This window comes from Gymnodraco acuticeps, unplaced genomic scaffold, assembly GCF_902827175.1.
Source record: "Gymnodraco acuticeps unplaced genomic scaffold, fGymAcu1.1, whole genome shotgun sequence".
Classification (NCBI taxonomy): Eukaryota; Metazoa; Chordata; class Actinopteri; order Perciformes; family Bathydraconidae; genus Gymnodraco; species Gymnodraco acuticeps.
Window position 1 is genome coordinate 2,074,824 of NW_022990271.1, and position 144,179 is coordinate 2,219,002.

At 40.8% G+C, this 144,179-nt stretch overlaps 2 protein-coding genes across 4 annotated transcripts; both read right to left on the bottom strand.

Annotated features, from left to right (window-relative positions):
* Window positions 1–21,798: 21,798 nt before the first annotated feature.
* LOC117549405 (C-Jun-amino-terminal kinase-interacting protein 1-like) lies at window positions 21,799–73,989 on the bottom strand. 3 transcript variants are annotated; one of them, XM_034221292.1, is made up of 13 exons: window positions 73,846–73,978; window positions 67,655–67,909; window positions 60,203–60,314; window positions 45,186–45,443; window positions 40,139–40,220; window positions 37,497–38,618; window positions 33,456–33,531; window positions 27,391–27,563; window positions 27,028–27,137; window positions 26,452–26,568; window positions 24,957–25,027; window positions 24,600–24,698; window positions 21,799–24,394 (listed from the first exon to the last, which is right to left on the bottom strand). In XM_034221292.1, the coding sequence occupies exons 1-13, from the start codon at window positions 73,923–73,925 to the stop codon at window positions 24,322–24,324; spliced, it is 2,628 nt and encodes an 875-aa protein (XP_034077183.1). In that variant the 5' UTR covers window positions 73,926–73,978; the 3' UTR covers window positions 21,799–24,321. The 3 variants fall into 3 exon arrangements, with proteins under 3 accessions (XP_034077183.1, XP_034077182.1, XP_034077184.1); XM_034221291.1 differs by having other exon boundaries at window positions 67,655–67,912; XM_034221293.1 differs by lacking the exon at window positions 67,655–67,909 and having other exon boundaries at window positions 73,846–73,989.
* Window positions 73,990–121,325: 47,336 nt separating this feature from the next.
* On the bottom strand, window positions 121,326–123,285 carry LOC117549419 (guanylyl cyclase-activating protein 2-like). Its single transcript, XM_034221314.1, has 4 exons — window positions 123,088–123,285; window positions 122,837–122,986; window positions 121,568–121,676; window positions 121,326–121,447 (listed from the first exon to the last, which is right to left on the bottom strand). The coding sequence occupies exons 1-4, from the start codon at window positions 123,283–123,285 to the stop codon at window positions 121,326–121,328; spliced, it is 579 nt and encodes a 192-aa protein (XP_034077205.1).
* Window positions 123,286–144,179: the final 20,894 nt, after the last annotated feature.

The following is a 144,179-nucleotide window of genomic DNA, read 5'->3' on the forward strand; positions in this document are numbered from 1 at the left end:
GAGCTAGAGCTTTGCTCACGGGTAGCCTCCTCAATTTTGTGAGACATTTCCAAATCAACAGATAAGCTGTTCATATGTAGTTGCTCCTCTTCTGAGCACACCAGCGGTAAATCACATGGCAAGATCACATACCCCTCTATGGGCAAGTGGGGTGTTGGTGGTGTGTCAGTGTGAAGTGTGGTGTACCGAGACGTCAAAGCAGGCATCTGATAGGACAGAACACTGCCCTCCTGCACAATCCCGAAGGCACTTTCCACAAGGGGCTTGTCAGGTCTCATGTTCATTGTGGTCACAAGCGGCCTGTCTTCAATGCTGAATGCTGAGTATGCCTCCGTAACTCTGAACAGGCAGGGATCTGGTAATGGCCCCACCATGCCTCTGTAGAATCCACTCCTACAAAGAATGGCAAAGACAATATAGCACATTAATGTGACAATAAAGGTTAGGAATACAGCACCAGAATTATGAATTTTAAAAACACAGGAAACACAATTTTCCAGCTAAAATTACCTTACTCCAGTCTGCACCATCCTATTTGGTACAGGCTTGGTGAAGACCATGGAGTTGATGGGCCCTGGCTTCACACCCTTAAGGAAAAGACAATTACTGTTCGTTGAGTCACTTTAAAACAAAAACTCTGTGAAAGATTACAAGTATTTGAACCTCATTGAAATTACCATTGTTCACGGCTTGTGCCATTGCTGTTCCGATTCAGTACAGCTATGCACAGGTGGCACAACTAGCATGTTCAGTTCAGTTCAGTGTAGTGTGCTGTTTGGAACAGCAATGCTACTGTGTGATTGCACAAAACAGTTCCTGCAACACAGGAGCACTGGTTGTGCGTGAGCACCACTGGTGATGAATCACGAAGCGTTATCTAAAAAAGAGAGAAGAAATACTAGTGATTAGTAACCTCACTTGTTACTATGAGCCAGGAGGTTATTATGAGTAGAATTATTGGTTATTTTTACTGACCCATTATCCTAGAAGAAGCATGTATTCCTGAATGCTTAGTGTTACCCTCTTACCCTACAATACCACAATGAACTTTCTTTGGAAACTAAGATGCCTTGAAAATTGTATTAAAGCAGTTTTGACTATATATTTGAACCCCCAAACTTACACATCCATAATCAATGTAATAATATCTGACCAATCAGCTGTGATAAAGCAGGGAGAAGTAGGACACTGTTGAGATTCCCTTAAGGTAAACTAATGTTTAACTGAACTGAAACTCAATAAACAGGGGGGAACAGTGTCAATGCTGCCTGCCTACACTCAAACTGTGTGCTGTCTCGCTCTTCCGCATTGACCTGTAGCACAAGGCTTTCACGCTGACCTGCCCTGTCAGCCTGTCTTTATTGGACACTGAATGAAGAAAAACAGAGCAACAGCGTTAGATCTATACTCACGTCAAAACATTTATGGCAACATTGCTTTACAAAAGCTGATACCATTATGCAGTGTGGCTAACAACAAGACAACCTTGGCTAGGCTATAAGGCTATTAAACGATAGTATTTGTTAGCAAAATGGCTAATGTTTTAAAGAATTAACACCAGAAACAGTACATAGCATTACCCAGAGCCCTATAGTAGTCTACTATAGTAGTAGTATAATAATAGGCGCTTTCACACTGCGGTACTTTTCCCACAAAGGTTCATGTGAACTTAGTTCATGTGAACTCTTTTATCGTGTTCACACCAAAAAGAGCCGGTACTAAAATTAGTTCATGTGAACCTTTTTACCCCCTCGAAAGTCCCTGCTAGAGAGCAGGGACTTTCGAGCGGCTCTTTTGTGAGAAAAGAGCTATATTTCTGATTGGCTGGAAGGATTGCAAACCACGCCCCGCAAAACTCCCAAAAAGTTTTGTGAAGCCGCCATTTTATTATCCTCGCATTAGCATTATTAGCATTAGCATTAGCCCAGCGTAGAAATGCAGAGAGACTAACTTATGGCAACACAAAATAAAACATGGGAGCGGTGGAGATGAGGAGGTGTCGGCGTTCTGGCGATTTACTCGGAAGGCTTCAGTAGAAGCTGCTGGGAGTCCCAGCAGCTTCTACTGAAGCCAGTCCCTAACTCCGGGGACTTCCAGCCGGGGACTCCGGGTGGCAGTATACGCCGTGAAGTGGTTTGTGGCCTGCCAGTAAACCCAAAACAGAAGAAGAACAAGTGACGTCAGCGGCTTCATTTGCCTAATCCTTCCCCAGGGACTTTTTACAGTGTGAACGCGATCTGTACTTAGTTCATGCGAACTAAAGAGTTCACATGAACTAAGTTCACATGAACCTTTGTGGGAAAAGTACCGCAGTGTGAAAGCGCCTAATAATAATAATAATAGTTATACTATAGGGCTCTGGCGTTACCTAGCTTTTGACAGCTAATGTTAGCGTAACCCGGAGCATAAGCTAGCTGGTTAGTACCGGTTACCTTCTTACCTTCATAGTTGTGTATATATGACGCAGCATATAATTTGAAGCCTTTATCGAGTTTGCTGGCTGGGGCTTTAGTCGTCCGGCAAATCCGATGAACATCTGACATTTTTAATTTCGCAAGCTCTTGTAGGCAGCGGGTGTAGAAGGTCGTCATTTTCAAACAGGAAATGAATCGGCCGCTATGAGTAGAATGCGGAAGTGACTGTGCATGTAGCCTATTGCTTCCACAAACCAGTGGGAGAGCCGTTGCTTAGTAACAGGCTTGCCCTTATAAGGGTTAGCCCAGGACACAAGGGGTTGGTCATTATGACGAAGCACCCTTGATCTGTCCCTGTACGTGCGTAAAGCACGGGCTGGACACGGCAAATCCAGCCGCTGTTCCCCGGAGGAATACAGTGGCGGGGAGGATGCCTCAATGTCAAATGTGGTACCTGAACCAACCGCCTTAAGATAAAGGTAGGGTTGGGCTTCAACCACACTCTGTTTGCCCTGGGGCGAACTGAGTGCATGAAGACTGTACAGATAGCGCATGAGTGCCACTGGCTCGCTTGGCAGCTGCCAGGGTCAACTTCATGTCACAATGTATTCAGATTGTACCACTCACGGGCCAGGCCCATAGAGCCAAGCGCTCTGGGTGTGGGTGAAAGATTGCCCCCCCCGCTTGGGACAGTATGTCCCTGCGTAGTGGGAGCTGCCATGGCTGCCCGCACAGCAGCTGATATATCTCCGCTGGCCAGTACAACGCTGGCCAGTGCGGAGCTATCAGGATAAGTGTGTGGCGTTGCTCTCTCACTCTGGCCAGAGTTGGGGGTATCGGAGCCAGGGGTGGGAACGCGTACAGAAGGCCCGGGGGCCAATCGTGCGCGAGTGCATCCACGCCTAACGGTGCATTTAGATCGCGCATCGAAAAGAACAGCTGACACTGAGCGTTGTCTTTCGATGCGAACAGATCCACCGCGGCTCTGCCGTAACGCACCCACAGCTGGCTCACAATCCTTGGATGTAGAGTCCAGTCTGCATAAAGTGGTATACCTCTGGACAGTAGATCTGCCCCGAGGTTCATCACTCCCGGTACCTGCGTCGCTCTCAGAGAGAGGAGACGTCTACCGCTCCATAGGATCAGTTTGCGCGCAAGTGTGTGTAACTGGAGAGAACGCAAACCCCCTTGGCGGTTAATATACGATATTGTGGTCGTATTGTCTGTCCTCACGAGGACGTGATGTCCCCTGAGGAAAGGCAGAAAGCGTTTTAGGGTGAGAAACACCGCTAAAAGCTCCAGGTAATTTATGTGCGCCCGCTGGAGGTCTCTGCTCCAGAGACCCCTCACCGGGCGACCTTCATAAATACCTCCCCAACCTGTCAGACATGCGTCCGTGGTGACCACTTTCCATGAAAGGACAGCACCCATAGGCACACCTCGTACTAGAAAAGTCGGGTGCAGCCAGTGGCGCAGTGCCATTACGCATTTCACAGTAACCATCACTTTAGGTTTAGTTTTAGGGGGCCACCCAGCGCTGAAACTCCCTCAGCGCTGAAACTCCCTCATGTGTAAGCGTCCCAGTCGTACGACCAAGATGGCTGATGCCATGAGCCCCAGCAATCGCAGGCATGATCTGAAGAGAACATGGAAAAGAGCGAGACAAGCTCTGAAAGCTTTCACTCTTTCCGCTGACAAGCGAGCTGAAAAGGGCACCGAGTTCAGGCGTAAACCCAGGAAGAGTATAGTCTGCGCGGGGCACAACATGCTCTTCTCTGTGTTTATTATGAAACCCAGGTTGAGCAGGTGCTTTACAAGGACATTTGTCTGCGTAACAGCCTCCTGCTCCGACTGTGCGAGAAGCAGCCAGTCGTCCAGGTAGGTCGCCAGGCGAATACCCTGTTGTCTTAACGGGGCTATCGCGGCTTCCGTACATCGTACAAACACCCTTGGACTGAGAGACAGACCGAAGGGGAGTACTCTGTATTCATAACAGATCCCCTGAAATGCGAATCTCAGATATTTCCTGTGTGGGTAATATACTGGGATGTACGCATCTTTCAGGTCGACTGATGTAAACCAGTCGTCTTGTCGCACGAGCCGCAGCAGAGATGTGTGAGTGAGCATTCTGAACTTATATATTTTTTAGATATTTGTTCAGAGCCCTCAAATCAAGTATTGGCCGAATTCCGTTCCCTCCCCGTTTGGGAACGAGGAAGTACTTGGAATAGAAGCCGCCCTGACTCTGCTCGGCGGGTACAATAGATATAGCCCTCTTTTCTAGGAGTGAGAGAATCTCTCTCTCCAGAATATGGGCTGACTCTCCTCGGGCCTGCGAATGCAGAATGCCCGAGAAGCGAGGGGGGGTGACAGTGACTTGGAGTCTGTAGCTCCATGTAACTGTCTTGAGAAACCCAAGCAGATGTCGTGAGCATCTCCCGCTGTATGCTCCTTAGAGCCAGCTGAGATGTCACGTCTCTTCCCCTCTGAGTCTCTATTTGTTGTGTTATGGGGCCCTCCAGTGTCTGAGCACTGTGGTGCCCCCATTTCGACAATCCCCACCGACACAGTGGGCTCCAGCCGGCACTGCGCATGCGCGTGACGGTGGTGCCTTCACAACACCAGCCGGCACTGCGCATGCACGTGACGGTGGTGCCTTTACAGCTCCAGCCGGCACTGCGCATGCACGTGACGGTGGTGCCTTTACAGCTCCAGCCAGCACTGCGCATGCGCGTGACGGTGGTGCCTTCACGACCCCAGCCGGCACTGCGCATGCGCGTGACGGTGGTGCCTTTACAGCTCCAGCCGGCACTGCGCATGTGCGTGACGGTGGTGCCTTCACGACCCCAGCCGGCACTGCGCATGCGCGTGACGGTGGTGCCTTTACAGCTCCAGCCGGCACTGCGCATGTGCGTGACGGTGGTGCCTTCACGACCCCAGCCGGCACTGTGCATGCGCGTGACGGTGGTGACTTTACTAGCCCCAGCCGGCACTGCGCATGCGCGTGACGGTGGTGCCTTCACAGACCCGTCAATTGTCCGCCCTTTGAGAGAGGCCGTAGCTGCTCTCAGAAGGGGAACAGTTGACGGACTGTTTATTGTTTTTATTGTTTTTCTTTTCATTTTTTTTCCGAGCTGCGCCCTTGGCTCGAAGCCTGGATGCGTTAGCGGAAAATGTTTTATGACAGAAAAATCAATAAGTGTGTGACATGTGTTTACGCAGACTTGAGGATGGTGTTGAGGCATCTCTCGAGGCGGCGGGAACACATTTAGAGCTGGGGAACCGTAGACTTCCAGCTCTGTCACAGAGGGGAGAAGGAGGGGCTGTCACGCCGCTCGCTTCTTCTTCCTCGACTGCTGGCCGAAATTCTGGGTTGGCTGCGCCTGGGCTGCAGCCGGAACCTGAGATTTTCTAGGCCAGCTCGCCCTCGTCCCCTGCCTGGGCTGGGGACTCGGGGCGGACTGCGACCTCTGCGTTTTCGGTATTTTGAACCGAGCAGGGTTCGGAGCAGCTTGGACGAAGGGCTGCCGCTGCGAAGGCAGCGGCTGGGCCCTTCGAGGGAGGCAGAGGTGGAGGGCCTCGTCCTCCTTCTTTTTCGACTCGCATCTCCTCTGCATGGAGGCAAGAGCGGAGCCGAAAATCCCCTCTGGAACGATGGGCATGTCAAGCATATCCTCCTTTTCCCGGTCTGGGAGGTTGGTGAGGTTGAGCCATCTATCTCTTTCCTGCACCACCATGATCCCCATTGTTTTGCCCGTGGCCTGGACGGCACAGCGTTGGACACGGAGACAAATGTCTGTGACCGCGGCCAACTCATCCAGAACGGCCGGTCCAGGATTACTCAACATATCCTCACAGAGCTCCGCTTGGTATGCGGTTAGCAGTGAGGAAACGTTCAGAGCCCTGGCGGACAACGCTGCGGCTCTGTAGGACCGTTCAGTCATGGTCAACTGGAAACGGTCCACCTTCGCTGGCAGCGTGGGGTTCCTGCTTGGTGACGGGCCCATCCTCGGTAGGAGGTGGGCTGCCACCAGCAGTTCCATCGGCGGTATGCGGAGCAGGCCGAGCCTCTGCGGGCGAGACCATGGTGAGGTCTCGCCGGGAGCTCCCTCCTGGTGAGGCGTGGGGCTCCGTTCCCGCGTCTCTCGCCGCCACCGGGTCCCGGCCTGACACGGCGTGGGATCCCGGTTCCGCAGCTGCCGCTGTTAGTGAGCCCCAGACCGACACAGTGAGGGGCTCAGTCTTTGCGGCGGACGCCCCCATGTCTTGATTGCCAAACGGCGAATCAGTGGACATGAGGGAGTCCTGTTCCAACAAGCTAGCTTGGTGTGCTAGCCATCGGTGGAGGCTCTTTCGGGTAAAAAGGGCACAATGCCCGCACGAGCCGGTGTTGTCGATAGCCTCCTGGGCGTGTTCCAGCCCGAGGCAGGACGAGCAGACCTGGTGTGAGTCTGTGCCTGCTATCTTCAACCCGCAGCCGCATGACCGAGCCTCCGAGTCCCTGACTCCTCTGGTGTGAGGGGGAGAGGCGTCCATCTTGTTCGCCTCGTGGCGTGGAGAGGAGCCGCTCGTAACAGGTACGTCGTTGAGAGAAAAAGTGTTACCAACCCGTCCTTAATCCGGAGAAAAAGGGACGGTGTGGGTCCTTTGTTCTCAAAGAATATTGACTGGTGTGTCAATATACTTCTAATCCTTTTCTCCTCCGTGAGAGAGAAAAAGAAAAGCGTCCTCGCTACCGTGGTGTTGGTAGTAAGGGGAAGCTAGCTAGCAACAGGTGCGTAGCTAGCTTGAGAAAAATCAAAACCTTACCTTAAACGGCGAGGTCGATTTTAATACTAACTGGCGTTAGTATTACCGTCTTCTTGCGAAGCAGAAGGAGTAGCCGGCGAGCGCCCGTCGACCGAAATGGTTATATTTGGGTTCAGTCTGTGGACCGTTAAGCTTGTCCGGCTACTATAGAGATGTGCTCTGAAGCGAGAAGAGGTGTTTGAATGACGCATGCGTCGTGGCGCAAGCTACTTATAGGGGGTGAATTCCCTGACGCTGACGTCAAGATCACCAGCCAATCAGGATTGGCATAATGAGATTGATGCTTCTGTTTGCTCCGCAATGAGGCGCATCCCATAGTGAGACATCGAACGGAGTGTTATGAATGAGAACTTCATTTTCTCTTCACAATATAAGTCTCCTTGCAGTATCAATACTAATTCGGCTGACTTTTATATTTGATCCAATCGGTATATTGGTATATTTACACCATAACGGTGCACAGCTGATAGAAAGGGACACCTGGTGGTTAAAGCACGTTATTAAAATGTATTATTTTTATTATTAGATATTAATAGGAGACACAGACAGACAAACTAATAAGGCTTTATTTAAACATTAAAGAATACTTTAGGTTAAAGAGTCTGTGACAGCCTCCCAACAACTGTTGTGCAATGCAATATTGGGCTACTAGCCATCTCAAACCGTCATCTTAAAAAAGAAGGTGCGATACCGTTCCGATAAATATCAATAATTTCGAACTTCGCGGGGAAATTCCTTCGACTCATTTTTAAGTTTTGGGGGAAGCCGGAAGTGACGTCAATGCGGGAATGCTTCACTGTGCGGAGAGCCAAACACGGACAAAGTGTGTTGTCATGCGTAGAAATGGTGAATTACTGAGTTTAGGCACGTTAATGTTTTAATGAAGTTGACTACAGTATATTCATATTTGTCAGTGCTTTCATGTCAATTCGGCGAACATAAACATAAATGATCATGGTGGAAATGATGATTAAATTAGGATTACAAATCGGTATGTGAGAGCTGCTGAATTTCCTCCCGTCGGATGTGATATAAAAACAAATCGATTATTTTTGTAGTTGTAAACTCAAGTGGATTACACTACATGTATTAGTGCTTTCATGTCAATTCGGCGAACATATGATACATTAAATGATCGTGAGGATGATGATTTAAAAATCGTTTGTTTGAGCCGGTCTGCATTTCCTGATGAAAAAACAAACAGATGCTTTTTGTAGTTGTAGTACACCAACGTGGATTAAACGTGTGGTTTTTTTACCACAATGTTGGGGAAATTAATGGATAATTCCCACTCCGATCGGGACACTAGGTCCACCGTTTCCCCGCAGCGAGGCTCCCCCCGTTGACAGTTTACATGGGCTGGGTGCAGTGGCGGACTGGCCATCGGGACGAATCCCGATGGGCTGGTACCGAAGTGGGCCGGTCGGATAAGTCACTAGCACATCCCTCACTCCTCCCGTTGACAAATTACTAGCGGTACCGAAGTGGGCCAGTCGAGAGTCCCAGGCTGATTTTTAGTCCCAGTCCACCACTGGCTACATGACCGTATTATCGCCCATAGTGACGCACCTAATTCCTAAACTTCTAACAGATACAACATAAACTGATCCTTCAGCCTCATATGAGCTCTCAGACACGTTCAAAATGAAACTGTCATTGCTGTCTGAGCTTGCTGCTGTGTGCACCATCGTGCGTTTACATGCAGATGCTGGGATTCTGAACGGTGCAGCTGGAGCGTTTACATGACGTCACACATAATTTGGCGGGATTTGAAGAATCCCCGAGATTAATGGTTATCAAAGTACAAATATCCAAAATCAGTTCAGTAACGGTTTTCAAGGGGACAATATTTACTCAAATTGATGGGTATGGATGATGGGGGAAACTCATGTCACAGGCTCTTTAAGGTCTTATTTTGAATAAGAAAAAGGCTTTGGGGGTATAAATATGAAGCCTGACGAAGTACTAATATATTGCTTTCCTGCAATGTTAACTACTGTATGTTTAAGCACTTCTTTTAACTGATATTATACATATGTATTATACTCTTATAAGATGTATGTAGATAGTATAAGAAATGTGCAGAATACGACAGTTTAATGGTGGAGGTATACACACATATTGATAGATGTCTTGTAATGCACTGTTGAGGAACCTGTGACCCAAGTTTTTCATCTCCGACCTTGTCAGGTATTGAACATTCAATAAATAAAGAACACAGAATTATTAAATATAAAACACAGAATTTGTGTGATTATACTAAATGATTTACAAATAAACACCACTGCATATTTATAACTGTTACACATGCTGATGTAACGCAAATGTTTCCAACTTGGGATCAATAAAGTATATCTTATCTTAAGATGATCGATGGCTACTGCCATATTTGCACAATTTGCCTCTGAACCTTCACAAGTGCATGTTTCAGCCTTATCAATTAACAACAGGAGGGGTCACAGACATAAGACCAGCTGTTAAATAAAGCTCTTCTGACCTTAGCAGTCATGTGGGTATATATTAATGCTGCCCATTCATTTTCACCCATGTATTAATTATATGTTTGAGTGTTTCCTATCCCCTAAACCTCTAGGGATGTACACAGTTTAATACTGGCAACTTCTTATTATGGGAAATATGAAAACGTCTTTTAAAACTACAATTCCCAGCAGAGACGTGCCAGAGCATTTCGCCGCGATCCCAACTCGTCTATTACCTAACGTTCAGGGAGCTCTATGCGAGTCAATGAGACGCCCTGCCCGTTGAAAACTGACGCTCAAGGGGTACCCTGTATGTAATAGGCAACCCAGTCTCATGGCATTTCGTGATCACCAACACGATTTTTAATCTATTGATTTGTGTTCACCAATACGATTTCCCCCTTTTTTTTCGTGTTGCACAGCACGATTTTAAAAGCAATGTATTTCTACTGGTAATGTGTTTCGTGCCCGCAGCACGTCTTTTTCTCCGGTCGGGTCGTGGAAGACCGGAAGCTGTGTGGTTCATAAAAACATGTTCTTACTCAATATCAGGCCACAGTTATTGCTTTTATTTTAAATCGTATAATTTCTGACTTTTGTTGCCGTCTGTGAGGAAAATAAATGGGGCTCAGAGCCTCAGGATACTGAAATCTGTATTTTTCAAATCTTTTTTTCCTTCTAATTTGTTATTCTTTTCAAAATAACACACTGTTATTTACTCACCAATAACACACAATTATCCTTGCTTTTATTTATTGGTTTAATTCCATAATCTCGGACTTTTTTGGCGCCCGTCAGGAACTGAATTTCAAAATAAAAATAACCGGAAACAGACGTAGGCATTTCGAGCGATTACCCAAGATCCTCAGCTATGGTTTAAGCTCGCTGGATGTTTTAGCCGCAATGCATGCTGGGATTTGGTGTTTATATTATATGAAATCCGGAAAACATTTTAAAAGAATAAAATAATACTTAATTCCGAGTGCTCTTGCTTTTCTCTTTGAAAGTCATCACATAACGGCATTGTAATATACGGTTCGGCTGCATTACATATTACAGATCTGCCGTAGTTCTTTATTTATAGAGCCCTGATGAGAAGACCTTTGGAAAAACTGAAGAAATGCCGCCGAAACTAAATACTTGACGTGGATCATAAATATATCAACAATTAAACAACATCTTCAATTTCTCTTCACACAATACGTCTCCTTGCAGTATCAACACTAATTCGGCTGACTTTCACATTTGATCTAATTCACAGATAGGTTATATAATTTACACCATAACGGTGCAGAGCTGATATAAAAGGACTTGTAGTTTTTTTAAGATATTACTGATTTTCTTTGAATGTAAGAATGTAAATACTGAGTCTGAAATAGTATAGCAATATGCTGTAAAATTATGTGAAAGCATGAATAAAACTACACATCTTCAGATGTTGTACATACATAAGTGTCCTACACTAATAATATAATAAAACAGTTATTATGGCTGTGTGTACCTTGTGTGCACCTCCTAGTGGTTAAAGCACGTTATTGAATTATTGTTTTTATGTGTTATATTTGATTAAAAAAATATTAAGAGTACATACTTTCATAGGGGGAAAGTAGAAGGTCTGTGATAGAAATATAGAATATAAAAAATCAAGAAGATACTATAAGTGATCTCTACAATAAAACAGTTTAGTGCAGGATGTACAAAGATATGAATAGGAGGAGGTGCAAAACAGAAAAACATTTTAACCTTTATTTAAACATTAAATAACAGATTAAGGTCTTCTTTTAAATAAGAAAACAACTTTGGGGGTATCTACAGATAAATATTAAGCCTGTCTACTATATTGCTTTCCTGCAATGTTAACTATGTTGAAGCACTTATTTTAACTGATATTATACATATGAATTATACTCTTATGTATGTAGATAGAATACGAAATGTGCAGAATATGAACCTGTTAAACCCCAAGGTCTCCGTCGGCGGGGACCCTGTTTTTTTTCCCACGACTCTGTGTCTCAGGGGATCTTAATATTTAAGAACCTAATAATGTGTTATACCAGATTAACGGAAATAATCTCAGCTAATTGACGATACAAACCATTTTTACCAAAACAAAACACAAGTCTCATAAGAAGCATCTAAATGACCCCTTAGCGAAAAATGCTAACGGACATTGGCACATAACTCAAGATAAAAGTACCCTTATTACTTATCATAGCTGCACATACAAAATATCCGATTAAAATTGAGGTTCCACAGATTATTTAGGTATATAGTATCATCACTGAGTGATCCGGACTCGCGACAGGGGAAGCAAATACAGACATCACAACACGTACCTTTACGGAGCTTCTAGGGAGATCGTCTCACCGTAGCTGTCAATCTGATCAAAATACGTGTTCAATGGCATTACAACGATAAAAAACGAGGCTGAATCGGTTAATCCATAGGTTTTTAACGTCTCTGTATAAAAAAATGATTTAATTTATGATCCATAATTCCATTTTTATGTAAAAATCGGAGAGCGGAAATGTTAGCTACTAATGGTAGCCACCAGAGTGGCTGCTGCTTCCGGTCTAGGCTATGCGGCGGTCTCACACATAGATATATATAAATTAAACTAAATATAAATTATATAAATATATAAATTATAAATATATATCTATGGTCTCACACACACACATTACCAAATAAGGACTATGTGGGAGTTCCCCTTGATTCCATTGGCTCTGACGGTCAGAAAGAGATGTCACATGTCAAAATCCAGCAAGGGGGGCCAGAGATATGGAAGATCCACCCAAATGGCCCCAAAAGAGGTTTTTTTTTGCTAAATCTGTCTAAAAAGGTCACATATCACTTGTTTTGCATCAATCCTGATACAGGGTACTTATTATATGTTGTACTTTGGATTCCTAAAGCTTTTAGTCTACTAACCCATCATCCAAGGTTAGTTTTCACTACAACATATTTTTTGGACGGACACTATAATTTACAGTTTTTTACCATGTTCAATCTGAATTTTCTTTAAAATAAAAAACATCTATATTGAATCTGACTTTTCTACATCCAACTCACTGGTTTATCATTACTTTGAGAAAAAATATTATTAATTTAACCCTTTTAGAAGGGAAGATATGGTCATTTGTTCTGGGAATGTCATTTTCGAGCCTGAAACCTGAAAAACAGGCTCGGGGTTTAACAGGTTGGAGGTACACACATATTGATAGATGTCTTGTAATGCACTGTTGAGGAACCTGTGACCCAAGTTTTTCCTTCATTGCATAACTACACCATAGTTGTATATGATATGTCAATACACCTTTGAAAATCTTGAAAGGGATGTGCAAAATAGCCATAATATACAGTCTTTAATTAACTATTAGTAGAGAATAACGAGTATGAATATACTTTATTACTCGTTTCCATTCATGTCAATTGCAGATACATGTTTAGTCTTCTCAAGCACCAACTATCAAATATCTCTCCTGATTGTTGGCACTTGACAATCACCTTACCTGAATTTTACTCAGGTGTAACTAAAGTCTGATTTAAGGGTTGTTTATATTTCACATAATTAATCAGAATCTGCAAAGTAACTCAAATAAATGCAGTGGAGTAAAAATACCAGGTTAACCTCTGAATTGTAGTGGAGTAGAATTACAAAGTAACAATGAGCTGTCATGTGGGTATATATTAATGCTGCGCATTATGGACACAAGCGATTTTCACCCATTTATTAATTATATGTTTTACATTTGATAACACCAATGTGTTTAATACTGGCAACTTCTAATTGTGGGAAAAACGAAAACGTTCAGTAGAGACGTCCCATAGAACATTTTGCGAAACACAATAGCCAGCATGTGTAGTTCTGGGGGGGCGTTCGATTCCAGTTTTGGATAGTCTGGCGTGGTTTCTTTCCATTTCAAACAGCTGTTTGACGCTCGGCGTAACCTTGGCGCACTGCCACTCCAACATCCAATCCCAGAGTTTGAAGATTAATCACTGGGACTGTAGTCCTAAACGATAGCTGGGGATTATGGGTAGTGTAGTGTCTTCGGCCATCCTAAACTCAGAAATGTTGCCAATCACAATGATGCTCGAAATGTCCCTTATAGGCCTACGTCTGTTTCCGGTTATTTTTATTTTGAAATTCAGTTACTGACGGACGCCAAAAAAACCCGAGATTATGGAATTAAACCAATAAATAAAAGCAAGGATAATTGTGTGTTATTAGTGAGTAAATAACAGTGTGTTATTTTGAAAAGAATAACAAATTAAAAGGACAAAATATTTAAAAAATACAGATTTCAGTATCCTGAGGCTCTGAGCCCCATTTATTTTCCTCACAGACGGCAACAAAAGTCCGAAATTATACGATTTAAAATAAAAGCAATAACTGTGGCTTCATATTGAGTAAGAACATGTTTTTATGAACCACACAGCTTCCGGTCTTCCACGACCCGACCGGAGAAAAAGACGTGCTGCAGGCACGAAACACATTACCAGTAGAAATACATTGCTTTTAAAATCGTGCTGGGCAACACGAAAAAAAAAGGGGGAAATCGTGTTGGTGAACACGAAATGCCATGAAACTGGGTTGGTAATAGGGTGATGGGGAGGGGCCCTGACCGACCGTCAACATGTGACGGGTTGGGAGTGAGAACGTGTTGTGTAATGATCGCTTCTACATATTTCACATAAACAGACAATGAAAGAAATGTGGTCTTCATGCTGATAACTAGTGTATGCATCTGCCAATTAGTGTTCTAAACAGAGTAGTGTGTTGAATCCTTATTTCTTGCATTTGAAACAGATACAATAAAAAAAAAAAAGTAAACTTACTGTTGTGTTCAACTTCTGCCAAAAACTGTAAATTGTTTCCACAGGACACTTGAACTGTCCCCAGATGTTGGGCACAGAATGGACAAAACATGGCAGCCTGAAAATACATACATTGATGTAGTAAATCCATTTAATCAAGTCAATCAAAAACACATAGTCTAAATAGTGTTTAGCTAAAATAAATGGAAAGATACATCATGTTTGTGATGACACGACATACCGCACAGCTGATGTCTGACAGCAGCTCTGTCCCCGTTGTTTTCACAAACACCCCCGCCTCTGTTAGTACAGATTTACTGACATATACATTTGTATCATCTGTTGTAGAGCCAAATAAATACAATAAAATAAGAACTCATTCTCAAAAAAGATAAACGGCATTCTTAAAATGTATAAACGAAAAAAGCGATCATGAAAATGTTTCCAATAAATGAATAAAATAATTTGTTACCACTTTGTTGTTCAGATACATCATATTTGTAACTAAATGATACATTAATTGAAACAAAACACAGTATAAACTGAGGAGTGACTCAATCCGTGTATCTACCGTCCAATTGTTTTTCTTTATTAAACAAGTAAACGGAAGAGCGTCTGAGAGGCGTTTTTACATTGAAGTACTTTTACTGTGTATTATTTTAGTAATCCTCTGTCAGAGTCCCCTCCATAGTACATAATGCATGTTTTCTGCTATCTTTGATGAGTGATAAAAAGACAATTTTACCATTAGTTCTTAATGATATTGATGCTGCTGGACTCACTAGTCTTACACTTACTACCACAATACAATGAAGTAGGCCTACTTCTAGTGTGTTGTTTAAAAAAATCCTCTGTCAATGTCCCCTCCTGAGAACAAAATGAGGCCACTTCTGCTAAGTTTGATGAGAGAAAAAAATATTTTTTTCCATTAGTTCTTCGTGGATAGCGGGTGGTATTTTTTCAACAAAAAAAATGTGGGTTCGGGTCCGGGTAATGTTTATGTTTATTAAGGATCCCCATTAGCTTTTTCTCTTGACAAAAGCTATACTCTTCCTGGGGTCCGACACTTAAAACAATAATACAACAATAATACAACAACATTCAAGACATAATTCCTGACATCATTAACAACATCACCAATATCATCAACAATTTCCAACATCATCAACAATCTCACCCACTTTCAATATCAATCTCAGCCAAGGATGAGTGCACAAGACACCCACCAGTTAAAAGCATGAGACCAAATTAAATTAGGGTTCACAGCTCACAAGGGTACATGGTCATTGGTAGATGGCCCTTCAACCTCTTCTTGAAAGAGGCTCTGGACTCTATTTCAGCAAGGTAGTTTGGCAATGAGTTCCATTCCTTTATAGCTCTATAAGACACAGAAGATTTCAGAAGATTTGTCCTGGGTTTAGGTGCCAGTAGATGGCCCGATGTAACTTGTCTAGTCTTATGGTCATGCTCATCTCTTGTGTAAACTATTTGATCATAAAAATACAGTGGTCTTTTGCTAAATTGGAAATTTCTTAGAAAAGTGATAACACGAGATTGCAGACGTTTCTCAACCGGAAGCCATGATAGGTTTCTATACATAACTCCAATATGTTATGGTAAAACAAAGAAGATGCGGGTCGGATCGCGGGTGTTGCTTAATAAATATATAAAAATGATAATAATTTAATGTAATGTTTAAATCCTATGACCTCTCCCTCGGGGGCCGGCGCATAACCTCTGACCACTCTCCCCCGCGGGCCCGCACATAATCATAACATCTGCACCGCCAATCTGCTGCTGAGCGCGCCACATTCAAAATGACTGAGCCGGTGAAGGCGAAGCTCTCTAGCGGAGAATACAGTATTGCCGAAAACTATTTATCAAGAGCGAAATCCATTGTCTGGGAGTCTTTTGGACTCATAGAGAACATAAGGGCTTCAATTGTGAAAAATAGTTTGGGGGTGCGGGTGCTAGTGGAGCCTCGCAGATGCCCCCCGCGTCCATTCGCAATGTCTCGCTGTCTCGCAGACCCCACGCAGCAGCTCACACTGTCCGCTCCTCACAGCAGCGAGCCGCGCAATGTCCCGCCAACACGGCACCCAGACCCCACGCAGCATTCTCATCTGTTTGTCATTACTGGTGTCATTTTCTGATTGCTAACGCCATTGTAACACATAATCACTGATGTTCCGCTGTCACGGTGGTGATCTCCTCAGAACAGAGTGGGCGAGCTGACCAATCAGAGCACAGTGGGCTCATGGGGGGGGGGGGGCAGGAGCTCCAACAAGCCGTTTAGGACAGAGAGTGAATACACATACTATACAGAGATGCTGTATGAGAAACCAATGTGAGTTTGGAAAATGGCACAATATAAATCTATTTTAGTATACCTCAACAATGAATGCGTTGTTCTGAGTGTGCCTTTTACCATGTGTCTTATGCATATAGTGACGACGTCTTCGTCACAATGTACTTTCATTATGTTGTTGCTAAAAGGATCAACATATAAGTAAACATGCACAAACACAACACAATTCTGTACTTATTTCCCCCTTAGGTTGTTTTTTATTGGAGTTAATCCTCCCTGCAGGACAGATGAGCTTCATTTATCCACATCAGGATCTGCTGTGCTTCTGTCAGTAGTATTCATCTTCCAGGTTAGGTCGATAAGGATCTTCAGAGTCTGGTGGCAGGGGAAGAGGGAGGGGCCTCTCACCGTAATCTGCAGCAACATATTAACACAAACAGATGAATATATAATCTACTCAAATAAAGTTTGATAGTGTTCTCTCTGTTTTATCAATGTCTGCCTTGGTAGCTTGATCATTTGGTTATTCAAATGTGGCTATCTTACCATCTTTAAGGCTAATGTGCTGTTTGTGATGGCCGGGGTCAAAGAGCAACTTTAACTCTGCTGTACCTTCATCAGCTCTGCTGGAAGACAAACAACATCAGATAAAAACAGTGAAGGTAACATCATCACACTGCGGGGGTCACTGGTATCAGAAACCATTAAACTGTCTTTGTGTACATGCATAACAACCTGTATGGACAATATTCTGAGAAAGAAACTACTACAATTACAATGTGAAATGTAGTATTTTCCACACCGCACAACGCAATGTAAGCAACCTTTTAAAGACAATGCTACCCTGCCCTCAGGTATACGTTGCTTTTTTTGTATGTTTTACTCTAAAGTTTATAGTAGAAGACTTTGAACAAGTGATTATGAACATAAACTGGTAAGGAAAGTGTTTACTGATGTAACCAGAAGGGTTGCCCCCTTCACCTTTTATAACCTGATGCTGCTTCCGTGTGTTCTGTCAGTTTTCCCCATGTCCAATAACCCCCTGTGTCACACACTACACAAAAACACCCTCCTACTAACTGTGGGGGAAACTTCTGTGTAGCAATGCAGTGGGAGTCACCGACGCATGAAGGAGACATGGAAAGAGCAGGAGCTTTGATGTCAAACACTGATGGTTTATTTGGAGCTTCGGCCGGAGAATTCACATCACAAGTCCAAGAGCCAGAGGTTCTGACTTCACGGTAGAGTTGCCACGTCAATTCTGGAGCGCCTCTCTCTCGTTAGCCCATTTAACTGGTTTCGCAGAGAGTAATCAACATATTTGAGAAGATAGCCTAAACAGCTGGGAACACTGAGTTACTTGCGTCTGACACTTATGGCCTCGAAGATTTCACACCTTGGAGTCCACAAACACTGAGAAGGAATTGTCAGTGTACCCACAACAATAAACCATCTGTGACCTAGGGTTGCCCGGTCATAGAATGGGAACAACACATTATGGCTGAAGCAGCCTATCTCCTTAAAGGAGATAACAGACGTCAGGGTTGGTCATGCACGTCATATCTAGGAGTCTAGGACAATTATAACTGTTGACTTAAAATACTGCCATGAGGATCTTCTTATTAAAACAAATAGACTCCCCATCATGTCTAAGCAGAACACACATTCAGTGTCTTCCTGGAGAATGGCCTAACAGTCTTTTGTGGCTATTAACAAAAAGAAGCACGTACCTGCTTAGCAAAGGTGCAGAAAGGCCTTGACCAAACACAAAACAGATCATAAGGAGAGCAATAATGTGTTGACTGATCCTGTCTGACGCCATTGTTAACACAACTTCTTGGCCAAACTGCATCAACAACTCCAGATTCTAGAATTCATATTTGTTAGTTTTCAAAAAATAATAGTTACCTAAAAAGGTAACTATTATTGCTCCTTTTAAATAGAATTTTAAAACATAATCACACAAAACAAAACAGAGTCACAGCACCTTTTTCAGTTCTAAAACAAACACATTGATCATGCTGTTATGATGGCTACAGGTGGTAAATCAAGTCAAACAACAACATTATACCAGCAGAAAATCAAGGGGAAAATTCTGGATTACATTCGGTTAAACTGTTAAGACAATACTGTTACGACTGAATAAACGGGTTTAAACTCAAATGCACGACTCACACAGGTTTTAACAAAAAAAGGTTTATTCTAACCAAAGCTCAACTACAATGGTATACAACACGAAATCACTCTTAAGGAGGAAAAACATTATCAAAACAAAGTCACTCTTAATGAGGAAAAAAACTAACAAAACAAAATCACTCAATGAGGACAAACACTAGGAGCATGAATAACAAGATACTTAGACAAGACTAGGCTCAAAGCTCTGCTTGGGAGTATTCCTGGCATGATACGCTGGTAGATTGTCACAAGGAATGAAACAAACTGGCACAGGACAAAGGGAAACTAAGACAATAAATACACCAGGTAATGGGGAACAGGTGGAAACAATCAGGGGGGGGTCGACAATCACAGGAGTGGGAGACACACAAGGAAGGGAGGTCAGAGTATCTGAAACGAGAGGGAATAAGGTTACTATTAAAAAATAAAGGGGAAAATCACTAGACAAAGTGACAAAAACACTTAACTAAACTTAACATAATTTGCGAGAGATGACAAATACTTATATATGCCTGCAACAGACTTTGCCATAATCACATTAAGAGTTTGTGTGATGGACATTACAATATGCTATGTGAGAGTTATGTCAGTTGCTGAGGTAGGCAGTGCACTGTTAAGGAACTGTAGAACTGGTGACATAAAGCTAAAATTAATAAATAGGGTAAGTGTAAAAGGCAAAACTCCATAATTAATTGTCGGATGATTTCTGGCTTTTGTATTCTGTAATGTGGGTGCTGCAGTGTGAAGTAAAGCAAATTAGAAATAACTGTATTATGTTACCAACATAAGTCCCTGTTAAGTCAATAGTGTATCAGATGTTATTTTTTAAACTTAAACTCTCTTGCACATCTTTACTTATCCTTTTACACCACTAAATATGAATGAATTAAGTGATGTGTCCATTGCGCATTGTACAATCGACCAACACTTATCTCATTGTCATAAGGGATCTCAAAGTTGATAAAGACACGGAGCAATAAACCCTTATTTTCTACAAAATTGTTGTTGCAAATAACTATAGACGTAACACTCCACAGCAACACAAACCGCAAGTGTAAAGTAGATCGGTCTAAGAGTTGTTTTTATAATTGTTACTCAGACATGCATACACACATACACAAGCGTCTGTCATCGTAGTATAATATTTCTGTCAGTGCATGATGGTACCATAAGGGTTTCCTGCAGTTTGTTGTTCAGGTAGTTCGTTGATTTAAATATATTGAAAGTTGGAAACGGAGATGGTTAGATAAAATGTGCAAGATAACGTTTATGTAGCAGTTCTTTATTGTCGAAATGATGACATTTCATAACGGGAAAACATCAAAGTGTATGGCCTGCTGCTGCTGAATGCATGGGGCAAGTGACTGGAACAAGTTTTAAAAGTTAGGCTATTACATCGTTTCAGATAATACATAATACATAATAATTGTGATGAAAACTTATAATGTAGCAATTGTTGAGGTGAAATGATGGAGTCTGGTTCGTCTTTAGCCACAGCACTGAGAGTTTATTTAAGAGTACAATTATTACAGCCGGAGAGGTAGCCAAGCTTCGATCCTTGCCCAAACGAAACCTGGCCAACTCTGCCACAAAGGCGAGATACCACGCACCAACATGAGAAGAGGAACCACAGCAACCCGCGATCATTTCTAATGACTGCCAGATGTGAAAACAAGAGCTCTTTGTCTCCAATTGCAGAGCAATGGGAACCCTCCCCCATCGGAGACAAGAGAAGATTCAAGAGACACAAAGAGAAATAAGGAATCTCACTATCTAAAGTTTTAAGCACAATTAGCTTGGATTAAAATATTCTTTCACAATAATGATAATTAATTCTATTTAGGGCTGCCTTTCAAAGCACCGAAGGACACCTTACAATTCATAACATATTCTAAGGAAAGGTTTTAAGACAGTACAAAGAATGCAGTCCGGGTGATGTTTTTTATGTGTGGTGCAGATGAGAGGGAGCTGTCCAGAATGACACCAAGATGTTGTGTTTGAGTTCTTGATAAGCCATTAAAACAGTAAAATAAATGTCTCCTGTTCACCAAAACATACCCATCTGTTATGGAAAAATAAAGTATTCCAAAAGTATTCTAAAAGTAATCTGAATACGTTACTTTTTTATTCTGTTTGTATTCTGATTACTTTCAGAGCCATGTATTCAGTATTTAGTAACTGATTACATTTACAAAGTAACTCTCCCAACCCTGACCACAGATATGACTACAATAAACTACAGTTGTGAAGAGAGGCTGGTTTCCCAACGTTATTTCAGAGTGTTCTGTAGTGTTGCTCTCAACATTGCTCATCTGTTAGTCGAATGCTAATTGGATGGACTCAAGCCAAAATAGTCAGAAAAGCAACACACTCAGAACCAGGTAGGCCTACCATGTTTCCCCAGTAAATGTCAGTGTCACCTACCGACCAAGTGCACAAATGAAAAAAGGAGGAACGTGGCAGGCTGACTATAGGTAACCCCTTTTTTCTACGCTTAAAATTGTTGTAATTTACCCGGAATTCTTACCAGACTTTTACCACATGAACACATTAGTTTAATATTAGCCATTGTCACATGCTACCTTTGAGGAATTATTAATCAGGACCGCCCTCTTTTATTTTGACTGGATAATTGTCTCACTAACTCCATTACTGAGATACAGGGATGCCGTGAAAGTACATTGTTGAATTGCCGGATCACCCGATGAGAATCAATACCAGGACCTCACATTCATAGTGATATCATTTGTTAGTGTATCTCAGACAAACGTAATAATGACAGGACACCATGAGATCTGCATTAAAATGTTTAAATAAAGAATTCACACCTAAAAAAAAGAGCAATTTCACATACTGAATCAATACAATGTAATATTTGTAATTACAGATATTAAATTATTTATTTATATATGGCATATCTACACCCACAGTATAGCCTCCATTCCAGTACATTTTCTGTTGTCATTACTTGTCTGATTGGCTCTTGAGAAGAGAATTTATTCAAAAGTCAGTGCTGATCTCTTTATGCTAACATGAGGCTTTGATCAGCAACAACAGACGGCTGTTTATTTTGTTCATGTTTTTCTTTTCAAAGGAACAAACCATTGAGACTGGTGAGATGGCTGAATTGTACAATTTCCACATTCTTCATTAGATAATCTTTCTTTCACAGACATTGTATATTCTGTTAAATATAGATCACATAGAATAATCTGTTGTCGTGTTAGGTGTCTTTTTAGTGATACATGATGTAGGAAGCACATCCTCTGTTGTTTTTCACAGCAGAAACAACTGTGCTGTACCCATGCTGGACCCAGATAGACTTAAAACAGTGGCAATCGTTTCTTTTTCAATGATTTACTCTACTGTAATTGCTAGCATCAGCCAACAGCTATAGCGTTGTAAAAAGCTAATTCCAGCAATATTTCCGAGGTACCATGTAGCCATGCAACAAGTGGCTTTCTACATGTTGTCATTCCTGACCTGTGGCCATTGGTCTGCTGGCTGCAGTTTTGGAAATGATATTCCTTAACATATTAAAGGTGCCTCATTTGCGTTTTGAATACATTTCTATCTATATTATGTATGCACACACCTGGAGAATGTGCACACAGGCTCAGTGTTGCAACCATTTTACTGTAGTAAGATGTGACCGTGACAGCAGAGGTATAGCACAGCACATTCAGTGGAAAAAAAGTGCCAAGTCACATCAACAACACTCCTTCATTACAATTTGCATTCAGACTTGAACTCCACACACACTCGATGACAATCTGTTAAAATGTGATAATGTTCACTGAGGAAGGTCACTATGATCTGATGAAAAAAGAGGCACTACTAGTAAAGATATGAAGACACCAGAGTCTTGCTTTTCCTCCCTTGTCAGCAACTTCTGTACTGAGAATCAGCCTGTTTCTGATGTGTAAACTATGAGGAGCGAGAGTCGAAAAAACCCACAGGAAAGACAATTCTGTACGTCAGAACTCTTCTTAAACCACCAAAGTGCCTAAGCCAGATGTCCTTTGTTTCAACATATCCATCACTGATTTTATACCTAGTAAGAACACACAGTAAAAAAGCGCAGTGTTGCTAGGAATAAAGGTTTATGGCTTTACTGGGCAAATTGTGGGGGCTTTATATTTTAGGACTATAGTACCATGGAAGCTGCTAAAATGTTTGTCATACAAATCCACTCTTGTACACCCTCACACTGTTTTTGTGTGCATTTCAGTGTTTATTTGTGGTTCAGTGTTAAATATGTTTCATCGTCTCTGCCTAGCCTACTCTTGCTTCAATGTTTTGTTACCTTAATTTGACCTGCAATGCCTTTCAACCTACCACAGACCAGATCTGCTAGCATGGAAACTAAAGCATTTTACCATCTGCTTTTATCCTGTGGATTATATTCTCTTCTCTCCCTGTCTGTTGCAGAACATTGATGAAAGGGTGTGACTCAAAAGAACTTGACACACAAGCTATGCAACCTTTGGCCTTTTACACCACTGATAGATCACACCTTGTCACTGCACTTGTAATTCATTCAGCTACAACGTTGACTTTGTTTAAAAGCTACCCATGAAGGAAAAACAGGGTTTCATGCACCGGAATCACTCTCTAAAAGAGACCCACAAATGTAAAGAGCTTATCATCTATAGCTGGTTTTCTAACGGTGTTTATGAGTATTTATATGATTTTACAACAGTGTTTTAGGGTGTTCTTGTTGCCACTGAACTATTCCGGATATCACATTCTTATCAGGAGTTCCGGAAGAATAAAGGTTACTCTTCCAACATGTATTTGTTTTACTCAGTGTACATTTTCAGTGTGCAGATGTTATTTAGAAAATATACACTTCCTCAGTGCTCAGACTCTTAATATTTATAGTCAAAGCAAACTCTTCTTGTGTATTCAAATCTAAACCCTTTTTTTGTTAAGTGCAAATTCAAGCTGGTCCAGGTCAGTACGGCTCCTGGGCTTTCAGTGTTACACCTGGTTAGATGACATTGCAGGCTATGTTGTGTTGCCAAGGCTGCTTTGATATCATAGTTGTGCTTTCCAATTCACCATCTCATCACTGACACCATTTTGCATATCTTTCTTTTCCAAAGACACTTTGGCTAATTTTTCCATCTCTTCTTGCGGCACAAAGGTTTCCCCACAGCTCCAATATGTGATCCTTCTTGTCCTGATTGTTTGTCAGATGTGTTAATTTTGTATTTGTTCTTCTTTGTTCTTAATGTTAGATATGTCTGTCCTTCATGCAACATTATTTTATGATACAGTGTACTGTACAGGGCTGAGGTTAAAGGCAGGGCTATTCCAGGTAGATGTCTTCTGTAGGGCACGAGAAATCCACAAACTCTTTATAGTACAACTGGAAGGCTTTCCTGAAAAAAAGAAAAAAGGAAAATACTTCAGTCAGAATCTTCAAACTGTACTTTAGTTTAAGAATAAATCATTCAACTGTTACACAGTCAGCTCCTTTTGATTTCACTAAATTGATGCCCAGCATAGCCAGATCAGAGCATGTGTCAGCCAAGTAGTAGTAAAGTAATGGATATGCTGGATATGCTAATGCGCAGTTCAACTCACCCTATTGACTCTGCTAGAGGTTTGGTGGAGTTTTCAGACACAAATACATGGCAGGCAAATCTCTGGTCTGCTGGGTGCTTAGTAATGAAACCAAAATACCTGCAAAAGAAACAGAAAAGAGATAAGGCACACTGTCATTGCAATAAAAAAACTGCTGTTTCACACTAGATCAGTAGTTGGCCCAGTCTTTTGTACATTGTTGAGTTATAGCAGCACCTTGTGGTAAGTTAATATTTGGTGTAGGTGAACACAACACATTACAGCTTCTTCCTGATCTTTTTTTATTCTAGGTTGACGGTACATAACATTTGGACTTGGTGTTGTAGTCCCTCATTCAGGCTTCATATCTTTACTTACTTGCTGTTTTTGGGGTGATACCCACAGAAAGAGACGTTTTTCAGCTGGAAAAAGTGGCTGCACTCGTTACTCTGTAAACAGAACACAGCAAAGAGGCAAATAATGATTTAGATTACCATAAAGAAGGCTGCTTGATGTCTACTGTAACTATTACATAATACTGCTTTATTTGCCCCATGTTTTGTCTGTATTGAATGAATGATCAACTCATTTGTATTTATGATACAGGTGAAAGTCCTGCATCCATATGCAGAGGTGCTACATGAAGCAACTATAAGACTAGAAAGTAATATAGTATACCCATGATTAACTTTGATACAAATATTACAGACGCAATATCTCGACATATCTCATTATGAGACAGCTACAGGAAGGCATTTATGTGAAAGACAATTTGACCAAAAGTTAAATATCTCTATCCACAGTTTCATTAGGTACCATTGTTAACCAAACCAACAACCAATAAGTAGATTGTACACTTTGTTTGCTATTTGATTTTGGTTTCACTGATCTTTATAAGATTATTAAAGGGGGCAGGCTTCAAATGTATTAATTAAATGTCTTTGTTGAACACTTATTTTGAATTGATCTATTACAACAATCTAACTAACGTCTGTTATTTAGTTAGTTTGATTGAATGAACACTGTGAGCAGACTACGGTTCTAACTCAAGCAAACAATTATTTGACAAATTACCTCATCTCTGCTAACTCTAGTTAGAGGATTATGTGTTTTAGGATGGGAGAACTTTTTCAAATCAGATTATATTTGTAGAGTTTGGGATTCGAGACTCACTGTTATTTTCAAAATGTTCTGACAACATGTTGTTTCACTGCAACCATACCATTTAATAATAATAATAATAATAATAATTCATTTCATTTCCATACGCTTTTTCAGGTGCTCAAAGACGCTTTACAGTGGTGATAAAACGAGAAATAATAGAATAAAAATATTAAAACAGCAACACAACATAATTCATATATTAAAAGCCAGTCTGAGGAGGTGTGTTTTGGTCAGTGTTTTGAAGGTGGGGGGGTTGGTGCAGTCTCGGATGTGTTGTGGAAGGGAGTTCCAGAGGGTGGGGGCAGCGATGGAGAAGGCTCTGTCCCCCCTAAGTCCTATAAGTCTTAGTGGATGGCAACTTAAATGTGCATACATAACTTCTTATAGTTTATAATATGTTTAGTATGTGCAACATTCATTTGAAAAGTAACTACAGCTGTCAAATAACTGTAGACAATTAGAGAAGATATTATAATTGTTCTCCCATTTGAGTTGAAACTGCAGTTTTAAGCTACCTAAGATGGAGTAACATTAAAGAAAACACTCCCCCTTACATGTTTGCCTGTAGCCTCTATTGGCCACCACAAGGGGGTGACATGCTTCAATTGTTCAATGGGATTCTAGTGTAAGGATTTGGTTTTATATCACAAAGTGCAATAAAGCAGCACTTAACTTCTTATGCATTAACCAAAAAAAAGTTAGTACTTACTCTGTCACATGCATAATAATCCTCTTGAACTGCAAGCTTGATGCCTTTCACACTGATCTCCAGGATGCAGGAGGAAGGAGGGTTGTACTTGACGGTCACCCGTCTGTTGGTGGCAATCTGAAAAAAACAATGTAAAAGATAACTTATTAAATGTAAACAACTTTAAAATGCTCAAAACTATACGATCAAACTGTAAACCACATATATACTAGAAGATAAGACAAGAGTAATACTAACATTTTAACTATGTTGACGGTGTTCTATATTTTATAAAACAGTACAATTGTGATTAGAAGTAAGCAGTTATCTTGTGTGGATTTATTTGTCCTCCTTTGGGGTGTTGCCAATTGCAAGTGGGTCCTTTATTTTGGTTCTGTGTCAGATTGCTGGACGATTACACACAGTTTTTTCCATAATGGACACATTGATCAAATTATTGATCAAATACAACTTGTAGTTTTTGTAAGGTGTGGGACATGCCATGGGACAAAAAAATGGTGTAATTGTGGCTTTTTATTACATATCATTATGAGTCAAATGATTTACAAACACACACCCACACCACAGGCCTCATACCTTCTGCATAGCTGCACACAGAACATCATTTCCTTTGTGGAAGGGCACTTGAACTGAGCCCAGGAACTTCAGCCGGTATCTGTCCATCCATTCACTGCTCTTTTCTGCATCTGTGAGACATAATTTATCATTTTTGAGCTTTTGTATCTAAATAAATACTAGCTATAATATATTTCTACAACTTGATGATACATTGCAAATATAATAATCAAACATTTAATTTAAAGAAAAAAGTTTACACAAAGTTGGAAATATTGACTCATGCACTGTTGTAGTGCACCAATTAAATATGTTTGGATGCATTTCAGTTTTACAAACATATTTATAGCCTTCTTTAATTCATCGTCATGGCAATGTCCGTACCTTTGTAGCTCTCAGCGTCCTTCGTCACCTCTATAGCGTAATAAGCTGGGAAGATCCCACGGGCACCAGTTCGCATGTTGTAGCCCTCGTACCAGAAGTCCTCTGACTGGACCTCCACCAGCAACGGATCCTCCACCTCCAGCTCCAACTCATCATCATGCCGAGGGACAAACCTGTCCAGACAGATGCAGTCATATCTTAAAGTATACGTTTTAAGTGTTTCAAAAGTGAACTTGAATGGTGGTTTAGAAAAATGTGTATCTTGCCTACACATAGTCTGCTTGCATTGAAATTAATGATTTATTTCAATGCAAGCAAATCAAATCAAATCAAGTTTTATTTATATAGCACATTTATAAACGATTTTTGGTCGAGCCAAAGTGCTGTACATATAATAAAAATAGCCTACAGTAGAGACACTTTTCAGCAAATACAACAGCACAGATTGTTCAGAATATCAGTATGAGAAAAAGCAGACTATGTATGGGAACTTTGCTTCTTTTGAATATGTGGCCCTTCAGCTGAAATGCTCCTCTCGAGCTCTTTTCCTAAACATCTATAGACCACCCAAATACTGTGCAAGCTTTTTTGATGATTTTACTGAGTTGTTGTCTATAGTGTGTATTGACTTTGACCGTCTAGTCATTGTTGGCGATTTTAATATCCATGTTGACAACCCCCAGGACAGAGGGGCTACAGAACTGTTTTGTGTTATCGATAGCTATGGACTCAGCATGTGACGGAGCCCACGCTCAATAAGGGGCACACTCTGGACTTAATTGTATCAAAGGGTCTGAACATCTCTAAGCTTGTGGTGACTGATGTTGCACTCTCCGACCATTCCTGTGTTTTCTTTGAGAGCTCTATTTCCGTCCAAACAACTGCTAAGAAAGAGGTAACCACTAGATGTCACTTATCTGAAAATGCACCTTGCTAACTACTTAGTAAATTAGCTAGTAGATCATTTTAATTATAAGATAACAAATGTCATGGATACCATTGCTCCCATTAAAAAAAAGGAAGTATCTAGCAAGAAAATATCTCCGTAGAGAAAAACCATGACCGTGAGAACAGCAAACACTGAGTGCAGAAAAGCTGAACGCAGGTGGAGAAAAACAAATCTCCAAGTTCACTTGGAAATATTTAAAGAGAGACTCTGCGTCTATAATCAGGAAATAAAAAAGGCACGACAATCGTTCTTCTCTGACATTACCAAAAATAAAAACAACTCACGTGCCTTGTTTGCTACCGTCGACAGACTAACTAACCCCCCAGTGTCGGTAGCTTCTGAATTTCTATCCACCAGGGCGTGCAATGATTTTGCCTCCTTCTTCACTGACAAAATCATGAAAATTAGACAAGCAGTCAGTGCCTCTGCATCAGGTACAGCAAATGTACAGTCCCTGTGTTCACCTAAAGCCAATTCAGACACCATGTCACAATTCCGTCTGATAAATGCTAAAGACCTGGAAGACATTATTCAACATCTGAAATCCTCCTCCTGTAGCCTCGATATTATCCCGACAGGATTTTTCAAAACTGTTTTTCATTGCTTGGCCTCAGATATACTACACATAGTAAACAAGTCTCTCCACTCGGGTGTATTTCCACAGGCCCTGAAAACTGCAGTAATCAAACCGCTCCTAAAAAAGCATAACCTAGACGAAACCATAATGAATAATTACAGGCCAATATCAAACCTTCCCTTTTTAAGCAAATTGATTGAAAAAGTTGTTTTTCAACAATTGAGTAATTTCATGTTTTTAACTGAGGGTTTTGATGTGTTTCAGTCGGGCTTTCGACCAAACCACAGCACTGAGACTTCAGGTTAAATGACATCCATTTAAACACAGACAGTGGCAGAATATCAGTGTTAGTATTATTAGATCTCAGCGCTGCTTTTGATACTGTTGACCACAACATATTGCTAGACCGTCTAGAAAACTGGGTGGGAGTTTCAACAACAGCTCTAAATTGGTTTAGTTCCTACTTAAAGATCAAATGCAAAGCTTCCAAATATGCTACATTTTTATAGAAATGTTGTTTTTAAGACTGCCTGTATTTTTTATTTTATTTAAATCGAGATAATACACCCCAAAAAAAGCTTTTTATTGATCCAAAACTCGACCCAAAGCCGTCTGAATTTCTGACATGTAATTCCCAGCAGCCTCCGCGAGCGTGACGTAATAGTGGCCAAACAGTCTCTGGACCAAATATCCCGACTCGGCAGTCTCGGTCACATGTTTTTCGAAAATAAAACTGAATTAACATGGGTTATTGTTGAGCTTTTTGTTGTACGAACGGTGCGGGATCTGGGAGAGTTTTACATGCATTTCTCAAAGACCAAATCATCCGCAAAAAATGGATTTTTTTTAGTGAATCGTGTTGGATGGCAACCGACAAAATGGAGCAAGTTGTGTTCTGACCACTTCGCGTGTGATGCATACGACGTTGATCCTGCTATCATGAAGTCTGTTGGTGGAGAAGCATTAATAGCACGTCGGAGGCTGAAACCCGGAGCCGTCCCCTCCACATTTCAGCACAAGAAACCACTGAAATAACGAAAGAGCCGGGCGATGCAGAAATGCCAAAGAATTGAGGTAAACAATTTTGATTAGATTTCAAAGCGCACGGAGCACAGCAGATAACGCAGATAACGGAATTGCAGTTTTATTGCTTATAGAGGTGGGCACCGTTAGATTCTGTGTCTTTACGATCATAAACAATGTGTTGGATGTGGAGCTAGGATAAGTAATAAGGGCGCTAGGAGTGATAGGTTAGCATTTTTCGCTCGGGGCTAATTCACTGTTAGCATTGTAGTTTATCTGCAGCTCATTCATCGCTCCTCCACTCATAACGGAACATGTCGAACGTCCTACAGTCGGTGATGCAGACGGTGATGCTTCTTCTCCCATCTCTTCCTTCACTTTCCCATAGTTGTGGCAGCACTTGTTTTCTCGGCTTGTATGCATGGTCTGGCAGTTTCCACATCTACACCAATTCTCAGCACCCTCGGCCTCTTCCTCAGATGGCGAACTTGAATCATCGCCATCAGCACTTTCATCGGTGATATCAGGTGACGTTTCCTTGTATTTCCTCTTCGACATCAGAGGCTCGTATAGATATGGTTGGATGTCGACAACATACTCCAGATATTGGGTGGCCTCCGACTCAGAATCAGACATGATAGACGAAACTAAGTTGTACTATCGGCGGAAGCCGCTGTGAGCCGCTGTGAGCATTTTTCGCTCGGGGCTAATTCAGAGGCTCACTCAGAGCGCCTGGACTTTATTTTTCTAAACCTCTCTAAAAAGGTCAAATTTCACTAGTTTTGCATCAATCTTGATACAGGGTACTTATTATATGTTATAGTTTGGATTTCTAAAGCTTTTAGTCTATAGTCTACTCAGAATCAGACATGATAACGAAACTAAGTTGTACTATCGGCGGAAGCAGCTGTGAGCGATAAGCCAAGGTTTGTTTGTTTGGCCACTGTGACGTCACGCGACGCCATCTTGCGGAGGAGCGGCTGAGAAAATAAATCGTCGGACTTGGCGTTGGGGGTTGAACAAAATAAATATTGCGCATTGCCAGACGCATATTATCTCCGATTTTAATACTGCAATATCTTAGATAGTGTTGTAGCTATATGATTTCGATTTTACTGGCAATTATAAAAAAACCTTTGCATTTGATCTTTAAAGGACAGAACAAACTTTGTCTCAATAGGCAATTACAAATCAACCCTGACAAATATGTCATGCGGGATTCCTCAAGGCTCCATCTTAGGACCTTTGCTTTTTAATATCTATATGATACCACTGGCTCAAATTATTAAAAACAGCGATCTAAGCTATCACATCTATGCAGACGACACCCAGATGTATTTTAAAATCACACCGGGAGACTACTCTCCGATTAGAACACTGAGCAAGTGCATTGAGCACATCAATGACTGGATGACTCAGAACTTTCTCCAATTGAACAAACAAAAAACTGAGATCATTGTTTTTAGAGCAAAGAAGGACCGATTAAAAGTAATCGTCTTTGGGTCCAGAAAAGCGCTATATAAAATTAATATATTATTATTATTATTATTATTAATCGCAGAGCTTCAGTCGGTAGACTACAAAGTAACTTATAAAGATAGAAATCTAGGTGTAGTGATGGGCTCAGACCTGCATTTTAACAGTCACATTACAACAGTCATTAGGTCTGCATACTATCATCTGAAGAACATATCTAGGATTAAAAAACTAATGTTGCAACAGGGTTTAGAAAAGCTTGTCCATGCTTTTATTTTCAGTAGACTCGACTACTGCAATAGTGTATTCACAGGGCTCACAAACAATCCATCAGGAAGCTGCAGCTGATTCAGAACGCTGCTGCTTGAGTCCTCACAAACACTAAAAGAGTGGATCACATCAGTCCGGTTCTGAAGTCTTTACACTGGCTTCCAGTCTGCCAAAGAATTGATTTTAAAATACTATTGCTAGTTTTTAAATCACTAAATGGCTTAGGACCGAGTTATATAAACGATCTCCTGCATAACTATGAACCAGCCAGGAGTCTCAGGTCTTCTGGGTCGGGTCTGCTCTCTGTTCCAAGAATAAGAACTAAACATGGAAAAGCAGCGTTTAGCTAAAATGCCCCGACAATCTGGAACAAACTGCCCGAATCGTGCACGTTCGCTGAAACACTTCCTATTTTCAAATCCAGACTAAAAACGTATCTATTTGCTACTGCTTTTAATTGAGCTGTTCATACTCACACTGCAGTATGCCTTTTATTCATGTATTCTGTACCTGCTGTGTTTATTTAATTATCTTTGGTTTTTTATGCCTGTTTTTAAATGCCATTTAATAATGTGTTTGTGCTGTATTTATTCTTAAATGTCTTTTGTTTTTATTTTGTAAAGCACTTTCAATTGTCGCGTGCTGAAAGGTGCTATATAAATAAAATTGCCTTGCCTTGCCTATTCATGAAGAATAATATAGTATAATATAGAACAACTATAGTAAGCTTTGATTCACAAAGTTACAATAATTGTCAATGGAAAACCTGTTTGATGTTTTCATATTAAATTATAACCACAGTCACAGAGAAGACTTAAAAACCTCAATTGGCTCTTTATCTTAGCAAACTTTTTACTTTATTATCTTTTGTTGATATTTTTCTTTACTTGCTTGTAAAGCAACTTTGAGCACCAGACAAAGCTAAATATAAAGACTATGTATTATTATTATTATTATTATTATTATTATTATTATTATTATTATTATTATTATTATTATTATTATTATTATTACCGTCCTTTTGATTAGTCAAAAATGATAAATTACATTTGTGAATCCGCTCACTTCATCTGCTTTCTACTTTGATCTATAGGTTTAATAAGATACAATGTACTAAAAGTCTTACGAAACTCTATCCTGCTGTCAAACAACAAATACTAGTGTCATCTTCTCATAAAAAATATACTTACTATATACTACTACTGTTTTCTTGTTATGGATCCATTAGTCAATCGAACACATTTTTAAATAGTTTCAGAAGTCTTACCGAAATTAAACTTCTAATACATCAGCTGAAGTCAAAATGATAGATAACTAGCCTGTTGCTGTTGCTGTCATATGAGTAGCTAATAGCATAGTAAATAGTATAGACAAACACACTAGAAACCTATTGAATAGAAAGAAGGCTGTGAAAACCCCCTGCTTTCAGCTATGCATAGCTAATTTCCTGCACCATCATCTGATCTGTGCGATTCACATGACTGCATTACTGTGTTGTTCCCCCCTCCCTTATGCATTTATCAGCCGGAGGTCTTAAACGGCAGCTGTAGCTCCATGCTGCCAACTGGAGTGTGAGAGTTTAGGGGGAAACATGAAGAAATTGAGCGTTTGCTACTCTACCAACTCCATACAAAATAAAACATGAATAATGGAGATGAGCCTGTTTGAAGGTTACTACAACTTTGAAATCTGCTAGAACCCCACCTCTCTGTATATTCAAAACACGAGAAGTACAGTTTAATGAATGATGGAGATGCCGCTATTCCTCACCTGTAGACAGCTCTGTGGCTCTGATCCTTCTCCTCTCCATTAATTAGACAAGAGTATAAGCCAAAGGACTCTGCACCTTGAAAACCGGAGAAGAAGAAAACATCAAAAGGGGGAAATTACTCATGGCACGAATACAGTGTGGAGGGCCAGCCTTTGTATTTGGCTGGTACAGAGATGATTGACTTAAAACGCAACACAAGTCCATACAAACAGTAAACACAATTACTCACATTGTGTTTAATTTAAAGCAAACATGCATTCTTTAGGACCCGACGAATCACACTATAATTAGCCATGAAACAGATAAGCATTGTGTATTTTTCACCTCTCCTGAGACATCCCTTATCCCTTTCTGCACTGATCAGATACACTGAGCTGGCTTTTCTAATGAGACTGTGATCCATATGGCCAGCTTCCAAGAGGCCAGCAAGGACTATTAGAGGAAATGGCCACACACATATAATTTAGACTAATCTCTGTCTGCTTCTTTAATAGGAGTCTTCTCTCTTGCCTACTACTGCTGGCTGCTAACACATATCCTTTATAAAGAAGTCACATTGAATGCCCAGGGTGAGAATCAGTATGATTGATAAGGTAAATCCAACAATAATCCATCATCCTCTTCCTCCTCAGAATTCTTGTTGTTTGCCACTGGGAGACAAAAAAGACACAGGCAGCTAATCTACTAGCATAGCATACCCAACATCTCTGACCAAACCTTTGAGGTAGCTTTGCATTGTGGGGAATATAGGTGCCAGGTTTAAGAAATATGGTTGCACAAATAATATCTCAGTTTTTTCCTGCATCAATTTGAAAGGAACAACACGCTAACTTGGATGAGTAAAGTTGTAATATTATAACATATTCCTGTGTCAAAAAACGTATGTATAAAACTCTGGGGGCAGAAAACACACCCTGATCTACTACTCTGAAAAAAATGCAACAGATGGTGGGCAAATAAATACAAAAATAACACTGCTTTTAAAGATTCACCGGGTTGTGTTATTTAACCTCAGAACACTAAAGACAATCAACAATGTCCTGGAATTAAAAAATAGTGTATTTGTGATCTGCACCACCAATGGCAGAACTATGTGCCTCCTTGTGGGCCTCTCCATAGCTGGATGAAGTAAGTTAATCAATATTAAAGTAAAATGTTCTTTAGTCAATAAAAAAACCCAACAATAAAAAAGTATTGGGAATTAAAGCACCATCATACATTTTGAGTAGGCTTTCAAAAATTACATTTGGTGTTGGTGTAGTTCCCCATCTTCATTGTATTTGCATTAGAGACCTAACAACAGTGCTGCTGGCATGCATGGGCAGTAATTATGAATTTAAGACGGCATCTATGGTTCTGTAAAAGCTAAATGTCGTAATTAACAAAGATAAGATTTAAAATAAATATGAGATGTAATTCTTGAGACTTAAAATACTGTAATAGGTTATCATTTATTTTATTTGGAGTGGTCAAACTACAGTTGGTGGTAAATATTAAGCAGAATCAACAAAAATACATACAATTATTTTTAGGGGTGCACCGAATGGGAAATTCTTGGCCGAAACCGATACCGAAAATAGGAAACAGTTGGCCGAAAACCGAATGCCGAAAGGCCGAAAATGATTAATAGAAATATATATATATAATGTATACATTTTTTACCAATGTTGTTCAGCTACTTGATTATGGAAATAGACATGATTATGGCAAAACTTAACTTAAATAATAATCACTATTATGGGTCCATAAAACATTTATTCAGCACTTTTGAATGCATACAGTACATTTATATATGTCATGTATTATTGCTAAAAAACATGATATCGCAGTCTTAGTGTCGCCAACTCGTTTCTAATATGCAAAGACAACAAATGCGTCTATGATGTATTTTCGATCAGACCAGATCTCTCCCCCCGTCTGTGTGCGAGGGGGCGGGGCAGTTTACACACACGCAGCTGCTACATGCAGCGGAGCACACTGCGGAGATGGCGGAGAGAACGCGCTCCGAGGTGTGGTTAAACTTTACCCGTCTCGATGTGGAGAATACTTGTTACCATAAGTGCAATAAGAGTTTAGCATGTAAGCACGAGCAATTTGTCTAAACATTTAGCAAAAGTGCACCGCATGCAGACGGAGGAATGTACCGGGTTCGACCGTCTTTCTAGCAGCTCTGTAGCCCCATCCACGAGTAACGTTTCCACGTCAGGTGTTATGTATGCTAGCAGCAACACACGGAGTTAACTACATGATACAAACATGGGTTAATGATTAGAGGTAACTGAGTTATTTCGTTTGTTAAAATTTCAGCTATTCTGTTTTCAGTCTGTCATCAGATTATTTGATACGATTTGTTAAAGGCTCAGGGCAATCTCGATGACAAAGGTCAATGTCCCCCCCCCCCCTGTGAGCCAGCCGCGAGCATGGTCGCCGCGTCTTTATTACGTCATCACAACAACACGTTAAGTTACCAACGTAAGCCTGTTCTGACATTCGGTGATATTTTTTCGGTGCTGAAACCCTTTCGGCCGAAAGCCGAAAGGGCCTTTTTAACCATTTTCGACCGATAATTTTCGGTGGCCGAATATTCGGTGCATCCCTAATTATTTTCATACTGCCACTCACTGCCTGTGTCATTGCTTTCTTTCTTCCTCAGTCCTTCCCAACACCCTCTCTAGTACTGCCATTGTTTAAATGTCTAGAAGAAGACTCACCTAATGTGTTGTTATTCAAATGTGTGATTGGTTTGGGCCACAGAGGGTTAGAGACAGGAAAATCCATGAAACTGCAAGCAGCTTTTTGCTCGGTGTGCCTCCACCCAGCAGGCCATCTAAATGTCCCACTGGGTTTTTGCCCTGAATGTGCTGCTGTCAGAATGCTGATAACAATATCAACAAAGTAGCAACAAACTGCAGCTTTCATTTACAACACTTACAAGCTGTGCTGGGAATTGTGCTAAGGTAAACAAAATACAAATGTTTGAATACTACTCCTCAACTAGATTCACATGATTCACATCTTCAGATTCACATCTTCATCATTTTCATCTTCACATCTTCCAGATTCACATCTTCAACCATGATTCACATGTGTATTCAAAAGATAACGTTCAATCTAACTCAGTGCAGACAGACAGTCACATCATCTAGTTACTGTACATGATGATCTGCGCTCTATGAGAATATTCTCGCTCTTGAATATCTCTGTGGATTTGCTTTATCAGCAACATCCCTTTAAGCCTTTCCCACCAAACTGCAAATTCAGCGAGACAGCATTCATTCACATTACTCCGTGTTAAATGGAAACGACACAGGATAACAGCCGGCTGTATCTATGTTCTCTGTGGTTGTTTGTTTCACACATAACTCTCTTTGGGGGCGGATATTAAAATATATGCACATTGGCTAAATGTAAAAATGAGGTGGAGCTATCTGGCAAGTGTACGAAAGAAGGACATATTGTTGATAAAAGATAATAAAAATACTGTTGATTTAAGAAGCTGTGACATCACATTGGCATTGTGAGGCTACTCTATATACAAACAAGTATCTTAGCTTGATTGTCTTTGCATAATATGTCTTTTTAGTTGGAGAGTAAAACCAAACATTCCCATTCTCATCACTTACAGTAAGAGTATGCTCTTGAGCCTCCCAAAAAGTTTCAAGACATATTATGCTCATATTCTGGGTTATTGTATTTTATGCCTCTACTGTGACTGTAATGTTCAAAAAGGTCTTTATTTCCTCATACTGCCTGTGCTTCTGCTGCAGCACCTCTTTTCACCCTCTGTTTGGGTAGTTGGCCAACTCTGCTGCGATTGGTCAACTGCTTAAAGATGGTCCCGCCCCTTAGCCTATCAAGTACAATGTGTTGGAGCGCTTGCCAATAGAAGCGCGAGTGTTACGTGGTGATGTTACTATGTTACGGAAGAAAACAAAGGGGAGAAACTCCCTCTGGAGGGAACCTTTGCAGACCCTTTACATGCACAAAATAAGTAAGTAAAATATTCAAATTTGAAATAAAAAAACTCATGAGTGACTTACTGGAGGAGCGAGAGTGTCCGTTCATGAAGACGTTTAGGAACTTTTTGGAAAAGTGTAGATCGACTTCCGGAGTGGAATCTTCCGACAGACAAGCTGTTGCCTCTCTCCTCACTCCTCCTATCTGAATGCCGTCCTCATCGTCCTCATCTTCCTCCTCATATTCCTCCCCGATGGCCGACTCGAAGGGAGAAGAGACGCAGTTGTCATAGACGGTGGCCGAGTCGCTGTCATCACTGTAACCTTGGTAACACTGCCGCAGACTAACCAGTTCTAGCTTAGCATGCTCATCCACCACCAATGTGTATTTGACCGAGTCATATGAAAGGCCGCTTGCCTCTGAATTCATGGGAGTCCTTAGTGGGACTTTGCTGCCACCGCCATCCCCTTTCCCTTCCCCCTTCCTCGTCTGTCCGTCCATCATTATCCTGTCCACATCCTCATCCTCCCCACAGTAGCTATCATCGGTGGCATCCACATACTCCACCGATGATCCGGGTCTCAGCATGACACCGGCCCCCGTTCCTGACCCTTTCCGGCTTAGGTCCAGCGTGAGGGTGGAGCGAGCTGAGGGAGGCGTGATCAGGGCCTCTATACAAGAAGCATATGAAGGCGGGGGGACATAGACCTCGTCCTCCTCATAGATGGAGGTGTTTGTCCGGTCTGGAAGGGGCTGGTAAGGAGGCGGGCCCTCTGTGTCCGAGCTGATAGACATGCGGCCCTGCTCAGTCTGCTGCGAGAGGAAAGGCCGGTCTTGCGAGTTAGGGGGGTCTAGGGGGTCGGCGGAGCGCTGCACAGGAGTTAGATAGATCTCTTCTGTGGGCTCTAGATGAACATCCGTTTGGTAGCGGATCCTCTCCTTGTGGGGAGCACCTCCATCCACCTTCCCCGCTGGGTATAGAGGAGCTGGAGTGTAGTTCTGCGGTGGGGGTGGTGCAGGGGGCTTCTCCTGAAGCTTGGAGCGAGTGGCAGCCGTTGTAGATGAGCCTTTTGTGTGTCCAGAGGTGTGGTTGTGTCTACAGGGGGCGTCAGTGGACGTCCCGCGGTCTTTGGTCTGCGCTCCCCCGCCCTGACACTTGTCCTCGTCGCTCAGACAACTGTGCTCACGTGGAGGGGTGCGTTCACCTGCAGAAAGAGCAAGCAAAACGCACAAATACGCACGCAGACACACAAGCACACATAAAGACCAGACACACAGACAGTAAATAAACATGATACAGACAGGCAGGCATGACAACAAATGCACATATAGAGAGAGGGAAGCACAAAAAGGAAGAGAGAAATGGTTAGGTAACAGATGTTGGGATTACGCAGTTAAATTCCCATTGCTCATCACATTTTAAGTGCGGCCAGGAGAAGGCGATTGGTGTCTTATGTCATAATCCATCAGCAGCAAATCCAGGCTTTATGTTTTCATTGTGGGTAATGCAACAGTGACATCTAAAGCTAAAGGAGAGCAAAAGACAAGTGAGTTCTGTTTCAACAAAGTTCAGCAACGGCCCATAAAGGCCAATTTAAAACATTTGTTCCTAGTCTCTCCTTTTAAGATTTATTTTGTGTTAAAATCATTATCTATGGATAAATACTTATATCAATTAAAATGTAGTATATATATTTTCCGGTGACTCCTTCAAAACATTCTTAAAACCAACTGAGTCTGTTGTACTTGTGAATCAATGGCATTCAATTTCAACTTTGCATATGAATGGAGGCGGTTGTATTCATTCAGGTTTTATCACAGCAAGTCTGAGTTTTCTTGTGTGTACATATAAATGTATGGTGGAAAACATGCACTTGAAGCATCCCTGAATTGGAATAAATAAGCAGCTCGTAGTTATCTTTTGTTTTTTTGACTAAAAAATACCATCTCATCTGCGTTGAAAATATCAGACAATGATTATCTTGATCGAGTTATGTAATCGCTTTGTCGTTGCATTGTTGACGTTCTTGAATATTCAAATAGTTTTCTTCATGTTTTAGTTTTATACCAAACAATAAACTGTTATTCTAAAAGAAGGCCAATTACTTTCTTGCTGGAAAAGCTTTTTTTATTAAGCAACATTGGACAGATCTTTCTAGTGCAGCCACCTTATTGACTAGACTGTTATCATGAGCAGCAATCATCAGCCTCTTAGTTGAATGTCTGAGTCAGCAAAAATGGCCGCAATGCCAGCGTTGTTGGCAGTTAGGGTCTAAAAATCTATTCATTTTGGTGCAGCAGACATAAAAAGGCAAGTTGACAAATTCAGTTTCTTACATATTTATTTTTTCTTATTTTTTAATGATTGAGATAACAAGTAATGTAATTGTTTACTTTTTTTCATCAGTGGCATTGACTGTTGCCAGTCTTGCCTCACATGGTGCTCTAAAAAGAGCTGTAGCAATGAGCTAGGACAGCTTCCAGCTATTTAAGCCAGTGCTGGATAACACACAATTGCCTCAGTTAGCAACAGTTAGCTCAGCATAGCTAATCCAAGCCTTTATCAGAGAAAAACCAGCCAGGCTGAATGAAAGTCCTACTCACATTTAGATCCTGTGTTAGAAGCTCAAGAATGAATACTACCAACATTCCGGTCTGCACATATCAGTTAAGTCCAAGTAATACGATTATTGGTGCAAAACCTTGTGGAATCAAACAATCTCACCTGTTTTAAGAGGCGAGGACGAGCCTGAAACCTTCTCTTGCCAACTGTATTTCTTCCCAAATGAGTTGTTGTTTAATGTATCCTGTGGAAATGCAGAAAAAGAAGAAGAGAATAAAAGGGAAGTCGTGAGAAAGAATTAAAGATAGTACACAGTGGAAAAGAGAGAGGAAGAGAGACATTTGTTCACAGAGTTCTGGATCCAGACACTCAATGTACACAACTTTTTGTCTGACGCTCTCTCTTCCTCCCCTACCAAACGCGCGCATACACACACACAACCGCACACAAAGCTTTTATTCTGTTGAATGAGCAGGGAGTCTTTTGTCTGTGCTCCGTGAGGTGCATTTAAAGGGAACTAGACCTTTTTCCAAAGCTACTAGGAACACACAACACACACATATACTGGGAAACTCTTTTAGACTGATTGGGGGGTGGGGGGGAGAGTATTTTCTAGAAACCCTCTTACTTGTAAATGCCTTCTTACACATTTTAGTTTAAATAGTCTGATCCCTCAAGTCACAAAAACGTTGTGACTTTTATGAACACAGAAATCGACAATGGCTGACAAGCATTCAGAATAACTGAATGTTGTTAAGGAGCATTTTAGCACCAGTTGGAAACCCTATTTTTTGCTGACCTTTACTGGTTTAGCTTTTTGCAGTGATGTAGCAGAGAATAACAGGGTTTGGTCAGTATGCAGTAACCTCACAGTTTAGTGTGATAACACGAGCAATCAAGCACGTTCAGTTTTTTTAAGTGGGGAGAGTAATTTTTGCATTATTTATCATTATCATTTATGATTAATGAATTGAGGGAATGAGTTAGAATTGTCCCATATCTTACTTTATAAGACCAAAACAATATCAGCAATGCCAACCCTGTCTCCAAGATGCACAGGTATACAACTGATTTAAAGTGTTTCCAGTTAATACATTCTTTTTACAGATTCTCAAAGTGGGAATATGTTCAAACACGCAACAGTGGATGAAGAGCCTCAATCTTAGAAAAGTAACAAGAGAGTGAGAGTATGTGTGTGTGTGAGAGAGATTAAGAGCAGTATAGCAATTATAAACACATCTGTCTTTAGAGCCTATTAAATACACTTATTTCTTGCCACAGAACGTCAGATTCGATAAGGTGAATGACTGTTGACATTGTCATTAGTCAGTTTAGTAGACAGCGCCCAACCCTAACAATCTAAAAGGGGTTACTCATATGAATGTACCAAATCAGCAGCGCTCTTACTGATCTTTTAGCATAGCTTTTAACCACAGCAGGCAGCTATTTTAATTTAAATCACTTAAATCTGTTCAAATTCACGGTACACACCTGCCCAGAGTTTATAAAAAAACAAAAAACAAAACAGGAATACAGGTGGAATTGAGGTTAAGAGAGAAAACAGAAGTGGAAACTCCTGTGACGATGACAGTAGCGCAAAATAAGATTTCATCCTCCTTCTCTCTCCGCCCACCAACACGCATGACTCACTTCCCATGTACGTGCACCGGGCGGAGACAGAGCTGTTGCCTTGGTAACAAGTGAATCAGCAAGAGGTGGGAGACAGCAGCACTGATATGAGAAGCAAAGGTTTAGTTGACAAGAACGATAAAAAGATCATTGCTCAGGGCAGTGACTCAGATATAATGTGTGTGTGTGTGTGTGTGTGTGTGTGTGTGTGTGTGTGTGTGTGTGTGTGTGTGTGTGTGTTGTGTGTGTGTGTGTGTGTGTGTGTGCGTGCGTGCGTGTGTGTGTGTATTTATTACTCCATGAGAGTGACTCTGCTAACACATGACTCTGTGAACTAAGTTTGATATCTAAGAGATTAAATGTAGCTTCCATATAAAGACGTAAACATGTTCCCAGAACTAAGAAATTAACTCTGTGAGACTGTTTTTATTATAAATAAAAAATCAGAGTAAACTTCTGATAAAGTACAAACAGGTGTTTATTTTGGAGTGTTTGTGTTAATTGAGAGAAGTCTCAGCCTATCACACTCAGTTAGGATGGTTGTTTCCTGAACCTCTATACATTATCTAAAGCTATTGGTCAAATTTAGATTTGCCATTTGCAGTAACTGAAAGGAGAGAGTTAACGAGGAAGCTTGACTAACACTCCCTTTCCTTAGCTGTCTTAATTATTTTGTTTTGAAAAGCAGATAGAGCTTTACACACATATATATAAATAGATATCATGTAATAGATGCCTACCATGCCAGTTTTCCACCATTTTCTTTATGCTGTCTTTGCCCTCGATGCTACTGAACTGAGGTGTCCTGTAGGTAGGTTAACAATCCAAATCACAGTACGTTAACATAAGGCGTGTGCCATAGACAGGTGACAGATTAGAGTTGGACTTGGATTAGGGCGGAGGAATCCCTCCTGAGATGGGTGTCTGATCTTTTCTTCTGTCTGAATCATTTTACTCAAGCAGCTTCAGAGGAGTCCATCTGTGAAATAAAACCTGGCCTTGTTTCTGCAAAGAGCTATTTATACTGCACATATGTCTTCTTCAATCTTAAGACATTGTGTATTGTAATTGTATTTTCTATACTTTTGCTAATCTTCTTTTAATGCCTGGATGCAAATAACTACCAAAATAAACGTGTCTACATAAAAGAAGTGTTCTAGTTTCATGATAGTTTCGGCTATTCATCTTGTAAAATTATTGTTTCTAAAAATGTTGCTTTTCTGAAAGCTGCTTCTCCTTGACCACAGGGGTTTGTCACTTTCTGCTAAGTGATGCAGAGCTAATTGTATATTTTTGCATTTTTACAGATCCACTGACCTGGAAACAGTCACCCAGTGTGTGCTGTCTCTCTGTCTCTTCTTACAGTACCTGTATGTGAAAAACTGCCTAGACATCATCAACACTCATCTCATTTGAATTGTGTCTGCACCGTTTGACTAAAGCTTTCACTGTCAGCCGGAGCTGCTAGAGCTGTCATGTCTCAACTATCGGTGTGCTGGAGAAAAATAAATAATCTATCTATTTTTTTACATAAAGAACATGCTACATGTGTAGCGTGTCATCTGAATCAGAGCCACTTTATGCCCCTTGCCATTTGGTTGGTATAATTCATTATTTTTCTTCCAACATTACTGATGAAGATTGATATATCAATGTAGGTGGAGTGGTTAAGCTAACAAAATGCCAATGACAATAAATAGGTTGAACAATACTATTTTTAAGGACACTCTGAAGTCGTTCTCTGATTATTCTGATCATTATTCCAATGCTGCAGTGGTACAAATAAAAGTGTGTTATCCATTGAACTCCCTGAACAAAACACATTTCTCTTATCACAACTGTCCTTATTGTGTACAAAATCAACACGGTAATGCCAATCAAGGTTTGGCTTGCAACACATAACAATCTAAACAAACAGCTAGATCCTGAGAGTAGCAGACAACATCCTCTGCTAAATATATATTAAAGTCCAGAAATCAAAACGAGCCCAAATTGTGCAGAAGTTTGCTTGATTTCTTTGTGGTTCATGCACAGGGCACTTCAGCAATTTAACATTTCAATATCAGGTTTTGTTTCCTAGCTGCTGCATGAAGAGGGTTAATATTGTCTCAAGAGACAGGAAGACCTCCCAAGAAGAAAGAAATGCTGCAGAGCAATTATTTCCTGTATACTTTCCAGTTCTGACAGCTCAAACACAAACACACACACACACACACACACACACACACACACACACACACACACACACACACACACACACACACACACACACACACACACACACACACACACACACACACACACACACACACACACACACACACACACACACACGGAGCAAAGAGCAAAGAGTAGACAAATATAGAGCCGCTTGGTTGATCATGTTGACAGCATGCACTGTGGGGGTGTGTGTGTCAGTGTGTAAGAATCATAGGCAAACTCGCTTGATATTACTCTATGCATTGCATAATACAATCAGCTTACATGCAGATCCATCTACAGAGCCTGGTTACAGTAGGTACATGTGATGTGAAAGGGGTCATAGTGATAACCTCACAGAGCTTGTAAGCCTCTTTCAGAGTATAGTTTTACTACTGTATGCTTTAATCTCACTCCTCTCCATTGCTCTTGCATTCATCTGTTGGAAATATAAATCCTAATGTTGCTTTGTCTCTTTAAACTTGCCTTTATGCTTGCTAGCTACTGACAGCTCATATTACTGTTGCAATCTCAGCAAAACTTTTGTGATTCCAAAATCCTAATTTTCTTTTACATATTTAAAAACGATTCAGTTTCATCTTATGAGCATTTGATTGATTTCTTATCACCCGCAGATCAAGTTGTCATATAAGAAAACTCTTGTGTGTCATTCTTGAGGGCAGTAGATATGATATATTCTGTTGTCAAGTTTGGAGGAAAGAATAGTGATCTGTTTTTAATACACACATGCAACATACACACACAATCACACACAAACAAGTAGTGTGTCAATGTTTATACCACTGGTGAATATTGAATAGCCACATACCTACTGTGTCACACATACTCATCTTGAAAATCATATATATATACTCATGTTTGTACATCTATAGATTTCCGAGGACCCTTATTAATAATGTGCATTCTGCAGCTCCTAATCTTAAATTAAACCTAATTCTAATCATAAGCCTAAAGTAATACTCAAAACAGCCCTTTAACAACAAAATGTCTTCCCCTTAGAGGTTTAAAGCTGAGATTGGTCCTCACAAAGATGAAAGTACAAGTGCAGACACACAGTCACGAGCTCGAGCAGTATTCAAACACTAACAGAGACGGGCACCGAGGAAAAAACATCTCTGTGTCAAGACAATTGAGGCTATTGTTTAGGCCAGTGAATACATCCTGTCAGAAAAACAACTGTAGTGAATCCAATAGTGATGTCACAAAGGCTCTTCATTCATATTTACATTTCTAAATGTCATGTCAAATGTGTGGAGAGGAAGGAAACACAGACAGGCAAGACACACAGATAGAAAGAATAGGAGGAGAAAAGAAAAATCACTGAAATTGTGTGTGTGTGTGTTGCTCAGTCAGAATCTACCTGTGTGCGCGGTACAATCGGGAAGAGGTTAAGGGTCGTGGGTCTCTTGGGGCGGTACGTATCCATGGTAACAGGTGCTGCAGGGTCCTTGATGAGAAGTGGGGGTGCGATTGCAGACGCCTTCGTGGACTCTGTGTCACCGTGGTAACCGTCAGCACCGTCGATAAGTTCCAAATGCAGCATCTCTGCCTGGAGCTGGCCAACAGCACCCAGCTCGGCCCTCCCTGACAGGCTATTGGTTCCTCGCCTCACACGGCCCTGCAGGGATTGGAGGAAACACGCCGTCAGTCGAGGCAGAGGAAGAGAGAGAGAGAGAGAGAGAGAGAGAGAGAGAGAGGGAGACAGAGGGAGAGAGAGAGAGAGACAGAGGGAGAGAGAGAGAGAGAGAGAGAGAGAGAGTGTGGATGGGATGAGGAGATTGAGCCGACCAATTACAGGCTGCTCTGTCTTCCGTCTGTAACGCTCTCGCTGCCAACACTGCACTCCTTAGAGCAGAAAGAGAAGTATGACTATTCCCAGCATCAGCTTCTCCACATCACAGCATTTACCTACATTAACTAATACAACAAGTGTGAATAAAAACTCCTTCTGCTTTGCTAATTAATATTCACTTTCAAATGTGTTCTGCTTTTTTAATTGTATTATGTCTTTTGAAGAAGACTGCTGTTACATTTTGTTTGGCTCAAGTTTCCCCCAGCAAGGTTATCCCATTGAGTTCATGTTAGCCTTCTTTTGGAGTGTGTACTTTTTCACCAGTACTAATTGACGTATCTAGTCCATTGATCTCATTTTTACTTCACTCAAAAACTGTGGAAGGGGTTTGTTGCCAAAGAAGGATTTGATAACGACATGTTTGTCATGTTGATAGAAGGAACAATTAGGAAAACACAGACGGTGGAGACAAAGAGGGGAAGTTACATCAGTAAATAACAATGTTTGCCTACTACTCTGCCTTTATTATAGTAAAAGGGTTTATAGTACAAATTGGGATTATTATGGTTGGTTCTCGCTTTTGCACAGCTAATGTGTTTGAGTAGCTAACCATATATGAACAAGAAAATAAATCACCGTATTCTTATGAAAATAAGTTATCACTGTCTCAGAAGTGGCTTTTGTCAGTAGCCCTCAGAAAAAACTAGAAGCATTCTGGGAGTGTACTGTATATGAGAGCAGCAACAAAAAAAATGCCAGTTGAAAAGTGTGAAAACATTTAAGCAGATATTTCTGTAAAATGACTCACAACAACCTATAAAACAGTGTCGATTATTCTGGTCCTTATATTTTGGACAGCAATATTGACCTGTCATTTTGGTCCAGACTCAAATATCTCAACAATAGTTAATAGATATGCCATTTTAACATTCATGGTCTAAAGAAGATGAATCTGTTGTGCACCGTCAAAAGTGCTAGTCAATCATGTTTCATGTTTATTTTGTATTGTTTTTCACTTCCTGTTTTGTTTTTGTCACGTCTCATTTCAGGTCCCTTGACTCCCTTTCCTCATGTGTTCTCCCGCCCTCATCAGTATCAGCCCCGCCCCTGATTGTGTTCACCTGTGTCTTGTTGTTGAGTGTTTAAATTCCCCAGTCTCCCAGCGTTCAGTGTCAGTTCGTCTTGTCCTGTCCCCATGACAGAGCTATGCTCTTCAGCTCGTTTTGATTCAAAGCCTATGTTGGCTCCTGAAACTTATTATAAGTTTAGTTCCTCACGTTGTGAGTGATTTTCTGTTTTGCCTTGCTCAAACCTTTTTTGTCATCTCTTAAGAGTGATCTTCTTTTGTTACCTTTTTTGTGCAAATAAAGTATCTTAATTGTACTTTACCTTTGGCTCCCGGGTCGTGCATTTGAGTCCTTATCCTTGTGTAACCAAGTTCATAACAGAATCCTACTGACTTTGGTGACCGCTCGACCCTGTGTTATCCCACACGACCTCAAGATTAATATGTGGGGTTCAGTAGGAATATATTTTGATAACTATTGAATAGATTAGCATGACATTTGGAACATACTGTATATTCATCGTCCATAGAGGATACTTCTTAAGTGATATTGGTGATCCTTTGAGATTTCTTCTAATACCACCAGCATTTAGCTAAAGGGCAGCTGTGCCCTCTGTCAGTACAGCCTACCACAGCTGCTAGCATAGCTTTAGACTCAGTCTTTTTCTGCTGTCTATTTCGCTCTAACCTAGAAAGATAAAACCGCCCATTCTAAATCCAGCCTAAAAAGCTCTGCTACGCTCTATTGTATTCAAATGATTCGACAAGGCATTGGCCAAATCCCAAATAAATCAGAACAGTTGTTTCCTTTTATGATGAGATTCACTTTGACTGTCTTCTCCATTGCTGCTGAAATCAAAACAAGTGACAAGCACAAGCGTCATCTGGTAGACAGTTAGTCCGAGGGCACTGGGACAGCACAGTCTGCTTCACTTACCATCACTATCTGCAGACACACACACACACACACACACACACACACACACACACACACACACACACACACACACACACACACACACACACACACACACACACACACACACACACACACACACACACACACACACACACACACACACACACACACACACACACACACACACACACACACACACACACACACACACACACACACACACACACACACACACACACACACACACACACAGAGAGAAAGCACATGGTAGCACCTCCTGTTGGTGGTAGATGCGTGTTATAGTGATGTAGATGCTTTCACATGGACACCAAAGTCACTCTTAAGTCTATTGCAGTCCTTATCTACCTCTCTGCTCAGTAATGCTCACACACAGTGCACCAAACCAAAGGCTTAAGCTGTCAACTTAATGAAAGGTAATACACAAGCAGAAAGTTAACTTTAATACAATTGGCGTACTCTAATTCACCATCCGTTAAAAGTATTTTCAATGTTTTAATGTTTTTGTGTTACTGTTACAGACTATTTCTAAACCACCCTAGACTTGTATTTTGAGTGTAATTCATTTGCCAAAAAACACGCCAAAAACGAATTTATATATTTTTTCCTTCTAATTTATTTTCACATGTTTCTTTATATATACAAATGTTTCATTACATATACAGTATATACTTGAGTCCTTTAGACAGGAGTCAAATTCTGATTCATTGTTGTTGTTGTAATTGAACTACGAGAATAGTTAAATTAGTATATTCTGGTTTATCAGTAAAATACGAATTGGCATGTGATGATCTAAGATCAAAGCACTATGGTAAAAGAAAACCAACACCACTTCTGTACCAGAGCTGATCCAGAGACAGGAGGACAACAATGTAACGGTTGTGTTAATACTCAGCCGCCATGGTAACAACATTAACCACACTATGGACTGTTTCAGGAAAGAAGATCAGTGATAGTAAAGCTGTGAGGTAAACTGAACTTCTTTGACGTAACCCATTGTTTACATTTATTCAATAAACAGAAATCATTTCCTGAGTAATAATTTTGAGAAAAATACAAAATCTGTAGATACCTTGGTGAATGAGTGTGTTATGAAGGATGCTATATTGCTTTTCCTTTCAAAATGAAGCAGAACAGGTATTAGTGTTGACTTCAATCACATTTGTATGCAGAGAAACACTGAAACCAATAATTCAGAGGTCTCTCTTAAAAGAGAGAGGCTTTTCAATTGGGACTAAACTGGGAAATGTTTGTGCGGTTGCATTTCTATTCATTTCCCATCTCCTTGTGAGTCTTTTAGCCTTAATACCAATACAATGCATGTCTGTTTCCAAATGTTTGTCCAAATGTGGCACGCAGATGTCGCTTTCTATTAACAGACAGTCTTGACAAGCACATTGTATTTCAAATTTGGTCAGAGGTAAATACATGTAAAACCCCAGTGCCGGGTGTAAATAATGGTAGTTGGGCAAAACCCAAATGCTTATTTGAAATGAAATATACTGTAGATAGATAATCAGTCTTAAGCAAAAGTGAATAATTAAAATGTCAAACATTATTTATATCATATATAATCTATAGAGCCGTCTCTCATCCTTCCAATTGTGATCTGTCTATCAATCTATCAGCCATCCATCCTTTTCATCGATCCTTCCACAGATGCACTGATCTCAATCACATCTATAGAAATGGTATGAGAGAAGAACAGGCATTCAGAACAACGGGTGTTTCATGTGTGCTGTTACCATTGAGAACAGCTGTGACCGTTTACTAGCTTACTCATTCTATTTATATGGCCAATGCAAAGTGCTGAACACCATTTATTCTTTAAATGTGTCAGATAACCAAGGCAAATCCATTCTACTCCTTGTATTTCACACCACTGCCTGTCTGTCTCGTTGCCTGTAATCACAGTGCAGCCACTCCCTTGCCATTATTTATTGTTTTTTGTTCACTTCTATCACCATCTCTTCACCTGCTGAAGATCGATACCGGCTAATGCAGGGGGATCTACTCTTCCTCTAATGTTCCATGACCTCAAAATATGGCTGGCCCCTTTAAGAGAGCCCCAGCCCCTGTTGCTAGGAGACAAGGGGCTCAGTGGCGTTTAGGAGCTGAGGATCTGCAGCTGCCCTGAAGCTGCTGTGATGCTGGGCTCTGGTGCAATCAGAGCACTATTAAGGGGGAAACACTCACCAACAGGCCAAACATAACAAGATAATGTAATGTAATGCAATAATAACACTGAAAAGGGCAGCAGATGCAAAAAAAAGTAGAGAAAATCAGAATAAACAACAATAAATAAATACTGTGATATGCATTACTTTGACAGTTTGAGTATCAAATATCTGAATCATAAACAACATCAACTTTTAAAGGATTATAATCTATTTAGTGTATTTAAACTAAAAATAAATCTTATCGTTTTGTTCTTTCAAAAAAAATCACTTTATGGGAAAGTTAACTGTAGATATTCTAATATTACATTTCAACGCCTGTCCCTTCAACATAGTCTCTAGCGGTAGCAAGCATTGAAATTGTTTTTTGATAAGCCCTATGTATTAAACAACAGACAGACAATCAGAAAGTGTTAGGATCTAGATGGTGGAGCCAGCTGGATCCATAGGAGTTTGTGGAGGTGGAGAAAAACGGTAAGTCAAAACATAACTTTAATAAATCAGGTGGACACAAATATTAGTCCAAATGAATGCTTATGTCGTTGTTTTAAGTGCTTGCTTATCTATAATCATCACAATTATATCAAAAGGGCTTTTAACTTGTTCCACTGCCTTTTAAGGCACACATTTATTCAATGAAAACAAATAGTCAGCACAGCTTTAAATTAACCCTTACTAACCTATATAAAGATAAAAGTCCCTGCACTACAAACCATGTAAACAATAATGGATTATATTGCTGCTTATCACACTGATTGCTCCCAGTAAACAAGGTGTTGGTTTCCGTTGAAACGCATGAATGTCAGTGAACCATACCCAGGCGCAGAGACACACAGGCTCCTCTGCTTTCTGTGTGTGTTGATGATGGATCTTACTCTCTGCTGTTACCATGTGTGGATATCATGACGTGGGCAGTATCCATGGGGGCAGCGGGTGTGCATGCACCAACTGTATTGCATGTATTTTTAGCTCTGACACATGGGTAGGTAAGAGAAACACTGTTGCCATGGAAATAGGTCTCCTTCTCCTCTTGTTAGTGTTTTGCTGGCCTCTCTCTTCCTAACTCACTCTGCTCATTTAGCTCCCTTCCTCTCCTTATCTGGGTTAATGAGATCTGCGCCTACCGATGAATGTTGATGTAGCACTGTTTATAGTGCCTTAAATACTTATAACACTGAAATACAATCAATCATCTACATTCGCAAAAAGGATTTAGAAAACAATATACCCAAAGTTATTAAGTGAAAGTCTTATACAGTATATAACCATATAATATGTATATGCTGATATAAGAAAAAAACGATTACCATGCACAAAAAGACCCCTCTTCCTCATATTTGAGTAATGGCATTCCTGTTAACAATTTAAAATCATTATAACATCTACCCACCATATGTTCTAAATGCTTCTAAACTGGGTTTTTTAAGACACTTCAATCTTTTATTTATGTTGTATATGTCTTTATATTGTGTGCTATAAATATCCAAATTATTCTATGTTTACATTTTCCTGTCACCTGAGTAAATAATAAAATACCGGAGCCACGGTAATCAATGCAAAACAACTGTAAACATTGGGGTAAAAAGCATTGTAATTAATTAATGTGTTTGAGTCAACTATTCATTTTATCATTTAGAAATGAATAATGAATAATGTAGTCAGCGTGTCTGTTTTCAATATGATAATATAAGGCAGTCCAGTATAAGTATCTATTAAGTAAATACAGCATAGTGGTAATGTATGGGTTTCTATACTCACTTAATGTTATTGCCCATTCTTTCCGACCCCACCCTGACATATGACTTATTCAGCCATGTGCACATGACAAATGGCTGCTAATCAAATATTTTCCCCCCTGCACACATACATGGAAGCACTCTCCTCCACAGCGGTTTGGATAATGCATGTTGTCATGTCATGTCTCTGAGGAACATCACATCTCTTTAATGTTTCGTTCTGGACTTCAGCTGCTCCACATTAGCCCTTCGTAAGTACATGTATGGCCATGTGCAGATACATTAGGGAAATCTATATTTTTCTCTCTGTTTTGAGATTTTATGAACAACACATTGAGCCTGTTCAACGAGGATTTGAACTAGGGAGTGAAAGCCCCTTTAGTGCATTCATCTATGTGTTCCCACCAGATCTGAGGAGCTGCAATGATTCAATTAGACTAAACAAAATACAACTGCTTTGTCTGAGAAGTGAAAAGGAATCCTGGTGCTTTTTTTCCTCTCTTTCTTCTTTTTCTTTGTCATTAATTGTTGTAATACTTCAATGTTTTAATAATTGTTAAACATTAGAGTTTTAAAAGAAAAATAATGTAATTGAAAAATGCCCGAAAAATCTACACAGCATGACTTTTATTTTAATAGATATAAGCATACGGATAAGGATATGCTTAAAAGATCTTTATGATTTTTTTTGGGAAAAAGGCTCTATAGCCTATAGACACTACAGGCAACCAGTGCTTGCTTACTTTGGGAATGAATCCTATAGTTTAACTGTTTGCATCATCAATGGTGTGTGTCTGACAATGGAGTTTAGCACTGCTATATCTGCACAAGTAGTTCCTTGACTGTAGGAAATAAGTACTATCCACTAATAATGGATGTTAGTCAACATTTGTACGTTCTACCGACTCCAGATTTGAAAGTTCCTGTTCTTTGGAAAGAGGTTCTTTGCGTGATTGAAGAAAAGCTTCATCAGAAGAGCAGGGGCAGGGATAATAGTGATACAAACAAAAACTACAGAGGGTGATCGTCTTTGGAGCTAAATGTTGTCTTTTTATGAATGTGGTATCTTTGAAATCATTCCTTATTTTTCAAGGATTAATCCTGTGGATAAAGTGGGGGTTCATAGTATTTTCTTAGATATATTTTCATTGTTGAAAAAAGCCACTAAAGCTGTAAGTAACACATTTGAAAGTGACGATACAGTCGTTTATTTCATAGTCTATGTTGTTGTACATACTACTGTAAAAAAACACTTCATCAAAAGGAAATTGCTAATGTGATCAGACCCCAGTTCGACCTTCAGCCTTACAATAAACACTATGTCTGTGTCAGTTAGGAAATGCCCTATGACAACTCCATATAAACCCCTGGACACATCCAACCCCCACCACCCACCACCCACACACACACACAACACACACACACACACACACACACACACACACACACACACACACACACACACACACACACACACACACACACACACACACACACACACACACACACACACACACACACACCACACACACACACACACACACACACACACACACACACACACACACACACACACACACACACACACACACACACACACACACACACACACACACACACACACACACACACACACACACACACACACACACACACACACACACCACACACACACACACACACACACACACACACACACACACACACACACACACACACACACACACACACACACACACACACACACACACACACGCCTGTCTGGAGTGAGTGAAGCTCCTAAAATGTGAGCGTCCATTATTAATGTATCCTGAAATTCCCCTGGGGTAATGAGCTCACTGATGAAGTCACCACTCTGTGCGTTTGTATACATATAGAGAGGGCTCTGCATAAAGTGCTCACCACCCCCCCCCCTATAAATGTCCTGCAGCTGATCCACCTGCTCATGCATTTATAAAGTGGTTGGTCCGCTAACAAACACTGTACAACTTTGAATGGAAAGCAAGGATAAAGCTGGGTCTCTATTCCATCTGAAATATAACAGAAGTAGAAAGAGCTTCAGTATTCTATTATTTTCCATTTCTAAACACTCTGAGGGTAATGCATGTCTTGCAAGAAAAAAGTGAAAAGACATTAAAAGAAAGAAACACTCAGAAATACAGCCGACCTGTGAATTTTAGTCCAATATCAACTTTTCTTCTAGCTTTTGACCAACTCAAGATGTTTTAATCTTTAGATGCAGATGTTACACTTTTGCTATCTGTGAGCTTGTTAGCTGAAAACTGATCCCTACAGTTTAATGTGGCCGGTCCAACATTACCTGTAGGACTAGAATATGCGTACATTTTATTTGTAGCTGCAGATATGAAAATGAGACCTTTACGTTGAAGGGATTCTTATGTTAGGGTTAAGCAGAAGAAAAAAACGAAATGAAAATAGCAGCAATTAAGAAAATAAACACTGATGTAATTTGTTGTTGCTTTTCATTTTGTTTTCAGCAACAAGAACCTCCATCTGGTGGGATTAAATGCTTATGAAACAGTCATTGAGATTATTCTGCAATTGGCTTTAAGCATTATGTTCAACAGTTTTCTCAGCCAGCATTTCTTGAGCTAATAGGAGACTCAATGCGGGTCTTTAATCCTCGCGTCATTGTATCTTTCAGACTATTGTGTCACCAAACACCTCTGTCATTGTGACCATGACCTTCAGAGTTTCCATCTTCCTCCTGCTGGCTTATCTTCAACACTGAGGTGATATTGTCTGTATGAGCATAAAGATGCTATTTCCAAGATGTGTCTGATGCACATTTAAATGTTGAAAATGACTCATCAAGACTTCCAGTGGGAATATGAGCTTTCTGGTATCCCTGGAGGCATTTTCCCCTGCTACTGTGGGCGAACATAAATCAACATCGATTAATCAAATTCATGTGGTTTTCTTCCAGTTAAAACAATTTCCCTCAAGTACATTTCATTATCAGTTTTTGATACGCTTTCTTTTTTGATATGCATATTCAATGATGAAGGTGATTTCTCTGCCGAGAAGATGATCAGCTGCAATCTGCCATCCCTCAAGGACCCAGAGGAGGGGAGGAAAGATTGTGGGCGACCCCTCCCATACTGGACACAAGAGGCTTGAGCGAGACCGACGCAGACCTGGGCAATTGCGATCGCCGTCTTGCTCGTGCGTTGCATGATGGTTAGTAATTTTGTCCGACTTGCTCTGGAGGCTCGCCTACATGAGACGTTGAAATCTCACGGGACAAAGACGCCGGCAGCCTTGAGAGCTTTCTATCCACGGGCTGCGGAAGCGAAATGCTTGATGGGAAACGACTCGCTGGTATCTCGAGCTGAGCGCTCATTGGTGGTTTTTACCCCGTGCTGCTGATGAAACTCTCTAATTGGCTCGTCAAAAGTTTGTTGTTGTTTTCTGTCAGTTTTCCGTCGCCACTTCCATTCACATTTTTCATCATTGTTCCACAATGTTTATCATCATGAAGTTAATATCGATATTTTATACTATACTTGCACTGCTTACCGTTTTCATACTTTATATATCTTAGCACATTCATACACACTGTTAATACTGCTCCTGCTCACAGGCTGATATCTAGTGTATTCATACCCCTCATTGTTTATTCATCATTGAATTCATTCTATATTTTATTCTGTAGATTGTGTACATTACTTTTCACTTCACTGCTTGTTGCACCTGGTTAGAAGCTAAACTGCATTTCGTTGTCTCAGTACCTGTAATATGTGCAATAACAATGAAGTAGAATCTAATCTTGAGCAGGAACAAATGTATTTACTTAGTACATATCTGACATTAACGATTATACACATTTGTGCATTCTTTATAAATGCAAACTGGTCAAGACCACTGACGGAAGTAGTTTTGAAAAGTAGTGGTTCTGTCTTTTACATGTAGAATTCAACCCCCCTTGTATTGATTTGTTTTAAAATGAACAGACACTTGAGTCAGTCAGTGACATAATAATAATTGTGGGATTTCTATTGCATCCACTTCATCTACAACGAAGAACGCCAACGCAATTCCCGCCATTCCAAATCGAGTCAAGCCGACCCCGAGCTGTCCGACTTCAGGCGAGGTTTTTGAGACCTCCCCCGGCTGCAATCGGCTATTCTCGTCTACTTTCGAGGCGAGCCGCAACGCGTCTCAAACAAGCCTAAGATCTTTGAGCTGCTCCCCGCTGGCAGGAGGCTGCACTCCATCAGAACCTCCAGCCACAAGAACAGGTTCTTCTCATCTGCTAATATCCTCATTAACAAGGCCTGCGACCCCCACTGACACTGGCTCTTACCCTCTTCATAAACACTATTCTTCACATTAAAGGTCACCTATTATGCAAAATCCACTTTCTCATGTATTTTATACATAAACATGTGTCCCCTCTGTTTAAAGAGATTCTGAAAGTTTCAGGAAAACAGATTCGCTCACTTTTTGTCCTGATCCATTTCTATAAAAACCTGTCTGAAAATGAGCTGATCAGATTTTGGCCACTTTATGATGTCATAACGAAGTTTTGGCTTGTGTAACCATTGGCCAATCACCAACCAAGGTAACACAATATATGCACAGCTTTCCACTTAACATCTCAATACTGCAAATGTGTCATAGTATTTACCAAGTATTGAGTTATATTTAACTGTATATTTAGATTATCTGTACATATGTATCTACACTTTAAATTTTATATCAGTGTTTTCAATAATTTTTATAATTGTTAGATTTGTTTGTCCTTTTCTTCAAAGGTTTTTTCTACTACTGTTAATAACCGCTTTCACACCAAGTACTTTGCCGTACTTAGTGCACCGGCACTTAGTACCCCAGGGCACTAAGTACAGATCGCGTTCACACCGGAATAAGTTCCCTGAGGGAAGATTACGCAAATGAGCCGCTGACGTCACCTCGTCTTCTTCTGCTTTGGGTTTACTGGCAGGCCGCAAACAACTTCACGGCGTATACTGCCACCCGAAGTCCCCGGCCGGAAGTCCCCGGAGTTGGGGACTCCGAGTGAAGCCTTCCGAGTAAATCGCCAGAACGCCGACACCTCCTCATCACTCCACTGCTCCCATGTTTTGTTTTGTGTTGCCATAAGTTATTCTCTCTCCGTTGGTGCGCTGGGCTAATGCTAATAATGCTAATGCCACAAATACAATGGCGGCTTCACAAAACTTTTCAGAGTTTTGCGGGGCGTGGTTTGCAATTCGCCCAGCCAATAGAAATTGGTAATTATTTTGTACCACCTCTCTAGCAGGCATTAAAAATGGGGGTAAAAGTTCCCGGCACTACAGTAAGTACTCTTTTTGGTGTGAACGCAACATAAGGGGTACTAACGGAACTAAACGGGAAAAGTACGGGGAAAAGTACTCCGGCGTGAACGCGCCTAATGTATGCAACATACACAACAAATCAAATTCCTTGCTTTGTAAACCTACTTGGTGATAAACCTGTTGATTCTGAATTCTGGTTCAATGTCTCAGATTCACAATTGCCTCCAGTAAAACACCAACTGCTGTTTGCAAACGTGTTTGTTTAAAGCTTGATGGATAGCAATGGTATAGTATTGGCATAATACAAAGATATGCTCTTTGTGATGGGTAACAATACAAACACAGAACGCAATCTGCATTTGATGAACAGACAAAAGAATACAATAATACTGACATATGATAGTTGGGGGGGGGTACGTTATTGAGATCAACCAGCAGAGCCTGCTCTTTCCCTACAAAATACCTTAAGCTGAAATGTCCTTATACACCCTTTTTATACCCCGAAGCCAATCAGTTAGTGTTATGTTCTGAGACACTCAATGACACGTGTGGTTTATTGTTGTTCATGTCGCTCAGCAGTGTCTCGTGTTTGCAAGTCAAGGAGTAATTCTGGATTCTGATCTCTTTGATTCCCCTGCAGGTGGATGAGTAATCTAAATACATATACAGTACAGTGTTTACCACCTGCAGAGAGCTCCCACATTCAGTAATCGATTCTAGGCTATAATTAGTCCCCTGGATAGGAAGACAAAGCAAAGCAGAGAAAGAAGAAATACATGGATTTTAAACCTCAAGATATTTCCAGCACTCAGTAATATCTCTTCCTCATCTGTCACGTCACTACATCACTAAAACAATCAAATACCAGTCAACAAAATCTCTCATCTACTCGTAAAAATGACACTGAAAAAAAGCCCCTCGACCCTCCTGTTGCCTTGGTTACTGTAGCAGAGCTGAATGGAGGCGGAGGAGGTGGTGAAGGTTTCACTGGGAACAGAGCCGGAGAGATCTGACAGAATAATACATGTACCTCTGCTTATTTTCTCCCTCTCTACCTCTCCACATCCCCCCTCTCGTATATTGGCACTTCAGCACTCCAGTTTTTATTAATGGCACACTTATTTCCATCCCGATAAACTAGTAGGTGCTAGTGGGCCTAAAACTATATTCACCGAAAAAGGAAAGTCTCCACTTCAGCCCCATTTCAGAGGACCTGAGCAAACAGTTAACGGCTCAAAGTGAATTATTCAGATGACTAGGATGTAACGGGGCAATCACATGTGATCAGACTCAAGGTTTTTACTGAGCGGCTCTGTCACCATCATCAGGCCTCTCTGCCTCTGGGCTTTTTCCTCTGCTGGCAGGAAGCTGAATGTAGCAGCTGTTCAGCACAGAATGACACATACAATTTTATAAAATGAGCATAAGCATATAAGGTGGATACTCTGGGAATGTATTGTTCAGTAGTGTCTTTTAACTATTAACAAATCTGTTCAAATTGTTATACAAAATATGCTCTAGAGCAGGGATGGGCAAATGGGATGGGCAAATGGGATGGGCAAATGGGATGGGCAAATGGGATGGGCAAATGGGCAAATGGCAGCGGCCCCCCCGGGCTTTTCTTTTTTTACTTGTAGTACTGATACCGTCCACTAGACTCCTAGTTATGTCGTGAGCTGCGTACATGATTTCGTTCTGCAGCCAAATACCGCAAAATAATCTGTGACGCGTTTGTGTGTATTGTGTTTGTTTCCCGGGGAAACTCTCACAAGAAACACCGGCTGTTGTTATGCCTGCTGTGACGTTAAGTTACCTCTTGTAATTATGCCGTTACAAGCTTCAAAGTTGCATTTATCATCTGAATTTGGCGAAACAAGTTTAATATTCTAAAAACCAAGACTTTGTTTATTTGAAATCAGATGAAAACAAACTGTCACGGACCCTGCCGTGTTATCTATGATTACTACGCTTTTCATTCATAATTTCAGTGGGAGGGAGGGGGAGCGGCGCTGAGGAACAGCAGAGTGCGGGCTGACAGGTGCCTGTGTTGACATTCCCCTTATTGTGCGTCAGCAGAGACTACAAGTGTCTTAGGTTCAAGTTAGACAACTAATATCTGGGTTAGAGTTCATGACTTCATGTTTATGTCATCTTAATGGTTAATCTTAATGCACACACATTTTCCGTGCTGTCCAATAGTTTAAAATAGTTGTATTCCACTGTTAAATAACCTGTTCAATACAAACATGCCACTTGTAAAAATGAAATAACATTTCTGTGAACTGATATTTGTTTAGTGAGCTTATTAGAGGATGTTCCCTGAAAGATTGTACAAAGTAAATGAAGATGTCAGACTTAGTATATTTGTTAATAATTACATACAATACATGGAATGTATGTGTGTTCCAAGTGAATCTGCGGCCCCCTGGTGGCCAGTAAATACATTATGTGGCCCCCACCACCATCCAAGTTGCCCATCCCTGCTCGAGAGCAACTATGTATTTCCTTTTTTACTTATAGGGGCTTATGTACAGAGTCAGCTAGTGCTCCTTATCTTTAAAAAAAAAATCTGTAAAACGTTTTTTTTGTGGACAGGAGTTCCTTTGACTGTGTCCAGTAGATGCAAAAACCTTTCAAGAGCAGTGATAGGATTTCGTTTTATATTTCACAGACACTATATTAATCTCAGCTTCACGTGACATGAGTCAAGACAAGCAGCAACTTTGTGCTGCAATGATAAAGAGCAATGACGCCAAACCTTGCACATCTTGCTGCTGCACTCAATTTTAACACTCAATGTTTGTAAGCCATTTTTCATAGTGCAACCACTTCAACATTATAGCAAAAATCATGGCACGGCCACAACAGCATGTTTAAATCATAGTCAAATGGGCTTACTAGATGTATGAATACTGCAACACTGGCACTTTCTCCCACCTAGTGCTCTTTGTGATCTATGCTAACATCTGGGTATGGACACTGAAAAATGTATAAATAATGAGTTGCCATGCTTGGACGTCTCCAAGGTGTAATAGTACAAGGACACAGTCATCTCCTCAACTGTCCAGCATGTTATTATTCCCATTCTAAGGAGTGCAGCAGTGTCTAATATCACTGATGATTTTACCACTGTGAGGTGGGACTTTGGAAGAGGAATAGCCAAGATCAATCCAGAAACACTGGCTGAAAAACACTTTACTCAACCCTCAGCGCTGATTTGAAACAGCTTCCTCCCTTGAGACTAGGATAGATGAAGCTGGAAGTCTAAAAAACCATTACAAATAAATGTGATAGTTACATGATTGCTTGAAAAGTGTAGCTTATGTAATAAAACCTTGTGATAAATATCTCGTTATGGAGGCAGCTCACCTTTATATCCGGGCCATTGAAGTTTAGGCTCACCCCGCACTCGTCCGTGATCTCTGTAATCTCCGACAGGTCGTCATCTTCAAATTCATCCAGGCTGATGTCATGGGTCAACCTGGATGAAGGGGAGGATTAGGGGGAGAAGGGGAAGGGAGAGAGATGAGGAAAATGAATCAGTGTTAATCCCTTAGCACTCGTTTAAAGCCACAGAATATCTTAAAATCTTAAATTGATCGAATTATCTTTCTGACAGGGTGGCTACTCCAGGCCAAATGTCACATATAGGGGTCAAAAGCTCTGGACACAACGTTCAAAATAGTACTGTAGCTAAGAAATGATAAAGATAAATATTCACCAAATAAACTGTATGATACAGTCATTGTTTATCATATATGTCATAATTTAAATGAAATCTAAAATAACTAAATACAAAGTGTAATGTAGTCTATTCAACACATTTTAGTAACACCGAACCTGTTATTAAGTTTAAACATTGGCAACTATAGTCATGTTAGTAAATGCACAAGTTTGTTAACACTTATTTATAGTGGTAAACCATTTATTAAATGTGTATAAGTTATTATAGATGCTATCATAATATTACCATCTGTTAGTGTATAAAAGCAAGTAAATAAAGGATGGTATTATTCAAAGCCACTGGCAGCATTTCTGCGTCACAAGCAGTGGTATTTCCCTGGTCAGTGACAACAACAGATATCTGACTGGAGGGGGGGGGGGGTGTGATGGAAAGCCTGTATAATGGCTGTTGCTTCAGCATTAGCAGCCTGGATAAAGCTAAACACCCTGCAGTGGTGAGAAGCTGAATCAGAGGACTACTGGGAAATGCATCTTCACATTAACAGCTCAATCCATAAGCTTACTGTAACACAACATGATAACAGGATCGAGGGCAAACTTGATGAATCCAAACATTTCTGAGTGGCTTTTCCAAGATACAGAGTTAACATTTACAAATGTAATGTTTTACATTTAAAATGTGTGTGTTGACAGAAACAACAGCACAGACAAATTACAAATGTATAATACAACATCATGTAGCAAGTAAAGGTAGCAGCCACAGTGTTCATTTAGAATGCAGTACACGGAATACATCAATAAACATATTGTTGATTTTACTACATTTTCAAAAACAACAAAAGTTGTCCATTCTCTAAGGAAACTGCACTTTCAGCAGTCTTCATAGCTCCGGCTAGATTTTGAAATTAAAGTATATTTTTGGGTCATTGTTGTGATGAAGGTGGCTCCAGGAGTTAACTCATATTAGCCTAAATCAAAGAGTATCACCCTCTGGGGAGCATGAGGGGCTTAATTAGGTTTGTTATTTGTGAACATTTTAGCATTTCATTGATGCTTGATAATTGGCAGTGTAACCAAAAACGTTTTTGGGTTACAATGGAGACTGGGAACCCTTGGAACAAGGAATATCCAGTGTAAATGTCATTCCAACCAGCCTGTTGTTGAAACTCATGACAAACTGATGCAACCCACCAGAACAAAAGACAGCTATAACACCAAGGACCTCATTAATGAGCACACCCCTGTCAAAGCAGAACAATCCTCTCAGTTCAAACTCAGGTTTCTACCAGCATATCGACAGTTCTGGTAACTTCATGTACCGCATCCAAATGTATGTTATTGTGCACATTGAAATCTGTTTTGCAGGGAAGAACATGAGTGTTTGCTCTTGCAGCAACCCTGAACATCATTCCAGTGTCAACCCGGGAAATGTCCTGATGTCCGTGGTAGGATTCAATTAGCTTTCAGTAAACAATGCCTCGCTTTTCCCCATCTGTAATTATGTCCGCCTGTTATCTCTTTAGCCTGCAGCCTCCTGGGCGTAACAGACAGAGGAGCAGGAAGATGTTATTAGAGGGATAAAGAGAAGATGGCAGTGATCACAAGGAGCTTCAAATCAAGCTGTCAGGGAACCCTGGTGAACTTGGGAAGCTGTGATCCTCATATTGTTGCATGAAGCTAATGTCATTTCTGGCTACATCAACACTGCAGATGTCTCATGTTGCAAAATGACGCACAGCTGTGGCCTTCTTTAGCACTCACATTTTGGAATATGGGGGTAGAAGCATCTGTTTATGTCTATAATGAGGCCCTAAAGGAGGCAGGAAAGAAGGGCTGAAGGTTGGAGCAAGAGAAAGTAGAGCAGTCCATCCATGGAATAAATGATCTCAAATGGGAATACACATGATAGAAAGAGAAGAAACATAGAAAGAAAGATATGAAGAAATCAGCAGGTGGAGCATGCACCTTCAATTCTGCATGTGAAAAACCGGCAGCATCACTGACCATTTAGGTTTTAAGTGACAACAAAAAATGTGGAGCAAGGCACCACCAAATGCTGAACAACACATTTTTAGCAAACCAAAAGAACTGAAAACAAAATAAAGGGTTAAAGTTCGGTCTGTTTTACCCTGATTGAAACACATTTACAAATTAAACATCATGCCGAATTAAAGAAGCCTTTAAAACTTTGAGACCATTAACCCATTAAGAATATGGTGATGTGTGTTAATCAGCGACTGAAATAAGTGCCAACAAATACATGTTTCTCTCCTGATTGAGAAAGTATAGTTAATCTTATTTTTAGAATATTGTATTTGGGACTAGTGCATTTTTGGTTCCTACCTTCATAGGCAAATGTACTGTATCATGATGAATTAAGCATTTACATAGAGAGTCATAGTGGTTCTATATTTTCTATTTTCCATTTTTCAATTGAAAGTTTAATCCTTTACAAATAATTGTACTTATTGTATTGTACAAATATATGTCAAGAGACTCTAATTTATATTTCAGCATGTTTATTTTCTACTTTTTTAATGCTATTTTATTTCTATTTGAGATGTTTACATTTTGGATTGTTTATTTCTAGTCTTTTAATTTCTCTAATGTACAATGCCATGTCTTTGTATGCTTCTGCAACACAAACATTTCACAAATTGGGATCGATAAAGTACTTTGGATTCTTATCTTATCTTATACAAGCACCCCGAAAATGTCTCTAGCTTATATTGTTTTAGGCCACCTAACATGATCAGCTCTGAGTAACAACATGTGGCTTTACATTTAGCAGTGCTCCTGTGGATGCTCACTCACTTGCATCGCTTACTTGCACCCAATGGAAGGGAGCCATCGTTAATGTGATTATTTTCACCGGTGCTTCTGTTTTGACAGGCTAAAATGTCTGCTGTGAAAAGAGTGCATGGTATAGGCTTTGGTCTGGGGACACTGCACCACTTTTAAATAAAGAAAAAACATTGGCTTATCAGTTTTCTACAATGTAATGTATTACAACACAGACAAATGCTTGGTAGAGGAACAAAATCAATATGCTCCTGAGCATGCCCCTTATCAGCATCACTTACAGGAAGGAGGAGGGAAAGGTGGAGGAGAAAAGAGGAGAGAAAGGAAATGAAAGGACAGGAGAGATTGAATGCCAATCAGAGTGCAAACCAGCCATAAGCATGTCATTTATGTTGACCCTTTTTATGGAGGCTTTGACCTATAATTGTCGCTTCACAAGGACAAAAGGAAGAGTCTAAAGAGTGGTGAACAAGAGGTGGGAGGAAGATGTCCTGACTTCAGATCAAACCCAGAGGAAAGTACAAATAGAGGCAGAGGACAGTGAGAGGAAGGAGAGAGTCATGGGGACACGGAGGGAGGAGGAAATGAAGTGCCGGGAGATAAACCACCTGGACAGGACAGGGTGACCCCTTTGCTGCACTGAATTGTGGGTAATGAGGGATGTAGACACCGGAAAAAAACACACATCAAGGTGTTACAGGGTAGGTAGTGTGTACAATGCAGAGCACACTCTCATTAAACAAGCTGTAAGGGCGCATCACCGGGAGCCACCTGAAACACTTTTGTCTTAAAGTATAAAATAGATTCTCTGAGCGTTTGATCTCTCACCTTTTTAACACATTTGAGTTTTTTTTTTTGTTCCCACAATAGTGGAATAAATGTAATTCCTGAAACCACTTGCATATTTATAAAGATAACATGATTCATTTGTACGTTTATGTCCCTATCACAGCTAAACACCTGTTTTTTATTCATTTCTATTTGATTTACATAAAAAGGAAAGAAATAGAGAAAAACACCTGACCAATAATGCATGTTCAACTTTATATGTATTCATTCTGCAGATCTCTCCTTTATGCATACAGTTGTTACCTTGCATAGCCCAAAGTGCAGCCACAAGGACATGATCCATCACCTGCCTGCCACTTACAACAATGTTATTGAGTTTAAAGAGAATCCAGCCGACAGAAGCACTGCAGCTGTGGACGGTTTCAAAACTGTGTGGGCACATTATATGATAAATCCCACCAGTATATCCTCCATAAATACACTCAGTTGCTCTGCTACACCTATATCTAAGACTAAAATTATTTACAGTCCTACAGAAAATCGAACTCTATGAAGGTTATAATTATTAAGTTTTAGAGCGGTGTCGATGCAACTGAATGGTCATTTTGGAGGATGTAATCTGTGTTGCTGTTGAACTGTATTGCACTATACAGAGAGCTTTTTATTTGATTTAACCTGTCCTCACTGATCAAAATGGGATGGACAAAATATACTTTGATGAATCACTCAAGAAGCATTTGTACAGTACCACTCCAAAAGTTTCAAAGCTCTCTACCGAAGTGTGAAGACATCCTAAACTTCTGTTGAGACTTGACCAATACAATGGTGTCCTCTTAAAACTTTTACGCTCCACTTTTATAATGGATGTTGGGTATTTTTGCATTGAGTTTTGATAGACAGTAAAGATATTGCCTGGGAATATGAAAGGGGACTGGCTTCCACTCGTCACTCTTTTGCATATCCCAATTACAAACCAATCATTTAGAACATCCAGAACCCTAAATATGGTGTTAGTCTCCTTTGGGATTGTTTTCTGTACGATGTAGTTCCTTTATCTCACTCACAGAGCAATGCAGGCTGACTCAGCAGACTGGCTGGGCTATCCAGGTCAGAGATCCCTGTCCCACATATACTATGTCATCATCACTGAAAGTGAGACGCAGCAAATCCTTTGGACTGTAGTAAACCCAGACTGACACCAATATCATCACTGGGAAACTGTTGCCTCACTATAATCCAGGCACATCTAACTTAGACTTACAGTAAAGGGTTATAGCTTGTTTAAAAGATGCAGACATTTTTCAGAGTACATTATTATACTATGAATTCCCTCTTGAAAACTTGATTATGGGTTAGGGTTAGGGTTAGCAACTTTCATTCCAATTCCGCACGGATGTTTGGGCACAAACACGATTGGAAGGGTTTCAGGTAAATATAAAAAACCTCAATGCTGACTTGGATTCTTAACAAAGTATTTAAAGCAGCCTAAGCATAACCATACAACTGGTATTCATGCTTAAGTTGCCAGTAATGAATAACATCCATCAGCTGGGTGCTTACCATCGATTTATGAGTAAAGGACTTGAGATTAAACACGCTCTGTGCTCAGCTTTTGGTTTCAGTACATAGTCCCGATGTGGAAACTAAAAAGCTATAATTTTCCATTTTTTCATGTGATAAAACGACACATTCAGTAAATGACAGCTTGTTGTTTCACAGTTATTTTAGGAAAAGTTCAAAGTGTATTGCAATGCAGATGGCATGTGTGTCCACATCCTAATACAACACTAAACACCATAGACCAATGCCAAAGCCACTGCAGATGAACTTGAGATTACTTCTCCAATTACCACTCAGTACCAGGCAATCAAAGTCAGCTGAGAAGAACCTGAATATATCCTAACATGTAAAACATTTTCCCATAAGACATCAATGTCTCTTTCAATAATTTCCCTTCTAATGTATCCTATGCCTTAAGGTTTGTTTAATCACGTACTATATAGTGATTGTAAGCATGTATGATCATTTTCCCACTTCTAATTAACAGTAGATATGATTATCAATTGGACTGTGAGTGCACTTCCCTGCAGAAACATGACGCAGACATGATGTATGTGTGGTAAAATGACAGTATGAGGGCAACAACACTGCAGGACGGACGTTTCAGTTGGTTTGGCTGAGGATTTGGGATAAACTCCTGCGTTGTTCTGACAGTGGGGGGTGACAGGCATCCTACTGGCTTATTTCTGTCTCCCCGGCCTGTCTCTCTGCGTGTGTTAATGAAGGACAGCATGACCTCACGCTCTAGCCATGAGGGCCCCGGCCAGCTCATTAGCCTTTATTTGAATCCACCAATGATACATTGGTGCCGTATTCATCTACTGCTTGCTTGCCAATGTTGACCTGCATTTTTGTGTTCACATGTACAGTAGCATGCAAGGTCAAGTAAAGATAAGGGTCATATGTATCAACAGATTGTATCCCAAAAAACTGGGCCGACAAGTTGCAACACTTCCTACTGCAAAAAAAAAAAGACAGTTCATAATGGAAAAAAATACGTGCTGTGGTGAAGGCAGGAAAAAAAGACTTCTTGTGTAAGAAATTGAAGCGAAAAATGCAACGTAGCTGCTAATTAGACACCAACATCCCCCTATATTTTAATGTTCATTTTATTATCTTTTCTTTTTAATGACTGATTTTAAATGCCATTTTCTTAATCTCTTTCATTTTTTGTAAAGCACTTTGAATTGCCTTGTGTTGAAAAGTGCTATATAAATAAACTTGCCTTGCCTTGCCTTGCCTTGCCTTGCCTATAGTAATAACAACATCAGATAATTTCAGCCATATATTTATTTTATTTATGTATTGCAATATTTTCTAGTAAAAGTTAGTAACACAACTCATTTAGCATTTGCCTGTCTGTTGCCATATTATAGCATCACGTGACTAGCATCTGTGCCGTGCAGTTTTGAATCAATCCCCTCCCACACCATACACATTAGCTCACAGTTGAGTTGCCACAGTGGACGCATGTACTGTATACCCCTTCCCCCCCATTTCTACCCAACAATATACACCCTTACTGCTCCCACTGAGAGATAACAAGGCTGAATGCTGTCGCTCATTCATCCGATTTGTCCTGCTGCAAGGACAGGACCAGGACAAGCACCCCCCCCCCCCATTTTCATAATTGCACTGTATGAAAACAAACTCAGAAAAACAAATACTTCAAATACTATATATACGTCACCAGTGCTATCACAACACACACAACCCAGCAGAAAGTGTGATGTTTCTTCCCCTGTGTCACTTTTGCAGTCCTATTTTGGGCCAACATACACCATGCTCCACCTCTTTTCTTTACAAAGACGCACACAATACCCACCATCCTTCAAGGGCATGCCTATCCTGAGCTGCATAATGCAAGGAGACGACATACTGCAAGAAGAAGGCATGTTAGCAGTACCACACTCACAAGGTCACACACAGCCATGTTGCTGCAAGCCGGTAAAAATAAAACAGGGAATAACGAGAGAGGCACCCTACCATTTCTCCCACTGGTCCTCCATCCAACCCTCTTCTCCTTCCCCTCCCGAGTCCATACTGTAAGTGAGGAGGGCATCCACAGCTGAGAGGAGAGGAGGAGGAGGAGGAGGAGAAGGAGCAAGGATGTTAGAAAGTGAAGAATGAGGGAAGACGAGAGAGGGAGGGAGGGAGGAGCGAGCAGGACGAGAGTCGGAGGAGAGGGAGGAGGGGTGCAGCTCCTCAGGGTCGATGCGAGAGGCGTCCGACTCAGAGCTGCTGCTGCCGCTCATCCACAGGAGAGAGAAAGGAAGAAAGGGGGGAATTATTTAAAGCAGACGAGCTGAATCTGCCACAAAGGAGCAGTGTTATATAATCCACTCCTCTCTCTCCCTCTCTCTGGTGTTTACTCCGTCCTGTGGACATCAGATTTACAAAGCCACCTCAAAAAACTGCTGTTAACTTAGCAGGACATCCTACGCCACGGCAAATAGGAGTAACACCGGCACAAGAGGACACTCGTCCTCCGTCACTGTCTCTCTGCAAAACACAGGCGTGCTAAATTATTCATGAGGTCCCATTGATCATAAGACTCTTAATTTCCTCTTCTCTTTCTTTCTTTCCATTCATCTTCCTAATGGAAAATCTGGCAACATGGCGTCATTGATAAAAAAAGATCCCTGACAGGGTATAAAACACAAGGAGTCAAAACCTGACAGGTGGTAAACAAGCAAGCATTCTATCCAGATTATCTAAATCACTTATTTGGAGTTAAAAACCAATCCAATATGTTCTAATCCCTCAATATGCAGGGAAATTGAATTCACAACGTAAAGCCATGGCTCATACTTGAACCAGGAGGTAGTCTTATAAACTGTGATGGATGTTTACAACAGACACTTTGTGTTTATGTTCCTTTTGTAAGTCCAACTGTGTTCCAAACCCTTAACTGAACGAGTGGCAGAACATTGGGTGATCCTACAATAATAAGTAATATCTTGTCATATACTGGAACCATCCTTTAGGCGCCCTGGTCTTTGCTTCTCTAGGCAGGTGGAGCATCTTCATCTCAAAATCAATGAGTGTCGAATTGTGTGCATGCCGCACACAGTGAAATGTACAGTCCATTAACCCCGTCCACCCTGCTGACCTTAAAGCCTTCCACCAGCAGGCCAGAGCATGTGCCCACTGCCCTGTATGCCGGTTAGAACCTTTATAAAGAACCATCTTGCTCATTTTAGCCACCAAAGGCTTCATGAGTAAAAGAAAAAAAAAAGGTATTAAAGATTGCTTAAAGTGAGCAACAGATTTTGATAAAAGCTCTTTTTTATATTTGAATCAGTACTGTACATCCTTTTGCCCAAGTGGATTTTGGTCCAAAACTGAAGGAATTCAATGCATTCCTCCACTATCATTTTACAAGAATATAACAGATGAGAAGTATTTGCTACTAACCAATGATGCTGATGTTCTACCCCCCAGTTTAAATCAGAGCTTGTATAGTTCTAAAATACCAATTTATTGGGCTTTTTGTCTACACTCTGAGATGCAAACACCAGCGGAAACTGGCCAGAGCCTATATGGAGCTTTCACACACACACATGACAGAAAAGCTTTAACACTTCCCCCTACAAATGAAAGATGTGATAAAACATGCTGAAGAAAGAAGAACAATCCTATAAAACACAAATAATGCACACTGAGTGCTGTTCAAATGATGCATGATGGTCTCAAGAGACAGAAAGAAAGAGACCATGTATCAATTAGTCAGAGAAAGATTTTCTTCGCATTGTGTAATGATTTATTGAATAAAACTCAACCAATAACATAGCTACGTATTGGCAAAAATCTGGCGATACAACATGCATGATTAATTCATCATTAAATGATTATTATTAAATATTAAACTAATTTCATATATTATTCAAAATGTATGCACTATCCCTACACAAAATGTGAGGAGATTTTACATTTCAAAATATGTTCTGGCATCCCAATCATTAAAAGCAGATCAGAATACATGAAACATTTCTCACTAAATTCCGTTTTTTTTCTTCAATATTTTTGTGAAATCAAGAAAAATAGGAAAACAGGCCTGTCGCTTTATAGAGAGAAGGTACTGTAAGCAGAGGGGGGGTGCCTTCAGGTGGAACGTGCCATGTCAGCAGAACCGAGCGGCAGCTGTAAATAATGAGCACGGGGGGGAACTGCAACCAGAGCAGTATCTGTCCACTCCGTCAGCTTGTACTGCCAGTGAATTTAGAATCAGCTCAATTAAAATGCTCTCTCTCTCTGAGGATAAAATACAACTAAAAGAAAACACGAGTCAAATCTATTGAAAAACCCTGAAATCTAGCTTTTCTGCCCACAGAAAACATCAAAGTCCACGGATGCAGTGAATCAGGGAAACCGACAAATCAAAATCTGCTTAACCGCCCGCCCTCTCCCGTCTCCCCCTTATCACTCAATCTTTCTCACATCCCACACCCTGTGAATCCATCTGCCCGAGCACATCTTGTCAGAAGAGTCACGTCGGGTCGGAAGCAGTGAAAAGATGAGAGAGAAGAGAGAGGCTATGTGAATGAGTGAGTGAGGGTGAGCAAGAGGGAGAGACCATGGACACTGCTGCACTTTCATGTTGATTATAGTGTTCTCACGCTTTAAAACATAAGCTTAATAAGTCAGATTTATTCAGAGCATCCTTTTTCTGAGTATAAAACAACTGCAGTGACACTCCTCTCAAACCAGTGGAATAATTATAATAAACCATGTTTTTCATTCGGATCAATACTGAACCGCACATTTGAAGAGTAAGCTTTGCCTCAACAGGGATCTCTGATTTCACGAGATGTCCAACATATGTTCCCCATAATGCACTAAAAGATGAAATGCAATCCTACACTGTTGGTTGGCTGAATAGCAGGCGCACACACACAGTTAAAGACCCTGCTAATGTTAAAGAGTCCTCTGCTACGCCCTCTTGTGCCACAGATGATCAATGCAGTGAAGGAGAATGTAAAGATACAGTTCACCTAAACATACCATATGATATGAAATACAAATAATCCGTTTTTATTTGTCTAGCTCTGATTAAATGAAATTAGCAGACACATTTACAATACCACTTGCACAGGAAAGCAGACAGCAGGTGTCACTAAATCCTGCTTCCCCAGTCCTGATGTCATATTAAATTGTAATTAGATGCATCATCTTTTAACCACTTCTTTGGTTAAGCTGAGAGGTCTGTTTTTCAGAACGTAGTCTGCATCACAGCTTTCCTATCACGATGTTGTACATTGTGTGAAATACTATTGAGTTGTTAATCAGTGGGGAATGCATGTCAGTGTAGATCTGCTGTTGAAAAGTCTTTCTTGATCTCCGGCATGAACGCAAAACTGATGTTCAAATGCAGTTTTCAGCAAACAGCAGCACTTTACTGACGTGAACTCTGAGAACTGTCACAGAAAAACACTATTTTTAACTCTGCTGTCGTCGCTCACAGTCAGTGTGAAGATCATTAACTGAACACACCAGCTGCTGCTCTTCATGTTCTTCTAACATTGCTTTGTAACAGGAAATCAGGAATCAACGTTTTTACGAGAACAATAGTTCAGTTACCAAATTATTATATATTGTATGACTAAGCAATGTTAATATTTAAGTACTGGTCTACTCAAAAATAATATAATGTTTAAAAACTGTATGTACAAGGATGATTTTGTGACATCAAAACTAGTTTGATACTGATATTGAAGCAACAGTGTTTATTCACTGGTCAACCTAAGGATCAACAAGAAGTCAAATGTAGGCTCAATATGAAGATGGTAAATGAGCAGCCATGTTTTGCTTTTTATTTATGTTGGGACTCCTCAGTGCTTCACGTTAAAAACAATTAGGTTATCTTTTAAACCTGATCAAATATAAAAGATGTATTTGTCTCATTTACCAACCTTTTTGTAAAAACCTTGTCGTACAGACTGTAGAAAACAATACTGAAATGTGCTGAACTTAAACTCACATGCCAACTTGTAACTCTCTATCAACATGACATGAAAAATTTAGGAGCCTCAAAACTGGGTCACATGTTGAAAAGCTGAGGAATCACACAGTGTCTCAGTCACGGAATATCTCCACGCACAGAGCTGAACTGACGGCAGCAGGTTGGGGAGGGACGGAGGATTGGACCACAGTGGGTGGAGGCAGGGAGAGTGACGGAGGAAAACATGCCAACATATGGCTGCTCTGGGACCGAGCCAACGCTGGGGTTGTGGATTATCTGGCCTTGTTTCTCTAGCAGATTATACTCAGAAATATCAACACTGTGTGGTCTTCTAATCTACATAAATTCAAACAAGGACATTATGTGTTCCTGAAGTGTCTTTTTAGCTGTTAAACACAGTTTACATCCTTTATAATACTTGTTTAATTACTTTTGTAATCTATTGCCTTGATGTCTTTATCATTACATTTTTTATTTGCTGCCTAGCAATGTGTTTTATGTTAAACTGTTCATTAAAATAAGTTCTACCAACAACTAATACAAAAGATACATTAAGAGTTTGACTAACAGCTGATTCTCTAAAACATGTATGACTGATATAAGAAGACCTAGCTCCTATAATGTTTAGCATTGTGTGTTTTTTTATTTGCGTGCTTATACAACACTTACACTAACTTACATTTAGAACATTTGTGTCATTAAGCATTGTGCAACTAAAATGGTTTCTTCTTTTGCTTTGCTTTGTTTTGTTTGATGTTTTTACTGAGTAGCTTTGAGACACACAAAAAACATATTTATATATTCTTTTGTCAGACATATCAAAAACTGCAGGAGCGACTTTGATGAAAGACGGTTGTGGATCAGCCTGTTTGCAGCTCTGCTAATGAGACAGGGACTGACTGAGCCTGAGGATGAGGAGGGGGGGGTGCCGTCTCACTGGGGTTTTGATCACAGACCTCCATCCACTAAGTCATACCACTGCGGAATCACAGCTTCTCCTCAGGCAACATGGGCCTGTGTGAGTGTGAGTGTGTGGCACAGAGTGTGAAAGTATGTGAACAGCATGCAGCTAATCCCCGTGCTCAGCCCTCCAACATGTTGTTCATTTGACCTTTGAATTAGCTCTGATCACCTACCTGATGAACTCTGGGTAATGTGTACTGTAGCTTTACAAACTGTTTTTTACTATTGACTAACCTATCAAGCTGTTATGCAACTCATGAATAATTAGTACAATAAAATGCCCATCACAAGTTCCTCATCATATACATTATTTAGGTAGCGTTTTCATTATGGACAACCGGCCAACAACCAGAAGAGATAATAAGATAAGATAATAGAGTCAATGCTAAAGTATTATCACACAATATTTGATAATTAAGTGAATATATTTCTTCACAGTAGTTGATTTTCAAAAGTGACATTAGCACATTTGCAGCTGCTAACTTTGATCTCCAGAATCACTCTTGTTTCTATTCTACAAAAATAGGTGCAGCTATCAAACAGTACAAAAATAGTTTGTTCTTGTTTGTTTTGCCAAGATTGGTTATAGGCCACTATACAACACATATTGAAATGTTTCTGCTTAACTTTACAGTGTACTGTATAGGCCAAATCCAAACACATCAGCAAACATTAGAAAATGACAATAACATTATTATACTTAAACATATGCAATTAATTAATCTAAAAGCAACATGATCAGTTTAATTCAGTTTGAGAACTGCTATTAAATATGAAGGAAAAAGGCTCGGAAGTTTAGTTTTACGAGTAACTATAGGAATATCACAAAAACAAAACAAGTTGTCACAAATCAGGTTCAAAATGATGCCATCGTAGAGGACACTACTTTCACTGGGCTGAAAACATAGCAATACAAAGCAGAGCATATAAAACCGATATAAAAAAATACAGTCATGACAAGGATTACTGTTAGGAACAGATCCCCAAAAAGTCTGCGACACATTGACGGATGTATGGTTGTAGTCTAAACACACAGCTCGTCTCGGTCCTCTGGGAACAGACACGCCCAACCCCTAAACATGCGGCTCAACAACACACTGCGACTTCAAACCGCAGAACTGAGCATTGCCAACGGCAGCTGCAGGGACTGATAGCCACCAGCAGCAGCACATCAGCCCGCAGAGCCGCACGGTCACCGTCTCATCCCTCACAGCCTCCAGCCCCCCCGGGCTCCCTCCGCCGGGGCGCTTACCTGAAGCTGGCCGGGGACTTCACTTGGATGTTGTTGCGGCCAGAGGGTGTGCTGAGTTTCCGCTTCTCTCGGTCTGCCATGCTGCCTTGTTACCATTCCTCCATTGGCTCCGAATGTGCAGCCGCCCAGCAGACACCTGCAGTCCGGCGATACTGCGATACGGTGCTGCCTTCAAGGACTGTGGGAAACATAGCAACTCAGCAGAACTTCGCAAAAATGACTACATTCTAGTGGAGGATTTGGAACATTTGTGTTTTGTTTGACATGTTTTAGTGCCTATGCAAGTAATTTTCCGGTCCATCATACATAATAGATTACACGTTAGTTGATAATAATACAATCAATAAAAAGCCTGCGCTGTTCCGAGTTCGTTCTAATCTGTCAAAATGACGGACTGCTTTCAAAATCAATCAAAATCCGTAATAGACGGAAAATAGTCGGTTAACGCGACCTCACACATTGTTTTCAGGCCTATATCTGCGTTCAACAGTAGTACTTTGTGTCATCTTTGGAAACATCAGCATTTTCTAATAGGTTTATCAACTTCAAAAACAAGTTATGTTTGTTTGAACATATACATTCTATGGTTTGAACAATGCTCAGCTACACACAGGGCCTGCCCTAGACATTTTGGTGCCCTTGGCGAAATTATGATTTGTCCCCCCCCGCCCCTCCAATCAATACACTATAGAATATATAAAGAAAAAAATGAAAAATCTCTACAAAAGACCAATATACTACAAAAACTGTAACGTATTGACATGTTGGTTATATACATAAAGAAGGTTTGAAATGTATTGTATGGACATGTTTTAATTGGGGGGGGGACATCGGTTTACAAAAGATCGGTTTACATTTCATTAATCAAATAAGTATGTGAACATAACCAATAACCTACCATAGCCAATAACAAATACATGTAATGTATTTTATTTTTGTTGTTCATTCATATTTTATTTTACCTAGTCAACATTTATTTATGCATATTTTTTAATATCTCCAGTTTTAAACAATATTATTGGTTACTGTCCTATAGTATACATTGGAATGATTTCAAACTTGTTGTTATTTATCCTAATAATTATAAAGATGTGCCTTGGAAATATTTGTTTACATAAATTGTGACCAAACCGTTTGAGACCCACTGAGATAACTTAGACTAAAGTGAACTATCTAAACCCTCAGACTCCTTTACCTCACTGAGCTGTAGTTATCAGCCTCAATCCAACAACAATCAGCGGTACCGATGCACGCCCTCTCTCTCTCTCTCTTGCTCGCTCGGAGGCTCGCTCGCACTTTGGCTGTGAGCCTGATAAGTCAACATCCCCCACTTTCATCACTTACGGCAAATGCAAAATGTTGCCGGCCCGGGGTGCAAAGGGTCTTTATTCAATTATTAATGTATATGTATTACATCAAGGGCAGACAATTAGGCAGAATACAAATAAAAAATTAATACATTTTTATTTTTGTATTTATTATTATTTTCTCCCAGCGCAGCAGCCCTCCAGATCTGGCGACCAGCAGCCCTCCAGATATAGGCGACCGGCTAGTTCGCCAGTGCCTAGGGCCGGCCCTGGCTACACAGCATTAGTTTGATAGTTGTTATCAGGGCCGTCCCTCCCTACAGGAAGATCACGCAGACTGCGTGGGGCCTCACCTCGCGGAGGGGGCCTCATCTTGCGGAGGGAACCTCATCTTGCGGAGGGAGCCTCAACTGAGCCTCAACTGAGCCGCAAATGCGGCGCACCCAGTGGCGACTGGTCATTAGGGGCAGGTCCCACCTAGTGTCAGCAGAGTATTCAAAATAATGATTAAAAAATATATATATATAAAATATATTTTATGATCATGTTTAATCATCTGATTCGTCTGTACATTGCTGTTTTAGTCTGTGTTCTTCTAATTAGTGTCTACAGTGTGTGCCTATTGAGCTGTTTAGAGCAACACACTCTCACTCCATAATCGTCCAGGAGCGACGTTTGGTCAGGGTCCCGTGGCGTGCAGTTGTGACGCTCCTAGGCTCCTTCAGCTTTATAAAGGGACGCAAATAGCTTTCAACTGATTGCAATGTATTCCCATCTGCGGCGGGATTTGACGCTCATGGAAGCACGGCATTCGTTTGTGTCGGCTGCCCTTAAAGGCAATGTGAGCGTCCATTTTCATTGGATAACGGAGAATTGTACACCCGGAAGTAAGTATTCCCCTTACTGTCGATTGATTTTACAGTGATATCTGCACTACTCATTGACTACAAAACACCAGATTATCCTTGTTAATTACACAACATTGATTGGTTTAAATTGTGTGCAATGCTTTTGTATTTTTCCCTTTCGATTCGGAGAAACAAATATTTTTTCGGAGTAAAGGATGGCAGAACACTACACTACCCAGAATCCCCAGCTATCGTTTAGGACTACACCACGTGCATCGGTACCGCTGATTGTTGTTGGATTGAGGCTGATAACTACAGCTCAGCGAGGTAAAGGAGTCTGAGGGCTTAGATAGGTCACTTTAGTCTAATAATCCTAAATGCTGTTCTACAGGAGCTAAGCAACCTGGATCTAAGCAATACACACACACACACACACCCTATACTAAACACAGAACACTACGACACACTGCTAATCAGTGTACTCGCACAGAAACCCTACTTAACACACTGCTAGGCAGTCTAACGAGGCACAGAATATGGCGATAACACAATGAGAGGCTTGAGGCGTCTGTCCCACAATACAGAGCCTCCTGAATGATGTCCGTGCCCGGCCTTTGTACTCCTCCCCCGGATGACGTGGCAGAAGCGGGCGGGGATTGGATGACATCCGTCCAATCACCGCGGATGTTGCGAGGTCGGGACGGCCAATGACAGCAGAGGAACTGCACAGCTCATTTACATATACACACACAAACAGAGTTAATGGCACAAGGAAAACAGCGGCTATAACACCCCCTCCCTTAAGACAAAACCCTACCGGGTTTTTGTGAACCATAACACACAATAACACAGAACACATCACTACAGTCTGGACAACGCTTCTGCGAACACATTCTCTGAACCTTTCTTATGGCGGATTTGCAGGTTGTAGTCCTGGACGATCAGAGCCCACCGCATGAGACGCTGGTTGTGGTTGTACATGCGGGACAAGAATACGATGGGATTATGATCGGTAAACACTGCAACTGGCAAAGAACTGGACCCGACATAAACCTCAAAGTGCTGGAGAGCTAACAACAAAGCAAGGGTCTCCTTTTCAATGGTAGAGTAGCGGACCTGATGTTTGTTGAACTTGCGGGAGACATAACAGACAGGATGATCAACTCCATCCGCATCCTCCTGCAGTAAAACAGCACCGGCCCCCACTGCACTGGCATCCACTTTGAGTGTAAAAGGCTTAGCAAAATCGGGAGCAGCGAGCACAGGAGCGTAACTTAAGAGTGTCTTTACACACTCAAATGCATGTTTGAGCCCCCACGTGTTACGTTCCCTATTGGGCTAGGGGATCCAAAGGGAAACGACACGACCAGAGTGGAATTGGTATATGTTACAAGTGGTTTATTTGTAACTGTAAATGAGCAAAATGATATATACAAACAGCCTGGCCCAACAACGGGTCAAACTGTTACTACCAAAAGGAGAACTCCAAAAGAGAGTTGCGCAGTATCATACAAAAGGAAAGAAAAGTACCTCACTTCTAAAGTGGAACAAAACAATAAACAAAATGAGGCTGTGTGGGAACACAGCTGTTGCTGGTCAACAGGTGCTAGTCACCTGGTTCTAAGCAATACTCCCACAAATGCTGATCTACAGGCGCTAAGCTAACCTGGGTCTAAGCTGTTTCACAATGTCAATAATCCTAAATGCTGTTCTACAGGAGCTAAGCAACCTGGATCTAAGCAATACACACACACACCCTATACTAAACACAGAACACTACGACACACTGCTAATAATCAGTGTACTCGCACAGAAACCCTACTTAACACACTGCTAGGCAGTCTAACGAGGCACAGAATATGGCGATAACACAATGAGAGGCTTGACGCGTCTGTCCCACAATACAGAGCCTCCTGAATGATGTCCGTGCCCGGCCTTTGTACTCCTCCCCCAGATGACGTGGCAGAAGCGGGCGGGGATTGGATGACGTCCGTCCAATCACCGCGGATGTTGCGAGGTCGGGACGGCCAATGACAGCAGAGGAACTGTACAGCTCATTTACATATGCACACTCACAAACAGAGTTAATGGCACAAGGAAAACAGCGGCTGTAACAGTGTGTGTGTGTGTGTGTGTGTGTGTGTGTGTGTGACATACCTGCGTGACATACCTGCCAACCCTCCCGATTTTCGCGGGAGACTCCCGATTTCATTGCCCTCTCCCGGTTTCCTCCCGGGGTCATATTTCTCCCGATTTCTGACAAAATCAGATTTACTCACGACTGTTTCCACTGACTTTAATACAGCTACACCATTGTTTGGTTTTCATGGTAGCGCGTCTCTTTAGCAGCGCGCGCAACTCAAAGTTTGAGAGGGTGAGGAAGATGAAAACTGAACAAGAATCGACAACTCCACCCTCTGCTCACTCCTTTCCTGTAAATGCAGGTCCAGCCCACACATATGCTCCATGGTGCTACAGACATTGCCCACAACTACAATAAGCATGTAAATGTTAATCTACAGCTCCGGCGATCCACTAGCACCGGAGTCTCCACCTGCAGACGCAACCATCCTCGACAACTACTGTAGCGTCACCTTGGATACGAGTCCAAACACCTCACAGACACACAGGCCAGGGCGCTGACAGGGCGTCCTTTGAGCATCAGATCTGACGACGCTGATTGGCTGAAATTATGTTTTTGCGGCATAGTATACAGATAGCAACAGTCAGCTTGTTGGCTGCTGCTGCTCTGGCTGAGGGCTCCTTTCTTACCGCCCGGACGAGAGAGGGTAATGATACACGCTGTGGCCAGGCAGGAAACATGTGACTTATCAGTAACTTTAGACATCGTAAAACAATTTTAAACGAGATTTTATTGTAGATTATACATTTTACTGATACCAACTATATAATATTTACCTTGTTCCTATGGGCAGTCCGCCACTGCGAGAGAGCTGCAGTGACGAGTCCTAAAACCCGGAAGTAAGCTGCGCATGGCTTCCCTCGACAAAAAAGCAATGAGATTTCTCCATAGGATTTTAGAAAATAGCTCAAAATAAGATGTGTGGGAAACGTTAGATAAATGCACGATTTGTTCAGCCGGGTAATATCCACATGTCTACCCTACTTTTATAATTTTCTATCTATCGATTAGATTTATGATAGACTTTTGAAACTACAAGAAGATAAGGAGGACTTTTACAAAAAAGTAATAGAGATTTTTGTCCAGAATGGACTTCATCTTCAAGTTAAGGGAAGACCGCAATTTTATTGAAAATGGGATCTTACTAAGAAAGAACAATTCAATATTTAAATGATAAAATTACATTTTTTGGGTATTCTTTTGTTGAACTGTCAGTTTAAAATGAATCGAAGCATCAGACAAAAAAAGCTTTTGAAAATAATATTATATTTTGATTTAGGTCTGTCACGTTACATGTAAGTTTCGTTTTTTGTTGTTATAGCACCTCCTAAAGGCAACTGGCGTGATTGCAGCCTTTTCATGCTATTTTTGGATGTAGATGTTTTCATTGGTCAGTGGATGTCACATTGCATGGTCACATGACCGAGTTGAAAGGTCAGCGGCCATGTTTTTCCAGCAGAACAACTGGAGTGCCACATGTTATTGTACCTCCTCAAACATCCGGCTCCATCTGCTCATGTGGACCTTGGAGAGGCATTGTTTGTAAGTTTGATGATTCATCTATGTTTATGAATTTCATTTATGTTTGTATTTTATAGCATGTCATTGTATTGACTGCAATGCTTTGTGCTTTTTACTTTTAGTTTCACAAGATTTCAACAATAAACTATCTGGCGATGTGTACATCACTGCTATGCCAGTGCTACTGGAGTGGGGGGGGCTATTGGAGCCTGGAAACCGTGCCGCGCCACACTAATTGCGCCGCATAAACACATAGGTGCGCCCAGTGGCGTTTTTATATGTACAAAAGTGGTGGGGCACAAAAAACTTAGATGTGACATATAAGCTTCTGCAGTGACGTACAGTGTGGTTCATGACTGGTGAGGCACTGGCACTGACTCTTCAGGTTTACAAATATTATATGTTGACCTTATTCTGGCCCTTGGGCACATAGCAATGATGTACACATCGCCAGATAGTTAAACAGTTTATTGTTGAAATCTTGTGAAACTAAAAGTAAAAAGCACAAAGCATTGCAATCAATACAATGACATGCTATAAAATACAAACATAAATGAAATCCATAAACATAGATGAATCATCAAACTTACAAACAATGCCTCTCCACGTTCCACATGAGCAGATGGAGCCGGATGTTTGAGGAGGTACAATAACATGTGGCACTCCAGCTGTTCTGCTAGAAAAACATGGCCGCTGACCTTTCAACTCGGTCATGTGACCATGCAATGTGACATCTACTGACCAATGAAAACATCTACATCCAAAAATAGCATGAAAAGGCTGCAATCACGCCAGTTGCCTTTAGGAGGTGCTATAACAACAAAAAACGAAACTTACATGTAAGTGACACTCCCCGCCTGGTATTGAACAGAATAGCACTATTGGAGAACAAACTACTGGGAGGTAAGTAACAGTCCGTGTGACCCCTAGGGGAACATAAGCGCCACCACCTCTGTGATGGGACGGATGAAGGTCTTTGAGGCCCCTCCTCTGTCAACTTTAGGTTCCAACTTCCTGACCTTACCATCGCTTACAGGAAACGTTTTTGTAACCAGTGCCATCGGCCACTGGTTTATTTTCACCTGAGTATTGCGAAAAAGCACCAGGTATCCTTGCTTAACACTAGAACCGCCAGAGGTCGCTGTATACCTAAAACCGCCAACGGGTAAAATGTACCCGCTATTGATTTTCAAGGTACAATGTTCTTTTATTTATCATACAGAACAGTGAGTTTTGATCGCACAGGGATGAAATTTATACCAATATAATCTGTGGACTCTCAGCTTTTCATATGATATAGTTTGTGCAGATAACATGAAGTATAAAATATCGCTAAGAGTGCTGATTTAAACGCTTGGTGTTACACTTGTCTTTTGTTTAGGTACAAATCTCTCTATCTATAACTATCTATCAATATATCTGTAATGTTCTGTTCTATGGACATATAATTGTCTACATAAACAGATGACGCGGACTACTTCTCTCATTCCGAGTGTCCATCTTTATTCAAGTCACTTAACCTGCACACATGCATTACGTCCTCAACGTGAGCTCAGTCATCCAAGATGTTGTATTCTCCAAGATGTTACACTATCTATAACTATCTATCTGTCTATCTCTCTCTCCATCTATCAATATATATATATATATATATATATATATATATATATATATATATCTATCTATCTATCTATAAGGAACCGCAGTAGACAAAAGGCGTTGCTATAGCCAGGGGCGTCGCCTACGGACGGACGTACGGTAGAATTATAATTTCCCATGTTCAGTGAATGCAACACAGAGGCAAGACGACGCCACCAGACCAATCAGAGAGTTGCATGGAAATAAACGTGTTTTATTGGCTGACAGGTACGTACCTCTCCTCTGTGACAATGTTTAAACTTTAAACTGTCAGCCCCGGACGCGGAGATTCTGAAGATGGACATTAGACATTTATTTAATAAAAAAGACGGCAATTCTCAAGTGGTGGCTCACACAACAACCCCAGAGCCACCACCTGAGCCAGATGAACAAGGTATGTACCTGTCAGTAAACTTACAAGTTATGCGAACATGTAAGCAAAGCATACATTATAGCTACGTTGACGTTTCTTTGAATCGCGCGGGTAAGCTAAACCGTTAGCAAGTAGCTATAGCTAGCCAGATATATTAAATAAACACGTTGTCATACAATCTAAATGTTGTGTTTTTTAGCGTTACTTGGTGATTTCAAAGAAAGCTCTCTGGGAAATGTTGACTTACTGTCTGTGTTCGACATGAAGCTAGAAGCTACCTTACAGTAGTACACAGTTGATCCTGATTCCTGAGTCCTGTCAGTTAAAGTGTTTCATAGTTAGCTTAGCTAAGCATCAACCTAGCACTGAAATATATATATGGATGTTATGTGACAGTATTTCTGAGAAAAAGTCAGCTGAAATGGTGGCATAGTTGCCACTGCTTTACGTGTCGACAGCATGTTTGAACGTATTTGCAGCAGTAAATGTGGCTGTCTGGCCACTGAAGTTGCCATAACAACACCTGCATTTAAATGTGCAACCTCTTTTTGTGACAGATTTTGCATGAAAATATAATTCTTCTGATTTATATTTCCTATTGACAGCTATTTTCTATCTGAACATTATGAGATGGACAGCCAGCTAACAAGCTTTTTATACAAATATTTCAGATCAAAGCCAATCCAGTGGGGCTCCTGAAAGGGAGCAAGGGACACTATGCTCCCAAATATTAAGCCTTGACCCGCATCTTAAAATTGATATGATCAAAAAATGATCTGCATTGTCGGAGGCCTTTTTTCCTCATTATCATGTGAAATTGTAGAGCTTTCCTAAGTGTTGAATGCAGAAAGATGACTATATTAGAGTATTAAGTGAAAATGACTATATTAAAGTTTTAAGTAAATATATTAAGTGAATTACTCAAACTGCATTTGTATAGGAATGATTATGTCCTATTGGCAGATAACTACTCTAACAGTGATATCTACAAGAGATGTAAATGTAACTATTTTCAATTGGTTAGTATTACATTTTGTGACAGTGTGGTGACACTCATTTTAATGAAGACAAATGTGTGTATCTTGAAATTCATTTATTTGACAGAGCTGGAAACTGATACATACTTGTTTGTGTACCTACACAGGCATCACAGATGAGCCAAACAGACTAGAGGATGAAGAAAGGAGAACAGGAGAAAGGGACACACAAGAAGGAGATACAACAGACAAGAACGACAATGGAGACAACAATGAACAGGAACACCAGAACAGACAAGAGTCAATGAGTAACATGACTGATTAAGGGACTGCAGATACAGGGCCAAGGCAAGTGAGACATCACTGCTTTCCATCCAGCATGTTTGGCCAGCAAAAGAGATCATTTCAACCGCAAACAGCAAGTGATGAGGGATTATTATTTCCTCCTTCCATCCCTTTTTTCTGTTTAATCTGATTACTAACAACTTCTAATAATTTGACATAGTTTATGATTTAATTGGAAAATGAAGTGTTTTTAAATAATAAACCCGTTTCTGATTCTTTGATTTCTTTTTGACATATGGGTGTTGAGAGATGTATCCATATCTCTTAATGTTGCTCTCAAAGTGCACAAGATTGATGCTTTTAACTTCATTATTTAAAAAAAGTCTTCCCCAGAGGAGGTGAGTTCCCCCCAAAATAGCACTTTATCTCTGCTTATGTAACTCCGGTGTAGTGTCCCCTCGGCAACAGATCACTCAGAGCTGGTGATTACTTTCCTGCATTTCAATGGACAGCATATAAAAAGGACACGTGAGCTGCATTGCTTAAGAGATCCTCTCATGCTATCTCTTTTACAAAATAAGTGTCCAGTCAACAACAAAACATCAGTGATCGTATAGTGGTAGTATATTTTTCACAAGCAATGTGAAACATTAAACTTATACAAACTGGTGTACAAAACTCACATACCTGCGTTGATTTCCTGGAGTGTCTCTACTCTTTCTTCTCCACATCTCTTGTCCACCATCAGAGATTGCAAACATTTCAGAAACAGCTAGAGGTAGGGGACAAACAACTTGTTCGCTGTGCATGTCAAAAACCTCCCTGCTTTGATCAAGACTTTAGGGAGCCTTTCAGCCCCTCTAGCAAAAGGACTGGAAAGCAAGCTTTGAAAATTCAGTACCATCTACATGCTGTCATGTTCCAGACACTGCTCTCAACCACTCAGGGCCTGCACAAATACCTGCAGAAAGAAACAATTGACTTGGTGCAGGCAGTAGATTACAAAACAGCAGTTGAGAACACACTGAAAAGTTACCAAAGTAACGAGAAAGCACATGAGGTCTATGACAAGACCAAGGCCCTGTGCAATGATCTTGATATTCCCGAAACTGTGACACAGAGGAAGAAGCGTAGAAACATGGAAGACTTTGTAGTCAAGGCATCATGTGGAGCAATGTGAAACATTAAACATAAATAAACTGGTGTACAAAACTCGCATACCTGCATTTCAATGGACAGCATAAAAGGAAACGTGAGCTGGGTTCTGGTGCTCAGATTAGCTATTGATGATAACGTTGATAAATCATATAAAACAAATAGCCAATCACACTAAAAACATGTTGCTGTGACTGAGCATTAAACAATTAACATTAAACTAAACAAACACAACAGTACGTTATTGTCCTTATAAAATAAAAACATACATTTTGTCCACCGAGATAATACAGGCACCTTACCCTCAAGAGATCCTCACGTGCTATGAGAATCTCCCACAATCCATTGCCGTAACAAAGCTAATGCAGGCACCCGTTTGTGACACCAGATTGCGCAATTGTGTATGTGCGTGTGGGGAGTCTTGCAGTAGAACATTTGACTGTAGCGCCGCCACTGTGGGCTAAGCCCCGAATGTTTCCAGGTCCAGGCGACGCCCCTGGCTATAGCAACACGTCATGTTTACGCTGCATTTTCTATGAGGTAAATATTACCCGCTGGCGGATATAGGTATAAATGGCAATTTTTTGGGCGATTTTTTCAATCTGACTTCATATTGACAATTGTTAACAACAGAGGGTGATACATAACACACTTTCAGGAAAAGTCAAGGACTGGGAGACTTTAATATGTTATTGAAAACAAGTTACATACAATCAAAAAACAGCTGCGGGTAAAATGTACCCGTTGGCGGTTCTAGTGTTAATGTTGTGATTGCTCTTTTGCCACTTTGAGCGACTCTGAAGAGTTGAGGGATGAAGTTGAAGACCTCTCAAATTGATGAGAGCCTCGGTTTCTGTTGCTGCATTCTGTGAATTGAGTTTGAACTTCTGTGTCAGAGTCTGGCTCTATGAGGTCATAAGATGTTTCCACATTGTCCTCTGTACGTTGGAAGATCTTACTACCCAGTGAGTCGTCTTAGGTGCGCCAAGCTGAACCACTAGCGAGCTGTGAACTTTCCACGTCAAAAGAACTGCGGACCCCATGTTTATTCTCATAGAGTTTCTCTTTCGGAGTAAGATGGTTCAGACAGGGCATGAAGTGAGAGTGATGCCCGTTCTCGAGGATGTGAGTTCGGAACAAACTTGCATCTTTGGGTTTGTGAGCTGAGCCTAGACGGCTTCGCCAATGATGACCCAGCCAAGATCCAAGCGTTGGGCATATGGTGCCTCATTGGGTCCATTGTGTTGGTCTCTCACCTTGTGGACTTGTAGGACGTCCCGCCCAAGGAGAAGAAGAATCTGAGCCTCTGGATCAAGTTGTGGAATGTGCTGAGCAATGGAGTGGAGGTGAGTGTGACATTCAGCCACCTCTGGTGTAGGTATCTCTGACCTGTCTTTCAGGATGTAGTTGCATTCTATGAGAGTCGGGAAATTAATGCTGAGACTTCGATCTAAAGGTTGTGCAATGAAGCTTGTGGCTCTCCTTCCAGAAATCTCAGTGAGACCAGCGCATGTCTGTAGTGTGTAGGGAGTATCTGTGCCTTCAACACCAAAGAGGTCAAAGAACTCTGATCTGGCGAGTGATCGATTGCTCTGGTCATCAAGGATAGCGTAGAGTCTCACTGACCTGCAGTGTTTCCCACAGATATGAAATATACTTGGGCGGGTGGTGGCAAGGGGGGGGGGGGGGTGCGCGAAAAAAAAAAAAAAAAAGTTTTAACAACATTATTATTGACTTTTCATTCCGGTATAATCATTTTGCGCAAAGATGGCACTGTTTGTCAGAGCACTTCATCCTTCTGGGATTTCATGAAGAACAGCTCCAACGCCTGTGTGTATGGGAATGCCTCTGGTGCTGGTCCATTAACTGCCAGTGTTTCCCACAGATCTGAAATATACTTTGGGGGGTGGTGGTAGCGGGGGGGGGTTGAGGTGACGTGCAACAACATTAACCTTTCTGTTGGTCGCTTGTTAGCAGACCCTTCACGCGATGGCAGAGCGAACAGGTACAGGGCAGGGTCCATAATGATAGCCCTATAGTTTAAATCTACTACCCACACATGAACATATGGAAATGGGCTACTATTTAAAAAAATTAATGTATTTATTAATGTATTTAGGAACCTATCCATGTGATTTTTAGTGGGGGTCGACCTCAAATCCTCTAGGGGGGTCCAGGGGCTTGCCCCCCCCCTCCGGTAAGAGTTTATTTTTTATTTTGGAGTTAAATGCATCAATCTGGTGCATTTTGAGGGGAAAATAAAGAGACTAGATCTATGGAAACACCTATATTTAACAGAACTGTATACATTTCAATAATCATAAAATCAAGGCCATAACCAACAACATCCCATTTCCAATATGAAAAAAACACTTAAACTTGTTAATTTATTTTTGGTTCATTTATAGTTGTGAGTGTGTCTGTTCTCCTGAATCAGCCTCTCCTGTCTCCCTCCTCTCCCCCCCCCTCCTCTTTGAGGCAGCAGCAAAGACTAGTTTTCTCTCAACAAGTTTTAAAAGTGTATCTTACCTTTTTTCACCTAGTTAACTTTTTATTTATTTATTCATGCATATTTTACAAATCACATTACATTTCATTTAGCTGACGCTTTTATCCAAAGCGACTTATAATGACCGATTACAGGGACATTCTCCCTGGAGTAACTAAGGGCTAAGTGCCTTACTCAAGGGCACACTATTGGTGGTGTTCCTGGCGGGATTTGAACTCACAGCCTTCCGATCTTCAGCCCACCTCACTCTCCATTAGACCAATCACTACCCTCTCAAATGGAAATATGTGTTTACATAAATGGTGACCACACCGTTTGAGACCCACTGAGAACTTAGACTAAGTTAACTATCTAAACACTCAGAGAGTCCTTTACCTCACCTGAGCTGAGGTTATCCCGAGCTTGAATGACACACAGAGACCAATCAAGGGCTTTGATTTATGATCTGTATGACAGTGGCCATGTCGGCAGGCCACATCATGTGGACAGCCAGTCACCCTGTGTGAGGCAGGCCACTTAACAGGCCAGAAGGAGGCGAGATCAGAGCAAGGGAGCGAGGGATCATTGTCTACAAGTTAATCGATCGCAGATGGCGTCGTGGTCACGGACGAATAAAAAAAAAAAAAACATTAAAAAAAAAAAAAAAAAACTAAATGGGTCGCGAAATATACTTGGGCGGCCGTTAATATACCTGGGCGGCCCGCCCAGGTATAGTCTATGTGTGGGAAACCCTGGGCTTGATAACTTAATTGTTCTACACCTTGAGTTAAGGATTTCAAGTCCACTCCCACTTAACATGCCTAGACAAGTTCCGACAGTTAAGACAAATAGAAATACTATACAAAGGACATTTTTAAGGTGAGTATCATCTTTTGTCATTCAAATACAGTAGATAGCCTTGTAGTTGCACTGTATAGGCAAATTGCTGTTTGACCAAAATTAGCAGCCTTTGAACTGCGAATAGTTCTTTGAGAGGGTACAAAGTAGTAGAGGCTACTGTGAGTGTAAAAATACTTTGGTTACTATTGTGATATCACTTTTTATTAAAAATGTTTGTTGGTGAAGCAGATCAAGGACATGCTTCTTGAGGTAGGATCGTTATTTAGAGTTGTAATTGAAATGCAAGTTGTTGGCAGTCACCCATTCAGAATATATTCATTTAGGTAATTTCTCTTTTTTTCCTTTTTCAAAAATAGCACAATACAATTGAAGTACACAGAGAACTATAGCCATCCGCTGCCTTGTCGTGTACCTTGGAGAAAAGGAAGAGGACCTTTTCAAGGAGTTTAGCGAAGTAATTACAAATCTTGAAATAAAATAAAATCCATGGGCAGTGACAAAAGCACTGCTCTCTGTCAGTTACATTTTGAAGCATATTGCACTTTTGGCCACACCCCAATCAATAATATCTTAGCAACATTCAGCATGGATAGGTGTTGACAGCAATGGCATGGGAAAAGTATTGTGTAACATTTGAAAAGTGGCTTCTGCTCTTCACAGTTCAAATATCGTATGGAACCTGCAAAAAAGATGAGAAGGTACACTAAAACTTGCACGGTTATGATTGACAACATCTGTCCACATGCATTTAAACACTAGGCAAAGTACTCAAAAGCACCTCTGTGTGTCTTCAGGACCACATTGCCATGATGACACACACATGCAGACTCAATAGGTGAAAACAATACCAGCGTTGCTTTAGCAGCTGGTAATAATGGCTCTGAATTTGCAAAGAGTGACAGTTTAAAAAGTATGCAATTACCTAATTCATTATCTCTTATGCGCTAACCTATTATTTAATGTGCTTCAAAAGGACATGAATATCGCCTTCATCAGTGACCGGTCCACCCCAGGATCTGACCATAAGATGGCAACCATCGTGGTCGAGGGAAACAAATGAATGAGCAAGCATTCTGCGTTAAATGTGTTCATACTGTTTAAAATAATGACTGTCGGCAGTGTAAACATCTTTGTTACATCTTTTGTAAAATTGATGTGTGTGATCTGCAGATTGGTGGCCATTGGTGTAGTTTTACAAAAACGTTATAGATTGTACATATTTGGCACTGTTTTAAATATGCAAAGGTCTCTAACTTCGTTGTGATGGCAGCATTTATTTGCTGTGTCCCCATTTCCCATGGTAATATGGCTAATGTGTTTATTTATTATTTGTGGGGCAATTTAAATTTGTGTTATTTATCTTTTTTTTCTCAAGATTTAATCAATTAACAACTTTATTAATCCCGCAATGGGCAATTGGTTATGAGCAGCAGCTTATGTCATGTACACAGGCAGGAACATACAAGAAGAAAACACACAGATACACCCGGGAGAACAGATGTGGATAATTCCAATTCACACGATAAATAGTTCATACTGTAGCATCACAATAATAAATACATAAATAATCAAGTTAAAAGCCTTTCAAGAATTTAAAAGTTTGAGTGCAGAAGGGATCAATTCTTTTTAAAAGCCATTAGTCCTTTGAGCAGGTAGAGCATATCTACGCCCTGATGGCAACAGACGAAATTTGCTTTCTGCAGAATCTGTTGGTTACAGAAGGAATTTAAGTCTCTCTGTTTCACGCCAATGATCTTGGAGCAGTTTTTAACAATGCTGTTCAGGCTGTTCCTGTCTTTCAGTGTAAGGCTATGGAACCAGCAGATAAAAGAAAAACAAATAAGGCTCTCAATGAATGCTTGGTAAAAACGACAAAGAATGAAAGGCCTAACAGAGAAAGAGTTCAGTTTGCGAAGAAGGTGCATTCTCTGTTGACCCCGCTTCACAATACACTCAGTATTCACATCAAATTTGAGGTGGTCATCGAAAATGGTGCCCAAGTATTTGTATGATGTGTGACAATTTCTACCTTGTCACTGTGTATGATGCACTCCTTAGCAACATCCTTGTGACGTCTACAATCAATGATCAATTCCTGGGTTTTGGAGACATTTAAATCCAGAAAACTGTCATCACACCAGGAAATAAAATCGGTAAGAGCACATTCGTGGCCTGATTCTGAGCCGCTAAGGAGGGACAAGAGGGCGGTATCATCAGAGAATTTAACCAGGTAGCTGTTGTCTTGCATGCTCCTGCATTTATCAGTGTACATTATAAAAGGGGCGAAAGAACGCATCCTTGAGGCGAGCCCGTGGAAGTGTTGACAGAGTCAGAGAGGCGTCCATTGACAGACACCTTCTGCTCTCTATTAGTTAGAAAGTTTAAAATCCATAAAACAAGTTGATCGGGCAGTTTAAAATGACATTATGGGCTCTCTAACAGGAGATGAGGCTGCATTGTATTAAATGTAATGCTGTCAAAATTATCGCGTTAACGGCGGTAATGAATTTTTTGAATTAATTGCATTAAAATATTTAACGCATTTAACGCATGTGCAGAATGGCCCGCCCCATACATCCCACCAGTGGCAGCGCCAGGGTATGGCTGGGGTAGGCTACACCCATACCAAGAAATGGCTTAGCCCCACCATGACAAATGATGTTAAAGTAAGCAAAATAAAGTCCGCCAACTCGCGCCGAGAATTGCGCAGACAGCAGTTAGTAAGAATGATTTCAGTAACCACTTGTCTGGAAATACTGAAGACCAGAAACGGTTTTGAAAACTTTTGTCACGTAGTGATCGTCTTCTCAATAGAACATCTTTGATAATGTCTTCTGGCCAATCAGAATCAAGATAAGGGCGTGGTGTTGTTGTTGCAGGAAGTCCCGACGGAGAATACTTTTGCTGCAGTACAGGGGTGCACATAACGGGTACGCAGGTTATGTGCGTAATCTGAAATGCGTACCAGCACTTGTGTCACAAAGTGCATTTGCGTACCGACGTACTTGTGAAGCTTTTCCAGAAGGCGGTTAGATCACCGGATGACGGAGTCGGTCTCCGTGTGCACAGACAGGGCTGCTGTTAACGTCGGTCTGTACAACGGAATTGTGCCAAAACTACGCCAACATCACTGTTGCCGGAATTACATCCATGAAGGAGCCGCGGACTGGCGCGGAGGACCCATCAGAGCCTCCTCGATGCTCGATCCTCGGTCCTCGAAGTGCATTTAGAGAAATTAGATGTCCTTCAACATGGCGCGCTGAAATCCATTTCCGGGTGACTACCGGAGGACCGAGGATTTGAGGAGTCGAGGAGGGGAAATTAGTGAAATGAGAAAGGCCCCGGGTGTTGTTGGTGCATACCAGAGCCATATAGAAGAGTTACGACATCTCCGTTCACTCCAATGGACCACTTTTTTACAGCAATGGCGGATCGTGGAGCCTCTCAATCGTTCCCCGGAAGTTAGCGCCAAGGCTAGCAGAGCTGTAGAGTTGCAGCATAATAGACCGTTCGTGACGGACTTTTAAAGGTAAGAAGTTTAAAGATTTATATTGCGGATATTATCAGTACATCTGATTCAAATTAACATGTGTATTAAAGGATGTCAGTGGATTATCCATAAATTAGTAGATTTAGGGAACGTTTACAGATAACAGATTAAGCTAGGATACCGAAGCAAGTTAGCAACAGACGTTGAACAGCCTTTTAATTGTAAATTCCGTTCTCTTAATGTCATTTCGTCCAACGTTGTTGAATTAGAGAAGAGGGGCTTCTAAACGGGATTGTATGCGGGGGTGGAGGGAGTTAAATATTAGATAAATATAACTGGTGCGTGTAAGAGTGAGTGTTTTTAGCAGAGCCATATTGTGTCCTTGTGATTATGTTGATTATTACCTGCCTGTATAATGTTGCAGCTCAGCTGATTTTGGATTGATGGCAAAGGGAGAGGAACTTAAGTGAGAGTGAAAACACAAGGTAAGTTTAATACTACTGTTTTATATAAGTAAGCATACTAAACATGTATTCTATCACTGTATTATATAAGTAATCTTGTTAGTAACCTACTGTATGGCAGGTGGAGGGGCAGTGATGTTACAGGTGGAGGAGCAAAACTGCAAGACTGCAAACTCACAAGACAGAGAAATCAAAGTTTGTTCTCCAGAGAAGAGGTTGATTTCACTTCAATTTTTTATTTCATATTTTCTAAAGATGCGGAAATGGCAACAAAAAAAAACTTGAGAGCTGTAACCAAGACAACTGTAACAACATGAGTAGAGAGCCACCAAGGTTTTTCAAGTCCCTCTCTTACTCCATTTTGCCAACCCAAACTTCCAGGTACATGACGGGACACATTGCTTGTTTTTGTTGTTTGCGCTCCTCTGGTTGGGTGCTGGCAGGTGGAGGGCAGTGATGTTGGCAGGAGGAGGGGCAGTGATGTTACGGGTGGAGGGCAGTGATGTTGGCAGGTGGAGGGGCAGTGATGTTAGCTGGGTGCTGGCAGGTGGAAGAGCAATGTTTAGTCCAAATATTTCTATTGCAACGGCTAATGGAAATGATTGCAGCTGTGGATCTGTTTGGGGGTTGCTGGATGTGGTAGCTTGGCTGCTGTTGTTCCTTTTCACCTTTTTGGATTGGCTCTTGCTTCCAAAATGGCCATCTTTTAATTTGATTTTTTTTCTGTCATTTCTGATTTGTTTGGCCTCAATTCTCAGCCTCAGCCGTATGAATCTTTTTACGAGTTTTTGTTGTACTCCACAGCATGACGGAAGCCTGCTGGAGAGGGCCTGAGCTTCTTTCTCCAAGACACCCACTGCGTTGGGGAGCTGCATGAGGGAGAAACCAGTCTTGGTCCTAAATAGTTCCTCAATTTGGTGAATGAAGTCAAAGGCTTCTTGGGAGGGACGACAAAGAGCACCTGCTTTGAAGTCTTTCAAGTCCACTAACAAGCTGTTGTCACCAGAAGGACTCTCATCATGGTGCTCTGTTGCAATTTTGCATTTTTCACAGATGCTGGCAAACTTGATGATTTTGTGGACGATGTAGCCTGCAAGATGGAAGAGAATACATTTCTCAGTTTTTGTGAGGTCAGGTGCTGCTGCTCTGTTCACCGCCATCAGCTGTTCCACTCTGACTGATGGAGTGATTTTTGGCTCCCCTGTGTCCAGGAAGTCTGCCAAAAAGCTACTGTGGTCTTCCTGGTAGCTCCCAGAGCTGATGGTGGTGAGGAACTGCCCCACAGATATGATTCTCAGTGCATGATGGAATTCCACTGGAGTTGGGACAGGATTTTTAGACCTCACACAGCTGAATGTATTTTCAAGGCAGTCTTGTGTGAACCTTGACGTTAACACAAACCTGTGTCCTTGTGTAAGCATCTCCTCTTGTATGGCCAAAATTGATGTTGTTTCCATTATCACCCCTGTTTGAACAGGCTTCCAACCTCCCTTTTGACCTATCTTTATCCCACGAAACAGATGGACGATGTTCTGGAGGAAGGTGATGGCCTTTTGGTACTCCTCCATCTTGAGCCTGCTCAGGGCTGTAATTGGATGGCGAGATGACATCAGATCAAACCAACGATCAACCTGCTCCAGAAACCACGCTGTCGTCAGGTATGACAGAGGGCGGTTTTCTTGCTGCACCATGTATTTCAGCCCAGCACTTGTAGCCTTACTGAACACATTTAGAGCAAGACCAACCTTCATCTTATCAAAGTGACTTGGCTCGATGGCTGCAGCTGAAAGATGGGGAGCTATTTTTAGGGCCATCCCTTCCTGAAAGGTCAATAAGTCCTTAATGGGGACCACAGAAACCTCGTTAGAGGGGAGGTTCTCTCTGTTAACAACATCCTCAGGAATTATGAAGACCTGCCCACGGACAAAGGCACTTTTTTAATTTTTTACCAGATGTGGGACATCGGGCATGAAATAGAGCTGAATGTCTGGTTTTGCTGGATGTGGCACCGATGTTTTATTTTGGTCCACCCCAAAGGATTTCCACATGGCTCGGTTAGGGCTACCCATGTCGGTGGTGACATCAAGCACATGTAACCCTATGGATGCTGCCCTCTGTATTATATCAATAATGATTGGCCTGTACTCTGCTCCATTGGTAGAATTGCCAGTGTAATGATATGCCACTACTTGCTTCCACCGTGTTGTGTTTCCAGCCAACATAAATACACAAGCATGTGTTGCCACCCCTGTGTGACCTGGTAAAGTCACATCACTGTACAGTTTGCCTGTAATCATGTCTAACTCCACACTTGGTGTGATTGCCATTTCATCCAAGGTCAACACACACTCCCTTTCAAGGTCTGTCAATCTATCTGCCTTCAATTTTAGGAAATCAAAGACCTCTGTCAACACACCAGGCTCAAACTTAACACATTGCATCCTTCTTTGCAGTGACCTTATTCCTGGAAGGGGAATCTTCAATTCCTGCAGAGTTTTGTAACCCGTTGGTCCGCTCGCAAAGCGAATTTTTAAAGCCTTCTTAATTGTCTCATTGCTCCATTTCATCCCCTTTGTGGTGAGTCTGCCTAATGCCTTCAGTTGGTCTTTTGAAAACGTTTTCTTATATTTCTTGTCCCTAATTTTCATTGTTTTCTTGAGAGCTGCATTTTCCTTCCTGATTTTTCTTAGTGCATCCTTTGCTTTTTTGGTGATTCCTTCTTGGCTCTTTAATTTTCTCTTTAATTGTTGTAATAGATCTGTTTGACTGGCTGCTGGTTCCCTCGTATGCTGACTGGCTGCTGGTTCCTTCGTATGCTGACTGGCTGCTGGCTGAGTGGGTGGTGTCTAGGGCTGCACGGTATTGAAAAAAACTGACATCGCGTTTTTTTCCCCCCCTGCGCTATATATATTGCGGTTTTTTTAACCTGTTAAACCCCAAAGTCCCGGCGGGTACTTTACTTTTTTTTTTCACGACAGTGTCTCAGGGGATCGTAATATTTAAGAACCTATTAATGTGTTATACCAGATTAACGGAAATAATCTCAGCTAACTGACGATACAAACCATTTTATACCAAAACAAAACACAAGTCTCATAAGAAGCATCTAAATGACCCCTGAGCGAAAAATGCTAACGCACTTTGGCACAGAACTCAAGATAAAAGTACCCTTATTATTACTTATCGTAGCTGCACTTACAAGATATCCGATTAAAGCTGAGGTTCCACAGATTATTTAGGTATATAGTATCATCACTGAGTGATCTGAACTCGGACAGGGGAAGCAAACACAGACATCACAACACGTACCTTTACGTAGCTTCGAGGGGAGATGTCTCACCGTAGCTGTCAATCTGATCAAAAGACGTGTTCAATGGCATTAAAACGAGAGAGAAAAAATGCGGCTGAATCGGTTAATCCATAGGTTTTTAACGTCTCTGTATAAAAAAATGATTTAATTTATAATCCATAGTTCCATTTTTAAGTAAATATCGCAGAGCAAAAGTTAGCTGCTAATGGTAGCCACCAGAGTGGCTGCTGCTTCCGGTCTTGGCAATGCGGAAGTCTCTCACACACACATTACCAAATAAGGACTGTGTGATTTCCCCTCGATTCCATTGGCTCTGACGGTCAGAAAGAGATGTCACATGTCAAAATCCAGCAAGGTGGGCCAGAGATATGGAAAATCCACCCAAATGACCCCAAAAGAGGGTTTTTTTTGTGCTAAATCTGTCTAAAAAGGTCAAATATCAGGGGAAGTTCTACACACACCAACACATGAACAAATAAGCCAAAACCGGAAGCTGCATACTACCAAGGTGGCTACCATTAGCAGCTAACTTTTGTGATCCGATTTTTACATAAAAATTGAATTATGGATTATAAACAATTGCTTCAAAGCCACAGATACATTATCAACCTATGGATCAACCGATTCAGCCGCGTTTTTTCTTTCTCATTGTAATGCCATTGAACACGTCTTTTGATCAGATTGACAGCTACGGTGAGACGATCTCCCGTAAAAGCTCCGTAAAAGGTACGTGTTGTGATGTCTGTGTTTGCTTCCCCTGTTGCGAGATCGGATCGCTTAGATACTATACTTAAATAATCTGTGGAGTCTCAGCTTTAATCGGATATATTGAATGTGCAGTTTCGATAAGTAATAACGGTATCTTTATTTTGAATTCTGTGCTAAAGTGCGTTAGCATTTCAACAAAAAAAAAGAATAAAACCGCACGTCCCTGCGGTGTGAATACCGCGCATGCGCATACCGCGGTTATCGCCATGACACGGTATATCGTTCAGCCCTAGTGGTGTCCGCCCTCCCTGTCTCTCCTCACTAGCCATGTCCTCTCTTTCTTCACCCTCACTTTCCTTTCTCTCAGTCTCCTCATCCCTTCTTCCCTCAATCTTTGAGACTAATGTAAGTAGAAGACATGGCACTGTACATTTTCGAACATTTTAAATATTATACCACTTAAAAATAACAAATATTACTTTTGTTACTAAGAGTTCATACTTATTATACCTGTGTCACCTTTCACACTATAGCTGTGATCATGAGCTATGGGCTTTGTAGATACAGGTCCCGGGGTGAATCGTGGTGCAGGGGCCCTTCTCTTTTTGACCACAGGGCGATGCACGAAGATTGTGGGTATAGCCTCTGCTCTCAGCCTAGTCTTGCCCTTTTTTGTCTTGACAAACTGGTCTGCATCAAAATGTGCCTACGGAGTGACTTGAGATTACTTCATACACAGAACAACTGTGTCTGAATCTTGTCTGCCCACATACATATTCCATAGTGGTTGAATACACAGTATTAGGAAACACTTTATACTTACTGGACATGTTATACTCATTACATACTGTATATAAAATATGACCAAGAATGTGAGACAACTTTATAGAAATTCATATCACATCTGTTACTGATGCCATTTGTCATACTTTGTTAAACTCACAAATAATAAAGTTCCATAACTTCAGTTGGGAACAAAGACCACACCTTATCTCCCCAAGGCAATTTCAATAGGTGTGCTATATAGGTGTGTATAACCCTTTCTCCTGTCTGTTTATCCCTCTTTCAGCACAAGAACCAAAGGGGGATTCAATGGAGCCTGAATACCTGCACTGAGACCCTCACCCTGCACCCTGAGTCTCAACTCTGTGTTTTTCAAGCCTTTCCCTGTTTTTTTGTATTAAACAAAACATTAAGCTTTCCCTATGGTGTGGTTTTCGTTTTGTGAAAATGCAGTATTTGTATATAATTACCTCACATATTGTTTTGCTGTTGGTTGTGAAATTGCTCCTGCTGACTTGAGCCAGCCATTTTTTCCTCCGCTCTGTGTCAGTGGGGAAGCCGTACATTCGTACTCCTTTCTCGGAGCGATTTGAGCATCCCCAGGCAGCACAGCAAACCATGGTGGCGACTAGGAGGCAGCACAGCAAAACAGGACAACACGGAGGAAAAGGCACATACAAACTGCATGATATGCTATTCAATGTTTATTGAATTCCATGTATTTGCAATGGATGTTCCTAAAACAACACATTTAACATCATCATCATCATGCTGCTGCTGCTAGTCCTTTGATAGTCACCTGTCGGTCTCCTGTCCTTTCTGAAAGCCATAAAGATGACATTTAGTCATTGAGTGTCCTCAATTACCATGGGATTACTGAAACTACCATGAATTTAAGAAAATGGTAGACATTAATCTAATCTGAATTTTAAAGCATTACTTTAGATCCCCTCCCTCTAAATATATCAATAAACATTAGAAAGTGATGCTCCTGACTACCATACAAGTTTAAGAAGATAATATTGGTTTTAAAGAATTCAAAGCTATAAATAAACAGCAACAGGCTCTTTGACCAAGGCACTGTTAGCCTAACATGTAAACTAGTTGTTCACACTAATCCTAATATTATCACTTAATATTAGCAATTTCTATTTTATTTTTTAAAACATATTGATGTAAATACATACACATATCGATTTGTTGTATAAATATTGCAAATCAAAACCTTTATTCACTAATAATTACCAAAAATCGTAGTTCTATCTCCTGTTATCAATGCATTCACATTGCCCGCCATGAACTTCCGGGGAACGATCCTCGTCTACATGAACCACGTGACGATAACCGTTTTTGGACTTCCGTTGTCGTAACTCTTCTATTATATGGCTCTGGTGCATACATACCATAGACTGTATATGATACATACACATACAAATAAAACAATGATAAAGAAAAGTGAACAAAGAAAACCATTTTAAGAACACTATAATATCATTAAAATATAGCAATATTTACATCGAATACGGAACATATTTATCTATAATAATAATAATAATAACTTATGTAAAAAGATTACATCAGAATCAGAATTCTGTTTTTACATTTAAAACATTTATAAAAAACATGTGTGATGTACAGTGTTTGAACATTCAACCCTTCAGCACATTTCCAATGAACATTAAATGAAAGCTAATAAAGTTTAAATTAGCTAAGTTTAAAAAGTAATCATATGGCAATATATGTTTTCAGTATATGAATGATGCAATACTTTCCACCAAACTTCCTGTTTCCAATCACATAGTGCGATTTTGAACAATATATAATATTTATCTTTTATATATTTAGGTTGTTTATACTGAATAACTGGGAAAAAAACGATGGAGTCCTACAGTATACCCATTCAGTCACATTTCCTCCAGCCACATTGTCAATTGTAACACTCCTATGGGCTCAGAACAGTCTCATAATACACACATGCACACAGAAGGATTCAAACTTGTATATCCGGATCCATACTTGTGTTTTTCAATGCACACACAAATGTATTCCGTTTCATATACATGTAAATAAAATCCAAATACAGAAAAAAGTTTTACATATGTATTTTTGATCCTCACTTATTAGTTTCCCGTTTAAATCCCCTGAACCTGCAAATACAAACAGCTTTCTGTGCACGGATCGCTTTGCATTCGTGTATGGGATTTTTGAGACTCCTCTGACGGTCAGCCGATTCGTACTTGTAATGTTTTCTATCTATAGCCAATCCGATGTCTCCTTCATTCTAAGCCAATCACATGAGCGCGCCCCCACGAGGGTAAGATTACTTTACGACTGCGTCAGCTCGCTAAACAGAGGGCTGAGCATCAGGTGATCATGCAGAGCAGCATGTCTCCATCAGACTCAGCAGCTGATCTGATCTCTCTCTTGCGTCCGGTTATACTTCACTCGCGTTTATGTCCATATCGATCAGATCCAGCTCTCCTGATCGGCCTTTATAGACAGCACCGATCAAACTATTAAGAGTGAATATCGGCCGATAATGACCGGCGGGGCTCCCCCCGTTAACAGGTCACTGTCTAGTATTCGATTAGGCTAAGCTAACCTGTAGCTGCTCCCTCCACACTCACAACAACTTCATACAGACATAAATAAAGCAGCTGTATTCGCCATACAGGAAACACACATTTAAAACGGTTTTGCCTGTCGTTTTTGTGTACACAAGCATGCATCAATGGTTTGGAAAGTGGCGCTGTACCCAGTGGCATTGCGCAATATTTCGGGGCTCCCCTGCAGGTCGGACCATGGGGCCCCGCCCCCTCCCCTAAATCAATAATAGAGTGACATGGGATAGACATCGCGGCCACTTTTTTAAATGTTTATTTTTTCAGGCATCTTTTGTAAACAGTAGGCCTATAGGCAGTGGCGGCGCCAGAGTATTTGTGTTGGGTAGTCTATGGTAGGGCTAACCCATACAGTGGTGGGGCTTAAGTCAGTATTTGTAGCCTAATGTAATATTACATACACGCTATATCGCACAATCGCACCCATTGACAGTGAAACGCCACGCGTGAGGCTTTTATTAGCTTTTATCAGCTAAATTACATCGAGAGCAACAGGTGTGAGTTAAACAATACAATAGCCTATTCTGCTAATTCCACGTTGTTACAGCATGCTACGCAGCGGCAGAAACAAGAAAAGTTGGCATATAGAATTGACACGGAGAGGGAGAGAGTGAGGGAGAGACAGAGAGAGAGACACAGACACAGGTAAACAGAGAGAGACAGACACAGCACACAACAGGTGGCCACTTTTTCAAATGACCCATTATTACAAAATATATTCAAAACTCACTATTGACGTTCTCAAAGCAGCACGATCCGCCGGTTGTTGTGGTTGGAAGCGAAAATGTCAATGACACGCTGGACATCCAGTGCCTTACTCCTCTGCTTATTGATAGCCATTAGCCAGCAGGCCCAGGTTGCTGTTCCGTACATCACCACTGCTGTTTCTTAGATAATTCTTGATGCGACGGAGACAGGAGAAGCTGCGTTCGCCGCCAGCAGAGCGCAGAGTCAGGGAGATGCATATGAGTCTGTGTACATCCGTAAAGCCATCCTTGTAGGGTCGCATTAAAGCGCCTGTTCCACTTGTTGTACCTCAATGCGAGGGCGTTTAAGAACAAATCTATCCATCCGAAATATACAATTAATCCTAGAAATTCTGCTGTCTGTCTGCAATTTACTCGGCGCGAGTTTGGGGACTTTTCACTGTGAACGTGAATCAGTAATGCATGACGCAGCAGACCCAACGTTTCGTTGCTCTGATTGGCTGTAGGTCTATTCAAAATTGCATTCGGATGCATTTTGATCTGACCGCGGCCGCGCTGATATTATAACGCGAGATAATTTTCACACCTTTAGTGTATAAAACTCCCCCACTGCTTATGGCACGTTTCCACTGCAGGCCTCGCTCGGTTTGGTTAGGCCTTATTAGGCCCGGCTCACTTTAATGCTGCGCTTCCATTACAGTTTAGGAACTGGGGCAGTTACTATAGTAACGCAGTGTAGGCGGAACCGTGACGTCATCTTAAATGAGAGCCCCAGAAAAACAACACAGCCGTTAGCTCTTAGCACTGAGAGCACACAGCTCCTCATATCTGTTCAGAAACTAGACAAAAGTTGTACAAAGTACAAACCACAGACTGCCTGTGTCATGTCGAATACAGTCGCTGGTTTATTTATGTCTGTATAGGCCGTTGTTGTGAGTGTGGACGGTCGGAGCATATACTGTATAACGTTAGCTTAGCCAAGCTACATTTAGAAAACACGCATTTTAAAAGGGTTTTTCGCCTGCCGTCTGTCTGCAGACTTGTCAAAGCATTAATTCATGGTTTTTACTAACCGGTATCAGTATGTTGTTACTTCGGCATCATTTTGAAACGTGTATTACAATTAAATCACGGTCAAATATGTTCATCTTGTTGTAGTTGTAGCCCCCTTGCCAGCGATTCTCTCTCTAGTTTAGCATACTCAGCCCGACTCAGCCTGGTTGTTCCTGGCCCTAGAACCACGATTTAGTCGGGCCAGAAAAAAGGTGAAAAAGTAGCCCCGGGCCAAAACTAGGCCAAGTGGAAACGCAACCAAAAATGGGCCCCGCACGGCTCGGCACGCTTAAAGCGAGCTACCCGCTGCAGTGGAAATGCGCCATTAGACTATTCCTTACACCCCTCTAGCATAAGCCCGAATGGTCTCAACCATATTGCGTCAGTAACGTGCACTTCAGGATCAGTTTGTGTGTTGTGGACACGACCTGTAGATTTTCGCAATCCGTGTTTTCAACATGCTTATGTGACACTTGGGTCCTGCTTTGCTGTTGCTTTTTGTACTTCACCGGAGTCAGTTTGAGATATCAATTAGTTTATTCTTCAAACCATGGAATAAACACAGATCCACAGTTTAGCCACAGTTCAGTGAGATGTTGCTCCAAGTTAAGAATCCTCTAATACTTTTACAGTGATCGTATAGTGGCAGGGGCGGATCTAGACAAATATGCATGGGGTGGCAAGAGGGTGGCAGGAGATTTTGAGGGGTGGCATCCCCTGGCAGAAGTATATGCTGATTTAAATCGCAGTGTAACGGTACACGTACTGACATTATTCGGTACGGGCCCTTCGGTTCGGTACACGTGTGAACCGAAGGGTACCGAACGAATATAACGTTAAATGTAAAAAATTGAGAACATGAACAACTTTCTGGAAGTAATCTTAGGTATATATCATAGAGCGACCAAGTCATTTCATTGGACGAGAGGCATACTATGAGAGCTGGTCACAGGGATGCGTTCAAATGTAGTCAGTAATTTGAGGAACTATCGAAATGGTGAACGCGGATAAAGTTGAGCTCAAAAATCCTCCAGCATCATTGAAGTCTCCGGTTTGGGAACATTTTGGTTTCGCAGTTACGAACAAGGATGACGGACAAAGACAGCTGGACCGAACCAAAGCTGTTTGTCGGCATTGTTCAACTAACATTGGTTACACGGCTGGCAATACATCAAACTTGCACACTCATTTGAAAAGGCATCACCCAAACGTGAATATCACCGGTACCAAAAGAAAAAAGACTGAAGTGCAAACCCAACTCCCGCTAGCATGTAAGCCTCCACCACTCGCAGAGAGTTCAGACCGAGCCAACGCTATTACAAACGCCAAATATCCTTATGTTGCCATGTTAGCAAAGCGCTACCTGGCTGTGTCTGCTACCTCTGTCCCTAGAGAGGGTGTTCTCCACAGCAGGAGACATTGTTGGTGCCAGCAGATCTGCCCTTTCAGCAGCAATGTGGACAAGTTCATCTTTCTTTAAACAACATGAAAATACAATGAAAAGCAAGTTCTAATGTCAACCTGGCTGCTTAGGTACAGTACAGTTCAAATACAGATCATTTCAGTTCATCGACATGCTGCACCTTAATGTTTATTTTATTATATTTTGTATTTATTTGAGTGAATATTCACAGTTTAATAATAATTAAAAAAAATTAAAAAAAGTTTAATGTTGTGAGAATTTGTTCTGCTGTACCGAAAACGTGACCTAAAAACCGAGGTACGAACCGGACCGAAATGTTTGTGAACCGTTACACCCCTACAATCAATGTTAACTTGGAAAGCCACAATATTAATATTTTAACTCAATGACATTAGGTGATATTATTGTGGCACATCAGTAAAGCCTTACATATGTAAGGTGGCAGACGTAATTTAATGAATTTTAACTGAACAATAACTGAATGAGTTTGTTTCAATCTTAGACCATCAGGGGAACCAAATCTATGCACTGCTGAAATAAGTACATTAATTAACTGTCTCATCGATGTTTGTCTGAATGAATATGATACTATTAACAATCATATTATTCCTATCAGCTGTCAATCACTGTTATGATTCACATATTCATTTATTATTGAATAAACTATATTTTTTGGAGGAGTTAATGATGAATGTTCATCAAGATGCTTGCTCACCCTCCTTCAAATTTGAAAAACAAGTAATTATATCATTATTGATATACAGTTACAACCTTGACTTTACATCAGAAAGAACAAACATTAAAGAAGTGACTAACTGCCTCAGTTAGGGTTAGAAAACGTGTATTCAGCTAAAACATCGCTGCAGTTATTATCCAGTGGAAGGTCCTTACCTACTGGCCTAGTTAAATCAAAGTGGTTACTTTCTGTTGACTGGGCAGTGTAGTTTTACACACCGTCTGATTTTACTTCCTCAGGACTTAAAACTGTTTTTTGGGGGCAGACCCCCACAAAGAAAAAAAATATATACACGCATACAAGGTCATCATCTTAACAGTTTGTTATGCTCATCGAGTCATCCGTGAGCAGAGCATGAAGTTGGCATGCCTATTACAGCTGAATGCGGCGATTACCATTTTGTTCAGCAAAACGCCTCACAAACGTATTAAGATCCAAAGCTTTAGTGCGTTTTGATTCAATGCTGAGTACAGCCAAACTTGACATTCTCTTCTCTGTAATTGTAGATCGCAACTACCTCATTCCTTCCGTCTACTTGGGTCCGAAATGCTTCTCGTTTTGCGCCGTCCACCGTTCAACTGAATTCGCCATCAATCATATTTCCAGTCTCGCGCCAGGGCCGGGGGAGGGGTTACAAGACTCGCGTCTTGTGCTGCATTCACTTGCACTCGGACATTAGAGATTTTCTCTCATAAATGTCCGATGAGCCACAACTTTTCTTTCAAAACAAAGATGCCAACTGGGGTGGCAGCTGGGGTGGCAAGGCTATTGTTTAGGGTGGCAGTTGCCACCCCATGCCACCCCGGTAGATCCGCCCCTGTATAGTGGTATCATTTGTTTAGAGAAAAATGATTCTAAATATAAAGAAACTCAATAACATTTATTACAAACATAAAACTATTTAGTTTGTAATTGTGACAATAAAGATTAATCAAATTACTTAGATGAACAGTATTCAATAAAACATTTAACAGTTCAAAATAAACATACCTGCAAACCATGGAATAAACACACAGATCCACAGTTTAGCCACAGTTCAGTGAGATGTTGCTCTACAAAGGAAAGTTTCACGTCAGTAACGTAAATGCCACGTGCACTCCTCCACAACGTTAGTGGCTAACTAGTTAACTAGTTAGCTGGAAAACGGCTCACTCTCAGTTTATGTACAATTCTTTTAAAAAGTGATACACTACAGAATCTAAAGACATTTAGCTAACCAATAAATGCACATAGATTATACACAAAATAGTACACGTAGATCACAATTATTATTATATCTACAACTGAGTGAACAGAGCAACAACTCACCCAAGCTAAGAAACCTCTAATACTGACGGATTCTAGAGATGGGCGAGTCATGATTCATCCGGATCATTAACCCGGATCCTAGTAATGAGCCGGTCGTGACGAGTCTCCCTCTCGATTAACCCGAGTCCTTTGAGTCCTACACCTGATGTGACGTAACAATTAAAACTATAAATTGCGTCACTCTTTACTCTCTTTATAACGTGTACAATCACATTACAACATTGTCGTATCCAGAGATCCAGCAGACTCGTCGCCATGCACGAATCAACAGCAAATTCAGCCCCTCCTCCGGCTCCCGCGAGAGTCCCGTGAGCCGTGAGTGAGCCGTGAGTCGTTGGACTCGCGGGAGCCGTGAGTGAGCCGTGAGCCGTGAGTGAGCCGTGAGCCGTGAGTGAGCCGTGAGTCCGCAAATCTCTGAGTCTGCTGCGACTCGTCGAGGGAGCCGTGGGACTCGCGGGAGCCGTGGGACTCGCGGGAGCCGTGCGAGCCGGAGGAGGGGCTGAGTCTGCTGTAGATTCGTGCATGGGGACGAGTCTGCTGGATCTCTGGATCTGCTGCCTGCTATATGTTACGGCTCTGAGTCCTCGTAGGCTACTGGTCTCTCTCGATCATTGACCTGGATTCACGGATCCCACGATTTTTCCGGCTCTAAATTAAGTTTCAGTGTAGACTTCTAACAAAATGGTCATGTTGTGCAACAGTCTCCTGTAATAATATCTGCATTTCCAATAAGGATCTTACTTGGAAACTCGTTTATTTTGAACATGGCACACAAAAAGAAACAAATGATAGAACATTGCAAAACAGTTAGAATATATAAAATGTAATTATACAATTATTATTATTATTATTATTATTATTATTATTATTAAATTAAAACACAATTGTGCAAAATTAGCTTAAGTACAGGAACATATTAAAATAACTATATACATATAATGCAAAACACTTATTTTTTAAAATGCACACACACACACATGTTTTATTAAAGCAAAAGACACTGTGTAGCGGAGGTTAATGTAACGTTAGTTTAATATGCTGGTTAAATGCAACAACTTTTCGGTTTCACCGGTAGGATTTCTACGGTCTTGGTCATGCTGACTCATATGACTCAAATGACTCAAATGACTCGTATGATCCGGATCTCTTCAATGATTGACTCAGAAGACTCCGAGTCCATAAAATGATCCGGATTTGCCATCTCTAACGGATTCCCAAAATGCACCACATTCAGCGCAACACTAGCTTCCGGTTGCGGCTTTTCAAAATCAATCAATCAATCAATCAATGTTTATTTATATAGCCCAATATCACAAATGTTACATTTGTCTCAGTGGACTTTACAGTTTGTACAAAATATCAGTATGACAATACGACACCCTCTGTCCTTAGACCCTCACATCGTACAAGGAAAAACTTCCGGAGAAAACCCACAGTTTAAAGGGAAAAATGGGAGAAACCTCAGGGAGAGCAACAGAGGAGGGATCCCTCTCCCAGGACGGACAGACGTGCAATAGATGCCGTGTGTAAATTGAAAAGATAATACATTTGCAACATAGGTAGTCCAAATGTTTGGAAATGCATGTGTGTATAATAGGAAGATGAATCCACGAGGATATCCATCCAGGACCTATGATCCAGGACCACAGCCACGACTCAAGATCCAGGGCTCGCGATCCAGGACAGAGGAGCGCAGGATCATCCATGACTCCGGATCCCGGCGTATATAGACACCAAAAAGAAAGACATTTGGGGAAGCTGGGTTAATCGGAACATGAGAGTACACAGGTATAGACAGAGAGAAGGAAGAAGTAAGATGTCCCCCGACAAACTAAGCCTATATCAGCAAAACTAGGGGCTCGATCTAATCAGCCCTAACTATAAGCTTTATCAAAAAGGAAGGTCTTAAGCGCACTCTTAAAAACGGATAGGGTGTCTGCCGCCCGAACACAAACTGGAAGCTGATTCCACAAATGTGGAGCTTGATAAGAAAAGGCTCTGGCTCCCATTGTACTTTTAGAGACTCTAGGAACAACCAACAACCCTGCATTCTTGGAACGCAATGCCCTAGTAGGACAGTAGGGTATAATGAGGCCAAATGAATGCCATCCATAGTTAGTATATCCTTAGATAATTTGTTTCGTAGATTCTTCGGGCCAAGTACAATAACTTCAGTTTTGGTCGTGTTTAACATCATAAAATAAAAATAAAAATAAAAAAATAACAAAATGATGGCTGTAGTCCCAGTTTAACAGGATTTAATAAAAGTCCCAGTTTAACAGGATTTAATAAAACAAACATTCATTATTTACACTGTTACACTTACTTTAACATAATTGTTCAAGGTCGGGCTAAGGTAGGGCTAAGCCATTTCTTGGTATGGCTATAGCCTACCCCAGCCATACCCTGGCGCCGCCACTGCCTATAGGTCAGTAGGAACTTTCTGTATAAAGACTAGGGCCGGGACTTTAACGCGTTAATTAAGATTAATTAATTACACAAAAATTAACGCGTTAAAAAAATTAACGCATTTTAATCGCACTTATTTTTGCACCGCGGAACGTTTCTCACTGGATGAGTTTCAGGCGTACCGATTATACTGGAGCACCAACTAACGTTCATGACTTCAGACAACAACAAACCACAGTGAACAACAGTGGGAAATGTTGTTTTAAAAAACGGACGGATCGAAGCGTCGATAAGAGCACGGTTGTGTGCAAATTATGCAAAAAGGAATTCGCATATCACCGCAGCACATCAAGCCTCAAGTATCACCTCAATGCAAAACATATAGCAGCTAGCGTGGAAGCTAGCGTGGACGTTAGCCTCTTTTATCGCGTTCACACCAAAAAGAGCCGGTGTCAGTACCAGATATGTTCGGCCTACCAGATATGTTCGGGTGTATTTCCGTCGCATCCGTCATCCGTCATATCCGTCATATACTCACCTCCCTCTGCTCCCAGCGCTATGCTGCCACACACCGGCCGTCTGCGGAACTGCAGCCGGAGGAACTCGGTACAGCTTGTTATGTGTGAACGATCTAGATCCCTCCGCTTCCCCATAATTACCGCGACCATTTTAACTTTCATGACAGAAATGGAGAGCTTTTATGCTGAGATAAAGCAGTACGTGCTCAATGGTGGTTACCACAATCTCACCATCGCCGCTGAAAAGCATGATAAAAGGAAGGCGTTAATTCGGAGGGCATCCAAACAATACCTGATCAAAGGTAAGTAACAGAATAAGACCATGGTTAAGTCACGAACATACGTTTTTATTATGAGGTATAAACCCCCTGTACATGTGACATCATCACATCCCTTTACTTATAGGGATCAATAAAGTATATATCTATCTATCTATTTATCTAATGGTGTTTTTTGGTGCAAAAGTGATCATACCTCTAATGGTTTATCATATTGCAATTCCAACATTTTTCAGTAAATCGCAAGGACTCCACAGCTTGTTTCTCCTTTTTCTTTTTATACACACTTTACATTACTGTAGTTGTTACGTCTAAACCACATTTGCCACTGGATTTCTTGAACAGCTTTTAGTCATAATGTCATCTCTACACATGTCTAAATGATTGTTTTGTTTTTCCTGTTGTGCCAGCTGGAGATTTGTACTACACATACAAGGACAATGAGAGGATGGTTGTGTGCACCAAGGACCAAATTATCAATGTCCTGAAGGAGTGCCATGATAACCTGGGTTCCGGAGGTCATGCAGGGAGAAGGCGCACCACCGAGAAGGTTTTGGCAACGTACCACTGGTCCACTATGCGGGAGGACGTGAAGAAATGGGTGGGAGTTTTTGACTGACTGACTGATTATTGATCTACAGAAATGTGTTGTATGTGTACATTGAAACAGAGTGAGACAGTTTGAGCTCCATCAGAGCAGAGAAAACATATTTCAGAACTTTAACAGTTTAATTCTGTCTCCTCTGAAAGTTTTCTCTGTTCTATCATTTTTATACCTAAAGTTTTTTGTTTTGCTGATTGAAAATGTATGATATTTGCTAAGGTTGATGAGTGTCCCCGCTGCCAGCAACACGAGGTCATTAAAACGGTTGCACCCGTACTGCATCCCATTCATGTTCCCGAGGCATGGACTGTCCTTGGTGTGGATCTCATTGGCCCACTTCCCTCCACTGCTAAGGGCAAAAGGTACTATCATGATGGGCTGAAGCATGTGTAACCTCCTTTAAAGGTTCTAAACGTGAAGAATCTGGTTTCAAAAGAAAGGAAATCATTTACAGTGATTCTGTATGTATTTACAACATTCTGCATTTTATATTGCAGATACATTCTAACAGCGACTGATCTGTTCACGAAGTGGGTGGTAGCAAAAACGCTCTACCACAAAACAGCTGTTGAGGTCTCAAAAAAGATTGTAAATATTCTTCTCGATTTCGGTCTTGTCGAGAAGATCATTACCGACCAAGGACGGGAATTTGTCAATGAGGTACAATAATCTATCTAATACAGTGTAAGTGTTATGTGTAACAATGTAATACGATTTTTCAGGTAATTTGGTAATCGGTGTACACTAAACCATCTGCAGGTCAACCGTGGTGTTTTCGATGCACTGGGTGTAAAACACTGCATCACTTCAGCGTACCATCCCCAGTGCAATGGCCAAGATGAGCGTACAAACCAAAACATAAAAAAAGCACTTGCAAAGTACTGTGGAGAGGACCAGAATGACTGGGATTTACATCTGAGGGGCATTGTGGCGAGCATTAACACCTCAAAGCAGGTACAATGTTGTAACAAATGCAGATGGAAACAATACTCAACAGAGATACTAAAAGGAATTTGTATGCTTTCAGAGGTCAACCAAGTGCACGCCCTATTTTGCCCAGTTTGGGAGGCACCCTCGCGTCCCGGGTGTTATAAATGCTACAGTCAATGACAGGGATGATACCTCTGTTTTGGTGCCTGCTGATGAGGCAGAACAGCAGCTTGAGGCAAAGGCTGCAACCATTGCAGATTTGCACTCGAAGGTGAGAATAAAATGGCAATATTTAAAACATAATAACTCCTAAAAAATGCAAGCGTATGTTAAGGACTGTAAATGATAACTGTTACATATCTTTCTCAGATTTACCAGAACATCCAAATAGCACAACAGAGACAGAAAATCTCTTTTGAAAAACGCAAGGGAAAGAATGTGAAATCTTTCCTGATTAACGTTGGAGATGAGGTCCTAAGAGCGAATAAGAGGAAGGAGGGCCGAAAAGGTGGAAAACTGGAGTGCAACTGGTTTGGCCCTTATGTGGTTTCCTCAATCACCAACAAGGGTGTGGCAACCCTGTTGAGCTCAACAGGAGCTCAGCTGAGACAGAGTGTGAATGTGTCTCAGCTGAAGCCCTTTATCAGGCCTATGTTGAGAGGTATTTTGATTATCAATACAAGGACACATTTTAGGTATACTTCATGTGTGGTACTTCAATAATACTGTTTATTTTGTGTCTATCTAATAACAGCTGAACCGAAGTTGGATTCGGAGGGGTCTGTTGCTGACCACCAGTATGCCCTCTCTGGTGCGAAATACGCAAAGGATCTACATCCGATTCAAGACAAGCTGGTAGATATATGTTTACTTCATGCACAGTGATGGAGGTGCATTGTTTTGATTTTAATTTTTCTATGTTTTCTATTGGCTTGAAGTATGTTTTGCAATCTGTTATTTGCAGCTCAGCTATGTGCTAGACCACAATAGGCCTGGAGCAGAGGTCATTGTGAAGGAGGGTGATGTGTGCCTGACCAGAGAGGACTTTTGGAGCCTGGGTCTTCCTCAGTGCATGGAGTCAAATGTAGGTATACTTGAGCTTTCCTCCCAACTTCATCTTGTCTCAAATAAATGGCACAGGTAACTTACTGTTGTTACTGTTTCAGATTGGAAACACGTGCCTGAAGATGGTACAAGAAGCCACCCAAAGACATGTACGGTTTTCAACAGACATCATTGGCCTGCTTTTTTCTTTTGAATAACACATATTTTCTAAATAGCTGTTTAGTGGTGAAACTCCAATCTCGTGAAGTGTGGTTGTCTCTTGTTGTTGAACATACTTCTATGAAGATTTCATTTTTTTTGAAAAACTATCAATATAGGGCAAAGATATATACATCGTGGATATGTATGTGGTTCCTACCTGGAAGTCCAAAACAGCTGACGCGTTGGCCAGTTTTCCAGTAAGTTCCTGTTGCTTGAGACCTATGTTTCTTGAAATTGATATACAGCAACTTAAAATCCCTTGTTTAAAATACTAGGCTGACCAATTGGCCACCAAGGACATGGTTTTCATCCCTGCCTGGAGTCGGCAGCAAGGAAAGGCAGATCACTATTTGCTTTGCGTGAGTCTGTTCCAAATGATCTCACCAGCATGTACAAAATGAACATAAGTTGTGCTGTGTGGTTTTCTTCTGGTGTTTGATTATGTCTAATTTCAGCTATTTTGTCAATGGTTGACAGGTGATCAAGCCAGCAAAGAGAGAGTTATATTTGCTCGACCCTCTTAAGCCAGATGGCTTTGGGGACAATTCCTACAAGGACATATTTAGGTTTTTGTAACATGATTACCCCCACCGTTCTGTGGCTTGTATGGGAGTTCTAAATAGTTTATAGTATTCTAATACTGCAGTAACCATCTTGTAGACCAGGGGTCTGAATCTGATCAAATTCATTTATAATATATCTCCATTTCCACAAAGTCTGGAGTGTCCTTAGTGGAACCAAAAGAAAAAGAGTCTGCAACAGGATGCTATGAATTATAATGTTCATTTTGTTATAAGCCTTGTTCAAAGGTTGTTTTCAAGTTCAGCTTTGTTCAGAGGCTGGTAAACGTATTTTTGTTTGTTTTATTTTAGCCCCGTTCAGTGGCTTTCATAACTTTCCTCTTTTAAGGCATGCAATAGTTCAATGTAAGGAAATCCAAAAACATGAATTACATTGAGTATAGCGTTCCTTCACCAAATCAATTCCCATGTCTTGTCATTTCTTTTGACAGTGACCTAGCGCACCGCATTGCTCCAGGTCAGTGGACAGTAAAGTTCGGCAGAGACGTCAAGGTACATTTCTCCACCATCTCATACACCTGCTTTCACATGTCTTTATTTTCCATTTGACCATGAACATCACTGTTATATTCCAAATTCTTACAGGGTTTGCCTCACCAAACCACGGGCAATGACTGTGGTGTCTTCATACTGATGGTAAATTCCTCCCTTGACACTTTTTTTGAAGGGGTTTTGTTAGTTTTTGAAACTCATAACTTAACAGATCTTTATCCTTTCACAGTATGCACTCAACTTCAGCACAGATGCTCCACTTTGGTTTACCGAGGTCAGTATTTATCCTCTGAGTTAGTATTTCAGGGGGAAGAGGGGGCTAACATTGAGTAGACAAATGATGAGGTTCCATTCATTTTCAACTTTATTATTGTTACATTTTCTTTTAGCGGGACATAGCACAGATCCGGAAATGGTGGTGCATTATGCTCATGGAACGGTACCAGATTAAAGGGTAAATCATACATTTTAAATGTTACTTTATAGACAACAGTTTCTTTGACACTGATTTACATTTTCATCCTGATATTATGTGATTTTTATAGCCACGGACAGAGGTTTTCTTACTGGACCAATGAGGCCGAAGAGCTGCTCAAAGGGGCACTGGAGCCAGTGTACAGGGTCTCAAAGAAGCGAAAGACAGAACATGAGGTCAATAGGCACACTCCTGTTTGTGATAAAGAAATGTAACAATCCAGATTATTTAACACATGCATACATATCAATATTGATAATTGTATACACATGTAATTAAACAATCACATGACTCACACCTTATATTTTCCTTCAAAGGTCCAGTTTCAAAAGTCCGACATGTGCTTCATATTGGAGGTAATATCTTTTCAGTGAAGCAGTAACTGTTTTTTGTTTAAAAAACGACCTATGATCACGGCAGAATTTCCAACTATTATGTCTCACTGCTTTTTTTAACTTTATTGATAGCTGTTTTTTACCTCAAGGAGAAGAATAACAAAACATAAGAAAAATGTGTGTGATATATTCAACATTAATATTAAAAATGTGTATTTTTGCTACCTGAAGCCCAAAGAATCTTGGTATTTCGATTGTGCTGGCAACAGTCTAGTCAATGTGTTGTTAAATATGTTTGATCTAGTCTGACCAATACTTCACAGCTGCCAAACTGTCTTCTCTCGGACCTTCTGATGGAAGTGGTTCTCCAGGAAGGTGACAAAGCGTACTCATCACTCACTCTAGTGTGTACCACCTTCAGAGACACAATGTCCACTGTGTCTTTCAGAAGAGGGGCCCACTTTCGCTGGCTTGAGAGTAAGTGATTCAGTGAAGGTGCAGCAGTATACGACAGCTGTGGTGTCTATGCATATTTGTAATGGCTCTATTGAAATGCTTGTTTTACACAGGTGTTGCTACATGGAGTTTGTTCTCTGCTTCATACAAGCAGAATTTCAACGTCATGTACACCATTGACACCTGCCGTGGATGCTTGGAGCCTTACAAAAACTGCAAACCAGGTAGACTTCTTATTCTGGATAATAATGTTTATGTGTCATTACATATTTAGTGTGTTGTGGTCCTAGTGTGATTCAATTACAATATTTTATTTTTCTATTCATAGGATATGTTGGGAAAGGTAAAAGGAGAATTGCAGGGCATCTACTCTGATGACCAACATCCAGGCTATTGCAGTCCCTTCTGCAACCAGATATCATAGGTAAAGATTAACTCACACAAACAAATGTCAGAATAGACTAAATTGTCACTGCAATTAATGAAGATCATCATTTGATATCTTACCTTCAAGTTTGGTTTTCCCGGACGCTGCCCGTCGTGGACTTCGGGTCGTGGACTTCGGGTCGTGGCTGAACCTGTCTCTGCAGTCCTGCCTTGGGTCATGCTGCTTCCCTGATGGCTTCCTCATATATTCTGAACAATCTGTGCTGTTTTCCTATCCACATGTAAAAGGAACTAGAAGGATTTCTTGATACTAAGGGCTGTAGAGAAAAGTTTGGAGCTTTTTCCATTAACGTTGAAGTTCAAATTCTCAATAAACACTTGAATGCTGTGCTGTCTTTCTATTTACTTGAATGTGTGAATTCATTCAGTTGGGTAGGTAAGCTTGGGATGGATATATTAAATATATACATACAAAAAATTAGAGACTCTTTCCAATGAAAGTAGCTAGCCGCAATAGCTCCAAGATTGCTATATCTAGTTTGTAGGTCGCCAAGTTGGCATCATTGACAGTTCGTCTCTTAAAGCCTCTAAAGCTCTGCAACAAAAAAGGATCATTATGAATGTAAATACTATACATGGTAATGCAGCAGGGCAGAGTGCGATGAGGCAGGCAGGCAGAACCAGATTTATTTCTAAATATTTGTCGATCAATATTAGGCTACACTAATATAAGGCTACTAGTATTATAATATTACTGCAATAATATTCCAGTGGTGGCTGCTTAAGGTTGTTTCTGGCTCGTTTGATCCAAACATTGTCCAAAGCTCAAAATGTATTGTAATAGATGTAAGAATTCTCAAAATGTACAATATGTTTTGATCCAACACAATATTCTGATTCAATCCATATATGTTAGGGTTTTTTTTTTCACCAAAATAAATAGACTGCCTTCTCTCCAGCTCACCGCACACAAAGGGGGGGGGGGGGGGGGGGCATCTGTATTAACGGGTCAGTCTATAAGCACTCTAATAGCACCATAAATTACATTTAAATAACCACAAAAAGACAATTATTGTTTCCGATATTGATTTAACGAGATGCTGTTATAACATGGAAACGGCTTAATTTAAAAAAATAAGCTTCAAAAATGTTTTATGAAGCACACTGGGTACAGCCCTGTAATACATGTGTTCCGTGTGTATATAGTCTTACGCAAGAAACACATAGCATGAACAGACTGCAACAAAACCAGTCTTACAAAACAGACTTCTGCTAAACTGGTGCAGAAGCAAAGCATCTGCCTTAGATGAAGTTCACACAGAACTGTGGAAAAGGGAGAACATCTGTACTTGCTTTCAACGACATGATCAGGCTTATATATTATAAAAGTGTTGGCTAAAGTAACGCAGAATATATATATTTTTTAATTGTAAATAATTAAGTACACACACATAACAAGCTGTACCGAGTTCCTCCAGCTGCAGTTCCGCAGACGGCCGGTGTGTGGCAGCATAGCGCTGGGAGCAGAGGGAGGTGAGTATATGACGGATATGACGGATGACGGATGCGACGGAAATACACCCGAACATATCTGGTAGGCCGAACATATCTGGTACTGACACCGGTACTAAAATTAGTTCATGAGAACCTTTTTACCCCCACGAAAGTCCCTGCTAGAGAGCAGAGAGCTGCTAGAGAGCAGGGACTTCCGTACGGCTCTCTTGTGAGAAAAGAGCTATATTTCTGATTGGCTGGGCGGATTGCAAACCACGCCCCGTAAAACTCCCAAAAAGTTTTGTGAAGCCGCCATTTTATTATCCTCGCATTAGCATTATTAGCATTAGCATTAGCTCAGCGCAGAAACGCAGAGAGACTAACTTATGGCAACACAAAATAAAACATGGGAGCGGTGGAGATGAGGAGGTGTCGGCGTTCTGGCGATTTACTCGGTAGGCTTCAGTAGAAGCTGCTGGGACTCCCAGCAGCTTCTACTGAAGCCAGTCCCCAACTCCGGGGACTTCCGGCCGGGGACTTTGGGCGGCAGTATACGCCGTGAAGTGGTTTGCGGCCTGCCAGTAAACCCAAAGCAGAAGAAGAAGAAGTGACGTCAGCGGCTTCATTTGCCTAATCCACCCCCAGGTTCAAAGAGTTCTCATGAACTAAGTTCTCATGAACCTTTGTGGGAAAAGTACTGCGGTGTGAATGCGCCTAATGGTATACTAAAATCCATGTGAAAAAAATTGCTTCTCACTGTTCTTAGGTCAAATATTTATATGTGATTAAAAATGCGATTAATTTAGATTAATTAATTACAAAGCCTCTAATTAATTAGATTAATTTTTTTAATCGAGTCCCGGCCCTAATAAAGACACATCTGATTTAAACAGTATAGGGTCAGTAGGAACTTTCTGTATAATATACATCTGATTTAAACAGTAAGGTCAGTAGGAACTGTATAATAATATACATCTGATTTAAACATCATTGACAAATACAAACAAGTGGCTGTGTATTTTTTGTAACATGAAGGTATATTGTAGAACGTTATAGCCTATCATCATTGGAGTTCACACAACGGAACGGTTCACATATATATAACATTCTGTATAAAAGAAAAGTAGCCTACAAAAAACAAACAAATAAAACACATCCTATAGGCTACATAGAGGATGCAATCAGGAGCTGCTTTGTAGGCCTATTATTTTATACGAGCGCGTCTCCTGGCATTCTTCTGCGCAAAGTCCTGTATAACAGTCTTTAAATCAATACTGCGCGCGCATCGACTCTCAATACTAAGGACTGCTAACCCAGACAGTCTCTCTTGCGACATTGTGCTCCTCAAATATGTCTTTATTAATTTAAGTTTTGAGAAAGATCTCTCAGCACTGGCAACAGTCACGGGTATAGTTAAAAACAATTTCAGTGCTGTGGCAACATCGGGGATACTTGGCAAAATGGACTGATTTTCAATGAGCAGGGTTTGTGCAAGGTCTTTGATTGTTCCACGCTCAATTTTCTTTATAGTAGGCCTAAGAGCATTACGGAGGGACAGGATCTGGAAAGGAAACTCGGCTGACAGGTCGTCTTTATACTGGCCTGATAAAGCACTTGCGGACTCAGACAGATCCTTGTCTGTTGCGCGCAAAAGTTCGCGGGGAAGCAGAAAAGAAAATCGCTGTGCAACTTCGCTCATTCCAACAAATCGATTTTTGAGTTGGGCAACGACAATATCGATATTTGCGTAAAATACCGCCACTCTAAAATGCTCCCCTGGGTCTTGGAGCCGCTGGTCCTCGCAAAGCTCTGAAAAGTGCCTCTTTGTGCGCCTTGCGCGTCTGTCTTTGAGGAGACTGTGGACACCCCATGAGGATGCTAGGTCTTGCGTGTGCGCTTTTAAGCCATCAAACTCTCCTCGGAGTTGGGCAAGTGTATCGGTTGCGTTACCAAGCATTGCTGTTGCCTGTAAGAGGTCCACGTCTTTGCGCTGGAGAGCTTGGGACACAATGTTGACTGTTTCAAGGACCTTGCCCTGTATTACAGTCATTACAACAAACTCAAAGCTCTCCATGGCCTTTTTCAAGCCAGTCGCCTCGGCACGTTCCTCGCTTTTTTTGGAGAGCAAGTCTATAGTTAGCGCTTGCATAAGGTCAGCATAACGGAACCGCAATGATTGGACGGCGTCTTGTCTTGATGCCCATCGTGTCGGGCATAGTCTCTTCAGTGTAGGCTGGCCAGCCTTGGGCACTGAGAGGTGTGTTTCCAAAAGCTCCCATCGTTTGATGCTTCCACTAAAGAATACATATAGCCTTTCAACAGTGTCGTAGAAGTCTTTTATCTCAGGTATATTTTGGCATGCGTCATTGAGTACAAGGTTTAAATTGTGCGCAGCACAATGAATGTACACTGCGTTGGGCTCTTTATCCCTTATGCGTTTGTGTACACCGGAGTAGACGCCACTCATATTGCTAGCCCGGTCATATCCTTGTCCGCGGCACTTCCCAAGTAGTATCCCCTTGCTCTCCATCGATTCGAGAATTTCTCTCTCTAGACCTGCAGCAGTTTGGTCTGTGACTGCATGGAAGCCCAAAAAACTTTAGTTTATTTTCACCTCTGTAGGGTTTCCATTTTCATCATTTGCTATAGTAACATATCTGAACACTTGACTCAGTTGGTCTACTTTTGAAATGTCCTGGGTAGTATCCATTATAATCGAATAGAATTCTGCATTCTGTATGTCTGTAATGATTGTGTTTCTGCACTTTTTTCGATAGCAATGAAATTATTTCGTTTTGAGTTTGAGGACTTATAGTGCACCTTCTTTTTGCTTTCAATAAGCCTTTGCAGAACTGGATCATAACGCGCCATAAATTCTATGGTAGATAAGAAATTACCATTATCTATATCACCTATTTTCTCTCTGTGACCCCGGAAAGCAGAGTTGCGAGAGGCCAGTGTTAGTGTAACATCAGTTATTCTGGTTAGGACCTCGTTCCAAAACCCCACCTCTCTCTTAAACTCAGATGATATTTGCGCGTCAATGGTCAGATTATTTTTCCACGTATCATACACGACACATGCTGCCAAATGAGAGCGAGAGAATTCGTGTTCCTTAATCTTTTTAGAGAGACCCTGCCAATCATTTATTCCTATTCTCCACGCTTGGTGGAGGTGATGGGCAGACGGTCTGTCACCGAACAGCCAGCACTGCTCACAGTACACCCGGTCCATAGATGGCGAGTAACATAGTCACTTACGCGGAATTCTACATCCAATGTTGGGTGTTTTGTTATAGAACTCTTTTGAAAAGCACCTTCCCTTCCCATCCCTTTTGAATGGCCCTTCAGGCTTGCATGGCCCGTTATTCAGAATTTACCGTTTAACATCATCGTCTTCTAAATCTACAGGGAATTTCCCCCTATCAGTAGGGTATTCAGTCACAGAGTTGTCGCTGGCCAACGTGTCCCTGGGGTGGGTGGGAGCTGCTGTCACTGTCGGGGCACGGCTAGCTGGCTGGGCAACCTTGGCTATGTCTGAACTGGCCTCGGAGGGGGCACAGCTGACTTCTTGCTGACCTGCAAAAAGGAACGGATTAGATTCCAATTCCAATGTAACCTGTAGCATACTCTTACTGGTTATGGCGAATAAAACGTTCTATTATTTTAATGTCTAACCTGTCTCGAAGCGCGAGGCACGACTAGCTGGCTCGGCTGTAACGGGGCTGCTGGGCTGTCTGCCTGGACTCGGAGCTGACGGCCGGGGGGGGTTGCTAGCGGTCTATCTGCAGTAACGTTAGAGTCTACGTCTACCTTTGCTGCCTGCCGGAACAATTACGTTATTTTAGGTAGTTTTGCCCTCTCCTGTTCGGCTTTCGCTCTCATTTTGCTTTTCTGAGCACCGCTTGGGTAGTGGCGCTTCATTTTTCATGTTTACCGGCAACGCAACTAATGAACGTTATTTATATGAGCAATGCTTCCCGCTTTGTTTTGAACGCTGCCCAGCCTGCCAATGAACATTAGTTATCAGCCGGCTAGCCCTATCGCAGGTGAGCAAATAATTATAATGATACACTGTTGTACTACTATAGGCAGCGTACACATGACGTAGCAACATAGCAGGGAGGGGGGGGCCCCGCCCTCTGCGCCCTGTTCCCGCGTTACGAAATCTAAGAGGATAGCCTACAGTGGGGGCGGGGCCCCCTAAGCTCCGGGGCTCCCCCGCACCGCGGGGGGTGCGGGGGCCTCCGCTACGCCACTGGCTGTACCTTAATAATATAAAGGCTTGTATTTGCGTGCATTTCCTGTTCGGAAAGTGGCGCTATATTGAGAGTGGAGGGTGTCCTGAGATTAGCGCCTGCAGGCAGGCTCCATGGAGCTGTCAGCTCCGGACTGCGCAAAATGCGTACATGAAGCGAATAAATCTACCCTCGTGGGGGCGCGCTCATGTGATTGGCTTAGAATTAAGGAGACATCTGATTGGCTATAGATAGAAATAATTACAAGTACGAATCGGCTGACCGTCAGGGGAGTCTAAAAAAACCCACACACGAATGCACAGCGATCCGTGCACAGAAAGCGGTTTCTGTTTGCAGGTTCAGAGGTTTTGAACAGAAAACAAATATGTGAGGATCAAAAATACACATGTACAACTTTTTTCTGTATTTGGATTTTATTTACATGTATATGAAACGGAACACATTTGTGTGTGCATTGAAAAACACAAGTGTGGATCCGGAAATACAAGTGTGAATCCTTTTGCGGATCATGAAATACAAGTGTGAATCCTTCTGTGTGCATGTGTGTATTATGAGACTGTTCTGAGCCCATACTCTTCCACCAGATGGTGCCACTGTAAGGGGTTTTACAGCCTGTTGCAGCTGCACAGCAGTAATGGACAGTCACTGCTACCATACTCTGTCCTTTGCGTGGTGGGTAGAATGTGTGAATAAGTCATCTGTGAATAGTCATCTTTAGTTTGATAATTGTACTACTTGGACTTAATCTTGACTAGATACATATCCACAATGGTATGTTATGCACACACATAGCCATTATCATTTGGATCTATTGTGTTATCAGCAGCGTTTGACAGGCATTACATGTGTATTTCTTTTGTGATTCTGGAGGAGTTTTGTGATTTTTTCCCGAGAACTATGTCAGGGATGTATAATTTAAGACACGGCTATTTCAGGGAGGATGAGTGTAACTAAGGACTCCATCATGGTTGGGATATAGGATGAAGTGATTTTGAAGGTTGACACATCCTCGAGAGTAAAATACAGGATGTCAAGGAAAATGCCCCTTTCTGTCAGCTGCTTCTGTTTCTTTGTTTGGCTGACCATATGAGACACATTCATCAAACACGAGGCCACCAAGTGATATTCTTATCCATCTATCAATCAATTTATTTTGACCGTCAGCGTGATAGATATAATTCCTTTGAAATGTTTTTCATTGAACGTCTGAGGCAGACAGGCAGTGTCCTAATGTAGAATCTAATTATTGTGCCCAAGTATTTTAATAAACACTGATTGTTTTATACTGTATCAAAATGATGGCACAAGGATTTACATACAGTAAATAAAATGCGCATTTTAATTAAATTAAACTTTTTACAATGATATGTAGTTAATTTATATCAAAAAGATCCACACATGTGAAGATGCTTAATGCTGTTAAACTCTCAGACCTTATCCTGCAATAATTAGCACAGTGTCCACTTCATGTCTGCCGTTGGAGGTCTTTTCAACAGTTAAGGGGTCAAACACAGAGTCATACTGTATGTGATCCTTGACCCCAACTAAGAGGTGAAGTCGTGAAGACAAGCCGAGTTTAAAGTGGTAATCCACTATCCTGATCCCTTCTTGAACCTTTAGTGACGCAGGGTCACTGCTGTTTTCGCTATCCTTACAAAAATGATAAGTCAGTTATAGTGACTGGAGGTGCTTTCTTGTGTGTGTGTGTGTGTGTGTGTGTGTGTGTGTGTGTGTGTGTGTGTGTGTGTGTGTGTGTGTGTGTGTGTGTGTGTGTGTGTGTGTGGTGTGTGTGTGTGTGTGTGTGTGTGTGTGTGTGTGTGTGTGTGTGTGTGTGTGTGTGTGTGTGTGTGTGTGTGTGTGTGTGTGTGTGTGTGTGTACAGAAATCTGCTGAGGCAATTTTTTCATAGCTGTTGTTAGCTCATTAGTTGACTATTTTTTGATAGATGCCAAGTCTTTATGGATTAGGTATTGGTATATTAATAATTAGCTTTCCTTTGAACATTTAATTGTTTGTTAGGTTTTGTCTGCATCACAGGATTCAGGAAACTGGAATTCAGCCGTCAACAATTTTACTTTTTGTACCTACAATTTTCCTACAGTGATGTGTAAAAAATATTTAAAAGTCGAATGTAATGTTTTTTTATTAAACTTGAATTCATAGGTTTTAAACCCCTCCTTTAACAACAGTAAAGTAATCAAGTACAACAATATATGTTTACACTTGCATCATAATTGTGCATCATTTTGGATTTATATCCAATTTACAGTTTGTATTTACATTCAGAATGCTCAATAATTATACTGTTGCTACAAAGCAACATTTTAAACAATTTTGTAGAAAAAACAAAAGGACAACGATAGAAAAAATATTTTTTCTTTTGACATATTAACCATTTATAACAAAAAAGCTGAACTAAGGTTAGCAGTGATATACTTTATGTAAATATGATCTGCACCTTTAAAAATGTGATAAAATAGTTTGAATAGTATTTTAAGAAAATATAGGACTTTCTATAATTATTTGTTTAATAGATTCAAGAGAGGATAAAGTAGTGTTTTTGTGCGTTAACACTGTTACAGTTCCACAACATTTTTCAAGGGCTTTTGTTCCTATCGTTGGGCAGTTCTAAACAACTTATTTCAGTCTGTGATTATTCAACTGCATTTGCTGACCATGTATCCAAAGTGAGTCCAATGTTTCAGTTGTAAAATGTGTTGATGTGTTTTGGTAAAAGTGTGGATTTTGTCCTTTGAATTAGTCCACATGGTTAAGGCCCACAGTTTGTGCTCAGACACTTCAGAACTGTGCACTCCGCTGCTCCAGCACCCATCCTGCAGGGTTCGTGTCTAACTGCAGCATGTTGAGCACCCAGGGGTCCAGCTGTGCGCCTCTAATAAACTCCTCCATGTTAATATGACCTAAGGAACAAAGTTGAAGAAGGATTTATGCTCTATGCTGAAGCACATTGTTATTCTACCTTATTTTTTCACAACAGCAGTCCTTGTTACATGATAAGGGATGCTTCAAAAAATGCTTACCATCATTGTCGGTATCCACGGCTCGTAATAATCGATCCACGGCCTCGTCTACTGTAAGCTTAAAATCGTCCTCATCCTTCTTTGTGCCTTTCTTTATCTTATAGATGCTCTAGGTGGAAAGAAATAAACCAAAAGTTGTATTCAACTGAAAAAATAAGCCCCCATAATAGCCCAGCTACTGCCCTAATGATGCAATAGTACCCTACATTTCCAATATTGAATTGAGTTTCTAGGATGATGTGTGATGGCTTTACTGCAGCATGGTGTTCCCTTTTTAGTTTGAGCTATTTTTGATTCTGGGAAATATTTTACAATTTTAAACACTTGCATCATTTGTCAGTAAATGTTTTTTTTGTATGTATCTGTTTATACTCAAGATTGGAGGCAACACATTGACAGCCTTCAAACCAGTTCGCACATTTTTGGTTTTGTATTATGTTTGCCTTTTATATTAATCAGAGAATAGCATGTTTTAATACAGTGCATATATATTTTATTATAATAAATAGTAAATACATATACCAGTTCACACTTGGACCTGAAACATCATGGTCTGGATAATCAGCTTCTCCATTAGAATGAACACTTTTCACATGTACTATCCCACCTGTAACTATAGCAGATTGCAGATACAATGGTGAGGCTAAACACCAACTGTTGAATTGAAATATTGTATATTACTTATTTCCATTAAAACGGATCTTGTCCTTCCTCCCTCTCTGGTTTTCCAGAGAGGTGAGACTAAATCAATGTTAGATTATAGTGAATTTACCTAAGGTGTAAAAGCTACACATGAATATGACATTTTGATTAGATTAAACTGAATTATCTTCAGACATGACATAGTACAAAAGACCAGGTGTACAATTATTAATAACTGAATTCCTTTGAGCTCTGTCAGAGGCCTGGTATTTTTCATTCTGACTCACAGTCATAATAGTCTTAGTGGGACACAATGCTGTTGATACCTGCTAATTTCCTACAATGACAAAATACAAAATTGCATATATATAGTTTATTAGAATTATTAGGGTTAGACATGATAAAGTCCACAGAGCTGAACAGTAGAAAAGTCAAATATATAAATATTGGAAGTATCATATGAGTTCAAATCAATGATGTGCTCTTATTATCTGTTTTACGTTTAGGCTTTAAACAAAATGCTGTTCAGAAGAGGAACTTTCTGTAAGGGAATCCCCTCTTTTGAGCTCAGTATATCAGTTGCATCCAACACCCACAAGACATTTTGTTGTATTTAAGTAGACTTACATTGATAATGGCTTTTAGTTCATCCCTGTCCACATAGCCATTGCAGTCTTGGTCGTACACCTTGAATGACCAGCGCAGTTTAGGCTCTAGTTCTCCCCGGAAAACAAGGTTCAGTGCTGCCACAAACTCAAGGAAATCAATTTTGTTGTCCTGAAAGGTACAGTAGGTTGAATGAGAACTATTGGATTACATATTTCCATTTTGGTAAAGATGAACAATATGCCAGGCTCTTACAGCTATGATGGTCTCACCCTATTTCTGTCGAAAGCTCGAAACATGCTCTCCGCATAATCAGACGCTTCTCCTGTTGCTGCCACACCAAAGAAACGCTTGAACTCATGCAGAAAAAGTAGTCCACTTGGGCACTCCAACACAAACTTTTGATACATGTTCTGAATTATTTGGACATCAACATCCTTAGAGTTCTCTGTTTGCTGAATCTGCCCCATGGCGGGCCTGTATATCAGCAGACCATCGTCCTGAAACCTTTGGATGTACACTCCCCGATGGGCTAGTCTGCAGTGGGTATATCATACTCTTGGACTTTTTTTTTAACCCTCTTGAATCCCAATGCTCCTGTTTGCTAATGAGAGAGGTGATTAGTGCGGCCTTAGGATTACCACGGTATTATGTTGGTGGGGTTTCCTTTCTTAGTTAAATAGCAGGTACCTGTGCGTATAAGAAAACTTGTAGGAAGGTCAGGCATAATTCCAACGAGCAAAGGAAAAGGTATGTGTTCCAATAGTATGGTGCACATTAAAAAAGCACATCAGCAATGTTAAAGGAAGGCAATACGTGGGACACTTGGAAGGTCAGCATTAATTCTGACATATATAGTTAATCCTTTTCTGGAAACATGGGGGAACCGCAACAAACTGTGAATCCTTGTAACATATATTCCCCTACTGAATACTGGAAAAACATGGCTCTTTAGCAAGTTGATGTTCCACTTTCTCAAATTTGAATGTCTGGTTTTCAGAGCTGGTCACTTTGTTTTAGTTTTTCATAAGAGTACAACTTTTGACATTACAAATAATAAGTGAATCCATCAATCCATTGGTAAAAAAGGAAAAAACAAACATTCATTAATGCAGCTATAAAGGCAAAACATGCCATTTTTAGATATGTCTTTTATGATCTTCAGATATTTCGTCTAGCGCCACTTTTATGTTGACATATATGAATTTGAGTTGAATGCTTTAACAACTAATGGATACAAATTGCAATTCAGTTTGGAACATTTGTGTGAGGAACTGAAAAATCTAGGAACCCCTTGACTCTCCCTGTAGACATAGATGTGACCTGCATGTGCTGCATCACTTAATACTATGACTCTGATATAAAACAGGTAACAACTAAATTGTATCCTGGCCTGTCCTGGAAACTCTATTTGCCAAATGGCTGGTTTCCAATTCCATTTCCATCTTTAATCAGTCATAGTGATTCTCTGTACGACTAAAAGATACTAAGACGCTAAAGCGGTTTAGGTCAAGCTTACTTTGAATTGGTATATCAATCTCTTTAATTAGATTACATTAAGGAGACAAGCTCTCTCAGGCTCCGTCAGTGTGTCCAAATCAACCATGGGGGCCCAATTAGTTTTAAAATAATTGATGGTTACTTGTTAGTTCCTGTTTATATTACTTAATGGTCCATCACACCTTGGTGCCAGTAACTACTCAGGACCTGTCACCAAATGTGGTTATTAAGATGCTGAGTTGCACAAACCAAACCGTATCTGGCGCTTTTCAAAAAGACACTTTACAAAAGTCACACTTAACAATGAAGGTCACACATAGAAAACGACAATTCAAAATTCAGATTGGCGGAGTTATGATGTGGGGGGTAAGAGTTCTATGGGAAAAAGCAAGTCTGAAGAGGTGGGTTTTGAGTGCTTGTTTGAAGGATGCTAGGGTGGTTGACTGTCTGATTTGGGAGGGCGGGGGGGGGGGGGGGGTGCAGATGGGCGGCAGAGTTCTGGACGTATTGCAGTTTTTGGTGATTTTGTTTGGTAGACAGTAAAGATTAGAAAGTAAATACATGTTTTGTACTTACCATTTGTACTGTGTAATTAGTTTAGGATTACTATCATGCTGATGTCTTATTGGCTGGTAGTCAGGACACTGTATTAATGGTGTGACCCTCGATACAAGCCCTGAGAAGTCATTAGAGGTTTCTACTGTTAGATAATCCCACAACAGCAGGGCCACTCCGATGATGTCTTTTATCAACTTGTAAAGCACCTCTGATCATGATGTGATGTGTTTCTGGCTCTTCACACTCATGTATTTGACATTTATAATACATTTAAGAATTTGAATAGAGGGATACAAAAGTTTGCATCCATACGGAATACAATTATTGGTGGAAAGTTTTCTTTGGCAGATATATTGATCATACTGTGGATACTTCCAGTGTTTGTCCTTATAAACACTCTGACTCAGGTTCGATCTGTATCTTTTAGCCCTGATATTGGTATGCTTCCTATCCCTAACACAAATAGACTGTGGCAGTAGAACATCTCAACCTAGGTAATAATTACTTCTTTACCCCAATGTACCCATGTCACAAAGTGAGTTCATTCAAATCTCTTTGAAAAAAAGCAGTCTTAAGCATCCCATTGACATGAATGCAAATGGTTAATTGTTTTAATACATTTCCACTCCAATTATTGTAAAGGTCTTGTCATGTCAAGACTGAGTTTTTGTAATTTGGGTGAACATGTTTTTGTTTTTTTTGTAATACTATACACATTATTTTTAAGAGGAGATCTTAAATGATTTCTAGTCATACTTCCTAGGGTTGATTCCGTTTGTGTCTGGGTTCATGATTTGTTGGCACTGTGTCAATGATGTTTCGTCAACACATAAGGGAGACTGAGTCAAACTAACAAGATTAGGCTTTCAGGTGAGGGATTTTCCTCACAGGGGTCTGACTCTCACTTCCGCTGCTGATCTCATATGACCCTTCTATATAACCACTCATGCACAATGTGAAGTTTTTACCTTTACGTAACTGATTTAATTAATGTTATTATTATTTTTCTGCATAAGTTAAACACTATTTAAAGATTGAAATGACTTCTACCTCCTGCTGAAGCAGAAAGGCAGGAACAGGTGTCCATCTAAAGCAGATTCACTTCTAATATGGCTCATATGCTTTGTATTTTTGTTAAAAGCACATACTGTTTTCAAAAGTGATGGATAAGGGGAAAATGTCAAGAATATTATAATAAGTCTTATTTGTAACCCTTCAAATTCAGTAACATGATCCTATATGTCTGTTTAGGACCAGTGCCAGACACACTTTATATAGAATTAACGCCCTGCTTGAGATTTTCTCTTTTTATGATCATTATTTTTGACATCATTATTGCCGTTTATTTTAAAAAAGTTACCACATAGATAGACAGGTTTTTTTTTTTAAGGGGACATAATGATGAATGTATGCTTAAAAGCACAACATAAATTAACCATGTCCAATAATCTCCACTAGATGGTGATATTGGTTCAATGTTTATTTTAGTCTGAACACTTTGTGTTGCAGATTTAGGATTTTCATGTCTGAGGTTATTGGGGAGGCTATTTAATCCAGAAATTAAAACATAACAACCATCCAAAGGCAAGCACCCATCATAATCACACTATTAAAAGTTGGCATTTGTAATTCAGAATGTACAGTACTAATTAGTTGTTATTAATTGTCACATTATTGCTGTGAAAATACTCTCCTCCATCAGAAGCAGATGATACAAATAAATGTATTTATTAAGTCTTTCATATAATTCAACTGAAATTATATAGATATTACTTTCCAATGCAGTGATCAACATACCAATGTTGAGCATGTTATCATAGTTATTTCTCTGTCGCTTAACATTATTTCACATAATATAATATTCAGTACTATATTGCCATACAAATTGATACATTCTGCAGTGTCATTGTCTCACTGCATTGTTTGAATTATTGATGCTGATAGAAAGAAACAAAAAATTGCCCTTTTACCAAAGATATGTTCTATTTCTCATTTCCTCCTTCCACTCACTCCAAAATGATTTGTACAAAATACATCATGAGATGATACAGATCAAACACAATGCTGTAAGATGTGTATCACACAGCATATTAAATGAACATGGTATACCCTAGAGTTGCATCCATGCCCAAGCCCACTTTTTGAATCCACTTGAAATATTCTGCATACTAAAACTCTACGACCTTGGTAGTTAAACAACGCTTCACATATGACCCTGATTTCAGTGATTGGATTTGGGCCTAAGGACCTGAGTTGCATGTCAAATCTCTTTCTTGCCCTCTTCCCCTATATTAACATTTTTACTTTAAAATCTTACAAAAACAGCTAAAAAAAACTGTCCCTCAATATCCACTCAGTAGCTGTACTGAAGCATACTCAGTGGATGGGGATTGCTCAGTTGCCATTACTTGGCATAAGTATGGAACTTTGACGTGTGTTCATAGGGATACTTGATAAACAAAAATGTATTGCGTGCTTGAAAACATGTTAAAGGGGCCCTATTATACTATGTTCACGGTTAATTATTGTATGTTATGCCTCTACTGTGACATGTTTATATGCTTTAATGTTCAAAAAGGTCTTTATTTTTCTCCTACTGCTTGTGGGGCATCACCTCTTTTCACCCTCTGTCTGAAACCAGAGCCCAGACTGCTGTGATTGGTTAGCTGGTTGTATCAGTTGTGATTGGTCTATCTCTTAGAGATGTCCCGCCCCTTAGCCTATCATAAACAATGTGTTGGAGCGCTAGCCAATAGATGCGTGAGTGTTACGTAGTTAGTTTGTTATGTTACCAAAGTAAACAAAGCACTATAATGGAGGCATTTCAGGCAGTCAATACAAATGTTATGACTTGGAACTGAAATCAAGCAGTGTTTTGCGAGTTTGCGGACACCCTAAAACTCAGTTTAAGACTTTTTTCTAAACGCTGTTGAATTACAGATTATGATCACAACTGTATTTTAAATCCCTACGGCCGATATTTTTAAACGATATCATGTAAGCACTTGAATATCTTCTGGGTGATGACCGAAGATCACATCAATGGCAGCACCAAAGCTCCATTCATCATACCTTTTTCATCTATTAGTCATATCTAGTAAGAGCTTTCTGTGCCTGCTTGTGTTATTTCCTCCATCTGTTACCATCTGTCAATAAACTGTAGGGGGAAGCTCTTTTTTTCTTCCAAAGTTCAGATGACAAATAGCATGCTGCAGATCTTTTTAATATAAATAACAAAGGCTTGTGTTCTTTAGAGCAATTCAGAGGTATACCTATATGTATATTTGACATAAAGTTTGGTTTAATTTGTAGATATTTCACCGGTCCTTCTTTTAGGACAGATCTTGCCCTCCTGGGATAAGATAAATTATTTAGCTATCTTTTTAAAGAGCAATGCAGGAAGGTTGGGAAATGGTCTTTTGTTTTTGCAGGTTTCTTTTCAGAATTTCAAAGGCTTTTTATTAAAACTCAGATTATTCAAATTGTCTAAGAGAGTACTCACTGAATTGTAGCATCCTTTTCAGATATACTCCAAAACAAGTAGAGCCTCGAATCCTGAATTAAATCCATTAATATCAAGGTACTGTATGCAGCATGTAACACTCTAAAATATAAACATATTCAGTGTTGAGCATATTTGTATAATAACAAAGTCATGTTTCAGTTCATGTGTATGACATCAGAATGTACCTGAAACGTGGTGATGCTAAGGAGCATGCGCAGTTACAATAAACGGCCCAGTACTCCAGGCCAAACCCTGAGCGATGTGGTCGTGTGTTTCTTCTGTCCGTTAGCATACTTACAAGCTACTTTGGTTGACTGCAAACGTGGAGACTTCTGCTGAATATAATGTCTCACGCAACAGGTTATGGGCCCAGTCAAGGAGGCCAAAGGTGGTTTAAGTTGTTATTCGACGGTGACAAGAAAAACTTTGAGTTATGGGAGACAAGGTTTTTGGCGCACATGGAACTGCGCGGCCTCAGTGAAGTTATCCTGGAAGAGCGAGCGATAGACTACAACGACGAACAAGCACTTGAAGAAGACGCAACAAAGATTGCAGAAGCATATGCTGAATTAGTGCAGTGTCTAGATAATAAGAGTTTATCACTCATAATGAGAGACGCGAAACGAGATGGAAGAAAAGCGTTGGCAATACTCCGAGAGCACTACGCAGGAAAGGACAAACCACAAGTCGTGAGCCTGTACTGTGAACTCTCTTCTCTCCACAAAGCAAGCAACGAGACTGTTACTGACTATATTATTCGAGCGGAGACTATATTCACGTCTTTTAGAAGGGCCGAAGAAAATATCAGTGACGGGTTGCAGATTGCCATGGTAGTGAAGGGGTTACCGGACTCATTCAACCCGTTTGTCGTGCACGTCACTCAAACCAACGACCATCTAACGTTGGGTGAGTTCAAAGCTAAACTGCGGAGCTATGAGAGCACTGACAAATATAGGACGAATGACATGAATGCGGACGAGGACGGCGTTATGAGGACTAGTGGGGCGAGGACACGAGGACGTGGAAGAGGGAAGAAGATGGACTTAGCCGACACTGAATGCTACACATGCGGAAAGATGGGGCATATGGCTAGGACATGCACTAATGAGATCCAAGCGAGGCGAGAGGAGTGACGGTGGGACACGCCACATCGAGGAAGGGGGCGAGGCCGAGGCAGAGGGCTGGGCCGTGATCAGGTGAAGAAGGCAGACGGAGACACGGAGGATGATACCGGTGCATCATTCTTTTTCAAAATAAGTGACTGTCAAAATCAAGTAGGAAATAAGAAAGGTCTTATGGTCGACTGTGGTGCCACGACACACATGATTAATGACCCGGCAAAGTTTAAGACAATCGATAAGAGCGTTAGACCCGAGGACCATGTAATAGAGCTGGCAGATGGAACGAAAACGACCGGGATGGCGAAGATGAGAGGAAAAGCCGAAGTTGTTCTGCTCGACAGCGAGGGACGGCAAGTGAAAACGAGGCTCAAACGAGCGCTTTACATCCCATCTTTTCCACAGGACATTTTCTCCGTGAAAGCAGCGACAGCCAGCGGAGCTGAGGTCCGCTTCAAGGACGGTGATGATTGGCTGATTCATCAAAATGGTACTAAGTTTAAAATGGATGTGTATGGTAGGCTATATTACCTTAGCACAGTAGAGAATGAAAATACTGATGTTGTTTGTAATGGTTGTCATGACATCCAGACATGGCATAGAATACTTGGTCATTGTAATTTTGAGGATGTGTCTAAACTTGAGAAAGTGGTTAAAGGTATATCGATCAAAGGGAAACATGACATGTCTAACCATAACTGTGAAACATGTACGCAGGGAAAATGTACTCAAAACAGAAACAGGCAGGCAGATGCAAAAGCTAAGACAGTACTAGAGCTAGTACATACAGACCTATGCGGTCCAATAGAACCAGCAGATAAAGACGGGTACAGATATGCAATAGCATTTACTGATGATTATAGTGGGATGATTTTTCCCTACTTTATCAAAGCAAAGAGTGATACAGCAAAAGCTACTGAAAAATTCATAGCGGATACTGCTTCATATGGACACATTAAGTGCATAAGATCTGACAACGGTACTGAATTCACTGGGCATGAGTTTCAAACTTTACTTAGGACGAAAGGGATAAGGCACGAGACAAGTGCCCCATACTCACCTCACCAGAATGGTACTGCTGAGAGAGGTTGGAGGACCTTATTTGAGATGTCACGATGCATGCTATTGGAGAGTAAACTCCAAAAGCAGTTATGGACATATGCTGTACAGACAGCAGTACAGATACGTAACAGGTGTTACTGTAAGCGTCTAGAACAGACACCATACCGTGTTTTTACTGGCAAAACACCCAAATTGTCCAACATGAAAATATTTGGCTCTGAATGCTACGGGTATAAACAGGATAAGAAGAAGCTAGATTCTAGATGTGCAAAGGGTATTTTTGTAGGATACGACAAATATAGCCCAGCATTCCAAGTATTTTATCCTGAGACAGGGAAAGTCCTGAAACATAGGCTGGTAAAATGTATCACAAAGAGTAGTGCAGATAGTCAGACTCAGACAAATCATAATATGGATTTTGACACTTATGGAGAAACTATTCCCACAACACCAGCAGGGACAAAAATGGTGAACCAGAATCAGAGAGAGCCTAATGTGGGTGTACAGTCCTATAGTGAGGAGAATATTGAGGCTAGTCAGATCCAGACAGATGGTACTCAAAGAGAACAGGGAGAGAGTGCACAACGCTATCCCACTAGACAAAGAAACGCTCCAGAATATTTAATGGAGTATCAGTGTAAGGCTGATTGTAATGATGAAGGTGAAAATGTAGATTATTTCTACAGGGTTGCTTGTGACGTACCCAAAACATACATGCAGGCTGTAGGCTCTAAGAAATCAAAAATGTGGGCTGATGCAATGAAAGAGGAGATAAACTCTTTAACAGAGAATGAGACCTTCAGTCTGACCACACTGCCAAAGGGCAAGCAAGCAGTGGGAGGTCGTTGGGTATATGCAGTAAAGGAAAGCCCAGATGGATCTGCGATTTTTAAAGCCAGATATGTAGCTAAAGGCTATAGTCAAGTAGAGGGAATTGATTACAAGGAAACATTTTCACCGACAGAAAATATGACTTCTGTACGTACATTGATGCAGGTGGTAGGGTTGCCAGAAACTGACCATGATCAAAATCGATTATTCGGCAGCCCTGGCGAATAATAATCGATTATTCGACCGACCCCCCCCCCCCCCCCCCCCCCCCCCCCCCCCCCCCCCCGCGGGAGAGAAAAAAAAAAAACTCAGACAAAAGGAATTCCGTTGTTTTCTTTACTGGAACATGTTTAACAGTACATGATGTTGGTTTATTTTTTGTTATTTTCTAAAGTGCCTGCCATTGCCTTTATTTGGAGATGCGCTATGTGTGCACAGTGTATTTATTGCAATGCTGCCATTATTAAATACAGGCTACAGCTTGTATTAATAATAGCAGCATTGCAATAAATAAATTGTGCGCGCATCGCGCATCTTCAAATGGATGCACTCAAAACGCATTGTTGAGGTTGAGTTGTGATAGACCAACGTCTTTTCGCAGAGCTTGCATTTAACTTCCTTTGGACTTGTAAGTTCGAAGTAGTTCCACGAGGAGGAACTCTTTTTACCTGCCGCTTTGTTCATCTTTAGTCGCACGTGTGAGGGAGAGGGGGGGTGGGGGTCGGGGTCGGTGTGTAGCGTGCTGCAGCAGCAGTCTGCTCTGCACGCAGGCTTCCTCCACGTTTACAGTAAAACAAACTGGTGGTGTGACCAATGGCCATTTACAATTATTAATACTATTACTATTATTAGCATTAGTCTATATTTTGGTTGAAACTAAGCCAGAAAAAAAATACATAAATAATAATAAAAAAATATATAAATAAAATCGATTTTTAAAAATAATATTCGATTATGGAGACTGTAACGAATATTCGAATAATCACTGGCATCCCTGGAGGATCTTATCCTACACCAAATGGATGTGAAGACAGCTTATCTCCATGCACCAATAGACTGCGAGTTATATATGGAACAGTCCGAAGGTTTTGAGGCAGAATCCAAAACAGGGGAACACTTAGTGTGCAAACTTAACAAGTCATTGTATGGTTTAAAGCAATCCGGGTGAAACTGGAACAAGTTACTGCATGATCATCTTACAGAGAATGGGTTTGTGCAAAAATGATGCTGATCATTGTGTATACAGAAAAGAGTCTGAGAAAGAAAGAGTTATTCTGTTGATATGGGTAGATAACCTATTATAGCGGCCAATAACAACGGCTCACTCAGTGATGTCAAAGAGATGTTGAAGAGGAAGTTTAAAATGAAAGATTTGGGTGAACTTAAATACTTAGGTATTGACTTTACACAGAGTGAGGGGGAGATCAAAATGAGCCAAAATAGACACATAGCAAAGATGCTAGAGAGGTTTGGCATGTCAGAGTGCAAACCAAGGTCAACTCCATGCGAGCAAAAGTTACATTTTGACACTGAGGGTGAAGTTATCGATTCAACAGGATACAGAGAGATAGTAGGTAGCTTGATACATTATGACATGTACTAGACCTGATCTGAGCTGGATTGTGAGTAAACTATCACAACACTTAGCAGAACCAAAACAACAACATTGGTCTGCAGCAAAACAACTGTTGAGGTATCTAAAGGGTACAATAGACCAAGAGCTACATTACAAGAAAAGTGAGGAAAGCCTAAAGCTTGAGGGATACAGTGATGCTGATTGGGCAGCCGATCAAAATGATAGGAGAAGCACAACTGGATATTGTTTCAGCTTAACTGAAAATGGTCCAGTTATATCCTGGAAAAGCAGGAAGCAGCAAACAGTGGCGCTCTCGACCTGTGAGGCCGAGTACATCGCATTAGCGGCTACTACAGTTATTAAAAGGGGTAGACCCAGAGCCATATAATAGTAGAGTTACGACATCTCCGTTCACTCCAATGGACCACTTTTTTACAGCAATGGCGGATCGTGGAGCCTCTCAATCGTTCCCCGGAAGTTAGCACCAAGGCTAGCAGAGCTGTGGAGTTGCAGCATAATAGACCGTTCGTGACGGACTTTTAAAGGTAAGAAGAAGTTTAAAGATTTATATTGCGGATATTATCAGTACATCTGATTCAAATTAACATGTGTATTAAAGGATGTCAGTGAATTATCCCTAAATTAGTAGATTTAGGGAACGTTTACAGATAACAGATTAAGCTAGGATACCGAAGCAAGTTAGCAACAGACGTTGAACAGCCTTTTAATTGTAAATTCCGTTCTCTTAATGTCTATTTGGTCCAACGTTGTTGAATTAGAGAAGAGGGGCTTCTAAACGGGATTGTATGCGGGGGTGGAGGGAGTTAAATATTAGATAAATATAACTTTGGTGCGTGTAAGAGTGAGTGTTTTTAGCAGAGCCATATTGTGTCCTTGTGATTATGTTGATTATTACCTGTCTGTATAATGTTGCAGCTCAGCTGATTTTGGATTGATGGCAAAGGGAGAGGAACTTAAGTGAGAGTGAAAACACAAGGTAAGTTTAATACTACTGTTTTATATAAGTAAGCATACTAAACATGTATTCTATCACTGTATTATATAAGTAATCTTGTTAGTAACCTACTGTATGGCAGGTGGAGGGGCAGTGATGTTACAGGTGGAGGAGCAAAACTGCAAGACTGCAAACTCACAAGACAGAGAAATCGAAAGTTTGTTCTCCAGAGAAGAGGTTGATTTCACTTCAATTTTTTATTTCATATTTTCTAAAGATGTGGAAATGGCAACAAAACAACTTGAGAGCTGTAACCAAGACAACTGTAACAACATGAGTAGAGAGCCACCAAGGTTTTTCAAGTCCCTCTCTTACTCCATTTTGCCAACCCAAACTTCCAGGTACATGACGGGACACCTTGCTTGTTTTTGTTGTTTGCGCTCCTCTGGCTGGGTGCTGGCAGGTGGAGGGCAGTGATGTTGGCAGGAGGAGGGGCAGTGATGTTACGGGTGGAGGGGCAGTGATGTTAGCTGGGTGCTGGCAGATGGAAGAGCAATGTTTAGTCCAAATATTTCCATTGCAATGGCTAATGGAAATGATTGCAGCTGTGGCTCTGTTTGGGGGTTGCTGGATGTGGTAGCTTGGCTGCTGTTGTTCCTTTTCACCTTTTTGGATTGGCTCTTGCTTCCAAAATGGTCATCTTTTAATTTTATTTTTTTTCTGTCATTTCTGATTTGTTTGGCCTCAATTCTCAGCCTCAGCCGTATGAATCTTTTAACGAGTTTTTGTTGTACTCCACAGCATGACGGAAGCCTGCTGGAGAGGGCCTGAGCTTCTTTCTCCAAGACACCCACTGCGTTGGGGAGCTGCATGAGGGAGGAACCAGTCTTGGTCCTAAATAGTTCCTCAATTTGGTGAATGAAGTCAAAGGCTTCTTGGGAGGGACGACCAAGAGCACCTGCTTTGAAGTCTTTCAAGTCCACTAACAAGCTGTTGTCACCAGAAGGACTCTCATCATGGTGCTCTGTTGCAATTTTGCATTTTTCACAGATGCTGGCAAACTTGATGATTTTGTGGACGATGTTGCCTGCAAGATGGAAGAGAATACATTTCTCAGTTTTTGTGAGGTCAGGTGCTGCTGCTCTATTCACCGCCATCAGCTGTTCCACTCTGACTGATGGAGTGATTTTTGGCTCCCCTGTGTCCAGGAAGTCTGCCAAAAAAGCTACTGTGGTCTTCCTGGTAGCTCCCAGAGCTGATGGTGGTGAGGAACTGCCCCACAGATATGATTCTCAGTGCATGATGGAATTCCACTGGAGTTGGGACAGGATTTTTAGACCTCACATAGCTGAATGTATTTTTAAGGCAGTCTTGTGTGAACCTTGACGTTAACACAAACCTGTGTCCTTGTGTAAGCATCTCCTCTTGTATGGCCACAATTTATGTTGTTGCCATTATCACCCCTGTTTAAACAGGCTTCCAACCTCCCTTTTGACCTATCTTTATCCCACGAAACAGATGGACGATGTTCTGGAGGAAGGTGATGGCCTTTTGGTACTCCTCCATCTTGAGCCTGCTCAGGGCTGTAATTGGATGGCGAGATGACATCAGATCAAACCAACGATCAACCTGCTCCAGGAACCACGCTGTCGTCAGGTATGACAGAGGGCGGTTTTCTTGCTGCACCATGTATTTCAGCCCAGCACTTGTAGCCTTACTGAACACATTTAGAGCAAGACCAACCTTCATCTTATCAAAGTGACTTGGCTCGATGGCTGCAGCTGAAAGATGGGGAGCTATTTTTAAGGCCATCCCTTCCTGAAAGGTCAATAAGTCCTTAATGGGGACCACAGAAACCTCGTTAGAGGGGAGGTTCTCTCTGTTAACAACATCCTCAGGAATTATGAAGACCTGCCAAGGGACATCTGGTAAATTTTTTACCAGATGTGGGACATCGGGCATGAAATAGAGCTGCCTGTCTGGTTTTGCTGGATGTGGCACCGATGTTTTATTTTGGTCCACCCCAAAGGATTTCCACATGGCTCGGTTAGGGCTACCCATGTCGGTGGTGACATCAAGCACATGTAGCCCTATGGATGCTGCCCTCTGTATTATATCAATAATGATTGGCCTATACTCTGTTCCATTGGTAGAATTGCCAGTGTAATGATATGCCACTACTTGCTTCCACCGTGTTGTGTTTCCAGCCAACATAAACACACAAGCATGTGTTGCCACCCCTGTGTGACCTGGTAAAGTCACATCACCGTACAGTTTGCCTGTAATCATGTCTAACTCCACACTTGGTGTGATTGCCATTTCATCCAAGGTCAACACACACTCCCTTTCAAGGTCTGTCAATCTATCTGCCTTCAATTTTAGGAAATCAAAGACCTCTGTCAACACACCAGGCTCAAACTTAACACATTGCATCCTTCTTTGCAGTGTCCTTATTCCTGGAAGGGGAATCTTCAATTCCTGCAGAGTTTTGTAACCCGTTGCTCGCAAAGCAAATTTTTAAAGCCTTCTTAATTGTCTCATTGCTCCATTTCATCCCCTTTGTGGTGAGTCTGCCTAATGCCTTCAGTTGGTCTTTTGAAAACGTTTTCTTATATTTCTTGTCCCTAATTTTCATTGTTTTCTTGAGAGCTGCATTTTCCTTCCTGATTTTTCTTAGTGCATCCTTTGCTTTTTTGGTGATTCCTTCTTGGCTCTTTAATTTTCTCTTTAATTGTTGTAATAGATCTGTTTGACTGGCTGCTGGTTCCCTCGTATGCTGACTGGCTGCTGGTTCCCTCGTATGCTGACTGGCTGCTGGCTGAGTGGGTGGTGTCTAGGGCTGCACGGTATTGAAAAAAACTGACATTGCGGTTTCCCCCCCCCCCTGCGGTATATATTGCGTTTTTTTTAACCTGTTAAACCCCAAAGTCCCGGCGGGTACTTTACTTTTTTTTTTCACGACAGTGTCTCAGGGGATCGTAATATTTAAGAACCTATGAATGTGTTATACCAGATTAACGGAAATAATCTCAGCTAACTGACGATACAAACCATTTTATACCAAAACAAAACACAAGTCTCATAAGAAGCATCTAAATGAACCCTGAGCGAAAAATGCTAACGCACTTTGGCACAGAACTCAAGATAAAAGTACCTTTATTATTACTTATCGTAGCTGCACTTACAAGATATCCGATTAAAGCTGAGGTTCCACAGATTATTTAGGTATATAGTATCATCACTGAGTGATCTTAACTCGGACAGGGGAAGCAAACACAGACATCACAACACGTACCTTTACGTAGCTTCGAGGGGAGATGTCTCACCGTAGCTGTCAATCTGATCAAAAGACGTGTTCAATGGCATTAAAACGAGAAAGAAAAAACGCGGCTGAATCGGTTAATCCATAGGTTTTTAACGTCTCTGTATAAAAAATGATTTAATTTATAATCCATAATTCCATTTTTATGTAAATATCGCAGAGCAAAAGTTAGCTACTAATGGTAGCCACCAGAGTGGCTGCTGCTTCCGGTCTTGGCTATGCGGAAGTCTCTCACACACACATTACCAAATAAGGACTGTGTGATTTCCCCTCGATTCCATTGGCTCTGACGGTCAGAAAGATATGTCACATGTCAAAATCCAGCAAGGTGGGCCAGAGATATGGAAAATCCACCCAAATGGCCCCAAAAGAGAGTTTTTTTGGTGCTAAATCTGTCTAAAAAGGTCAAATATCAGGGGAAGTTCTACACACACCAACACATGAACAAATAAGGAGTGAGAGTGACGACGCGTAGCCAAAACCGGAAGCTGCATACCACCAAGGTGGCTACCATTAGCAGCTAACTTTTGTGATCCGATTTTTACATAAAAATGGAATTATGGATTATAAACAATTGCTTCAAAGCCACAGATACATTATCAACCTATGGATCAACCGATTCAGCCGCGTTTTTTCTTTCTCGTTTTAATGCCATTGAACACGTCTTTTGATCAGATTGACAGCTACGGTGAGACGATCTCCCGTAAATGCTCCGTAAAAGGTACGTGTTGTGATGTCTGTGTTTGCTTCCCCTGTTGCGAGATCGGATCGCTTAGATACTATACTTAAATAATCTGTGGAGTCTCAGCTTTAATCGGATATATTGTATGTGCAGTTTCGATAAGTAATAAGGGTATCTTTATTTTGAATTCTGTGCTAAAGTGCGTTAGCATTTAAAAAAAATGAATAAAACCGCACGTCCCTGCGGTGTGAATACCGCGCATGCGCATACCGCGGTTATCGCCATGACACGGTATATCGTTCAGCCCTAGTGGTGTCCGCCCTCCCTGTCTCTCCTCACTTGCCATGTCCTCTCTTTCTTCACCCTCACTTTCCTTTCTCTCAGTCTCCTCATCCCTTCTTCCCTCAATCTTTGAGACTAATGTAAGTAGAAGACATGGCACTGTACATTTTCGAACATTTTAAATATTATACCACTTAAAAATAACAAATATTACTTTTGTTACTAAGAGTTCATACTTATTATACCTGTGTCACCTTTCACACTATAGCTGTGATCATGAGCTATGGGCTTTGTAGATACAGGTCCCGGGGTGAATCGTGGTGCAGGGGCCCTTCTCTTTTTGACCACAGGGCGATGCACGAAGATGGTGGGTATAGCCTCTGTTCTCAGCCTAGTCTTGCCCTTTTTTGTCTTGACAAACTGGTCTGCATCAAAATGTGCCTGCGGAGTGACTTGAGGTTACTTCACACACAGAACAACTGTGTCTGAATCTTGTCTGCCCACATACATATTCCATAGTGGTTGAATACACAGTATTAGGAAACACTTTATACTTACTGGACATGTTATACTCATTACATACTGTATATAAAATATGACCAAGAATGTGAGACAACTTTATAGAAATTCATATCACATCTGTTACTGATGCCATTTGTCATACTTTGTTAAACTCACAAATAATAAAGTTCCATAACTTCAGTTGGGAACAAAGACCACACGGTATCTCCCTAAGGCAATTTCCCATCCAATAGGTGTGCTATATGTGTGTATAACCCTTTCTCCTGTCTGTTTATCCCTCTTTCAGCACAAGAACCAGAGGGGGATTCAATGGAGCCTGAATACCTGCACTGAGACCCTCACCCTGCACCCTGAGTCTCAACTCTGTGTTTTTCAAGCCTTTCCCTGTTTTTTTGTATTAAACAAAACATTAAGCTTTCCCAATGGTGTGTTTTTCGTTTTGTGAAAAAGTGCAAATGCAGTGTTTGTATATATATTACATCATTTATTTTCAGGCAACATAGCTGCAAGGTGTGCATTTATGTACAGTTTTTGTAGTCTACTTTTCCCATGAATTGTGATGTGGTGCTTCCTAAAACTATCAATTCAGTTGAACAGCTATATCTATTGGCTTCTTGGGAATTGGTAACACAATCCACAATTACATGTGTCCTATTATAGCTACTTTAACTCCTGCTTCCAATCCATCCTACATTTTCATCACAGTTTTGGTCTGGTTCTTCTTTGAGGATTGTGTTAGCATTAGCAGAGTAGGCTTAGTAAACCCATACTTTGTATCCTTCTAATGTACATTTCATTTCAAACCTTTATTTAGACAGATAATTCCCATTGAGATCATTGATCTCTTTTTCAAGGGAGACCTGCTCAAGTAGTTCCACATGAAACATCAAAACATAAATAGAACAACAAAAGGACATCATACAGCATCATTTACATAATTATCCACATAAACAGGTACCTATAGCTTGCATTGAGTTTGCGACTCCATCAAGTATGAGCATGACAATGACAGACTGGTACTGGTGTAGCTTGGGAGAACTGAGACCCGGAAAGGCCAAGCAACATGAGCATAGCAAATGTTAGCTTGTGAACATCTAGCAGCAAAAAATAAAACGGAGCTAGCCGTCAGCAGTGGCGACAGAAACATGAGTTCTATTAAATACACCTATTGCTTCGGGATTGCTGTTGTATCAAAAGCACATTTTAAGCCATAACATCACTGTAAAGAGTACATAAATGTATTAATTGAAGCAGACAAATTAAATAATCTTACATATCTATAGAGAATATAATTTGAGGCCCATTTAATATAATCGTCCTTGAAACTGACATCAGACATTTTTAAAGAACAGGTCTTTAAATCTCCCTGGTTCAAACTTGAGAGGATTGAGAAGAAGACTGCTAATTATATTTATTGTTTGATTTCAATAGAGATCAATTACATGTCTCAGTGTATCGCCAGTTTCATCCATCATTTCATGAGACAAAATCAAGGTCGACGAATTGTTCTCTTCCTTTCTCTTCTAGCTTTTCATGATGAACAGTCTGGAGAGGTCAAATGTCACCACAGCTTGTGTTGAAAAGGAAAGAATAGCACAGATGATAGAACAAACTATTGATTTTTAATTTCTCTCTGCACAAGGTTCCGTCAACATATGTTCCTAATGCTCCCTTATTCTTTTCTAAGTGACACACACAGGCAAACACACCAAGGCGGAGGAGGTCCTTTTGTCCTTTCCCCATTCTATCACATCACCATTTGTCTTGTGCAATAACCAGCAGTCAGAGTGTGACATTGAACAATATACTTATTCACTTCAGGCTTTATTAAATCCCCTACCAAGATAGCTTGTGTAATGTAAGTTAATATAACATTTCTAATCAACATTTAAAAAAAGTTTGAATGTATAAATGACATGCTCATAATACGTAAAAGCACTCAGAAGCCTCAGTGTAGGCTTTTATCAACAAATTGGTCTCCCAGTTGGCCAGCACTGACTGTAAAATACATACATCATATATATACAAAGACATTCAAATTGTGGCCTTAAGGGGACAAAAGGTCATGGGGTATAAAAAAAATCTATGGATTACTTCTCGAAGGCCAATGAATGGGCACATTAAGTTGTATGTCTCTGTGAGTAATGCATCTGGGAAATATGTTCATAAAAAAGATGCCGTTGGGAGAAGAGGAGAGGTTATAATGCAGTGGTGAACTGTCAGGGCCTTCAAGGTATTCAGAGAATACCCTGGAACACTCAGATAAAACAAACAAAAAATTGATTTAATTATATAAATAAAATGTAATAAAATGTATATAAAATGAATAAATGAGAATCGTATCTGTGTTGTTGATCTGTAATATTACAGTGTTACGTTGATTTGTTTGTCCTTCTCGGACCATGCACTATGCATTGCAGTAGAAAAGAAAGAAACCAATCAGATCTTGTTCTGGGTCTCTGGGTAGAATATCCTTCAACCAAGGTATTCTACATCCTTGATAGAATGCCCTGGCCGTTGCACTGAATGAGAGCGTACGTTTGGACTGACAGTTTGATCAACCAATCATATATTGATTTGTAGCCAATGGGCGTATTCTTTCAGAGTTCCCCTCGGTTACAGGGTACTCTAGAACAGTGATCAAGATGCTGATTAGACAGCATGATTATTGCACAGGTGTGCCTTAGGCTGGCCACAATAATCATGCTGTCTAATCAGCATCTTGATATGCCACACCTGTGAGGTGGGATGGATTATCTCGGCAAAGGAGAAGTGCTCACTATCACAGATTTGTTCAGATTTGTGAACAATATTTGAGAGAAATGGTTATTTTGTGTATATAGAAAATGTTTTAGATCTTTGAGTTCATCTCATGAAAAATGGGAGCAAAAACAAAAGTGTTGCATTTATATTTTTGTTCAATGTATGATTGTCATAGGTCTAAATTATATTTCAAATGATTAACTATGTATGTAATGAAGATCATAGTGTTGGTTAAATCCATTTTCATAACCATTGTCTTTTAACTGATTGAAATGCGGAAACTGGGCTTATTCATCAGAATTTCGGATGACTTGACTTGACTTGCTTGACCTGAGCAATGACTTGACTTGACTTGCTTGACTCTCACCACAGTGACTTGGGACTTGCTTGATACTTGTAGGTCAAGACTTGAGACTTGCTCATGACTTGCACATGTAGGACTTACTCCCACCTCTGCTATACGATATTAATAATTCTAAAAAAACAGCACATTTGTTGTACACAAGTGTTGAAAACCTCTCATACTGTACTAGATTAGTTTATTTTATTTTATTGTTTAATGGAAAAAAATATTAGAAACACCTAATTATAATGCAGTCCAGTGTATCAACATCACTCAAAAATAGTATACAGTAACTTCGTGCTGCATCTTAATGGAATAAAAAAAACAAAGGAAAAACAAGATTCTTCCTCATCCCTGTTGGTGTTTGGCCATGCAAGAGTGTTTGTATGCCTTGGTTATAACATATCTGACATCAATATGTAACAACAACAACAACAACAACAACAACAACCAACATGGATTTAGACTTTAACATGTTCTGCACATGCTTGTTTTAAAGCCACTTCCATTGTAGGATAGTGTTTAATTTTCTACTGAGGCCTGCAAGCACCTTTAATACCTTCTAAATAGTGAATGCAGTCATTTTGTTGGTGGTTTGTGTTCCTGAGTGCCTGAAAGTGTGTTTATGAAGCTATTTTCTTGTGCAAGAGGTGTTGTGGGGATTGGAGGCAGGGTTTGGGTTGAGAGCTATAGGAAATTCTAAATCATTTATACAGTTTGATCCCAGCAGTATACTGCTGAGCTGAAGTAGGAAAAACACCCAAAGGTATGTGAAGGAGGCTACAGAGAGACATCAAACTGAAAAGCACTGGAACAAAAACATTGGCCGGTGCTGAACAATATCCTAACATGCTGTTATCAACTTAAAAACATATTTGTTATCGTTACATTTTAGTTAATGGATCCAGAAATGCGTCCTCAGGATTTAGAATCAGGTATTTATCTGAGTTTGTTACCTAAAGTTGCATATATATTTTCGGCGTTTAGGGTATTAATATAGTCCCCATTATTCTCTACAAAGAGTGAAAGCCTTGTGGCTGTCATTAAAATCCCATTTTACACAATTCTTAAATGCTTATAGGCATAAGGTTTAGATCAATTAAATAAAGAAGGAACCAAGGATGTTGTGCCTGTGTGTTTGCGTTGTAAAGACTGTAAAATAGCATCTCCAAACCTCCCCTATATGCTTCATTAACACTGTTCACATTATTCTGACATTAACCGACTGGTAATATATTAATATAACTGGATCAGGATTCAGCTTGCAGCTCACAGACCAGCTGTGTGATTGAACATTGTTTGGAATCTACGCTGCCAACAATCATGCCTTTGAGCCCGTCAGATAAACTCATTATAACTATACAAATATTCAAGCTTCCTTGGGTTTCGTGAAAGGCGCTATATAAATTGAAATTATTATTATTATTATTAAATTGTTCAAATAATATAAAGGTTATAAAGGCTTTCTCTACTCACAGGACCATATCTTATCATCAGGCTTTTTAACACATTCAACAGGGACATTACTAGGAATTAAATTCAGCCGGGGACTTTGAGAGTGAGAGGCCTTTAATGCAGTTCCCGAAGGGTGCAAGCCAACATTTTTAGCAAGTCATTTTAACACTCATTCGATTTTTGTGGTATGAAGTGAATCCGATTTTTCTCAGTTTGTATAAGCACATCACCACTGCACCAAATCAGAACTAATCCCACCATTAAAGCCAAGGTGAGCTGGTACAATAAGACAGTTTACTGCAAAATACTGCTAACTTTTGGACCAAAAATTGTCAAAAAATAGAATGCAAATGCTTCAATTTATATCAGATTCAGATACTCGATATCTTTCAACTTGTAACCATAAACTACAATAGAGCCATGATGAAGAATCATTGGGCCAATCAGATTAAAATAGAAAACTATGATCAGTCCAAATTTGGAGGGGTTGCTCATTCTCCCCTCAAGATTGAAAGTATTGGATTGACCCAGGTCTTTCAAAAACATGATGACCACCTGATTTCTGTTTGTTGCTCAAAACTGGATGCAGGCTAAATAATGAATTAGTGAATCAGCAACAAATAAAATAAAGTTCAGTAATCCAAAAAATATTTTGTCAAGGGCAGTAATAAATCACTGGAAATCCTTTAACCCCACCAGTCATAAATTCAAACACCCAGCTGAATAACTCTTGAAGTCACTTAGAGTAAGCCGTGTTCAGACCAATATTAGCACTGCCACACATTCACTCTAATGGTGCCACTGTGTTAATACAGCAGACTGCTGACTAACCAAAAAAACAGAGTTGAAAAAGAGTTGTCCTTCATAAACATTGGACCTGTCTCAATGTT

Excerpts from the sequence above, each read along its gene's own strand:
- LOC117549405 (XM_034221291.1), bottom strand. The coding sequence starts at position 73,925 with ATGGCAGACCGAGAGAAGCGGAAACTCAGCACACCCTCTGGCCGCAAC. Across the intron at positions 26,569-27,027 it reads TGTGTGCAGCTATGCAGAAG|ATTGCCACCAACAGACGGGT; the intron begins GTATGAGGCCTG and ends TGTTTTTTTCAG. Across the intron at positions 24,395-24,599 it reads CCTCTAGCAGAGTCAATAGG|GAAAGCCTTCCAGTTGTACT; the intron begins GTGAGTTGAACT and ends TCTTTTTTTCAG.
- LOC117549419 (XM_034221314.1), bottom strand. The coding sequence starts at position 123,285 with ATGGGGCAGATTCAGCAAACAGAGAACTCTAAGGATGTTGATGTCCAA. Across the intron at positions 122,987-123,087 it reads GAGCTTTCGACAGAAATAGG|GACAACAAAATTGATTTCCT; the intron begins GTGAGACCATCA and ends TGTACCTTTCAG. Across the intron at positions 121,448-121,567 it reads CGTGGATACCGACAATGATG|GTCATATTAACATGGAGGAG; the intron begins GTAAGCATTTTT and ends TTTGTTCCTTAG.